The 118782-nt window shown below is 42.7% G+C and overlaps 2 protein-coding genes across 4 annotated transcripts; both read left to right on the top strand.

Moving 5' to 3' along the window:
- Nucleotides 1-30067: 30067 nt before the first annotated feature.
- Nucleotides 30068-95643, top strand: LOC106563264 (G-protein-signaling modulator 1). 2 transcript variants are annotated; one of them, XM_014128695.2, is made up of 14 exons: nucleotides 30068-30286; nucleotides 47185-47406; nucleotides 48138-48273; nucleotides 48504-48646; nucleotides 56107-56230; nucleotides 58053-58168; nucleotides 58500-58655; nucleotides 58992-59100; nucleotides 60756-60870; nucleotides 71694-71764; nucleotides 71885-72049; nucleotides 90854-91016; nucleotides 91225-91430; nucleotides 91692-95643. In XM_014128695.2, the coding sequence occupies exons 1-14, from the start codon at nucleotides 30228-30230 to the stop codon at nucleotides 91878-91880; spliced, it is 1974 nt and encodes a 657-aa protein (XP_013984170.2). In that variant the 5' UTR covers nucleotides 30068-30227; the 3' UTR covers nucleotides 91881-95643. The 2 variants fall into 2 exon arrangements, with proteins under 2 accessions (XP_013984170.2, XP_013984169.2); XM_014128694.2 differs by lacking the exon at nucleotides 30068-30286 and adding an exon at nucleotides 43565-44565.
- Nucleotides 95644-96736: 1093 nt separating this feature from the next.
- LOC100195966 (Adenylate kinase) lies at nucleotides 96737-110887 on the top strand. Of its 2 annotated transcripts, none has more exons than NM_001140995.2 (7): nucleotides 96737-96820; nucleotides 104997-105031; nucleotides 107908-107943; nucleotides 108207-108370; nucleotides 109753-109869; nucleotides 110160-110351; nucleotides 110801-110886. In NM_001140995.2, exons 2-7 carry the CDS (start codon nucleotides 105025-105027, stop codon nucleotides 110867-110869), a joined length of 585 nt encoding a protein of 194 aa, NP_001134467.1. In that variant the 5' UTR covers nucleotides 96737-96820; nucleotides 104997-105024; the 3' UTR covers nucleotides 110870-110886. The 2 variants fall into 2 exon arrangements, with proteins under 2 accessions (NP_001134467.1, XP_013983943.1); XM_014128468.2 differs by lacking the exon at nucleotides 96737-96820 and adding an exon at nucleotides 104205-104276 and having other exon boundaries at nucleotides 110801-110887.
- The last annotated feature ends 7895 nt before the right edge of the window (nucleotides 110888-118782 follow it).

Genomic DNA, 118782 nt, shown 5'->3' with positions numbered 1-118782 from the left:
ATATGTAGCTTCAAGTTACAGGTAACTGCCAAAATAAAGGAAACACCAATGTAAGGTGTCTTAATAATAGACATTGGGCCACCACGAGCCGACCAGAACAGCTCGAATGTGCCTTGGCAAGTGCTTGGAACTCTATTGGAGGGATGCGACACTATTCTTTCACGATAAATTCCGAAATTTGGTATTTTGTTGAGGGTGATGGAAAACGCTGTCTCAGGTGCCACTCCAGAATCTCCCATAAGTGTTCAATGTGGTTGAGATCTAGTGATTGAGACACACAAGTTTCGAGTTTCAAGTTTTATTAGTTGTACAGTACAGAATACACCATCCAACGAAACGCTTAGGTGCAAGTGTTTAAATTGTGCAGCATTTAGCAATAATAAGAGTCTGGGAGCAGCAGTTGGGATGTGTGTGTTGCATGAATGTATGTGTGTGTGGATGTGTGCATGAGTGAGTGCAGGTGTGCTAAGGTGTGGAGTGTCAGTGCAGGCTGTCAGTCCAGTTCAAGTGTTCAGCAGTCTGATGGCTTGTAGATAGGGCTCCTGAGTGGCGCAGCTGTCTAAGGCACTGCATCTCAGTGCAAGAGGCGTCCCTAACATTCCTGATTCAATTCCAGGGTGTATTACATCCAGCCGTGATTGGGAGTCCCATAGTGCAGCGCACAATTGACTCAGCATCGTCCGGGTTTGGCCGGAGTAGGCCGTCATTGTAAATATGAATTTGTTCTTAACTGACTTGCCTAGATAAATAAAGGTTATATAAAAAAAACAGTCTCTGAGCCTGTTGGTATAATGCCCCGATACTGTCTGCCCAAGTGAACATCTCGTGTCTGGGTGTGGGGTCCCTGATGATGCTGTGGGTCTTCCTCAGGCATCGTTTCGTGTAGATGTCTTGGATGTCCAACTAGGCCGTCTTCACCACCCGGTGGAGGGCCTTGTGGTCATGGACAGAGCAATACCTGTACCAGGCTGTGATGCAACCGGCCAGGACACTCTCGATGATGCAGTGGTAGTATTTGGAGAGGACCCGGGATGGAATGGCACATTTCTACAGCCATTTCAAGCCAGCCATTGGTCCATTTCAAGTTCTCGGTGATGTGGACGCTGAGGAACTTAAAATTGCTGACTCTCTCTACTGCAGTCCCATTGATGTTAATAGGGGCATGTTCCCTCTGCTTCTTGAAGTCAACAATCAACTCCTTTGTTTTGCTGACGTTGAGGGAGAGGTTGTTGTTGTCATGGCACCACAACTCCAATTCACTTACCTCCCTCCCTATAGGCTGACTTGTCGTTGTTGGTTATCAGGCCTACAACCGTGGTGTCGTCAGCAATCTCGGCTTTGTGAGTATTCACTCTTTTGAGAGTTTTCCTCATGTCAGCTTCGGAGAACAAAAGCACCTGGTCGTCGGGAGCAACAAGACTCTTCCTAGATGGCTCGGTATTGTCTGCCTCAAAGTGAGCATAGAATGTGTTAAGGTCGTCTGGAAGGGAGGCTTCGGTGAGCACCACACAGCTGGGTTTGCCTTTGTAGTCCATGGTAGTCTGTAGTCCTTGCCACATGAGTCACGAGTCTGAGTTGTAGAACATCAATTCAAGTTTGAGTCTGTATTGTCTTTTTGCATCCCTAATGGATTCGCGGAGCTCGTACGCATCTTGCGCCACTGACTCAGGAGGCGTGCACACCATCCACCGCTTCCGAGTATATTATTTACCAATGTCTCTGGATAATAAAGTAGATGAGCTCAGGGCAAGGATCTCTTTCCAGAGAGACATCAGGGATTGTAACATATTCTGTTTCACGGAAACATGGCTCTCTCTGGATATACTGTCCCTATCCATACAGCCATCTGGGTTCTCAGTACATTGCGCAGACAGGAATAAAGAACTCTCCGGGAAGAAGAAAGGCAAGGGTGTATGTTTCATGATTAACTACCGATGGTGTGATTGTGATAACATACAGAAACTCAAGTCCTTTTGTTCACCCGACCTAGAATACCTCACAATCAAATGCCGACCGTATTACCTCCCAATAGAATGGCGGATCTCAAAGAACTACACTGGACTGTATGCAAACTGGAAACCACATATTCTGAGGCTGCATTTATTGTAGCTCTGCACACTGCCCTATCCCATCTGGACAAGAGGAATATGTAAGAATGCTGTTTATTGACTATAGCTCAGCATTCAACACCATAGTACCCTCCAAGCTCATCATTAAGCTCGGGGCCCTGGGTCTGAACCCCGCTCTGTGCAACTGGGTCCTGGACTTCCTGACGGGCCACCCCTAGGTGGTGAAGGTAGGAAACAACACCTCCACTTCACTGATCCTCAACACAGGGGCCCCACAAGGGTGCGTGCTCAGCCCCATCCTGTACTCTCTGTTCACCCATGACTGCATGGCCACACACGCCTCCAACTCAATCATCAAATTTGCAGATGACACAACAGTAGTAGGCCTGATTATCAACAATGAAGAGACAGCCTATAGGGAGGAGGTGAGGGCTCTGGGTGAGTGGTGCAAGGAAAATAACCGCTCATTCAACGTCAACAAAACAAAGGAACTGATCGTGGACTTCAGGAAACAGCAGAGGGAGCACGCCCTGACCGCAGTGGAGAAGGTGGAAAGCTTCAAGTTCCTCAGCGAACACATCACTGACGATCTGAAATGGTCCACCCACGCAGACAGTGTGGTGAAGAAGGTGCAACAGTGCCTTTGTCTTGGCCCCTAAAACACTCACAAACTTTTACAGATGCACAATTGAGAGCATCCTGTCTGGCTGTATCATCGGAAGTTTACATACACCTTAGCCAAATACATTTAAACTCAGTTTTTCACAATTCCTAACATTTAACCCTAGTAAAAATTCCCTGTCTTAGGTCAGTTAGGATCACCACTTTATTTTAATGTGAAATGTCAGAATAATAGTAGAGAGAATTGACTTCTTTCATCACATTCCCAGTGGGTCAGAAATGTACATTCACTCAATTAGTATTTGGTAGCATTGCCTTTAAAATGTTTAACTTGGGCCAAACGTTTCAGGTAGCCTTCCACAACCTTCCCACAATAAGTTGGGTGAATTTTGGCCCATTCCTTCTGACAGAGCTGGTGTAACTGAGTCAGGTTTGTAGGCCTCCTTGCTCGCACATACTTTTTCAGTTCTGCCCACAAATTTTCTACAGGATTGAGGTCAGGGCTTTGTGTTGGCCACTCCAATACCTTGACTTTGTTGTCCCTAAGCCATTTTGCCACAACGTTGGAAGTATGCTTGGGGTCATTGTCCATTTGGAAGACCCATTTGCGACCAAGCTTTAACTTCCTGACTGATGTCTTGAGATGTTGCTTCCATATATCCACATAATTGTCCTCCCTCATGATGCCATCTATTTTGTGAAGTGCACAGACCCTCCTGCAGCAAAGCACCCCCACAACATGAGGCTGCCACCCCCGTGTTTCACGGTTGGGACGGTGTTCTTCGGCTTGCAAGCCACCCACTTTTTCCTCTAAACATAATGATGGTCATTATGGCCAAACAGTTCTATTTTTGTTTCATCAGACCAGAGGACATTTCTCCAAAAAGTACGATCTTTGTCCCCATGTGCAGTTCCAAACCGCAGTCTGGCTTTTTTATGGCGGTTTTGGAGCAGTCGCTTCTTCCTTGCTGAGCGGCCTTTCCGGTTATGTCGATATAGGACTCGTTTTACTGTGGATATAGATACTTTTGTACCTGTTTCCTCCAGCATCTTCACAAGGTCCTTTGCTGTTGTTCTGGGATTGATTTGCACTTTTCACACCAAAGTACATTCATCTCTAGGAGACAGAACGCGTATCCTTCCTGAGCGGTATGACGACTGCGCAGTCCCATGGTGTTTATACTTGCATACTATTGTTTGTACAGATGAACGTGGTATCTTCAGGCATTTGGAAATTGCTCCCAAGGATGAAACAGACTTGTGGAGGTCTACAATTCTATTTCTGAGGTCTTGGTTGATTTCTTTTGATTTTCCCATGATGTCAAGCAAAGAGGCACTGAGTTTGAAGGTAGGCCTTGAAATACATCCACAGGGACACCTCCAATTTACTCAAATTATGTCAATTACCCTATCAGAAGCTTCTAAAGTCATGACATAATTTTCTGGAATTTTCCAAGCTGTTTAAAGGCACAGTCAACTTAGTGTATTTAAAATTCTGACCCACTGGAATTGTGATACAATGAGTTATAAGTTAAATAATCTGTCTGTAAACAATTGTTGGAAAAATTACTTGTGTCATGCACAAAGTAGGTGTCCTAACCGACTTGCGAAAACTATAGTTTGTTAACAAGAAATTTGTGGAGTGGTTGAAAAACGAGTTTTAATGACTCCAGCCTAAGTTTATGTAAGCTTCCAACATCTGCTAAATATGTGTATGTGACCAGTACAATTTGATTTGATTTTGATTTGAGTCATCTGGGTTTCTTCTGCTGCCATTGAATGCTGCAGTTCGGGCCCTTAGCATGGTAAGGATATCTCCATTCATCCAGGCTTTTTGGTTTGGGTTTTGTGTGTACAACATGTGACTGACGATGAACACTACCGTTGAAAAGTTTGGGGTCACTTAGAAATATCCTTGTTTTTGAAAGAAAAGCACATTTTTTGTCCATTAAAATGACATAAAATTGATCAGAAATACAGTTTAGACATTGTTAATGTTGTAAATGACTATTGTAGCAGGAAATGGCTGATTATTAATGGAATATCTACATAGGCGTACAGAGGCCCATTATCAGCAACCATCACTCCTGTGTCCCAGTGGCACATTGTGCTAGCTAATCCACGTTTATCATTTTAAAGGCGAATTGATCATTAGAAAACCCTTTTGCTCGAGATGTTTTCACCTTCAGTACACCAGGAATTGTTGATGAGCAAGCATACACCTCCCCCCTACTCTTACTAGAAGTCGCCGTTCGATACATACAGAAAATGGACAAGCCGTCTGATTGAACAACAGAGTTGAGTGTATTGTCCGTAAGTCATGTCTCTGTAAAAACAAAGACATAGTTGTCCCTCTGCGATTTAAACCTTGCTCTGAGTTCAGAATGTTTATTTTCCATCGATTGGACATTAGCAATCAGGGTACTAGGAAGAGGAGACCGTGTAGCCAGTCTTTTCAGCCTAGCTTAGAGTCCTCCTTTCCTTCCTCTTCTTCGTCGCTGGCACTGCCTTCTGTCATCTTGGTCAAAAGCAACAGGGAAGCCCGCTGTGCTTGGAACAAAGGAGCGAAAGTAGTATTTCAGACCTGAGAGGCTGAGAGATAAGTATGTAGCTTCCGATTCATGATCCAGAAGTGTTTGTCGGTTGTAGGAAATGATTTCACAAACATTATGAGCAAACAAAGTAATAATTAATGCCAAAACAGCCATTAAAAAGTTAAGTTGAGCAGGAACCGTCAAGATGCTTGCCCTCCTCAGTGCCACCATCTTAAATATCTTATATCACACACGCACAAACACACACACACCTCATTCCACCTCAAATGGCACAAGAAAGAAGATTGACACCCACCATCTGAGATTGATATAAACAGATAAGATTAGTATTCCTGCAACATTATTTGTGGAAATATGATTTAATTTCTTTAATTATCCCTTTAATCTTGTTAAAGGGATAATTGACCCAAATTATACATTGGTTTTCTTACACCTTAGTGTATGGAGCAAAGGGGTATCCTAAGAAGCAGGTTTGAGGAGTTAGCAAATGGAATGGTATCAAACACATGGAAACCATGTGTTTAACGTATTTGATACCATTCCACAATTCATTACCATGAACCCGCCCTCCCCAATTAAGGTGCCACCAACCTCCTGTGTTATAGATGATTTGGATATGAAGAGCGAAAATCCTAATATAGGTACCATTGACTTGCATTGGATTTGTGCCACAAACGCTAAAAAGTTAGCGTTTGAAAAAAGTGGCCCGGTAAACAAAACTAAAGCATGGGTGGCTGTCATACTTGGTCCATAGACTGCTTACTTGATATGAAAACCAATATGTAATTGTGTAATTTGGAATTAAATATCCCTTTAACAATGGGGGGGGGATATTTAAAAAGCAGGAACAGTACCATATTGGGGTCAGAACCTGGTAATATCAGGATGTAGGATGGGATATAAACCCAACAACTTCAATGACAAATTTCTCTGAACAGGGGAAAAAAAACGTTACCAAATTCACTGAGAATACATTACATGTGATGAAGAAAGAATGCTCCTAGCCGCAGGGCCATACTACTGGTAAAACATACGGAACTGATATCATATACTGGTTTGGGTGGGATTGGCGTGGGGTGTGTGTGGGGGGGGTCTGTGGATGGCTTTTGACCACTTCTTTGGATTCCTCATGTCTTACAAATTTTTTATTAAAAAGGCCGATTTGGGTTCAATCAATTAGCTTAATTTCTCAAACCAAATTATATTTCAACAAAATAATGCTTTGGGAATGCTGATCTTATCTTTCTAACTACAGAAACGATTTCAGAACAAACATGACCCTGAGAAGAGTAGAAATATATTCTCAACTCAACAACTTTAATAAAGAAACAATAATTACATGATTTTGGTAATTGACCATAGGCTTTATGGTTTGAAATCAATCAGGTAGCAATGATGAACACATTGATAATGATGGATTTAGATACTACTATCTCCTAATCAGGGTTGGGGAGAAACTGATTACATGCAATCAGTTACATGTAATCTGATTTTAAAAAGTAACTGTAACCACTATGATGACAGACCAAATGCGTTTCATGAATCCTTTTTGTCTTTTTGTAATGCCTCTTAAGGGGAAAGTAATCCAAAGGGGAAAGTAATCCAAAAGTAACAAAAAGTAATCAGATTACGTTACTGAGTTTGCTTAATGCAAAAGTTACATTACTGATTACAATTTTGGACAGGTACTACTCACTGTACCGGATTACATTTAGAAAGTAACCTACCCAACCCTGCTCCTAAATAGGTTACATCTCAAAAGTAGTATTACCTGTAGATACAAGTCCTCGTGTGTCTTACAGTGTACCAATATTTGATAGCACTAAACAGATACTACACTCTACACACACACAGTATACTGTGTGCATAAGGATAAAAAATACATTCATGTTTTCTTCATTTTTCTCTCAAAACATGACAATTGTCCAAATAACAACTTAAAAATCTGCTTTTCACTCCACAAACATTTTTCTGAGAACATCAATTAAATTAATTTGAATTTTAAGTCACTAGGACAAAAGGATCATACTCTTATTAAGACCGCACTTCTTCAGATACAGAAAGCCCACTTATATGCCATTAGCCTGAAAAAAAAGAACATAAAAAGAAAAACAAACAATGACAATAACAAACAATGAACTAAAAACAATATGGATTTGAGGGGAATCATACTAAAAGAACATCCAGCCTAGCTATTTGAAATTTATCCCACTAGGTTTGAGCTCCTATATTGCACGTGCCCTCCCTGTCCCACACACAAGAGGCCCGGCAGGCTATGTCGTTAAATCAAAACTCTAAGCTGCCAGTGCTCTAACCAGCTTACCGAAGTGGGGGAAAAAGGCATTATGGGAAAGCCAAAGTGGACACAAGTCAAAGGCAAAATGGCCATTAGAGTGAGGAGATTGGCCCGGGCTGGGGCATTGTCTTGGGGATTGTGGTGGCCGATTGGGAGTTTTAAGAGCTTTTACAGGAGGGCTAAAAACTTCAGCTCTGGTTGGATCCCTGATATACAGTGCAGAGCAATGACAGAAATGCGGTGGATTTAAAGGGCTCATCCTCTTCTCTCTCTTTCCCTCCCATTTTCCCTTTCTCTTCTTCCGCTTTGGGAAGATTTGTTCATAATTTTTCATTACACAAATTGGTTTTCCCCTCAAAACCCCTGGCATCATTTAGGTTCGCCAAAGAGATAGTTTTCATGTTAGGGCGATGGAGTACAGAACATGTAGCCAGACACTAAGCTAGTGTATTACACCCGCTCACACACTGCCCTGCTTTCAGCTCCTACCCATGAGCTGATGCAGAAGGCCAGGCATGTGGTGAGCTGTCCATCTGGGCTGATTCTGTAAATTATGTGCAGGCGATTGTCCATGTAATTGGACCATAACAATGACCACCAGGTATAGCAGGGGTTATGTCTTTGTTAAACCTTGTAGGAAGGTCATTGGGCAGGTATAAGGAACATATAGGGGAACATTAGTTCTAATGACCCACAGATTATTTAAACCCACACCGCACAGCATCTATGTGTCAATACCTGACCAGTATAAGGGGTTATTTGTTATTGTAGTTTGGTCAGGGCGTGGCAGGGGTGTGTTTGTTTTGTGTAATCGGGGTTTTTGGGTATGGTTCTATGTTTTTGTATTTCTATGTTTTGGCTTGGTATGGCTCTCAATCAGGAACAGCTGTACATCGTTGTTGCTGATTGTGAGCCATACTTAGGTAGCCCTTTTTCCACCTGTCTTTTGTGGGAAGTTGTTTTTGCACTGCTGTGTATAGCCTGCAAAACTGTTTAGCTGTCGTTTGTTTTTTGTTTTCTTGTTTTTGTGTAGTGTTCTAAATAAAGTAAATATGAGCATTAACGTACCCGCTGCATTTTGGTCTACTCACTACGATGGCCGTGACAGAACTTCCCACCACAAACGGACCAAGCAGCGGGGTAAGGAGCTGGAGAGGAGGTATCTGGAGTTGTGGACTTGGGAGGAGATCCTAGCCGGAGAGGGACCATGGAGGAAGGCTGGAGAGGACCGGGAGTGTTATGCTGGAACACGGCTGGCATGGAAGCCTGAGAGGCAGCCCCAAAACATTTTTTTTAGGGGGGCACATGGGTAGTTTGGCTGGGCCTAAGCCAACTCCCCGTGCTTACAGGAGGCAGCGTGGTACTGGTCAGGCCCCGTGCTATGGGGTGATGCGCACGGCATCGAGGCCGAGCATCCACAGGCCGGTGTGCTCGATGCCAGTGTCCCCGCATTTGCCGGGGGGAAGCGGGCACCCAGCCAGCACGGGTGGTGCCAGTCCTGCGCTCGAGACCGCCAGTGCGCCTCCACGGCCCAGTGTATCCTGTTCCCACTCCCCGCACTAGCCTTGAGGTGCGTGTCTCCAGTCTGGCGCCTCCAGTACCAGCACCACGCACCAGGCCTCCAGTGCGTCAGCCCAGTCCAGTACGTCCTGTTCCCACTCCTCGCACTAGCCTTGGGGTGCGTGTCTCCAGTCTGGTACCTCCAGTACCAGCCCCACGCACCAGGCCTCCAGTGCGTCAGCCCAGTCCAGTTCGTCCTGCTCCTGCTCCTCGCACAAGCCCTGTGGTGCGTGAAAATAGTTTGGTGCCTCCTAAGCCAGCCCCACGCATCAGGCCTTCAGTGCGCAGCTCCAGTCCAGAGCTTCCGACGACAGTACCCCGTCCAGAGCTTCCGGCGACAGTACCCCATCCAGAGCTTCCGGCGACAGTGCCCCGACTAGAGCTTCCGGCGACAGTGCCCCGTCTAGAGCTTCCGGCGACAGTGCCCCGTCTAGAGCTTCCGGCGACGTCCTACAGTCCGGAGCAGACAGACGGCCCACAATCCGGAGCCGACAGACAGCCCACAATCCGGAGCCGACAGACGGCCCACAGTCCGGAGCCGACAGAGACGGCCCACAGTCCGGAGCCGACAGAGACTGCCCACAGTCCGGAACCGGCGCAGCCAGAGTCGCCCTCCAGTCCGGAACCGGCGCAGCCAGAGTCGCCCTCCAGTCCGGAACCGGCGCAGCCAGAGTCGCCCTCCAGTCCGGAACCGGCGCAGCCAGAGTCGCCCTCCAGTCCGGAACCGGCGCAGCCAGAGTCGCCCTCCAGTCCGGGACCGACGCAGCCAGAGTCGCCCTCCAGTCCGGAACCGACGCAGCCAGAGTCGCCCTCCAGTCCGGAGCTTCCAGAGTCGCCCTCCAGCTCGAGGTCTCCAGCGACGTGCATCAAACCCGAGGTCTCCAGCGACGCGCCTTAGCCCTGAGCCTTCAGCGGGGGTGGACAGGTTAGGTTGGGGACTAAGGCCGGAGCCTGAGCCACCTCCGTGGTAGGAGGATTGGGGAGGGGGGGTGTTGCACTAGAACCGCCACCCTCCCTTCCCTCCCCGGTAGTTTTGGGATTTTTTGTTGTGGGTTATTGTTTTGTTAGTTTTTTGTTTCAGGTGCATCCGGGGGCAGCACCTTTGGGGGGGGGGTACTGTCACGTCCTGACCAGTATAAGGGGTTATTTGTTATTGTAGTTTGGTCAGGGCGTGGCAGGGGTGTGTTAGTTTTGTGTTATCGGGGTTTTTGGGTATGGTTCTATGTTTTTGTATTTCTATGTTTTTCTATGTTGTGTATTTCTTTGTGTTGGCCTGGTTTGGCTCTCAATCAGGAACAGCTGTACATCGTTGTTGCTGATTGGGAGCCATACTTATAGTAGCCCTTTTTCCACCTGTCTTTTGTGGGAAGTTGTTTTTGCACTGCTGTGTATAGCCTGCAAAACTGTTTAGCTGTCGTTCGTTTTTTTGTTTTTGTGTAGTGTTCTAAATAAAGTAAATATGAGCATTCACGTACCCGCTGAATTTTGGTCTACTCACTACGACGGCCGTGACACTATGTGAGTTTTTTTAGGTGATATTGTACTTGAAAAAGATGTACTTGGTAAACATCATACTACAATTCAAGAATAGAGGTGTGAATAACCTACTGATGAGTATTGGTGAACCTTACAGGATGCACCCCAGTGCACACATTGTTCTGGACACATTGTTCTGTAATACAATTAATATTCTCTCTGCTGTTGGTGTCAAGTGGGGTCAATTAATATCTGCATGTAAGAGCAGATGTAAAGAATTACACCAAGCCTGTGACATTTCTCTCATTATGAAGGTTCCAAAAACACAATAGTTTGACAAAATGAATCTACATCTACTTTTTTTTTGTGCACACAATGTACTCGGGTGACAACAACAATAACAATGCATTAATGACAAGGTAATGGAGACAGATGGTTTTGTTTTTGTCAAATAGACAGTTACCAAAAAAATAAAATACATTTGAGTTGCTCACTTTAAACCTAAAATCAGCTTACTCCCAATCTCATTTTGTCTTAGTTTTTTCTTGCAGCCCCATAATAAACTGTTCCCTTTAGGAGTGACGAAATGAAATCCCCTGGCGTACAGCTCAGGGATTAAAGTAGAAAACAAAAAAGCCAAGGGCCCTCCTGGGAAAAACAGCTTGTTTTTGGTATCTGAGAAAACAATTTTAGGACAAATGAAGTAGGTGTCTTGAGGAGCTTACTGTACTCTGCTGTTTCACACAATGATAAATTAATAATATACCCCATTAAGATAAATGGTTTCTATGTAAAAAATATTACAAAAAAACAACATATCTTGGCAAACATGTAACACAATACAAAACAAATATGTTTACTGACAAATATTATAAAATATCTAGATGTTAATGTATTCTGGCTTGAAGGTCCAAATACAGAAAGTGCTATGGAATTATAAAGGACTGTAGGCTACGTGCGTATGCCTGGTTTTCATTTGAATACATTTAATAATAATTCTCCTAAGCTTGCAAAATGTGGAAGCCTACATTTCATATTGTAAATATTGGGAAAACAGTACAGTATGTTACAACATAGATAACTATTTAATTACTTATTCCTTACACCAGGACGACCTCTATGATTGTTTGTGACTCTTTCCATTCAAATACTCATAGAAACACCCTGGAGCAATAACAATAACAGCATGCTAAGTCTCATGAGTCCATTTCTGATTCATTTTCGTATAGTATCCTAAATCAAAGAGTCCATACGACTACTTAATCCAAATACAAACATACTGTTCCTCTTCTACATGCTCTATATTAAATTGCAGAATTCAAGAAAGACCTGCTATTGACAGGCTCAATAAGGGATGATCCTTAAGCCTATGCTCCAGACATATTTAATATTTGACCGGTTTATTTTGGGGGGAGGGGGGGGGGTTAATTTTCTTAAATGGGGGCATTATCAGAACAGGCCCCATTGGGATGCCTCCGTGCTATGGTATAAACAACTATTCGTTTATTACATTGACGGTATTCCTGAAGATTTGTGCATCATTAAATAGAGTTGCTGAAGCCTACAACCTCATCCCTTGACTACTTTGACAGATAGACTGCTGGGAAGGGGGGGATTATGGAATAACACTATGTAATTATCTCCTTATATGATAAGAGCGTAGGGGTTAGAAAGAGGGAGGCTGGGGAAGAGGGGTGATCCGGGGTGTTACAGTTTCAAGACCTAAGACGCTGCGAACAAAACAATAGGATGGATGTCAACACGCTACGACAGCTTGAAGCCCAATTGTGGTCCGTGTTGATTTCTCAACGTGACATCAAATACCCTTATTAAAAGTAGGCTCTGAATGAATGAATAAATTAGAGAAAATATAATCACTTTACCTGGACAAACAGTATGTGTAATACAGTAAATATGTGATATGTGAACTGGAATCATTGAGTTAAGATCTTCACAGGCAGCACAATATTTTTGATTATAGAGAGATTACGTATTTCTGTGGAGTGTCATGTATGGCCGTGGTAGGATTGGATGGGAGACACGCGCCACGCAACGCTCCTTACGCTCCCCGTCTCGCTGGGACCAGTCATGCAACAGCAAATTGAGTATGATCATTATCCAGGGAGAGGGTGTGTGTGCTTGCATGCAAGTGTGTGGTGTGTGTATTCCTGTGTTGGGGGGGGTACATTGCTTGTTCAAACATTGAGATGAGGCACAATGGAGAGTTAGTACAAGAATACATGCGTTGTCTTGGAAATGAACCCACTCTATGCAGCAAATTCATAACTTCATGAGATCTGTATTTAGTCTGCTCATCATCACGTGATCCACTGCTATGTAGGATGGCCTGTAAAATGCTTCTTAAAACAATAAGTAGTAGATTAGGCAGAGAAGAACAGGGCTTTTGATTCTAATGATGTTCATTTATAATCATATACATGTAGGAGCTACTCAGGGTTAACTCAGCAACATAAAAAAAAAAATTGATTTAGTCACACTGTTTGATAGCTTTTGTGAGGATTTGACTCAGTTTTGACTTAGCTACATAGCTACTACATGGGACTGTGTGGAAGGTTAAAAAACAGTGGGATACATTTCTAGAGCTTTATCATCATTCTACGATTGATATAACACTGCTCTCCAATGGGAAGCCAGACTACTGCAGAAGCCCTGGATCTTGGTTTTCACTAGATAACACAGCCACAGTCAGATTCCACAGCCACAAAGTCAAAATTGGCACAAAGAACAATAATTTGGGGTCTTAATTTAAGGTAAGGGTTAGGCATAAAGTTAGCAGTGTGGTTAAGTTTACGGTTAAGGTTAGGGTAAGGTTTAAAATACAATTTTAAGAAGAAAGTTATGGGCGGGGTTTAGCCATAACTATGACTTTGAGGCTGTGTTAACTAGTGACGACTCTGAAGTGAATGAAGTGCATCCAACTAACTACATTCTCCAGCAAAATGACCCATCAAATTGTCCAGATTTCATGAACAAGCCCTTTTAACCTGGAAACTATGTTATGTCCACAACATCTCCCCACACAAGGCACTTCTGTGGAACAACAAAGATAGTGTTGTTAAAAACCAGTCTTTGTTCTTCCCTAAGTGGTTTGAAAGAAATATTATATTTGTGCTTGATTTATTTGATAAAGAAGGAAATATACCCTCTTATAGAAAGTTCTTAAAAACATATAACCTCCCAATATATTATAAAGAATTGAATTATATATGCAAAGCAATACTATTCAGGATTCACTCAATTAATGAAATCTAATTTGTTTTGGCGAACATGTCAAGATAGGGGCGGCAGGTAGCCTAGTGGTTAGAGCGTTGGGACAGTAACCGAAAGGCTGCTGGATTAAATCCCCGAGCTGACAAGGTAAAAATCTGTCGTTCTGCTCCTGAATAAGGCAATTAACCCACTGTTCCCTGGTAGGCTGTCATTGTAAATAAGAATTTGTTTTTAACTGACTTGCCTAGGTTACGTAAAGGTTACATAAATAAATAAATATAATAAAGATGCATGCTAGAATGTTGCCCCCTGCTGGATAATACATGTAATAATACATACATACCTTTTTAACTCAAAGAGCAAGATCTCTCCGAGAGGGAAATTCTTCTTAAATGTATTTATTACTGAAATTGAATGGAAGAAAGCTTACTTGCGCCCTCACAAATTTTGTTGATCAGAAATTCACTTTGTAATAACTTGTTGAGGAGATATGCCTTTTCTGTGATAAAGAAGGGGAAACTATTATACACATTTTTTTATGAGTGTGATTCTGAAGTTATTTTGGAGCGAGTTAAGTATTTACATTTTTTATTTCATCAATAAGACCCATGTATTTACAATGAAAGATGTAATATTGTATTATTCAAATGAAAACAAAACTACTGAATTAGTCATTCATTTTTTCATTCTCACTGGTAAATTGTATATACACAGAAAACACAAAATATCTGAAATCTGTCCCCAAATCGAATATATTTTTGCTTGAAATCCAATATTTTAACATCTCTAGAATTAGTCAATAACAAAAAATGGTATTCTTACAACTCTATGACAGGTTTTCTCTACACCCGCAATAACATCTGCTAATCACGTGTACGTATTTGATTCGATTTTTACAACTGTAACCCCTGGCCTTTATTTTATTTTAGATACTTCAACTTTTGAAAGAAAATTCTTGTGATTTTTTTCTTTTAATGTTATTTTATGTTTCTTTTGAGAAAATATACGTGCAGTGAGGTCCTATGTTTTTTTGTTATTGTATTGTAATTTGAACTATATATATATAAAAAGGAGGGGATGGGACAAGACTACAGAACGTTCAAATGCCCCCCTCATTTTAATAGGAAGATTTCCAAGTTTTTAGTTTAACACACAAGTGCTATGCATTCATCTTTCCATATGATGTCATTAGTCATAATTGGGTCAGCATAATAAAATAATTACTTAAAAAAATATCTAATAATACTAACTACATTCGGATGAGGCAGTTTAGTTATTTAACATTAACTTAAAGATCATTCTGACAATACATACCTCTGTAAATATCTTTGTAGAAGAGTTGTGAATGAGTAGTAAACACTTGATCACAGACGTTAAAATAGCCATTGATTCGTTCCTGACTTCCTGGTTCTACTTGTTTCTCTCCAATCAGGATATAGATCTTTGGTGCCTCCCTGTGGCGTTACATAGTAACACAGGTTTTATAAATCCAGAAATGGAAGTGGAATATCATTTCTGCCTGTTCTATTTGTGGGCAAGAGTCTCAAGTATTTGTTCAGATTAGAATGGCAGAACATATGGATAGGCCATGTGAGTCATATTAGAGAGTAGCTTATATTGTTTGTTTATGTTGTTTCAGCTCACCAAAAAGAGGAATGGCCATAATCACTAAAATAAAAATGTATAATATATTACACCTCTTATTGCTTGATTGTTACACTGAATTATTACATGTTTACATATTGTAGTTTAATGTCTGTTTTAGTACAAATTACTTTAGGTTCTCACACTATATGCTGGTATCCCATGAAATAATAATAACATCATGACTCATGATGCCATGTATTTGTAATTTCCTCATTGTATCCAGAGATCCATGGAAATAACTCAATGAAAAGTAGGATGAGGAGAAGAGAAGAGGAGGAGGAATGGGGAGACTGTTAGCATGAGTCACACTCGTCATGCCACGCAACGTCTCGCCAAGAAAGCAAAATCCCTTGAATCTAATGCTGCTTGTGAGAAATGGGAAACTGGGAAGTGGGAAGACATAAATCCGACATGATTGTGTTCAAGTGCTTTTGAAGTGGGAACAATTCTTCAACGATAAGAAGTTAGATAGTTTGCTTAACATTGACAATATGATCAAACTAGCTACATTATCCATATTGATAAGGTATGTGGTAGTTGTCAAAAACTGATTTGTTGTCATCTTTTGTTTGAAAAGGTGAAAGGTCAGTGGGGAAAAGTCACAAATTGGCAACAACATTTTCTCAGAGTTCCCCACTTGTAACTCCATCTTGGAAGGTCGTTCAAGTGAAACTACTCAGTCAACGTGGCATAATCCATTCTCTGTAATGGTGACTTATTGACCCCTGAGCCCTGATCCTGGGACTGCCAAGAGACCAGAGGTGGCAGAATAGAGTGCTCGGTTGGGATGTATGGTTTGAGCATAGCCTGAAGGCAGGGAGGGGCAGTTCCCCTTGCTGCTATGTAGGCAAGCACCAAGGCAAGCACCAAGCACCAGGGTTATCTGCCAATAAGGCGCCCCCACCATTGTCCCAATTCATGCCCCTCCCCTCAATCCAATGAGGGGATTTGATTAATGCCCCGGGCCTACTACCCCTGGTGAACCGGGTTAGCATTGATTGCATTCGTTTTGGAATTGAGCTGCCTCCCCGGCATGAGACAGGTGCAGTGTTTTGGCCGAAGGCGACGTAGCTTAAGCTTGTGCAGTAATTAATAAGATTGTGTTTTCACATGCAAACGTGAACGCTTTATCCGCCTACACAAATGAAAACTACCTAGAAAATTAAAACATATTTTTGTGTAAAAGAGATGTATGTTTCTGAATCTATTTGAGAAGGGTGCTCCTCCCGTACTGCTTTTGCCTGTTCACGCCACGGAATGTAGCCCGCCGCACTGTGGTTCAGCTTAATCGAACTCCCTTAGTGAATGCGTGATGAGCGAAATGAGAGTAAAAGTGGTATTGATGCTTAGGAAATATTTTGCTATATGGTGGTATCATTTAATTTAATTAATTTGATTCAGAATTTGTTATATAATTTCATAAAAGGAGGGGGGCAGCTTTTCCTACCACACAGGCCTAAGTCATCATACCATAATGAATGTTATTGTGTGGACCCCAGGAAGAGTAGCTGCTGCTTTCGCAACAGCTAATGGGGATCCTAATAAAATACCAAATACCAACATTATTTATGCATACACTAAATTCCTGCCCACTAAGTCTCAAGGGCTTGTTTTGTGCCACCACAGTATTTCAAACAATGGCCTCTATATCCTTCCCCCGTCATTCCAAAGCAATGTTACTAAACGGGGTTTATAAGCGCAATCCCGATGAGAAACCATGCTGAGGCTGGAGACACAATTAGTGGCATAAAAAACAGCCCTGGAGCTCGTTGGCACTCTGCTAACCATGGAATAACCTGTCGCCAAATCTATTTAACTGGTTTACTATGGACCAAACACCTGTTTCCCTGGGGGGAGCACATACTGTATCTCAGATGCGTCAACAAGACAACAACTATGAGAGAGCTAACCACAACTATAAGAGTGCTAACCACAGACATTCAATGTCAGATTATTTGTGCAGTGTAGCTACTAGCTAGCCTATGAGCCCTCTAAAATACTACCCACCTGAAGCCTCCTGCTCAAGTGTTTACCTCCGTCATTGAGAATGGAAATGAGGCAGACTAGGCTCTAGGTTGAATGAACCAGAGGATTTTAAAGCTCACCTCAACCATGTTACTTTTGTGTAGCAGGCCTGTAATGAGCTTTGGATGACTTTTCCAGCAGACCTAATACTCATTCAGTGACAAAATCACTGGTGATGATTCAATATTTGGGTGTGAACCTGTGGGTCATTCTTAATGAACAGCTTATTGCAATCCACTATTTTGTGAATTGCAACACATTCAAATATAAAAGTCTGTTCTCAAGCACATTTAACTATATAAGCAAACACATCTCACATGCTCCTCTTGAGTCCAGTCCTATTGTTAGTTTATGTTCTTTCAGTTTATTCAGTTTTCCATATTCATATTCAGTCACAAGAAAAGAGAAGCAATACTTGTGAAAAAGGTGCCGGTGGATAAACAAACACACATACAGTGTGTCAACATGCATGGCTGAGAAAAGAACACACATACCCATTATGTTTCATATATAGTCTGTCAACATAGCAAAGGGGACAAATGCACACAATACTATTATTAGTGAGATCTACAGTGTGTCAAGACCCTAGGAAACTCTTTTCCACCTTCTCCTCCCTCCTTAATCCCCCCCTCCCCCTTCTTCCTCCCTCCCCACTGGTCCCACTCGCACAGAACTACCCTACGCCTTGACCTCTTTCTCCCCTCTCTCTAGAGGTCCGGCCGCCCGAAAACCTACCCGTTCGACCCCATCCCCTCCTCGCTTCTCCATAACATCTCTGGAAACCTTCTCCCATTCCTCACTTCCCTCATCAATTCAGCCCTGACCAATGGCTGCATCCCCTCTGACTTCAAAAGGGCCAGAGTCGCTCCCCTCCTCAAGAAACCAACACTCAACCCCCCAACACCAAACGTTTAAAAAGTGTTGATAGGAGACAGAATGAGGTGAGACCATCACATAATTGGCATATATATTACAGAATTTCCACATGGGCGAGGATATTGGAAATGTAATCAAAGCTTATTGGATAATAACTTGTTTTTAACTAAGACAGAATAATTTAGAATGTACTTTTTCGGACATAACATAGGTAAAGCAGATCCCCTTATTCTATGGGACAAGTCATCCGCATACATAGACACTCTGGCTTTACTCAAAGTCAGTGGCATGTCGTTAGTAAAAATTGAAAAGAGCAAGGGGCCAAAACAGCTACTCGGGGGAATTCCTGATTCTAACTGGATTATATTTGAGAGGCTTCCATTAAAGAACACCCTCTGTGTTCTGTTAGACAAGTAACTCTTTAACCACATTATAGCAGGGGGTGTAAAGCCATAACACATCAATTTTTTCCAGCAGCAGACTGTGATCGATAATGTCAAAAGTTGCAATGAAGTATAACAAGACAGCCCCCACAATCATTTTATCATCAATTTCTCTCAGCCAATCGTCAGTCAGTTGTGTAAGTGCTGTGCATGTTGAGTGTCCTTCACCTTTAAGCATGCTGAAATTCTGTTGTCAATTTGTTTACTGTGAAATAGCATTGTATCTGGTCAAACACCATTTTTTCCCAGAAGTTTTCTAAGGGTTTGTAACAGGCAGATTGGTCTTCTACTTGAGCCAGTAAAGGGGGCTTTACTATTCTTGGGTAGCGGAATGACTTTAGCTTCCCCCCAGGCCTGAGGGCACACGCTCTCTAGTAGGCTTAGATTGAAGATCTGGCAAATAGGAGTGGCAATATCATCTGCTATTTTCCTCAGTAATTTTCCATCCAGATTGTCAGACCCCGGTGGCTTGTCATTGTTGATAAACAACAATACTTTTTTCACCTCTTCCACACTGACTTTACGGAATTCAAAAGTACAATTCTTGTCTTTCATAATTTGGTCCAATATACTTGGATGTGTAGTGTCAGCGTTTGTTGCTGGCATGTCATCCCTAAGTTTGCTTATCTTGCCAATGAAAAAGTCATTAATGTAGTTGGCAATATCAGTGGGCTTTGTGATGAATGAGCCATCTGATTCAATAAATGAAGGAGCCGAGTTGGCTTTTGCCCCCAAAATGTCATTTAAGATGGCCCAAAGCTTTTTACTATCATTCTTTATATAATTTATATTTGTTTCATAGTATAGTTTATTTTTATTTAGTTTAGTCACATGATTTCTTAATTTGCAGTACGTTTGCCAATCAGTTGGGCTGCCAGAGTTAATTACCATACCTTTTGAGGAAAAACCAAAAGAAATGGAGGAACTTATTTAAGAAAGATCCAGTGTAATATGTTACAAAAATAAAGCGAATACAGTATGGGGAAAAATGCACCAAATTCTTTTTTAATCTTCATCATAGAAATGCTACCAAAAATAATTCACTGAAACTTGTTACAAATTATGGATTTACCCATGATTCACCAAACAATAGTTTGAAAGAGGAAGTAAAGTACGTTAAGCATATGTTTTTGTTTCAGTCTCCTCCATTTCTAGTAACCGAAGCTAATTGTATGGATTCTTTCACTATTAATAAAGAAAAATTATCATCTGTACAGAAAGACTCATGTGAAGGCCAAATTACAAAGGGGGAACGTCTTGATGCAATTAAAGCCTTTAAGCCCGAGAAAACTCCAGGGCTGGATGGCATACCAGTGGAGGTATACCAAACCTTTTTGATATACTCAGAGGACCGTTATTAGCATGTTTTAACCACTTCTATATAAATGGTAGATTATCGGACACTCAACAAGAAGGTCTGATTTCATTATTACTGAAACAGGATCCAAGTGGTAAATATAACGATCCAGTCCATAAAAAAATGTTGAGGCCTCTTACACTTCAGCAAAATGCTTACCGCATAGAATTGAAAACATGTTGTCTGATATTATTCATCCTAATCAGACAGGTTTCCTACATGGACAATACATTGGAGATAATATAAGACAAGTACTGGAAACAAAATATTACTGTGAAATATCTGGAAAACCAGGCCTAGTATTCATAGCTGACTTTGAAAAGGCCTTTGATAAAGTCAGACTGGAGTTTATATATAAATGCCTGGAATATTTCAATTTTGGAGAATCTCTTATAAAGTTGGTTAAAGTTATGTATAGTAACCGTAGGTGTAAAATAATAAATAATGGCTACTTCTCAGAAAGTTTTAAACTGTCAAGAGGAGTAAAACAAGGTTGCCCACTATCGGCATATCTATTCATTATTGCTATCGAAACATTAGCTGTTAAAATCAGATCCAACAATAATATTAAGGGACTATTAACTGACTTGCCTAGTTAAATAAAGGTAAAAAAATAAATAAAATAAACATCCCCGTCAGACAATTTCATTGGTAAACTATATGGTAACGTAGAAGTTGTATTTTTTTGTGATCCAATACGTAATATAGTGCACTTATCATAAGAGGTGAAAAAACTAAAAGGGCCTATCTATATAATGAATATGAATTTGGAGGGCAGAAATGATTAAATATTAAAGCATTAGGCCTCTCACTAAAGGAATCAGTCATACAACAGTTATACTTAAATCTGAACTGGTTCTCTAGCAAATAGGTAAGAATGTCTCACCCCATGTTCAAGAATGGCCTTTTTCCCTTTATTCAGATTACAACAGCTGACTTTCGGTTATTTGAAAACAAAATAATCTCCAAAATATCGTTATTTTTTAAACAAGCCATAGAAAGTTGGTTGCAATTTTAGTTTAATCCACCAGAAAAGACAGTACAAATAATGCAACAAATATTGTGGTTAAACTCAAATATACTAATTGATCATTTAAAAAAAATCTGATAAATTGTTTAAAAAAGGTATAATCTTTGTAAATGACATCATAAATAGGACTGGTGGAGTTATGTCAGACATGCAGCTAAAACAAATATATGGAAATGTTTGCACTACCCAAAATTACAACTAATTGCAGCATTACCAAAAAAATGGAAGAGCCAAGTGGAAGGCTTTGAAATACATCCACAGGTACACCAACAATTGACTCACATGATGTTAATTAGTCTATCAAAAGCTTCTAAAACCATGACATCATTTTCTGGAAATTTCCAAGCTGTTTAAAGGCACAGTCAACTTAGTGCATGTAAACTTCTGACCCACTGGAATCGTGATACAGTGAATTATAAGTGAAATAATCTGTCTGTAAACAATTGCTGGAAAAATTACTTGTGTCATGCACAAAGTAGATGTCCTAACTGACTTGCCAAGAAATGTGTGGAGGAGGTTGAAAAATGAGTTTTAATGACTCCAACTTAAGTGTATGTATACTTCCGACTTCAACTGCAACTGCCTGTAGCTAAGGACCTGATGCAAGGATATGCAAATTATTGATACCATTTGAAAGGAAACACTTTGAAGTTTGTGGAAATGTGAAATTAATGTAGGAGAATGTAACACATTAGATCTGGTAAAAGATAATACAAACAAAATACATGCGTTTTCCATTTTTTGTTACATCTTTGAAATGCAAGAGAAATGTCATATTTTCTGATACGAGTCTAGCTGTAATTTAGATTTTGGCCACCAGATGGCATCAGTGTGTGTGCAAAGTTTCAGACTGATCCAGGAAAGAGTTACATTACTGCACAATATTTTGTATAAAGTCTGCCTGGAGTTTGTCCAGATGTGCTGAATTGGTCAATTGATGCTAAGATGCTAAGATGGCGCATAAGAGGATGGCTGACGTTTTACATGCTCATAACCAATTGTGCTATTTTGTTAGTTTTTTTGCATTGTTTGTAACTTTTTTTACAATTATTTTGTACATAATGTTGCTGCTACTGTCTCTTATGTCAGAAAAATAACTTCTGGACATCAGAACAGAGATTACTCACCACGAACTGGAAGAAGCTTTTTCCTTTAACGAGTCCGACGAGAAGGATATACTGCTCTCCCGGGAACAGTCCCAAATCCCAGTCATTTGCGTGAAGTAAAGACGGAGGAAAAGAGGATGCAGATTGGGCTGCCCTCTGAGAATCCATAGGCGAGCGAGTAAACTCCCACGGCCATCCATTCTACTTGCTAACATGCAATCATTGGAAAATAAAATGAATGACCTACAATTACAATTATCCTACCAATGGGACATATATTACAGTTCTTAGTTTCACCGAATCGTGGCTGAACGACGACACGGGTAATATAGAGCTGGAGGGATTTTCCATGCACCGGCAGAACAGAGAAGCTACATCTGGTAAGACGAGGGGTGGGGTGTGTGTATTTTTGTCAATAACAGCTGGTACACAATGTCTAATATTAAAGAAGTCTCGAGGTATTGCTCGCCTGAGTACCTTATGATAAGCTGTAGACCACACTGTCTACCAAGAGAGTTCTCTTCTATATTTTTCGTAGCCATCTATTTACCACCACAGACCGATGCTGGCACTAAGATCACACTCAACCAACTCTATAAGGCCATAAGCAAACAAGAAAATGCTCACCCAGAAGCGGTGCCTTTAGTGGCCTGGGACTTTCATCTAGGCAAACGTAAATCAGTTTCACCAAATTTTTTCCAGTATGTCACGTGCAAACAGAGGAAAAAAACTCTAGAACACCTTTACTCCACACACAGAGATGCATACAATGCTCTCCCCTGCCCTCCATTTGGCAAATCTGACCATAATTCTATCCTCCTGATTCCTGCTTACAAGCAAAAACGAAAGCAGGAAGTACCAGTGACTCGCTCAATATGGAAGTGGTCAGAGAGTTTCACGTTCTTTGGTGTCCACCAATGAACTATCATGGTCCAAACAGACCAAGACAGTCGTGAAGAGGGCATTACAACACCTTTTCTCCCTCGGGAGACTGAAACATTTTGGCATGGGTTCCCAGATCCTCAAAATGTTCTACAGCAGCACCATCGAGAGCATCCTGACTGGTTGTATCACCGCCTGGTATGGTAACTGATTGGCATATGACCGTGAGGAGCTACAGAGGGTAGTGCGTACGGCCCAGTACATCACTGGGGCCAAGCTTCCTGCAATCCAGGACCTATATAATTGGTGGTGTCAGAGGAAAGACCATAACATTGTCGAAGTTTCCAGTCACCCAAGTCATAGACAGTTTTCTCTGCTACCTCACAGCAAGCGGTACCGGAGCGCCAAGTCTAGGACCAAAAGGCTCCTTTACAGCTTCCACCCCCAAGCCATAGGATTGCTGAACAATTAATCAAATGGCTACCGGAATATTACATTGTTTTGTACACTGCTGCTATTCACTGTTTATTGTCTATGCATAGTCACTTTACCCTTACAAATTGCCTCAACTAACCTGTACCCCCGCACTCTGACTCTGTACCGGTACCCCCTGTATATAGCCTCGTTATTGTTATGTTATTGTGTTACTATTTACTATTTTTTACTTTAGTTTATTTGGTCAATATTTTCTTAACTCTTCTTGAACTGCACTGTTGGTTAAGGGCTTGTAAGTAAGCATTTCATGGAAAGGTCAACAGTTGTTGTATTCAGCGCATGTGACAATAAAAGTTTGATTTGGTACATTTTCAAGTACATAACTATAGAGAACATACAAAAACACTATGGTAATAAAACATTTAAGATTACACACTCCCAGGATTGTCATACATGATAGATGATACACTAACTTTCTCACATCTAGAGGCGGAGTGGGTGTGGAGCCAGAGACAGCAGTGGGTTCAACCTGTAGACCCCAGTTCCTACATTTGAACATAAAAATAGATTTTATCAAACAAAACTATACTACATTTTATTTCTGGGACCTTCAGGATGACAAATCAGAGCAAGATTACTGAATGTAAGTACACTATTTACCTTCAGAGGTGAATGTATCAAACCAGTTGCCGTGATAAAAGTTCTTTGTTATTGTGCACTCTCCTCAAACAATAGCATGGTCTTTTTTTACTGTAATAGCTGCTGTTCATTGGACACTGCAGTTAGATTAACAGTAATTGAAGCTTTCTGCCCATATAAGACATGTCTCTGTCCCGGAAAGTTAGCTGCTGTATACAATGTCATTCGAGTCACATTAGCGCATGTTAGCAACAACCATCCCGGTTTAGGGACACTGACACCGTAGAGGTTAGAGAAAATTGTGATAAACAAAAATATATACCCGTTTCATTTAAGGACCAAAAACTTGACATCTGTGCCATATAGATTACAAAATATTTGGGAAGAGATTTTCGATGTACCGATTCCATGGCACATGGTTTATAATTTGATAATTTGACATGCAACGCCGGATTCCAAACTCAATTTAAATGATTATACAAAATTCTTGCAACCAATAGAATGTTAAATATATGGGGGATACAACCTTCCCAGTTCTGCAGATTTTGCTGCGAAGAGGCAGAGTCATTGGATCATTTATTTTGGTACTGTCCATATGTAGCTCGTTTTTGGTCACAGGTCCAGGTGAAGAATTGCAACCTTTCACCTGCAGCTAACACTGCAGATAACAATACTGGGTTATTTGAAAAGTCATAGTCAATCAATCAATAATATAATAATACTTTTAGCAAAAATGTTTATCTTTAATTTACAATCTGTAGAAACTATGAGAATAGAAAGGTTCAGAACGTTTATGAAGCATCACAGCACAGTTGAAAAATATATGGCAAATAGAAATCCAATATGGATGGTGTTAAGAGATAGATGGGAGGGGTTTAATGGAGCTGAAGGGTGGGACTAATAACAACAAGATAACAAATGTAAAATATCCTGTGTCTGTAAAATGTATGTAGGTTCAGAACTTTTCTGAAATAGCACAGTTAAAAATATATGGCAAATAGAAATCAAACTGGATGGACATCAGAAATAAAGGGGAGATGTGGAGGTTAGAAGAAGGCCAGGAATAAAAACAAACAAAATATATAACTATTGTAAAATAGATTGTGTCCGTAAAATGAATATAGTATGTATGAGCTGGAAGTAGAAACCAAAGTGTTGTTGTTTATTAGTTTGCTCCAATTAGGGGAGGGGTGGTAGGGTTTGCGGGAAATAAGAAAGAAAAATATATTTTAAAAAGATATGTAAACTCAGTAAAAAAAGAAACATCCTCTCACTGTCACCTGTGTTTATTTTTAGCAAACTTAACATGTGTAAACATTTGTATGAATATAACAAGATTCAAAAACTGAGACATAAACTGAACAAGTTCCACAGACATGTGACTAACAGAAATGGAATAATGTGTCCCTGAACAAAGGGGGGTGGGGGGGGCAGTAAAACGAGTCCTTTATTGTCTTAACCTGAAAGGCCGCTCAGCAAGGGAAAAGCCACTGCTCCAAAACCGCCATAAAAAAGCCAGACTACAGTTTGCAACTGCACATGGGGACAAAGATCGTACTTTTTGGAGAAAGGCCCTCTGGTCTGATGAAACAAAAATAGAACTGTTTGTCCATAATGACCATCGTTATGTATGGAGGAAAAAGGGGGAGGCTTGCAAGCCAAAGAACACTATCCCAACCGTGAAGCACGGGGTGGCAGCATCATGTTGTGGGGGTGCTTTGCTGCAGGAGGGACTGGTGCACTTCACAAAATAGATGGCATCATGAGGATGGAAAATTATGTGGATATATTGAAGCAACATCTCAAGCCATCAGTCAGGAAGTTAAAGCTTGGTAGCAAATGGGTCTTCCAAATGGACAATGACCCCAAGCATACTTCCAAAGTTGTGGCAAAATGGCTTAAGGACAACAAAGTCAAGGTATTGGAGTGGCCATCACAAAGCCCTGACCTCAACCATATAGAAAATCTGTGGACAGAACTGAAAAAGCGTGTGCAAGCAAGGAGGCCTACAAACCTGACTCAGTTACACCACCTCTGTCAGGGGGATTGGGTCAAAATTCACCCAACTTATTGTGGGAAGGTTGTAGAAGGCTACCCAAAACATTTGACCCAAGTTAAACAATTTAAAGGCAATGCTACCAAATACTAATTGAGTGTATGTAAACCTCTGACCCACTGGGAATGTGATGAAAGAAATAAAAGCTGAAATAAATCATTCTCTCTACTATTATTCTGACATTTCACATTCTTAAAATAATGTGGTGATCTTATTTGACCTAAGACAGGGAATTTTTACTTGGATTAAATGCCAGGAATTGTGAAATACTGAGTTGAAATGTATTTGGCTAAGGTGTATGTAAACTTTCGACTTCAACTGTGTATGTATATTTACCCCAAAAATATATGGCGGATTGGAAATGATGCAGACATTTACATTGATGAAAGCTACAATCTATGTGCAAAATTAAAGCTGATCTACCCCAACATTAAAGAAAAGAAAATAGAAATAAACACTCGACCCCTCTGAAATAAAAAACTTTAGACCAATATACCTTTCTTTTATTTTGAAAATACTTGTGTGCTGTCTCTGACCAACTCCCTTGGTATCTCTCTCAGAACGATCTTGACCCTAACCAGTCAGGTTTCAAGATGGGTCACTCAACTGAGTCTGGTCTTCTCTGTTTCATGGAGGCTATCCGCACTGCCAAAGCTGACTCTCTCTCCCCTGTTATCATCCTCCTAGATCTATCCACTGACTGCAATGCCGTGAACCATCAGAACCTCTTCTCCACCCAACCAAGCCTGGGTGTCTCAGGCTCTGCTCACTCTTAGAATGCATCTTACCTGGCAGGCTGCTCCTACCAGGTGACGTGGAGAGGATCTGTGTCTGTACCACATACTCTCACTACTGGTGTCCCCCAGGGCTTTGTTCTTGGTCCTCTCCTCTTCTCTCTATACACCAGGTCACTCGGCTCCGTCATATCCTCACATGTTCTCTCCTATAATTACTATGTGGATAACACTTAACTACTTTTCTCCTCCCCCCTTCTGACACCCAGGTGGCAACACGCATCTCTGCATGCCTGGAAGATAGCTTAGCTTGGATGTCGGTCCACCACCTTAAGCTCAACCTTGACAAGACGTAGCTGCTCTTCCTCCCAGTGATGGCCAGCTCGCTCCAAGACCTCTCGATCATGGTTGACAACACTACGGCATCCCCCTCCCAGAGTGCAAAGAACCTTGGCTTGACCCTGGACAACACCCTGTTGTTCTCTGCAAACCTCAAAGCAGCAAATTGCTCCTCAGTCAAATATATTTATAAAGCTCTTTTTACACCAGCAGATGTCACAAAGTGCTTATACAGAAAACCAGCCTCAACCCCCAAAGAGCAAGCAATGCAAATATAGAAGCACAATGGCTAGGGAAAAGTTCCAAGAAAGGCAGGAACCTAGGAAGAAACCTAGAGAGGAACCAGGCTCTGAGGTTTGGCCAGTCCTTTTCTGGCAGTGCTGGGTGGAGATTATAAGAGTACATGGCCATTAAGGCCAGATCTTTCTTCAAGATGTTCAAACGTTCATAGATGACCAGCAGTGTCAAATAACAATCACAGTGGTTGTAGAGGGTGCAACAGGTCAGCACCTCAGGAGTAAATGTCAGTTGGCTTTTCATAGCCACGAATTCAGCAGGTGTGGTAGAGAAGGAGATAGGGAGAGAGAGGGAGAGAGAGGGTCGATAACAGCATGTAGCACGCCCAGTGAACAGGTCAGTTACGTAGCCGCATCAGAACAGTTGAAACTGGAGCAGCAGCACAACAAGGTAGCACGTCTGGTGAACAAGTCAGGGTTCCATCGCCACAGGCAAAACAGCAGAAACTGGATCAGCAGCACGACCAGGTGGACTGGGGACGGGGACAGCCAGGTAGTCCTTAGGCATGGTCCTAGGGCTCAGGTCCTGCATGAGCAGAGAAAGAGAGATGGGATAATTAGAGGGAGCATACTTAAGTTCACACAGGACAAAAGATAAGACAGGAGAAATACACCAGATAGGACAGACTGACCCTATCCCCCTGGCACATAGAGTATTGCAGTATAGACTGAGACGGGGGTCGGGGGCACTGTGGCCCCGTCCGATGATACCCCTAGACAGGACCAAACAGGCAGGATATAATCCCACCCACTTTTCCAAAGCACAACCCCCACACCACTTGAGGAATACCAACAGACCACCAACTTACTACCCTGAGACAAGGCTGAGTATAGCCCACAAAGATTTCCCTCACTGCACGAGCCCGAGGGGGCGCAAAACCGGACAGGAAGATCATGTCAGTGACTCAACCCACTCAAGTCGAGTATTGTGAAAAAAGCCTGGTACGATGTGACACACGCCTCTTAGGGATGTCATGGGAGAGCACTAGTAAGCCAGTGACTCAGCCCCCGTAATAGGGCCAGCAGCAGAGAATCTCAGGGGAGAGAGGGCAGCTAGCCATGCAGAGACAGCAATGGTGGTTCTTCACTCCAGTGCCTTGCCGTTCACCTTCACACCCCTGGGCCAGACTACACTCAATCATAGGATCTACCGAGGCTGCATCTCTCACATGGATCGGCAGACCATTCCATAAAACTTGAGCTCTATAGCAGAAAGCCCTGCCTCCAGCTGTTTGCTAAGAAATTCTAGGGACAATAAGGAGGCCTGCGTCTTGTGACTGCAGTGTAGCGTGCGTGTAGCTATGTACGGCAGGACCAAATCAGAGAGATAGGTAGGAGCAAGTCCATGTAATGCTTTGTAGGTTAGCAATAAAACCTTGGAATCAGCCTTAGCCTTGTCAGCAAGCCAGTGTAGAGAGGCTAGCACTGGAGTAGTATGATCAAATATTTTAGCTCTTGTCAAGATTCTGGCAGCCGTATTTAGCGCTAACTGAAGTTTATTTGGTGCTTTATCCAGGTAGCCGGAGAGTAGAGCATTGCAGTAGTCTAATCTAGAAGTGACAAAAGCATGGATTAGCTTTTCTGCATCTTTTCTGCATCTCTTTTTCAATTTTTGCTACCATAATGCGGCAGGTAGCCTAGTGGTTAGAGCATTGGGCCAGTAACTGCAAAGTTGCGTAGATCGAATCCCTGAGCTGACAAGGTAAGAATCTGGCAGTTAACCCACTGTTCCCGGGTAGGCCGTCATTGTAAATAAGAATTTGTTCTTAACTCACTTGCCTAGTTAAATACAATAAATGCATACATACTTGTCACTACCCTGCCATAAACACAGACTGACAACTCAGTAAGCAGTGATTACTTGAGCGTAACTTGTCTATTGACATGTTTCTCAAGAAATAATGACAGTTAAAAGGAAAAGAACCTGAAATTATTTTATATGATGTGGGGAAACGATTAAATTTAACATGTGAAAAGATGGTGAGAAAAGGAAGCTGGAAAAGCATAGATGCAAGCCAAATTGGGGAAGAGACTGTGTGGGAAAAACCCAGGTAGAGCGATGTGCTTTGAAAAGAGACCAGAAAAACGCTATCGCTCAGCATACAGTAAGACAGAAAGAGAACAAAGAGAAGAGTGAGAAAAAGAGCCTCTGTGTGTGTGTGTGTGTGTGCGTGCGTGCGTGCGTGCATGCATTCATGTGAGTGTGTGTGCCCATAAGTGTGAATGTGTGTAACCTATGTATCAGACAGAGACATTGGGATTTCCCCTTTTGCAGTCAGCAGCCCTGCTTGTTCCCTCCCTCCCTCATACTCAAACCAAACATGCGTCACACTCTGCTCTGTGACGTCAGCAACAGGGGAGGGGCTTGCCTTATATGGATTTATTTGCACAATACCTCACTTCCTCAGCAGCTGCCATTGCTGTGCTGAGAGAGAGGGAAGGAGAGAGAGAGAGGTAGAGAGAGCTGCTGGGAAGGACGCAGTTGCAGCACTGGGAAGTCTTGAGCAGCTGGAGGAAATATTTGTGAAGGGTTAGCTACTGGAGGAGGCTGCCCATGGCTCAGTCTGCTAACACTGTTGACCAGGATCTGGCCAGCAAGAGGCTGCACTCGAGGTAGGACCCGACCCAGGGGGGAAGGGAGAGGGTTAGTGTGGTGTGGATTCCTGAACGGTCAGCATAGCCTGTTCTTAGTGGGGGGAGGAGAGAGGAAAGACCGGGAAAGAGGAGTGACTGGGCTGAGAGACACAAGGGCTACCGGCTCTCTGCCTGGCTGCCTAAGGAGGCGTTAGACAGGGGGAGCTAACCTAGACACAGCTCCCTGTGAGTAGGCTACAACTCTAGCCAAAGCTTCAGTCCCAAGCCTCATTCCTGGCCTCAGTCCTGGATATCTTAGCCTCTCCTTTCCCAGACTAACATTGCTGCTGCTGTGGGCTCTAAGTGAATGTGCAGACTGCAAGGAGCCACATAGGACCAGGACAAGAGTGGAGCTGGCTGGCTGAGATTGGGCTCACTCACTCACACACACACACACACACACACACACACACACACACACACACACACACACACACACACACACACACACACACACACACACACACACACGGTCAACAGAGCACACAGCTGCTCAGTAAAGTCTGTATTTGTGGTAGGTGGATTTGTATATGTAACAGTATGGCTGTCTAGGGAGGCATTCATTTTCCTTTGTCTTTGCATGCATTTCGAGACAGCTAAGCCTTTCTCTGTTCCTTCCCTGTGCTCTCTCTACTGCTGACTGTACTATAGCAATTGTTTCCACACAGCTTTGAGGGTAAACATTATGTGCAGTTGAATTATAGACAGCACTGAGAGTATGACATTGGAAAGAATGATGTGTAGGTTTTATTGTAGACTTGAATGTCCTGAGTTAATAATGGTTACACAAAGTGTGTGGAGCTCAAAATCCCCTCTAGCAGTAACACCATGTTGGGTTGATTAGCTTAAAAAAAATGACACTGAGGAAAAATCTGGATATACAGTATAAAGGATGTCACGGTGGGCCGTGTCAAATCAAAGTGTATTTGTCACGTGCCCCGAATACAACCCGTGTAGACCTTATAGTGAAATGCTTACTTACAAGCCTTTAACCAACAATGCAGTTTTAAGAAAAAAAATAAACTGCTGCTCTTTAATTATTTGTTTTATTTTAATTTAACCTTTATTTAACCAGGTAGGTCTGTTGAGAACAAGTTCTCATTTACAACTGCGACCTGGCCAAGATAAAGCAAAGAAGTGCGACAAAAAAAACAACAGAGTTACACATAAACAAACGTACAGTCAATAACACAAAAGAAAATCAAAATTGAAAAATCTATGTACAGTGTGTGCAAATGTAGAAGAGTAGGGAGGTAGGCAATAAATAGGCCATAGAGGTGAAAATAATTACAATTCAGCATTAGTACTGGAGTGATAGATGTGCAGATGATGATGTGCAAGTAGAGATACCGGGGTGCAAGAGGGTAAGTAATACTATGGGGATGAGGTAGTTGGGTGTGCTATTTACAGATGGGCTATGTACAGGTACAGTGATAGGTAAGCTGCTCTGATAGCTGATGCTTAAAGTTAGAGAGGGAGATATAAGACTCCAGCTTCAGAGATTTTTGCAATTCATTCCAGTCATTGGCAGCAGAGAACTGGAAGGAAAGGTGGCCAAAGGAAGTGTTGGCTTTGGGGATGACCAGTGCAATATACGTATAGCACGTGCTACGGGTGGGTGTTGCTATGGTGACCAGTGACCTGAGATAAGGCGGAGCTTTACCTAGCAAAGACTTATAGATAACCTGGAGCCAGTGGGTTTGGCGACGGATATGTAGTGAGGGCCAGCCAACGAGAGCATACAGGTCCCAGTGGTGGGTAGTATATGGGGCTTTCGTGATAAAACGGATGGCACTGTGATAGACTACATACAGTTTGCTGAGTAGAGTGTTGGAGGCTATTTTGTAAATGACATCGCCAAAGTCGAGGATCGGTAGGATAGTCAGTTTTACGAGGTTATATTTGGCGGCATGAGTGAAGGATGCTTTGTTGCGAAATAGGAAGCCGATTCTAGATTTAATTTTGGATTGGAGAGGAAAGAAGGAGAGTTTACAGTCTAACCAGACACCCTAGTTATTTGTAGTTGTCAACATATTCTAGGTCAGAACTGTCCCGGTGATGTCCCGGTGATGTACTGGGCCATACACACTACCCTCTAGTGCCTTGCGGTGGGAGGCCAAGCAGTTGCCATACCAGGCAGTGATGCAACGCATCAGGATGCTCTCGATGGTGCAGCTGTAAAACCTTTTGAGGATCTGAGGACCCATGCCAAATATTTTCAGTCTCCTGAGGGGGAATAGGTTTTGTCGTGCCCTCTTCACGACTGTCTTGGTGTGCTTGGACCATGTTAGTTTGTTGGTGATGTGGACAACAAGGAACTTGAAGCTCTCAACCTACTCCATTACAGCCCCGTCGATGAGAATGAGGGCGTCCTCGGTCCTCCTTTTCCTGTAGTCCACAATCATCTCCTTTGTCTTGATCACATTTAGGGAGAGGTTGTCTTTGCACCACACGGTCAGGTCTCTGACCTCCTCCCTATCGTTGTCGGTGATCAGGCCTACCACTGTTGTCATCAGCAAACTTAATGAAGGTGTTGGAGTTATGCCTGGCCGTGCAGTCAATTTTTGCTTGTAAGCAGGAATCAGGAGCATAGAGTTATGGTCAGATTTGCCAAATGGAGGGAGAACTTTGTACGTGTCTCTGTGTGTGGAATTGAAGTGGTCAATTTTTTTTCTCTCTGGTTGCACATTTAGCTGATAGAAATTAGGTAAAACCGAATTAAGTTTCCCTGTATTAAAGTCCCCGGCCACTAGGCGTGCCACCTCTGGATGAGCATTTTCCTGTTTGCTTATGGCGGTATACAGCTCATTGAGTGTGGTTTTAGTGCCAGCCTCCGTCTGTGGTGGTATGTAGACAGCTACGAAAAATACTCTCTATGTAGATAGTGTGGTCTACAGCTTATCATTAGATACTCTACCTCAGGCGATCAAAACCCTGACACTTCCTTAGAAATCGTGCACCAGCTATTGCTTACAAATATGCATAGGCCCCCGCCCCGTGTCTTACCAAAGGCTGCCGTTCTGTCCTGTCGATAGAGTGTATAACCCGTCAAATGTATCTTCTTAATGTTATTGTTCAGCCACGACTCGGTGAAACATAAGATATTACAGTTTTTAATGTCCCATTGGTAGGATATACAGTTGAAGTCAGAAGTTTACATACACTTAGGTTGTAGTCATTAAAACTTATTTTTCAACCACTCCACAAATGTCTATTTAACAAACTATAGTTTGGCATCTACTTTGTGCATGACACAAGTAATTTTTCCAACAATTGTTTACAGACAGATTATTTCACTTATAATTCACTGTATCACAATTCCAGTGGGTCAGAAGTTTACATACACTAAGTTGACTGTGGTTTTAAACAGCTTGGAAAATTCCAGAAAATTATGTCATGGCTTTAGAAGCTTCTGATAGGCTAATTGACATCATTTGAGTCAATTGGAGGTGTACCTGTGGATATATTTCAAGGCCTACCTTCAAACTCAGTGCCTCTTTGCTTGACATCATGGGAAAATCAAAAGATATCAGCCAAGACCTCAGGAAGAAAAAAAAAAAAATTGTAGACCTCCACAGTCTACAATAGTACTTAAGTATAAACACCATGGGACCACGCAGCCGTCATACCGCTCAGGAAGGAGACGCGTTCTGTCTCCTAGAGATGAACGTACTTTGGTGCGAAAAGTGCAAATCAATCCCAGAACAACAGCAAAGGACCTTGTGAAGATGCTGGAGGAAACGGGTACAAAAGTATCTATATACACCGTAAAACGAGTCCTATATCGACATAACCTGAAAGGCCGCTCAGCAAGGAAGAAGCCACTGCTCCAAAACCGCCATAAAAAAGCCAGACTACAGTTTGCAACTGCACATGGGGACAAAGATCGTACTTTTTGGAGAAATGTCCTCTGGTCTGATGAAACAAAAATAGAACTGTATGGCCGTAATGACTATTATGTTTGGAGGAACCGTGAAACACAGGGGTGGTAGCATCATGTTGTGGGGGTGCTTTGCTGCAGGAGGGACTGGTGCACTTCACAAAATATATGGCATCATGAGGAAGGAAAATTGTGTGGATATATTTAAGCAACATCTCAAGACATCAGTCAGGAAGTTATAGCTTGGTAGCAAATGGGTCTTCCAAATGGACAATGACCCCAAGCATACTTCCAAAGTTGGCTTAAGGACAACAAAGTCAAGCTATTGGAGTGGCCATCACAAAGCCCTGACCTCAATCCTATAGAGAATTTGTGGGCAGAACTGAAAAAGCGTGTGCAAGCAAGGAGGCCTACAAACCTGACTCAGTTACACCAGCTCTGTCAGGAGGAATGGGCCAAAATTCCCCAACTTATTGTGTGAAGCTTGTGGAAGGCTACCCGAAACATTTGACCCAATTACATTTTTTGGGGGCAATGCTACCAAATACTAATACTAAACAACTTTACTAAATAAAATGCATTATTATTCCCATACCATTATTACAGAGAATTTGACAAATTATGCCACCCTTTGCCTATTGGCTACTTAGCTTATTCAAGCCTGTCTCAAAATACAACACAGCCTCTTTAAGACAAAAAAATCTCTTTAACTGACTCGCTTTTCAAAGAATTGTACACAATTTGTGCTCTTGTAGGAAGCAATCACTCCCCTATTACTGATGACAAAAGGATCTATAACTGGGCTAATAACTCACTAACTAGTTTAGGATATGAACAAAATGTGCACACGTGGCTACATGCAGCTCTTGCTTTGATATCAGAACAAGCGCATCTACTCAGGACCACAGCTGTAAGCGCAGTTCAAGGTAAATGGCATAGATCCATATATGGCAATGGTCTATTTGCATATAAGCCTACTGCAGCTCTGACTGGTTATTCCGCACCGGTCTGTGTAGAGTACGGGCTGAGTTGTGTGCAATAGAATCCAACTCCGAAGCATTCTGCCTATAGCAAAATCTCTTGCATGTTTTGTTTCGGTATGTTGCATTGAAATTGGCTAATATTGTGTTGATCCGATCACAATTGCACAGTAAAGGGAAACATTTGTAGTGTTAACTAACAGGGAAAACTCTAAAAAGTTGAGTAAAATGAAATCTCGTGCTTCTCTCAGTGGGCTGATATTTCTTCCATGTACTGCACGGCAGTCTTGGAGCTATTGCTCGTCTGCGCGCAGCTTAGATGGAACAATGATTCCAATGAGCAAAGTGATCATGCTGTTTGTATGTGGCTGCTGTGAAAGATAATTGTGTTTGTGTGTGGTCAGGAGTGTGTTCATTCCGCCGATTCTGTTGAAGAACGTTTCTTAAATGGAATCAAATGGATCCAATAGATACTCATGTTTGGAACAGTTGGACTAATGATTACACCCTAGATCAGCTAGATGCAGGCAAGAGTGTGCAAAGCGTTATTGAATGTGTCATTGTCTGCCACCTTGATTACTATATCTTTTCTCTCGACCTGTGCACCTACGTTGTAAACTTTCATTCATAGGCAAGGTTGTAGCATCGTCATGATGGGTAGATGGAAAATTACAGTATCATGTAGTAGACTAAACCTAACGATCTTACATTGAGCTGGGTGAATGGGAAAACTAATGACAAGTCAATCAATATGCTGTAATAGAAATAAGACCATGCTCATAAAAAAAAGAATCATCCTCATCTTAGACAGCACGACTGCCACTGGTGGGTGGGTGTATGTGTGTGTTTGTGAGTAACGGGACAAACACAGATGAGTCAATAGCAGGTTATTGTCTAGGGTGACTTTTTCATCACAAGCCAAACAAACCCTACCTCTCTTTCATCTGTCCATGTTGTCTGTGCGGGTCTGATTGACATGAATGGAGCCCTATGCATTGAAGGCTTTGTGGGCAGTGCAGACACAACGATGCTGGAGTATGGAGAGGTACAACTCTAAAGAGGTGCTTCAGACCCTCTCGGTTTCCTAATGATACAGTAGATGACTATTCATTAGTCCCAGAGCTAATGTTTGTGTTCCTACACAGAGCTGAAACACTGTCTGGCACTCCATCTGTCCGTGATCACGAGGTTTACAATTCTTTTTCCATTATCTATTGCATTCAATTGATGTAGATAGACTGCAAGAGGATTCAGTCGACCTCTATATGGCCCTGTAATATCCTCAATGAAAGTGCGCCATAGCTTTAAAATCAGTCTGTTTTGAGAGGCATTGAAAATATGGCAAATTAGTATTGCTTTAATGTAATGTGATATTGTTTTTTTTGTTGGTTACATTCCTTTAATCTTTATCAATTTTTTTTACATTTTAGTCATTTAGCAGACACTCTTATCCAGAGCGACTTACAGTAGTGAATGCATACATTTCATTTCATATATATATATATATATATATTTTTTGTACTGGCCCCCCCGTGGGAATCGAACCCACAACCCTGGTGTTGCACACACCATGCTCTACCAACTGAGCCACAGGGAAGACAACTTTCATGCACAGTAATATCTGTTGACACCATGTAATAATATGTAGCGAGAGAAAGAGTGAGAAGGAGAAAACAGGGATCAGCCAAAACTGAGACTTAATGAGGAGAAAAAAACATTGAAGAGTTTCACTTTGGTCACCCTGACAACCAGCCTTGCCTCTGTAATTATGGGTGGATTAATACTCGGAGCACAGAGCTCCTGAGCCAAGCAAGAATCCAGTAAAGAGAACAGTACATTATCATAACACCCAGAATCATCTTAAAACCCATACATGCTAATAATGTAAGATATATTTCAGTGCATTTCTATTGTTTCTTTACCACCTTTGTTTCTATTTGTCTTGTCTGTCATTCTGTCTATGTTGCTCTCCCTCTCTCTCTCTCTCTGTTGGAAGGTCAATGTTAGTCACACACATTTTTTTTGTTAGGATTTGGCATGGCTTTCTCTCTCTCACTAGTTCAACTCAACTGTCACCAATGACTCTCTAGCCTCCTTTCCAGGGGAAAGGTCATGTAAAAATAACTCTGATTACGCAAACAAAACAAAGACTTATTTAATTTTTATTGGCACTATAATGCTCGACTACTGCTGGGGTGTGGATATGGAGCACATAGATGAAGCATCTACCTGTTTAATTGGAAACGGTGTATATATATTATATATTAAAAAGTATGTGGACACCCCTTCAAATTAGTGAATTTGGCTATTTCAGCCACACCCGTTGCTGATAGGTGTATACAATTGAGAACACAGCCATGCAATCTCCATAGACAAACATTGGCAGTAGAATGACCTTACTGAAGAGCCCAGTGACTTTCAACGTGGCATCGTCATAGGATGCCACATTTCCAACAAGTCAGTGTGTCAACTTTCTGCCCTGCTAGAGCTGCCCTGGTCAAATCAAATGTATTTATATAGCCCTTCTTACATCAGCTGATATCTCAAAGTGCTGTACAGAAACTTAGCCTAAAACCCCAAACAGCAACAATGCAGGTGTAGAAGCACGGTGGCTAGGAAAAACTCCCTAGAAAGGCCAAAACCTAGGAAGAAACCTAGAGAGGAACCAGGCTATGAGGGGTGGCCAGTCCTCTTCTGGCTGTGCCGGGTGGAGATTATAACAGAACATGGCCAAGATGTTCAAATGTTCATAAATGACCAGCATGGTCAAATAATAATAATAATCACAGTAGTTGTCGAGGGTGCAACAAGTCAGCACCTCAAGAGTAAATGTCAGTTGGCTTTTCATAGCCGATCATTGAGAGTACCTCTACCGCTCCTGCTGTCTGTAGAGAGTTGAAAACAGCAGGTCTGGGACAGGTAGCACGTCCGGTGAACAGGTCAGGGTTCCATAGCCGCAGGCAGAACAGTTGAAACTGGAGCAGCAGCATGGCCAGGTGGACTGGGGACTCCCAATCACAGCCAGTTGTGATACAGCCTGGAATCGAACCAGGGTCTCTAGTGACGCCTCTAGGACTGAGATGCAGTGCCTTAGACCGCTGCGCCACTCAGGAGCACTGTGGCAAGCCTTCCCAGAAGAGTGGAGGCTGTTATAGCAGCAAAGGAGGGACCAACTCCATATTAATGACCATGATTTTGGAATGAGATGTTCGATGAGCAGTTATCCACATACTTTTGGTCATATAACTTGTGTTCAGGGAAGGACAAGCATACTGTAGATAGGTCACAGCCAACATCTGGGAACTTTATGCAAGGCAAGAGACATCCAAGTAACCATATTGTTTCTGGGAAAGAGGAGATCATTTGACCTCTGAATTTATAAATGTATTTTTAAAACTCTCGTTTTAATATAGGGAAAGTATTCCTTTTTAAAATGTCTTTCGAAAGGAACATTGAACATCTAATAGTCAAATAATAGTGTGAAAGCAGGTGAGCTGGTTCTACTCTTTTTGGCCGTTTTCTGGTGTTTTGTGGTGGGGAAACTGAGCGGGTCGAGCATAACATGTCAACCCTGTTACCCATAGATAGACAGGCTAGAAACGTTTTAACAATTGCATTTTTTTTTGTGAAGCTTCCATTCAATTGCCCCTTCCTGTTGTACACAAGAAGCTTCCATTCCCCCTGTCACAAGTGGGTTCATGGCTGATTCAAGATGAAATCGTCAACCCTGTTACGGTCAACCCTGTTACTTTATTTGGTAATTAATAGGCCCTTTTTTTAAATTCAATTTTACCTCTTGAGATGGGAACTTGTTTTTTATAAAGTTGAATTTGTGCTCTTTATGACAATGTAAAACTTTTGTAAAATCGACTTATCAAAAGGCACCGACTTGATGGAACAACCCTACTGCTTTGTGGCTCAGAGGCATGATGGTGTTTTATGACACATGCTGTGTGATTATTGTTTGTCTGGAAGGTTTCTAAATTCAGTGGTTTAAGCTAACATCTCTCTCTGTGTGTGTGTTGTAATTTCCTTACCCTCAACTATAATATAAAGTAATTCATGAAGACAGCCAATGTAAAAAAATGTAATGACAAGAAACATGCTAAAATAACAAATTCCCTCCCTTTCCAGACTAAACCATAATTCCACTACCCATTTTAGCACACCGAATCACAATATCTGCAATAAGACCACATGACAGATTTTTCTACTGGGATATTATGGCGACTCAGTATTGACTTAGTGTTACTATGCAGAGACAAACCGTCACTGAGGGAAAATATTATTCTTCTTTTTAAAATACTATCTTTGGCCCTGAGTAACCATGGCTCCCCTTTTGATCCCACCAGAAACGAAATGTCCTTCTCTCTGGTGTACGTCTGGCATTTCTTTGGACCTCACTCCTGGAGAGGACTTTATACTATTGGACTGTTTCAGAGTTCATCTTTGGAGGTTTATCCTGGCTCAGATTGGGTCTGTGTTCAGTAACCAAACAGTGTGGAACGTTGCAGATAGAAATACTATGAATAGAGCTGATGTGATTCCTTGTTCTAACAGAGGCGTGTTTATTCTACATAACATACTGTATCTCTGTCTGAACATAACAAGATGTTGCATCCTGCTGAATGCACCCTTGGCTGCTTCAGTAATCTTACAGTGCAAATGACAATTCGGATATCAAATGCCTGGGTAAATATTAAACTAAACCTTGCCTATGTTAAGTTATAAACTTTTTGTTAGCTCCCTCGGAACCCTCATAGTCCTAACTCATTTTATGATCTGTTCTTCTCTGGAAAACATCATTCACGTTTTTCCCCCTGTGCTGAATAAATGTTCAGGCCACACAGCAAAGCGCAAAGACCAATATACAGTAACTACTGATATATGTGTTATGGGAATTAAGTTATCAATGTTCTTAAACCGAACTTCAATGAAACTACTCAGTCTGCCCCCCCAGAGTGTGTAAGATTCTGGTTGAATGACGCAGATGGAGAACCAGCCTACAAGGTTCAAAACCTTTTATTTATGAGAGCTCTGAAATTCATACAATGCACACAGCCTTTTATATTACCACACACACCCACACACACACAAATGAACTTACATCAGTAGAGAACTCCACCCCGCTTTAGGCGGCTGGATTTTTCCACAGTACCCAGACCACCTGTCTCCTTATCTTTTGCCAGCCTAGCCGTTTTCGGGCAGTTGTTCCCCTCCCTAGGGAGGCCCTGTTCCTGTTCCTCTCACAAGGTCGTCTTATCAACTATGCCCTGTTCATTTTGAAATAGTAACAGTGTCTTACTCACACACAGTATTGGAATATAGTTTTCAACCCATTATTATAGCCTTATAATTTTGAATACATTTCAACAGGTTATATGGTTTCTGAGTGAAATCATTTAGTCAAACCTTTAATCATATTTCCATTGCAATATGGTTTAATGAGTGTCCTCCTAAGTCTGTTTATAACGTAATTTGGCCTGAATGGTGACTGTCTGACTGATCTACAAATAATAATAAGTAGATCTTTTAGGATGCAAGGTGATTTGTAGATCAGTCAGTCTTCAGTCACTACCTGGTAAGTCTAGGTCTTCCCTGTGGCTCAGTTGGTAGAGCATGGTGTTTGCAACGCCAGCATGGTGTGTGCAACGCCAGGGTTGTGGGTTCGATTCCCACGGGGGGCCAGTACAATTATTATTATTTTTTTTAAAATAATGCATTGAATGAAATGAAATGTATGCATTCACTAGTGTAAATCACTCTGGATAAGAGCGTCTGCTAAATGACTAAAATGTAAATGTACTTCCTGGTTGGCCTACTTGGTCGTAAATCTCCAGGCTGTGTTTTCAGGGCTCTGACCTGTCTCTGACCATACGGTCAGACAGTGGCACAATCGTCTCAGCACTCTCAGCTAATTCCCCTTCTCTCTTTAATCCCACTGGACTCCAATGCTAATGTGGCATCATTTGAGATTAGGCTAACTACAAGCATGAAAGGCTGTGGTAATGCAGTGTAGGTTGCAGTTTATGATTTTAAAGAACGCAAACCAGACAAAACCAAACTCTTGCCTTTTCACTGGCAACATTTTTAAACCGTGTTCCAGTAAGGTGGTGGTTAAGGGATGTTCAGAATTCTACCATTTTACTAACCAAGACAAAATAAGAAATTTAGGGCTACAACAGTAGCTAGCCTATGAAAAAGCTGAAGGATTAAAAACATTGAGAGGAACCTGAGTGGTGTACTACGAATCTAGCTAGATGTACTCTGGCTTTTCTGAAGTTACCTATCTATAGCTTCACATTCCAGCTCAGGCTTTATCCATATTACGAAGGTGGATATTGCTCGTCCGCCTGTCGCTAACTCTAGCAGGCGTGTGCATGTTAAACATGGCTAGTTGAACGCCAAACTCTTGAACCATCAATCTACGGGCGAGTCAGTGCCACATTGTTATTTTAACTGAAATCAACATGAAAGAAAAGTTATTTAGCAAATTCAGGAAGCTATGGTGTGAAATAGTCTATTAGAAGTGCCGTCTCTTTTCTTTTATTAACTTATGTATCGTTAAAGCCGTCTTTGGTGTGCATATCAATGCAGGAGCAACTTCCCATTCCTATAGAGGAAATACTTGTATAAAGTCATACAAAAGTTTTACTGTGCGTGAAGTTCTGTCATTACTAAATATGTACTGTGATAGGTATTTTAATGTTACAATTTTTTTTACACAAAAAACATTTGAATTAAATATTTAAAGCTGCATTATGTAACTTTTTGGGGTACCCTACCAAATTCACATAGGAAATGTTAGTTATAGATCTGTCATTATTATTGAAAGCAAGTCTAAGAAGCGGTATGCTTCCCAGTCTTAAGTTTTGTTTCAGCTTCAAACAGCTGAAAATACAATATTTTGGTTTAATGAATAGATACTGTATAAATTCACAGCAGTTTAGATGGTACAATGATTCTCTATACTAAACATTGCTTGTTTTGTCACAAACTGAAAATAGGCAAAACGTTTGAATTTTAGCAACCATGAAAGGGGCGAGCGATTTCTGCATATTGCACCTTTTAATCAGTTGTCTTCCTCAAATGAAGGGGATGATGACGCAATATTTGCGATAGGGAGGGAATCTTATTTCATTGGTCATCAACTTGCGGCTCAGACACTTCATTCTGGCTAAGTGGAGTTAGCCTGCCCTGAAGGAGGTTCGTTCTGAAAGATTCATTGCCATAGCTTTTAGCCAGGTACTATTGTGTCACTGGTTATCCTGAGTTGAACTCAGTTGACCAAAGTTAGCTTGCTAACTCCTTAAACCAGATTCGTAGTACACCACTCAGACCTTTTGAGAGGGAGCCCATCCTCCTATGGCTGGCTAGGCATAGCCATCAAGGTCAAACAATTGTCAGGTCAGTTTTAAGTGCACAGTGTTTCCCTCTCATCTTGACCACCAGCCATGAGAGCCCAAAGATCAAAGACAAGGCTCTGGGGTGTGGACATGGAGCTAATAGAGAGACACTGGCCTGGTAGAAATCATAACCTAGCCTACCCAGAAGCCAGTGCTGTGATCAGACACTCAGGTCACTGCCCCTTTGTGATCACAAGACAGCAGGAGTGCTCAACCCCAAAGGCCCAGCTGTCTGTGATGATTTGGTAATTCATTGATTTCCATCATTTGTTGGCGTAGGGCCTGAGACTATGTGGACCCCTATGTCACAGTATACCAGAGGTTTTAAACCCGTTTCGGCGTTTTCACTTATGTTTCTTCTTCTAAAAGGAACAGAAGGATATATGAGGGTTGAATGTAGATTTCTCTCTAATCCTCCTCTTCAGACTATAGAGGCTAAAGGATCCATCTAAGCTAAAACTTCTTAGCCCTCTTATCTTACCCAATTCTAACCCAGTAACCCTGGGAGACCAACAGCCATTGTGTCCTGTTTTCCTTTCGAAGCCTGTACTTCTCTCTCTGTTTCTCTTTGCCAATCAAATGAGAACTGATAATATAACTCAGGCTCTTTTACTCATCAAAATCACCCTAATGCAAGAAATAGAGCTGCCAAAAATATAATGTCAAATATTCCAGATTTAATGGGATCAAAACCAATTGTGTACTGACTGCAATTTGTTTCGGATATGTAAACCTGTGTTTATCTTTAGTAAAGATATCAAGGTTATGGGTGTGTGTTGGGGGAATGCAATCAAACTTTCTTCAAATATATTCTTCCCCATGTCACCTCCCTGCTTTTCACCTTCTACCTCTGGGACTGGTCAGTGCCAGACCATGTGCTGTGGGCCTGTTAGAATATATGTCAGGGTCAGCAGATAGCTGGATTAGACCATACTGCCTGGATTGCTGTGTCTCCTCCACAGAGGAGCTGCAGGTCATTGGATTAAGGTTCGGATTAGATTCACTCACTCACTCACTCACTCACTCACTCGGGAATTGGTTCTGCTGAGACGCCGGTGTCACACTGTCGTCACACACTGTCACCCAGGATCCTCGCTCCAAGACACTTCCTCTTCTCTCAGTGTGGCTCAGCAGAAATAGATTACAGCACTCAGTCACTCAGTGCTGGTTGAGAGATGGACCATAAAATACTACCTAGGCAGGACAACACTATACAGTCATTTACTGACTCACCTATTAACCTGCCTCTTACAGTGCTTCTGTAAGATTTGTGGAATTTTACTTTTGTGGATTTCCATAGACATCTGCGGTGTTGAAAGGAGTAACTTTGTGCTTTGTTAGGAGTTTGTGGCTTCCAATTTCAAGGTATTTTTGGGATCCTTGTCATTGTTCAGATCGCTTCAGAGGTTCATCATTAGTTATTGGGCAGCATTTGAGGACACCTGAGGAACAGATGTTATCCTTGGATTTAAAGCGTGCATAGTATCTCCAATGGGTTTCTGTCCAAGTGGTCTGGCTGCACTGTTGCTGACATTGGCGTATTCGACTACTGGAATAATCAATTGAATCTGATGTGGCTGTTGGACATCTGCTTGCATATTGACTTATCGGGAGCACAGAAAGCCATCTCAAACCTGGTTTTGTGTGTGTGTGTGTGTGTCCTGGTTGGAGCAGAGTATTGCTATGTTTTTCTCCTGGATTCTCTAGCAGAACTCTAGGGTAGAACATTAGCATATGTGACATTTTGCATTCATGTTCACCTCCACCCTAAAGTTTCACCTCACGACACATATCCCTGAGGCTAAGGAGTGCCTTTCAGTGCCTTAAGTTGACCTGGTACCCCATGTCGTCTGACTCTTGCCATCTCACCGGGGCCCAGAGAGCTGTGTGCAGGCTGGTCCACCGGGGCCCCAGACCGCGGGCCCTGCTGAGGCCCATAAGGCTGGAGCTGGGGGTGTATGTGGAGAAGACCCGTACTAAACAGAAACACAGGTATTGGTGTCCTGCCGACAGCAGGCTCAGACGTAGCACTTTATTTCACTGTACTATTATGCTAATTCCTCAAGATAAAGCATAGATGCTGACTGCTACTGTATAGGTTGGCTACTTATTTCAAGTAATTCCATTTCCACCCTATTTGGGACAAATCAGTGTCAGGTGGTGCATAAGTCATACATCTTACAGAACTTAATTAACAAGTTGTTTATGCCAATGAATCCCTTGGAAATTGATGCAAAGGAGTAATGTTTTGGTAATAATACCATGTTATTTGTAATTAAATAGCAGCGAAGTGGTGTACTGTCAAATAAATAGCTACTAATCATATTTACATCTAGATTAAACTGTGGGGCTAATATACACTCAACTCTACAGTGAGCTGGCTGAAGAACCAGTGTCATGTCTTTTGCGTTTTTAACGATAACATAACAGAATCCACATTGGCTGGTATTTTAATTTCAGTTGCTTTCATCGTACTGTAACAATGATTTTCAGATGACTGTGGGGGAAGGTCTTGGAATGGACTCAGGAATGAGGCTTGCTGAGCGATTATGCCAGATTTCTGTGGAATGGACTTCAGACCACGGGTGCTAAAAGAATGAAGTAGAACTCGTTTTCCTTGAAAACAAATGTCTGTCACTGCGCTGTATAATCATATTAGGCTTTGAGGCATTGTTGAAAAAGCAGTGGAAGTACGATATATTTAACTTTACAAATATTGTGGACAGTTTTGTATGGCAAAAACTGTTATATGAAATCCAGGAAGAGGCTAGGCATATTATGTAACAATTGTAACTAAACTAAAGCATTCTGGAGGCAGTGGAGTGACTGTGTACATCAGAGCCTTGTGACCTTGCTCTACAGCAGTTGTTTCTGGTGTATACTGTAATTGTATTATATTGACTAAACCCAGAATCTTCATAATTGTACTCTTGGGCTTCATATTGCTGAATGTTATTTAGCTTGGACAAAAATACAGTGTTTGATTGGGCAAGGAAATCCTCTGTAAATTTCTCCAAGGAGCATGTTCATTGGGCATGAGGTTTTGTGTGTAGTGACATGAATTCACTCTCCTTCCTTATTGTCAGCGTGGAGATTAGGTGTTTCCTATTGTTTCACTCTAATCACTCCCACTAATGCATTTAAGACCTGCATCACTATGTGTAACCTTTATTTAACTAGGCAAGTCAGTTATGAACAAATTCTTATTTACAATGATGGCCTACCAGGGAGCAGTGGGTTAACTGCCTTGTTCAGGGGCAGAACGACAGATTTTTACCTTGTCAGCTCGGGGATTCGATCCAGCACCTGGCCGAACGCTCTAACCACTAGGCTACCTGCCGCCCACAGCCTGGTTAAACCCAACTGAAATAGTGTGTGTGGGCCGAACAGCTCTGGGAGGATGAGACACTCCTTCTCAATGCAGGGAAGGAAAGATGTCAGTTATCTTTACCATATAAACTGGACTTTAAACAGTCGTGTTATGGAAAAATAGACATGCGATAAAGGTGCTGAAAGGACAATGTCTCCAAGGTGCTCATGTCAGAGTGACAGTGATTCTTCTAACACTCTTGCTGTGGTAACTGCACAGTGACATGCATTCAGACACTGTTGCCATGGAGACATTTTGGAATAAACTTTTCATTGTCATAAACCAAGTTTCCATCCACAGTGTTTATGCGAGTAAAGTCATACTGTAAAAAAAAATAATCATGACATCTGTGATGGAAACAGGTCGTATTGTAAGTCGCTTTGGATAAGAGTGTCTGCTAAATGACGTAAATGTAAATGTAATGCTACAATTTTATAAATGCAGACAGATCAGTTGTTTGTTCGACATGGTGGTATCTTTTTGTTTTGGTAAAATATATTATGTGGGAAATGGTGGTGGAAACACCTATGTGCAAATATTGATATAATAACCATCATATCGAAGTAAATTTGGAGCCACTTGATGGTGTAATGTGTGTTCCTTCCACTATGACTCGGGAAACCATGCAGTTTATTAGGCTACAAATGAAACAAGTTATGATGAACTTCACGGGTTGGTGAAAGTGCACGGTGATATTGATGTTCCTTTCCAATAAATATTGAGGGTCTTATTCTGGTGACATGATGATTGATGCTTGACTGCCTTATCCTACCCGCACTGTATCTTTTAGCTGTTGGCTAGAGCACCAGCGCAAAGACCAGAGTAGGCACATTTGATATTTAACACAAGTTTGGGACAAAATTATTAGTGGAGTTGAAAATGCAATAGAAACACATTGATCTTTAGGTTTTTATTTGCTACATGAAAACGTAAGCGAAAAAGTACATTTTGTGTGCACTACATCATCACGCACTGACTTTTATCCGTTTGGTGGAAACAACATGAGCCGTTTTCTTTCTATGGATTTTAGAAGATTCATGAGCCGTTTTCTTTATATGAATTTTAGAGTATTCACATGAAAATTTGTCGCTAATTGGATGGAGACTTAGCTACTGTGACAGAGTTTTCGGACACCATTGCCATGGTAACGCCAGAGGCACAGTGTTTCGGACTTGCTATAATACGGATGTTATTTCTCACTTTCTCTCTGTGTGTGTGTGTGTGTGTGTGTTTGTATTCAGGATGGAGGCTTCGTGTCTGGAGTTGGCGCTGGAGGGAGAGAGGCTGTGTAAGGCGGGGGACTTTAAAGGTGGGACAGCGTTTTTCGAGGCGTCTGTGCAGGTGGGAACAGAAGACCTGAAGACCCTCAGTGCCATCTACAGCCAGCTGGGCAATGCCTACTTCTACCTGAAGGAATACGGCAAGGCTCTGGAGTACCATAGACACGACCTCACTCTGGCCAGGTGAGGCCACGGAATACCAGGAAACATCATGTCTGATCATGGATTCAAATTGTAGTTGAAGGATTTCAACCAATGGTATTAACATGTTTAAAAGATAAATTGTATAGATTGCAATGAATGTATATTTATACTGAAGTCATTCATAAAGCATAAGAGAGTAAACAGTTATCATTCATTGCACACTGTGCAGAGTGTACTCCTGTTGCCCTGCTAGAAAAATATAAGGGTTTGATACTGTTAATGTTGATGAGAGACCCCCTTGGTATTTAACTCAGATGGCTAAGCCTCTCCTGTGGAGAGGGGTGCAGTTGGTAGCCTAGCAGGGGGGTGATTACAAAGCCAGGGGGCTGCTGCCTTGATAAATTACAATAACAGCAGGACAACTGGAACCCTGTCCTAGGAAGGAAGCTACCTCTCAAACAGTTAGATAATCAATAAAGCTAATATTATAACATTATTGTAATAATTATATATGCCATTTAGCAGATGCCTTTGTCCAAAGCAACTTACAGTCATGCGTGCATAAATGTTTCATATGGGTGGTCCCAGCGGGAATCAAATCCACAATCTTAGCGTTGCAAGCGCCATGCACCTCTAGCTGTGTTATTGTACTGACAATGACCCAATGGATTTGGCAAGACAGCATAAACGGATCTGGATCTCGGGCTATGTACGCATTGATTGTAACTTCAAAACCATGACTGATAATGAGATACGGTCTCTATTCTCAGGACAATAGGGGACAGGATAGGGGAAGGGAAAGCCAGCGGTAACCTTGGAAACACGCTGAAGGTTTTGGGGCGCTTCGACGAGGCGGCAGTGTGCTGTCAGAGACACCTGGACATCTCTCAAGAGCAAGGGGACAAGGTTGCGTACACACACACACATACGCACACACCGGCATCCCATGGATTGGAGGATTGCATCTGTTTAGTACCTTTCATCAGATTTTGAGGAACAGCCTGTTGTATTGAAAATAACTATTGAGTGTGGTCCATGCTATTTTAGTTGAAAAATTCCCTAATGCCTTCCAATGTCTCTATTTGTATTCTAAAGTCGCTCATTTCTTTCTCCCTTTTCCCTTTGTTTCTGACCAGGTGGGAGAGGCCAGGGCTCTGTATAATATAGGGAACGTGTTCCATGCCAAGGGAAAGCAGCAGTTATGGGGCTGCACCCAGGACCCTGGGGACCTCCCACCAGACGTCAGAGATACACTGCAAAGGGCTACTGGCTTCTACGAGTGAGTATTATGCTGTATACAAGTACAAATGTGACAGAACGCCTCGAATTGGTCTTTTGTAGCAAAATTTGAAATTGTGTTTTTTTTACACTGGATAAAAGTAGAAACACAGAGATAACAAATGGAAAAGTAATTCTGCTTTGAAATTTGATAAACTTGTAACCCCACTTTTCAGAAAATGTCCCTTTAATGTTGTGGGACACCTAATGGAGAACTCTTCTTTGCCTACACCCATTCAACATAGTTCACACTCTCTTAAGCCTTAGCCCCACCCATCTCTACAAGCATTCACATGTTAGGCCATGTGCTAAACAATGAGTACAGTAGTGTACATTCAAGGATTCACATGTGAGGCCCTGTGCTGAACAGTGAGTATGGTAGTGTACAACCAAAGATTTCAAGACTAAAGGCTGGTTTATACTACTTTATTGACATGTCTGTGTACAGTTGTTGCAGTGACATCATGAACATTCTATAGTCATTCGACATCAAACTTGTCTTTGTCGTTATGAAATAATCATTTTTAAATAAACACAAAAAAGACAGGCTGAATGACATCAGCAGCCTCGGAGTCCAAAATAGCATAACTGGTGCATGATAACACCAATAAACCAAACCTTTTAAAAATGAATTGAGTATTTGTCAATCTAGCAAACCAGTCAACTAAAAGCAACTTTCTAAACAATGTTTTTTTTTCTTTCTAGTAAATGGTACAATGAAATGGTTACTTGCATAGTAGAGTCTTTGGTTTAGACATGTAGCTAGCTAAACAATGAATCACAATCCCAACTCATAATGTTAACACCCTGCATGAATCTACAGGTAGATAAAGCTAACCAACTAGCTAGGTTCAATGTTAGCTAGCTAGCTTCTCTAGGGCCAGTGGGACGAAATCGTCCCACCTACGTAACAGCCAGTGGAATCCTGTGGCGCGTTATTCAAATACCTTAGAAATGCTATTACTTCAATTTCTCAAACATATGACTATTTTACACCATTTTAAAGACAAGACTCTCGTTAATCTAACCACACTGTCCGATTTCAAAAAGGCTTTACAACGAAAGCAAAACATTAGATTATGTCAGCAGAGTACCCAGCCAGAAATAATCAGACACCCATTTTTCAAGCTAGCATATAATGTCACATAAACCCAAACCACAGCTAAATGACGCATTAACCTTTGATGATCTTCATCAGATGACAACCCTAGGACATTATGTTATACAATACATGCATGTTTTGTTCAATCAAGTTCATATTTATATCAAAAACCAGCTTTTTACATTAGCATGTGACGTTCAGAACTAGCATACCCCCCCGCAAACTTCCGGTGAATTTACTAAATTACTCACGATAAACGTTCACAAAAAACATAACAATTATTTTAAGAATTATAGATACAGAACTCCTCTATGCACTCGCTATGTCCGATTTTAAAATAGCTCTTCGGTGAAAGCACACTTTGCAATATTCTAAGTAGAGCCTTCCCTGTAGCTCAGTTGGTAGAGCATGGTGTTTGCAACGCCAGGGTTGTGGGTTCGATTCCCACGGGGGGCCAGCACAGAAAAAAAAAAAAATGTATGAAATTGTATGAAATGTATGCATTCACTACTGTAAGTCGCTCTGGATAAGAGCGTCTGCTAAATGACTAAAATGTAAATGTAGATAGCCCGGCATCACAGGGCTAGCTATTTAGACACCCACCAAGTTTAGCCCTCACCAAAGTCAGATTTACTATAAGAAAAATGTTATTACCTTTGCTGTTCTTCGTCAGAATGCACTCCCAGGACTTCTACTTCAATAACAAATGTTGGTTTGGTCCCAAATAATCCATAGTTATATCCAAATAGCGGCGTTTTGTTCGTGCGTTCAAGACACTATCCGAAAGGGTAAATAAGGGTTACGCGCCCGACGCGTTTCGTGACAAACAATTTCTAAATATTCCATTACCGTACTTCGAAGCATGTCAACCGCTGTTTAAAATCAATTTTTATGCCATTTTTCTCGTAAAAAAGCGATAATATTCCGACCGGGAAAGCGTGTTTACGTTCAAAGAGAGAGAAAATAAAAACATGGGATCCCCTCGTACACGAGCCTCAGTCTGATGGTCCTCTGATAGACCACTTCAGCCAGCGGCTGGAATTACATCATTCAGCTTTTTCCCGGGTTCTGAGAGCCTATGGGAGCCGTAGGACGTGTCACGTTACAGCAAAGATCCTACATTTTCAATAAACAGAGCCAAGAAGCCCAAGGAATGGTCAGAGAGGGTACTTCCTGTACAGAATCTTCTCAGGTTTTTGCCTGCCATATGAGTTCTGTTATACTCACAGACACCATTCAAAGAGTTTTAGAAACTTTAGGGTGTTTTCTATCCAAAGCCAATAATTATATGCATATTCTAGTTTCTGGGCAGTAGTAATAACCAGATTAAATCGGGTACGTTTTTTATCCGGCCGTGTAAATACTGCCCCCTAGCCCTAACAGGCTAGCTAACATTAGGCTATAACTAGAAATGCAAATGGCTGTGAGAAATGAATAACATTACTACACAGATCATAAAACATGTTAGCTAGTGAGCCAGACAGCCAGCTAGCCAGCCAGCTAACGTTAGCTAGCTAGCTAGCTAACAGTACGCTGTAACTTGGAATAAAAATAACTTTCTGACAAAATTAGAAACTTATAATACCTGAAAATGTAGCTAGCTAGACTCTCTTACCTGTATCAGTGGATGAACGCTACTCCCTCTCTCTCACATATCTAACACATTTTCAGGTATTATAAGTTTCTAATTTTGTCAGAAAGTTATTTTTATTCCAAGTTACCGCGTACTGTTAGCTAGCTAGCTAACGTTAGCTGGCTGGCTAGCTGGCTGTCTGGCTCACTAGCTAACACTGAGTTAAATACCAAGGGGGTCTCTCATCAACATTAACAGTATCAAACCCTTATATTTTTCTAGCAGGGCAACAGGAGTACACTCTGCACAGTGTGCAATGAATGATAACTGTTTACTCTCTTATGCTTTATGAACGCTTCTCCCTCTCTCATGGAAAATGTGTTAGCTAGTGAGCCAGCTAGCCAGCCAGCTAACGTTAGCTAGCTAGCTAACAGTACGCTGTAACTTGGAATAAAAATAAGTTCTGACAAAATTAGAAACTTATAATACCTGAAAATGTAGCTAGCTAGACTCTCTTACCCGTATCAATGGACGAACGCTTCTCCCTCTCTCTCACGGATATCATGGTTGCCCTTGAAGATGTAATCCGGACAGGTGTTTTTATACAACAGCCTTCTGTGTTCTCTTTTCGACTCCCTCCGCATTTGCAATCAAAAGCCTACATTTTCTCCATCTCGTTAGCTATCATACTCTGCTTCCACCGGGCATTCCACTGATTTCAAAACTCGGTCCTCCAGGAAGTGAAGAGCCTTATCAACACTAGTGCAGTTCTTCGTGATATCTTAAAAAAAAACGCTGCTTTAGAAAGGATTACCTACACATACTAAGCAGCTCATGTTATAGACAGACGCGTGCTACATGAAAGACCAATCTGAACTCATCTCTCACATGTCCAGCCCATCCATTATCTCAGCCAATCATGGCTAGTGGGAAGGTTCCTCCTTTTTTCCGTGGCTAAACCAACTAGGCTTGTAATATAACAAGTTTATTTGTATTTACAGATGGCATACAAATTTGCTTTCTAGGCACATGAATGTTCACATCTTCCAGAAGGCATTTGTGCTAAATGTTTTAAAAAAGTATGTTCAAATGCCTCTCCTGTGAAGTAGGGATGAGCGACATATGCCTAGTTTCCTGAAATGAGTCACAAATGAACACATACATTCTCTCTCTCTCTATATATATCTATATACATACACACACACACACACACACAGTGGGGGGGGAAAAGTATTTGATCCCCTGCTGATTTTGTACGTTTGCCCACTGACAAAGAAATTATCAGTCTATAATTTTAATGGTAGGTTTATTTGAACAGTGAGAGACAGAATAACAACAACAAAAATCCAGAAAAACGCATGTCAAAAATGTTATAAAATGATTTGCATTTTAATGAGGGAAATAAGTATTTGACCCCTCTGCAAAACATGACTTAGTACTTGGTGGCAAAACCCTTGTTGGCAATCACAGAGGTCAGACGTTTCTTGTAGTTGGCCACCAGGTTTGCACACATCTCAGGAGGGATTTTGTCCCACTCCTCTTTGCAGATCTTCTCCGAGTCATTAAGGTTTCGAGGCTGACGTTTGGCAGCTCGAACCTTCAGCTCCCTCCACAGATTTTCTATGGGATTAAGGTCTGGAGACTGGCTAGGCCACTCCAGGACCTTAATGTGCTTCTTCTTGAGCCACTCCTTTGTTGCCTTGGTCGTGTGTTTTGGGTCATTGTCATGCTGGAATACCCATCCACGACCCGTTTTCAATGCCCTGGCTGAGGGAAGGAGGTTCTCACCCAAGATTTGACGGTACATGGCCCCGTCCATCGTCCCTTTGATGCGGTGACGTTGTCCTGTCCCATTAGCAGAAAAACACCCCCAAAGCATAATGTTTCCACCTCCATGTTTGACGGTGGTGATGGTGTTCTTGGGGTCATAGGCAGCATTCCTCCTCCTCCAAACACGGCGAGTTGAGTTGATGCCAAAGAGCTCCATTTTGGTCTCATCTGACCACAACACTTTCACCCAGTTGTCCTCTGAATCATTCAGATGTTCATTGGCAAACTTCAGACGGGCATGTATATGTATTCTTGAGCAGGGGGACCTTGTGGGCGCTGCAGGATTTCAGTCCTTTACGGCGTAGTGTGTTACCAATTGTTTTCTTGTTGACTATGGTCCCAGCTGCCTTGAGATCATTGACAAGATCCTCCCATGTAGTTCTGGGCTGATTCCTCACCGTTCTCATGATCATTGCAACCCCACGACGAGAGACCTTGCATGGAGCCCCAGGCCGAGGGATATTGACAGTTCTTTTGTGTTTCTTCCATTTGCGAATAATCGGACCAAATGTTGTCACCTTCTCACCAAGCTGCTTGGCGATGGTCTTGTAGCCCATTACAGCCTACTGTAGGTCTACAGTCTTGTCCCTGACATCCTTGGAAAGATCTTTGGTCTTGGCCATGGTGGAGAGTTTGGAATCTGATTGATTGATTGCTTCTGTGGACAGGTGTCTTTTATTCAGGTAACAAACTGAGATTAGGAGCACTCCCTTTAAGAGTGTGCTCCTAATCTCAGCTTGTTACCTGAATAAAAGACACCTGGGAGCCAGAAATCTTTCTGATTGAGAGGGGGTCAAATACTTTTTTCCCTCATTAAAATGCAAATCAATTTATAGCATTTTTGACATGCGTTTTTCTGGATATTTTTGTTGTTATTCTGTCTCTCACTGTTCAAATAAACCTACCATTAAAATTATAGACTGATCATTTCTTTGTTAGTGGGCAAACGTACAAAATCAGCAGGGGATCAAATACTTTTTCCCCCCACTGTGTATGTATATATATATATATATATATGTGTGTGTGTGTGTGTGTGTGTGTGTGTGTATACGCACAATACATATATCCCACTGGGCTATTAGCACCTTCAAAATACTTCTCTGCGGGCAATTAACACTACTTTAATCCGTCTGTGAAGGAGAGGGATAAAAGCGAATTGCCTTTACAGTTTAAAAGCAATTACTGTAGTACACAATCCCTTGTGGAGACACACTGAGATGCTTCCTCGGGCCTTTTGTTTGGTATGGCAACATGGTGACAGGCCAGTTGTCTATGTCAAAGCTTTCATAACTACTGTAGTACTGTAGGCTGCTGTAAACGTTGTGTAACCAGGAGGTACAAAATATACAGTGCCTTCAGAAAGTATTCATACCCCTTGATTTATTCCACGTTTTGTTGTGTTACAGCCTGAATTCAAAATGGATTAAATATTATTATTTTGTCTCCCATCTACACTCAATATTTTTGAAAATAAAATGCAAAAATATATCATTTACATCAGTATTCACACCCCTGACTCAATACTTTGTAGAAACCGTTTGGGCAGCAACTACAGCTGAGTCTTTCTGGGTAAGTCTCTAAGAGTTTTCCACACATGGATTGTGCAACATTTGCCTATTATTGTTTTCAAAATACTTCAAGCTTTGTCATATTGGTTGTTGATCATTGCTAGAGAACCATTTTCAGATCTTGCCTTTAAATTTTCAAGTAGATTTAAGTCAAAGCTGTAACTCTGCCACTCAGGAACATTCACTGTCTTCTTGGTAAGTAACTACAGTTTATATTTGGCCTTGTGTTTTTGGCTATTGTCCTGCTGAAAGGTAAATTCATCTCCCAGTGTCTGGTGGAAAGCAGACAGGATTTTGACTGTGCTTAGCTTAATTGCGTTTCCTTTTTATGCTGGAAAACTCCCCAGTCCTTAACTATTACAAGCATACCCATAACATGATGCTGCCACACTATGCTTGAAAATATGGAGAATGGTACTCAGTAATGTATTGTATTTGTCCCAAGAATAACACTTTGTATTCAGGACAAAAAGTGAATTGCTTTGCTACATTTTTTGCAGTATTACTTTAACCAGGATGCATGTTTTGGAATATTTTTTATTCTGTACAAGCTTACTTTTCACTCTGTCAATTAGGTTAGTATTGTGGAGTAACTACAATGTTGTTGATCCATCCTTAGTGTCCTCCTATCACAGCTATTCAAATCTGTAACGGTTTTAAAGTCACCTTTTGGCTTCATGGTGAAATCCCTGAGCGATTTCCTTCTTCACCGGCAACGGAGTTAAGAAGGACGCCTGTATCTTTGTAGAATGGGTGTACACCATCCAAAGTGTAATTAATAACTTCCCCATGCTCAAAGTGATATTCAATGTCTGCGTTTTTTTTACCCATCTACCAATAGGTACCCTTCTTTGCGAGGCATTTGAAAACGTTCCTGGTCTTTGTTGTTGAATCTGTGATTTGAAATTCACTGCTCGAGTGAGGGATGGTACAGATAATTGTATGTGTGGGGTACAGAGATGAGGTAGTCATAAAACAATCATGTTGAACACTATTATTGCACACAGAGTGAGTCCATGCGACTTAATATGTGAATTGTTAAGCAAATTATTACTCCTGAACGTATCTACTTAGGCTTGTCATAACAAAGGGATTGAATACTTATTGACTCAGACAGTTCAGCTTTTCATTTTTTATTAATTTGTAAAATTTCAAAACACATAATTCCACTTTGACATTATGAGGTATTGTGTCTAGGCCAGTGACAATTTTTTTATTCTATTTAATCCATTGTAAATTCAGGCTGTGCTACAACAAAGTGTGGATAAAGTTGAGGGGTGTGAATACTTTCTGAAGGCACTGTAGAATGTTCACTCCAAGACAACAAAAATGTGACTTTGTGTAAAACACAATTTTGTAACAAACTCAAGTCCTCCTCTCTACTAAAGGATGAACCTGTGTCTGGTCAAAGAGCTGGGCGACAGAGCCGCTCAGGGGAGGGCCTTTGGTAACCTAGGCAACACCCACTACCTGTTGGGAAATTTTGTGGAGGCCATCAAATTCCACAGACAGGTGAGATGCATATCCCTGGGATAGTAGTCAACATCATATGATGTACCAGTAAAGATATATATCTATATATACAATAGTATGACATAACAATTAATGGAAGGTGTTTTCACACTAGATCATTTCACCCCTGGGTGAAAACACATAAGAGACACTGGCCTTTATCTTTGTGAATGAGCTCAATGTAAGTGTATGATGTACTTACAAGACGAACAAGTATCAGTTTCGCAACACAATATTTTTCCATCTATAGGGTAAAGACTAGTCAAGGCCAACAATATAGACACATACAGTTGTGGCCAAAAGTCTGCTGCCTCAGTTTGTATGATGGCAATTTGCATATACTCCAGAAAGTTATGAAGAGTGATCAGATGAATTGCAATGAATTGCAAAGTCCCTCTTTGCCATGCAAATGAACTGAATCCCCAAAAAACATTTCCACTGCATTTCAGCCCTGCCACAAAAGGACCAGCTGACATCATGTCAGTGATTCTCTCGTTAACACAGGTGTGAGTGTTGACAAGGCTGGAGATCACTCTGTCATGCTGATTGAGTTTAAATAACAGACTGGAAGCTTCAAAAGGAGGGTGGTGCTTGGAATCATTGTTCTTCCTCTGTCAATCATGATTACCTGCAAGGAAACACGTGCCATCATCATTGCTTTGCACAAAAAGGGCTTCACAGGCAAGGATATTGCTGCCAGTAAGATTGCACCTAAATCAACCATTTATAGGATCATCAAGAACTTCAAGGAGAGCGGTTCAATTGTTGTGAAGAAGGCTTCAGGGCGCCAAAGAAAGTCCAGCAAGCTCCAGGGACGTCTCCTAAAGTTGATTCAGCTGCGGGATCGGGGCACCACCACTACAGAGCTTTCTCAGGAATGGCAGCAGGCAGGTGTGAGTGCATCTGCACGCACAGTGAGGCGAAGACTTTTGGAGGATGGCCTGGTGTCAAGAAAGGCAGCAAAGGATCCACTTCTCTCCAGGAAAAACATCAGGGACAGACTGATATTCTGCAAAAGGTACAGGGATTGGACTGCTGAGGACTGGGGTAAAGTCATTTTCTCTGATGAATCCCTTTTCCGATTGTTTGGGGCATCCGGAGAAAAGCTTGTCCAGAGAAGACACCATCAGTCCTGTGTCATGCCAACAGTAAAGCATCCGGAGACCTTTCTTGTGTGAGGTTGGGCTCACTCACAATTTTGCCTAAGAACACAGCCATGAATAAAGAATGGTACCAACACATCCTCCGAGAGCAACTTTTCCCAACCATCCAAGTGGTTGTTTGGTGACAAACAATGCCTTTTCCAGCATGATGGAGCACCTTGCCATAAGGCAAAAGTGATAACTAAGTGGCTCGGGGAACAAAACATCTATTTTGGGTCCATGGCCAGGAAACTCCCCAGACCTTAATCCCATTGAGAACTTGTGGTCAATCCTCAAGAGGCGGGTGGACAAAGAAAACCCCACAAATTCGGACAAACTTCAAGCATTGATTATGCAAGAAATGGGCTGCCATCAGTCAGGATATGGCCCAGAAGTTAATTGACAGCATGCCAGGGTGGATTGCAGAGGTCTTGAAAAAGAAGGGTCAACACTGCAAATATTGACTCTTTGCATCAACTTCATGTAATTGTCAATAATTGACACTCATGAAATGCTTGAAATTATACTTCAGTATTCCATAGTAACATCTGACAAAAATATCTAAAGACACTGAAGCAGCAAACTTTGTGGAAATTAATATTTTTGTCATTCTCAAAACTTTTGGCCACGACTCTACAGTACATATCCAAGAAAATATATAAACTTTATTTTGTTCACAGAGACTTTCCATTGCCAAGGAGTTCGGTGACAAAGCAGCAGAACGTAGAGCCTATAGTAACCTTGGCAATGCTCTGATTTTCCTGGGCCAGTTCAACACTGCCACGGAGTACTACAGGTTAGAAGAGACTACAACACTGACACCTAGTGGACATAATGTGTATCAACCAATGAGGCTCAGAGCGCTATGTGATATCATAGACTTCATAACCTGCATGCATTCAAATTTAATCATGTTTTAGATCAATATAATGTATGAAATTAATTTATAATTAAAATGTTTAATTTAAAATAAATTGTTGGAATTGTGTGTGGGACAGTAAAAAACACATTAAATATCACTGTTCTCCTCTTTTTTCATTCATCACCCTCTCCCCCTCTGCATACATCTAATTTCCTCTCCCTCTCCCTCTCGCTCTCCTTCTCCCCCCTCTCCCTGTTCCATCCAGGAAAACTCTGCAGCTGTCTCGTCAGTTAAAGGACCAGGTGATGGAGGCCCAGGCGTGTTACAGCCTGGGGAACACCTACACTTTGCTGCAGCAGTACGAGAGAGCCATAGACTACCATCTCAAACACCTCCTCATAGCCCAGGAGTTCACTGACAGGTACACACACACCTATATGCACACTCGCATGCAGTCACACACACACACACACACACACACACACACACACACTTCCACGCAAGCACACAAGCACCACAGGAGGTTGGTGGCACCTTAATTGGGGAGGACAGGCTCGTGGTAATGAATGGTGCAGAATTAATAGAATGGTATCGGATACATCAAGCACATTGTTTGATGCCATTCCATTTGCTCAGTTCCAGCCATTATTATGAGCTGTACTCCCCTCAGCAGGCTCCACTGACATGCACACAAACCTTAACATGCTTATCATTATGCTGTTTGATTTGTTCCTTCTCTAACTGTATGTTTTGATAGGGTTGGAGAGGGCCGTGCCTGCTGGAGTCTGGGAAATGCCTATGTATCTTTAGGGAATCATCGCCAGGCCCTGCACTATGCCCGCAAACACCTGGATATCTCCAGAGAGGTAACCACTGCATTTTTAAGAAGTTATATTACTGTGAAGTTCATTTTCAGACCAATATAAACTCATAAAAAAAAAGAAACATCCTCTGTCAACTGCGTTTATTTTTAGCAAACTTAACATGTGTAAATATTTGTATGAACATGACAAGATTGAACAACTGAGACATAAACTGAACAAGTTCCACTGACATGTGACTAACAGAAATGGAATAATGTGTCCCTGAGCAAAGGGGGGGTCTAAATCAAAAGTAACAGTCAGTATCTGGTGTGGCCACCAGCTGCATTAAGTACTGCAGTGCATCTCCTCCTCATGGACTGCACCAGATTTGCCTGTTCTTGCTGTGAGATGTTACCCCACTCTTCCACCAAGGCACCTGCAAGTTCCCAGACATTTCTGGGGGGGAAAGGCCCTAGCCCTCACCCTCCGATCCAACAGGTCCCTGACGTGCTCAATGGGATTGAGATCCGGGCCTTTCGCTGGCCATGGCAGAACACGGACATTCCTGTCTTGCAGGAAATCATGCACAGAACGAGCAGTATGGCTGGTGACATTGTCATGCTGGAGGGTCATGTCAGGATGATTCTGCAGGATGGGTACCACATGAGGATGTCTTCCCTGTAACGCACAGCGTTGAGATTGCCTGCAATGACAACAAGCTCCGTCCAATGATGCTGTGACACACCGCCCCAGACCATGACGGACCCTCCACCTCCAAATCGATCCCGCTCCAGAGTACAGGCCTCGGTGTAATGCCCATTCCTTCGACGATATACGCAAATCCGACCATCACCCCTGGTTAGACAAAACCGTGACTCGTCAGTGAAGAGCACTTTTTGCCAGTCCTGTCTGGTCCAGCGACGGTGGGTTTGTGCCCATAGGTGACGTTGTTGCCGGTGATGTCTGGTGAGGACCTGCCTTTACAACAGGCATACAAACACTCAGTCCAGCCTCTCTCAGCCTATTGCGGACAGTCTGATCACTGATGGAGGGATTGTGCATTCCTCGTGTAACTCGGGCAGTTGTTGTTGCCATCCTGTACCTGTCCCGCAGGTGTAATGTTCGGATGTACCGATCCTGTGCAGGTGTTGTTACACGTGGTCTGCCACTGCGAGGACGATCAGTTGTCCGTCCTGTCTCCATGTAGCACTGTTTTAGGCGTCTCATAGTACGGACATGGCAATTTATTGCCCTGGCCACATCTGCAGTCCTCATGCCTCCTTGCAGCATGCCTAAGGCACGTTCACGCAGATGAGCAGGGACCCTGGGCATCTTTCTTTTGGTGTTTTTCCAGAGTCAGTAGAAAGGCCTCTTTAGTGTCCTACGTTTTCATATCTGTGACCTTAATTGCCTATCGTCTGTAAGCTGTTAGTGACTTAATGACCGTTCCACAGGTGCATGTTCATTAATTGTTTATGGTTCATTGAACAGGCATGGGAAACAGTGTTTAAACCCTTTACAATGAAGATCTGTGAAGTTATTTGGATTTTTACGAATTATCTTTGAAAGACAGGGTCCTGAAAAAGGTCTGTTTCTTTTTTTGCTGAGTTTATTTGCTGTTGCCATAATCAGACTAACAATAATCAGACAGACAGTGAAATCCCATACACCTGCAGTCAACAAGGTATTTTTCTCTCTCTCCCTTCTCCCTCTCTCAGATTGGGGACAGGAATGGCGAGTTGACTGCCAGGATGAATGTGGAGCAGCTGATGGAGGCTCTGGGGGTCAACGAGAGTGACCTTTCACCCTGCGGGTCAGAGTTTGAGGTGCAAGGTATGAGGGAGATTTCCTTCTATGGTTCTACCTTGAACTTGTATTTTCAGTGTGAGAGGGAGACTTAAGGCGTCCGCATACATAGGTTTGGTTTGCTCCTAGTGGTACTTGGCTAGGCGAAGTAATCATTTGTGCTCGCATACTCCCTTAAAATAACTTTGCTTTAGAAACGAGAAGAAAGCGGCAATATTACTGTTTATCCCTCTTGAGATGCCGTATAAACAACACAGTACACTTCCTCAAAATAGTCAGAATTAATCTAAGATAACTCAAGAAATCTGTTATGAATTTGGATGTTTTTGCCGAGGAGGTCTTAGTCGCGCAATTTTACGTCGAACCAAGATGTTTGGTGCAGTGTTTCTCAAGTGAAATTTTTTACATGAAAACTAGTCTGTCGTTGAATGACAACAAACACTTCATTGTGGAATCCCTACTGTTGACCAATCCCAGACAAAGAGTCTGAGACTTTCGCCCACCCGAACTTCGGCTTGCCATGTGTGTTTGAACAGCAAACTGCAAACTGTTTCAACTTGGAAGCCTATGTTAAGCTTAACAGTATAGAAATTATGACCACGTACCAGAGTCTGGTGTAGTGGTGAAAGCTCCCAACTTTGGACCACATATGCCCCCTGGAACATAAAAAAAGGAGAACAAATAAATACATAAATGATGACCGCTGGAGTTTTTTTGGAAAAGGATAAGGTTAACCCATAGATATTGGTTTGAGTCTCGATGTGTGTTTGTCCCTTGATGGTTCAGTGTAGGATTTGAGGGTAAGATGATTAACCCTTATAGGGTTCTATATATATATATATATATATATATATATATATATATTTATTTCTAATTCTACCTGGAGCTCTAAAATCATAACATGCTGAACTAACAGTCCAAATGAATCTACTTTTGTTGTTTATTTGAGTAGATTTTAAATTTTACCCGTCTAAACTTTTTTAAACATGAGTTAATCTCTATGTGGATAAGAAATACATATACAAACTAAAGAGGATGGTTATTTCTTTTGATAACTGACCCAGACATACTTTTTCCGGGCGATACTAATGACCATAGTAATAATACAGTGAGGGGAAAAAAGTATTTGATCCTCTGCTGATTTTGTACGTTTGCCCACTGACAAAGAAATTATCAGTCTATAATTTTAATGGTAGGTTTATTTGAACAGTGAGAGACAGAATAACAACAAAAAAATCCAGAAAAACGCATGTCAAAAATGTTATAAAATGATTCGCATTTTAATGAGGGAAATAAGTATTTGACACCTCTGCAAAACATGACTTAGTACTTGGTGGCAAAACCCTTGTTGGCAATCACAGAGGTCAGACATTTCTTGTAGTTGGCCACCAGATTTGCACACATCTCAGGAGGGATTTTGTCCCACTCCTCTTTGCAGATCTTCTCCAAGTCATTAAGGTTTCGAGGCTGATGTTTGGCAACTCGAACCTTCAGCTCCCTCCACAGATTTTCTATGGGATTAAGGTCTGGAGACTGGCTTGGCCACTCCAGGACCTTAATGTGCTTCTTCTTGAGCCACTCCTTTGTTGCCTTGGTCGTGTGTTTTGGGTCATTGTCATGCTGGAATACCCATCCATGACCCGTTTTCAATGCCCTGGCTGAGGGAAGGAGGTTCTCACCCAAGATTTGACGGTACATGGCCCCGTCCATTGTCCCTTTGATGCGGTGAAGTTGTCCTGTCCCCTTAGCAGAAAAACACCCCCAAAGCATAATGTTTCCACCTCCATGTTTGACGGTGGTGATGGTGTTCTTGGGGTCATAGGCAGCATTCCTCCTCCTCCAAACACGGCGAGTTGAGTTGATGCCAAAGAGCTCCATTTTGGTCTCATCTGACCACAACACTTTCACCCAGTTGTCCTCTGAATCATTCAGATGTTCATTGGCAAACTTCAGACTGGCATGTATATGTGCTTTCTTGAGCAGGGGGACCTTGTGGGCGCTGCAGGATTTCAGTCCTTTACGGCGTAGTGTGTTACCAATTGTTTTCTTGGTGACTATGGTCCCAGCTGCCTTGAGATCATTGACAAGATCCTCCCGTGTAGTTCTGGGCTGATTCCTCACCGTTCACATGATCATTGCAACTCCACGAGGTGAGATCTTGCATGGAGCCCCAGGCCGAGGGAGATTGACAGTTCTTTTGTGTTTCTTCCATTTGCGAATAATCGCACCAACTGTTGTCACCTTCTCACCAAGCTGCTTGGCGATGGTCTTGTAGCCCATTCCAGCCTTGTGTAGACCTACAATCTTGTCCCTGACATCCTTGGAGAGCTCTTTGGTCTTGGCCATTGTGGAGAGGTTGGAATCTGATTGATTGCTTCTGTGGACAGGTGTCTTTTATACAGGTATCAAGCTGAGATTAGGAACACTCCCTTTAAGAGTGTGTTCCTAATCTCAGCTCGTTACCTGTATAAAATACACCTGGGAGCCAGAAATCTTTCTGATTGAGGGGGGGTCAAATACTTATTTCCCTCATTAAAATACAAATCAATTTATAACATTTTTGACATGCGTTTTTCTGGATTTTTTTTGTTATTCTGTCTCTCACTGTTAAAATAAACCTACCATTTAAATTATAGACTGATAATTTCTTTGTCAGTGGGCAAACGTAGAAAATCAGCAGGGGATCAAATACTTTTTTCCCTCACTGTAATTATCAACATGGAAAGCCCTATTTAGTATTTTCTGTTTTTTACCAGCCCTGGTTCACATGCAGAGGCACTGCCCAGCTCGCTCTCCATCTCCATACCACACCCCGCCCTCACACAATCCCGGGCACACTCTCGCTCTCTCGCGCACACACACACACACACACACACACACACACACACACACACACACACACACACACGCGCTCAGAAGGAAAACATCCCACCACTCCTCCAGCCAAACTCTTGAGTTGAGAGAGAGAGAGGCAGGACCTGTGATGGGTTCACACAGGATACTTACTGGACGCTGCAAATGGAATTAAACTATAGACTAATAACAATTATAGAAACAGTTTATTTTCAATTTATGTGACTGACAACAATTACTTTACCATAGCTCTTCAGAGTATGAGGTAAGCCTTTGAATTATTTGAATGTACTGTAAATGGTATTGGACGCTTTGCCCTTCTAGTTGCTATGGATCTGTAAAGAATAGTCAAGCGGTTTGAATGCATACTTGAGAAGGCTTCTGTGAAATTCTATAAGCCATTCTCTATTCAATTGGTTGAGGGAGATGTATGTATATGTCAGAGGTGGATTGAGTTTAGCAAAGCTCAGAATAAGCTTTAGAGAATGCATACTTTTGAATGCATACAGAGCCACGGGCTTAGATAAATGATGTATGCAGAGTAATGTCTCATTGTGCTTCTGTCAACAGAATCCTTCTCTGCTGATAATGCATCTTAGTGAATGCATTATGTATGCCCCTCTAAAAGGACCTCTGTAGAAGTATAGAGTCATCATTTCAGCTCGATCGTTCTGAGAATGGATTCAATCCATTGCGGATCAGAGGATGGAGTCATTTAGCAGATGCTCTTATCCAGAGCGACATAGTTAGTACATTCATCTTAAGTTAGCTAGGTGCGACAACCTCATATCACAGGCATAGAAAGTACATTTTTCCCCAATAAAGTAGCTGTCAGTAGTCAGAGCTAGAAAGGGGTTTGGTGGGGGGGGGTCAAGATTCTTTTTGAAGAGGTAGGGTTTCAGATGTTTTCGGAAGATGGGCAGGGACTCTGCTGACCCAGCTTCAAGGGGAAGCTGGTTCCACCATTGGGGCGCCAGGACAGAGAAGAGCTTGGACTGGGCTGAGCGGGAGTTGCCATCCTGTAGGGGTTGGAGGGCCAAGAAACCTGAGGTGGCAGAATGGAGTGCTTGGGTTGGGGTGTAGGGTTTTTGCATAGCCTGAAGGTAGGGAGGGGCAGTTCCTTTTGCTGTTCCATAGGTAAGCACCATGGTCTTGTAGTGAAGACAAGCTTCGACTGGAAACCAGTGGAGTGTCTGGAGGAGCAGGGTGACATGAGAACTTCGGAAGGTTGAAAACCAGGCTGGCTGCAGCATTCTGGATAAGTTGCAAGGATTTGATGGCACAAGCGGGGAGCCCAGCCAACAACGAGTTGCAATAATCCAGACAGAAGAGGACACGTGCCTGGATTAGGACCTGCGCCGCTTCCGGTGTGAGGTAGGGTCGTACTCTATGGATGTTGTAGAGCTTGACCCTGCAGGAGAGGTCTTGGATCGGGCAGGCCTTCCCCGGGAGGAAGAGCAGCGCTGTCTTGTTGGTGAGCTTGAGGTAGTGGGCCGACATCCAAGTTGAAATTTCTGCCAGGCACGCAGAGATGCGTGTCGCCACCTATGTGTCAGAAGGGGGGAAAGAGAAAAGTAGTTGTGTCATCCGCATAGCAATGATGGGAGAGACCGTGTGAGGATGTGACGTAGCCGAGTGAGTTGGTTTATAGAAAGAAGAGGGCCTAGAACCGAGCCCTGTTGGACACCAGTAGCGAGAGTATGTGGTGCAGACACAGATCCTCTCCACGTCACCTAGTAGGAGCGGCCTGGCAGGTAGGATGCAATCCAATAGTGTGCAGAGCCTGAGACGCCTAGCCCTGAGAGGGTGGAAAGGAGGATCTGATGGTTTACGGTGTCAAAGTCAGCGGTTAGGGTCAAGAAGATTGTTCTGAGAGATAACAAGAAAGTTGATCAGAGACAGCACGCTCAAGTGTTTTGAAAAGAAAGAAGGGATACAGGTCTATAGTTTTTGACCTCCAATGAGTCGAGTGTTGGTTTCTTTAGGAGGGGAGCAACTATGGCTATTTTGAAGTCAAAGGGGACACAGCCAGTGGTCAGGGATGAGTTGATAAGGGAAGTGAGGAATGGGAGGTCTCCAGAGATGGTCTGGAGAAGGGGATAGGGTCGAACGGGCAGGTTGTCGGGTGGCCAGACCTCACTAGTCCCAGGATGTCATCTGGAGAGAGAGGGGAGAAAGAGGTCAAGGCGTAGGGTAGTTCTGTGTGAGTGAGACCAGTGGACTCAATAGGTGATAGGTGAGTAGCGGATGTCGTCAACCTTCTTTTCAAAGTGATTGACAAAGTCGACTGCAGAGAGTGAGGAGGGAGGGGAGGGGTGGAGGGTTAAGGAGGGAGGATAAGGTAGAAAATAGTTTCCTAGGTTTAGAGGCAGAAGCTTGAAATTTAGAGTGATAGAAAGTGGCTTCAGCTGTGGATACAGAGGAAGAGAAGGTAGAGAGGAGGGAGCGAAAGGATGATAGGTCCTCCGGAAGTTTTGTTATATTTATATATTTGTTATATATATTTATATATTGGTCCAGACAATCTATACACCAAACATTATCCATTAATATATGAACATTGGAACATGTAATCACATGACTTAATTTGTGACATGTGTATAAAAAAAAATTATACCGCACTTGTACAAAGACTAAATATAGTGCAATACAGAAACCGCTGTAGTTTACAAATGACAATGAGTTGAATCATACTGTATATTTAGCATATTTGGGTTTGGAACAGGTCAAATAACAATAATGCTTTTAAACAATTTTAATTTGGAAATGTATTTCAAAATACATTTGAAGTCATTTGAATGATTCTTTATATTTTCTCAATCTCAATTTTGATACTGGAAATTAGATATTGACAATCAATCTAAACATTTCAATGTGGCCTGCCTAGACACTTGTTCTAACTTGTGTTGTTGACACCAAATTTCATGGATTTACACCAAACAGAAATTGTTCAGTGGCGCATTTTGATATTGTACTAAATATAGTAAAAGGATGTGAATGGGTTTTAATGTTTCTCCCAGACAGACATGCACTGTTACTCATTCACGTACAGTTATACAAATGACATACCCTACAATTCTACATGTAGTAAGAGTTGAGAGGAAATCTACGTATTGTCTTTTTCTTACCCATTTATGTCATTGTGATATATTGTTTGAAAAATATTCAGGCGATATACTCCTAGAGAACGGCAATGTTCTAAGGCTATGACAGGAGAAAGATAAAGGGGCCATGTGAGAAATAATCTGATGAAGATAGACGGATCTTCTTGATGAAGATAGACGGATAGATGGAATGTTGAGCGGTCATTGTTTGAGGTCACTTCAGGTAATTCCGGTCAATTGCATCTTCCATTGAGTCCGGGTTGGGAGGAAAGGGTTAGTCAGGTGGACACAGCCCTGCTCTGTCTATGGAGAGGACATGTTGGATGTTTATTTGAGACAGAGAGTGTCTGTTTGGAGCCCCAGGCCCATGCTGTACAGACTGTGGTTAGGTGGGACCCGAGCAGACAATGAGAAGAACAGACATTCAGGTTGTTATAATTGTGATGAAGTTTGGAGTATTGTAGTTTGCGATTCATTGGTGCTTAGTGTTTTCTATGCAAGAATAACTTTATGCCTTACTGGTTTGACAATTTGTAAATAGTATGTAATTTAGGACTGGGTTGTGTCTATTCATTTGGGGGGAATTCCAATCTGAGTTAAGCCACCGTAAATAATTCCCTTTTAATGCACTTTTCTCTCTACGCATTTTCTGACCTTGCTATTAATTTAGGGTGGCGATTTAACAAAATAAGGTGTGGCAGTGTGTCTTCAGATATTCTGACCTTGACTTAATTCCTTCATAATTCCACCACATTTACACATGATGAAAAGATGAATAAAGTGGAGCAGCTTGTCAGTTCCAAGTGGAACAACATCTACTTTCTTTTTTCCGATGGAAATAACACCATTCTCCATGAACTGTAATTTATAAATTGATAAGAACTATTGATAAGAGCTAGGTAAATGAGTAAGCCGTTTGGATAAGGGGATTGTAAATAAAAATAACAATTGTTTCAGATATATTTTACTTTATGATTGCTGGAGACAGATGTGAAACAAGCCATATGGCAGCGAACTGAAGCATATCAACATACTGTATCACCTTTTCCACAGTGAAGTTTATGATTATGCTGGCCTTACAACTTGGGATGAAATTGGGGAACCCAAGCTATCAGCTTCTGTAGCCATGAGCAAATGACAGTATAGCACCAAACCTACCAGTTTGATTTATGATTTCTATCATTTTTTTATTATATGCCCAGACTTTTCACTGTATTTTTTAAAACTATTTGTATCATGTTAAATATTAGCCTCTATCGGTAGCCACCGTCAGTTATACCCACATACATTTATAACTGTCAGTGACTTTAGTGTTAGTTTCCTTACATTTTACATCATTCAATTACATTGTTATTTTACTGTTCATTCCTCTGTCACGTTTGTGTGGTTGTTCCTGAGGATCTCTAGCAATAGTGGATCATATTAGGCTAACGTCTTATAAGTTGTGTAGTAATTTGGGACATGTAGTCTATTTGAATCATGATGGAACGCAAACCATACATAACAGTTCAAAACTGGAGCCTGTCGCATGGTTCACCACGACTGGACCGTTGTCGTCACAGTTCCATGATTATTGAGGATTATTATGGTAGATTTATAGGACTACTGTTCAACCCCTATTGTACACTTTTCTCACCTTCCAATATTTTATGGGTTGAACAATTGAATATGGCAGCTTTCAGGGGGAATCAAACCACTATTTCAGATTCACCAAACATTTTTTGTGTACATTTTTGTGAGTCTGTTGAGCTATGTTTTATTAAAAGGTACACCAAATTTAAAGGGATGTCTTCAGATAAATGTACTGAAAACCCTATTGAATGAAAACTCCATGAGAAAATCTGTTGACCAGCAAGTGGGAGGGTTTTCAGCAATTGAATTAAATGTATTCAACGTGCGCAAGGGAACCACGCCTGCAAAGTCTGTTACACACCTGCATACAGTAAATCTGAATCCCAACTACTGAAGTGCATAGGAAAGGTGTACATTTCCTAAGTCTGAATCGGGCCCTTGATGTGCATGTCTAAGATAACTAGGCCTTCAGTGAGTCCGTACACTGGACACGTGAGAGCCGAAGGGAACAAGTGTAGATAGATTTGGGATGGCCAAATCCAGCAAGAAACCAACATATACATTTTTAGATAAATAAAGTTAGGGGATTATGTCCCAGTCCAGACAGACATAACACAGACCATGTATGACAACAAAATATTTGGTTGTGTACACTGAGTACGGTGTAGAGTGAGTGATGGTAATCATCAAGCATTACATTTTCCGCTCTAAACAAATACACAGATGGGTTCTCTGATGCACATAACAGAAACACAATGAAAATAGAGACGTTAAGTTTAGAAAAATTAGGCCCCAGACACATGGTTAAAATCTATTGGTCATATCATGAAGCACAAATAAAAACTTTCAGAATAATGATAATAACATAACTTTCTAAATGTAATTGCTAATTCGATCCAAATAATTCTATAGCTAACGATACAACCAAATACATAGTGTTTTATTTTTTTACTTAGTGTCACATGACTGATAGATCTATGTAGATAGAACAAGCATGAGAAGTGGACTTCAGAAGTGGACATACAGGGTACGTCGGTAGGGCTGTGACGTTTGTGGATTTTTGGGTAACGATTGTCATGCAAATGGTACGGTTATTGTCAATTTTCATTTTTGTTGAAAAATGTTGTGAGCTTGTAATAAATACAACACAGCCTTGATGACACCCCTATCTCAAAAACGAATGGTTTTAATTGCTTGGAACTTTTGGATTATGATGCTTCTCTTCTGTTCTGCTCGTAAAATGATTACCAACTCTAACCACTTCAAATGACAAACTCATATTATGTAAACAATATCTACTTCAATATAAAGTTGAATCCCCCTTCCCCTAAAATAAATGTATTAAGATGATTATGATTTTAAAGTTCAGTTATTGTCGGTTACACAATTATACAATAATTGTGCCAGTCTTACACATTCTCTGTATCTCAGTGCAGGCCGTCCAGCTCACACCCTGGCCCAACATTCCCTAGGGGTTCATGGCTCGTAAAGGGCCCCTTATCAATAGTCTTTTTACTTGGCTGTCTGACTGAACCTCGTCCTCACCACACATCACAAGACCATCTGTTTGAGCTGTATGGGAAACAGTCTAGATATGTGTTTTGGTTTTATGTTTATAAAGGTTTATCGGTTGAGCAATGTAGTTTTTGAATGGTCACCCTACAGAACCTTTTGTAATACATCAATGTTAGAGACATTGGTAAGATAACGTTATTGCACCCTTTATAAGGGGTTTGTAAACCTATTTTTAAACTGTTTAAACCTCTTAGATATAAAGTCGCCTGTTTAGGGGACTCGCGTGGTTCTGGTACCGGTTCCGACTGACATTTTTGCTTATAAATGGATCTATGGACACCCTAGATCGAAATGGGGTAGCCCTGGTAGCGTCAGTCCTGGTTCCCACGGACGCAGTAGTATATTTAGTCCGCCTGTGTGAGGTAGGATGTGAAATCTAAGTAGCACATTCAGAGATAAAATAATTCATAGATTAAACAAAAAACACTTTGTTTAATATGAGATGAAAGGCAAGTTCTTAACGAGTTTAGGAAGCCAAGCTAGAGCTATGTGTGACGTTCACAGTTGTGGGAGGAGATGTTTTGATCAAGAGAGACCTTTAGAAAATATGCACATGTTCTCTAACACTAAACATACAAATATGTATTTTAGAGAGATAAGGAATCTTAGTGGTTTAATAATTGTATTGTGCTATATTTAGAAAACACATGTCAATTCAAGCCGTATCCATACAGTTTTGTTGAATTGGAAATGCGTCATAAAATATTTTGTAGTTTCATATTTGTACTGTGTACTTGAGTTTGTCCTCAAAAGTGACTACACCTCAGCAATGTATAACTACTTTTACCAGAAAGGTGAGATTTTGACCTTTCTTGGAGTATGCAGCATTACTAGTTATTGTTTATGGTGCTCTCACAATAAATATTTACTTTCAGGGATTACGTAGATTATATTTTAGATTACATGTATTAATAGATTGTACTGATCATCCAGATTCAATCAGAAATGAATACATATTGTAACAAGATCAAGGGTGTGGCGTTTCCACGTCACTAAGGTCATTAACATAACAGGCACCAGTAGAATGCAAAGGGGAAGTTTATTAGGTATTTTCGTACATGGGGAATTCACCAATCACCTAACAGTCCACAAGCCGTTCTCTTTGTCCGTTCCATTTTTCCAGGGGTAATCCTCACACTCGGGTCCTCAGCCAATCTGGTCCGGTACACAAGGGGGTTAGTCCGACAGTCCAGGTCACAATGTGTAATCTCACAGATAGTATTCTCTCTTCTCTCTTCTCTCTTCTCTCTTCTCTCTTCTCTCTTCTCCCACTCTTCATAATGCTCTTGGTTCTCTCCTACTCTGCCCCATTATGCATGCTGCTTCCCCCTTTTATCCCCAAACATTCCCTGGCTTAACGAGTTACAGTCTTGCCTCGTTGGGGCAGGAAGTCCATATAAGGCCCGGGGGTGGAGCCAACAGACCGCCCAGATATCTCCCCTCAATCACCAATCCCCTCATCTCTCCCTGCCCACTGCCACAATATTTATGAAATATCTGTACATACTTTAACGACCCTAGCCTTGATGAGTGTGTTACTATGTCTCTGAGTGGGATTGTGGATAGGGTGTTTGTCTTGGGTCAGGTGACCCGGTTAAAGCCCTCCTCAGGGCAATAATGTCCCCCCATTCATTACAGTACTAAAGGGCACACTAAACCATCCATACACACTAAACCGTCCATTGACATGTTTACAAAGGGTATCTTATGCTTTGATGTCCTCTTTTGCTCTCTTCTTTGTTCTAGGAGCCAGACCCAAAATTACCAAGAGAAACAGTATGGACAGTGTCGAACTGTGGAAGTACTCGTCAGATAAGGTAAAAACAGTGATTTTGTTGATTCCATTGAGATTTCGTTTTCTCACCTAATTTCTGACATTTTATAAAATGACAACATACACATGTAAAATCAATGAAAATCCAATGGTATCACTGCAGAATGGAGACAGCCAGGAATTGGACAGTATATCCCGGAGATCCAAGAGTCAGCAGTCTCAGCCAAGTAGAGGGAAGGGCTACCCCGACAGCCAGTCCTCAGATGAGAGGCAGTGGTTTGACTCCCCTGTGGACGCCGATGAAATCACAGTCCAAGTCCCGCCTCCGGTGAGTAGCCATATCTTTATTTTCAATATTTATTTAACCATTATTTAACTAGGCAAGTCGGTTAAGAACAAATTCTTATTTACAATGACGGCCTACCCCGGCCAAACCCGGACGACGCTAGGCCAATTGTGCGCCGCCCTATGGGACTCCCAATCACGGCCGGATGTGATGCAGCCTGGATTCCAACCGGGGACTGCAGTGACGCCTCTTGCAACTAAGTTCTGAAAAACGTAGTTAACCAGAAAATATCATTTTCCATCCACGCAACCAATGTTTATCCGAGTAGATTTATATTTGTAACTTTCTTTTTAAATTGCCTACTTTGCCCACCCGTTGACATACAGTGCATTCAGACCCCTTGACTTTTTCCACATTTTGCTACGTTACAGCCTTATTCTAAAATTGATTAAATAAAAAAATAATTAGCAAATGTATTAAAAAAACAATAGAAATACCTTGTTAACATAAGGATTCAGACCTTTTGCTATGAGATTCGAAATTAAGCTCAGGTGCATCATTTTTCCAATGATCATCCTTGAGATGTTTCTACAACTTCATTGGAGTCCAACTGTAGTAAATTCAATTGATTGGACATAATTTGGAAAGGCACACAACTGTCTATATAAGGTCCCACAGTTGACAGTGCATATCGGAGCAAAAGCCATGCCATGAGGTCGAAGGAATTGTCTGTAGAGCTCCGAGACAGGATTGTTTTGAGGCACAGATCTTGGAAGTGTAGCAAAAAAATTCTACAGCATTGAAGGTCCCCAAGAACACTGTGGCCTCCATTCTTAAATGGAATAAGTTTGGAACCACCAAGTCTCTTCCTAGAGCTGGCCGCCTGGCTACACTGAGCAATCGGGGGAGTTCCTCTGTGGCGATGGGAGAACCTTCCAGAAGGACAACCATCTCTGCAGCATTCTACCAATCAGGCCTTTATGGTAGAGTGGCCAGACGGAAGCCACTCCTCAGTATAAGGCACATGACAGCCAGCTTGGAGTTTGACAAAAGGCACCTAAAGACTCTCAGACCATGAATTCTCTGGTCTGATGAAACCAAGATTGAACTCTTTGGCCTGAATGCCAAGCGTCACATCTGGAGGAAACCTGGCACCATCCCTACGGTGAAGCATGGTGGTGGCAGCATCATGCTGTGGGGATGTTTTTCAGCGGCAGGGACTGGGATACTAGTCAGGATTGAGGGAAAGATGAACGGAGCAAAGTACAGAGACTTCCTTGATGAAAACCTGCTCAGGACCTCAGACTGGGGCGAAGGTATACCTTCCAACAGGACAATGACCCGAAGTACACAGCAAAGACAACGCAGGAGTGGCTTTAGGACAAGTCTCTGAATGTTCTTAAGTGGCCCAGCCAGAGCCCGGACTTGAACCCGATCGAACATCTCTACAGAGACCTGAAAGTAGCTATGCCGCAACGCTCCCCATCCAACCAGACAGATCTTGAAAGGATCTGCAGAGAAGAATGGGAGAAACTCCCCAAATACAGGTGTGCCAAGCTTGTAGACTCGAGGCTGTAATTGCTGCCAAAGATGCTTCAACAAAGTACTGAGTAAAGGGTCTGAATGCTTATGTAAATTTGATATTTCCGTTTGTTATTTTTAATATACACTGCTCAAAAAAATAAAGGGAACACTTTAACAACACAATGTAACTCCAAGTCAATCACACTTCTGTGAAATCAAACTGTCCACTTAGGAAGCAACACTTATTGACAATACATTTCACATGCTGTTGTGCAAATGGAATACACAACAGGTGGAAATTATAGGCAATTAGCAAGACACCCCCAATAAAGGAGTGGTTCTGCAGGTGGGGACCACAGACCACTTCTCAGTTCCTATGCCTCATGGCTGATGTTTTGGTCACTTTTGAATGCTGGCGGTGCTTTCACTCTAGTGGTAGCATGAGACGGAGTCTACAACCCACACAAGTGGCTCAGGTAGTGCAGCTCATCCAGGATGGCACATCAATGCGAGCCTTGGCAAGAAGGTTTGCTGTGTCTGTCAGCGTAGTGTCCAGAGCATGGAGGCGCTACCAGGAGGCTGTAGGAGGGCAACAACCCAGCAGCAGGACCGCTACCTCCGCCTTTGTCCAAGGAGGAGCAGGAGGAGCACTGCCAGAGCCCTGCAAAATGACCTCCAGCAGGCCACAAATGTGCATGTGTCTGCTCAAACGGTCAGAAACAGACTCCATGAGGGTGGTATGAGGGCCCGACATCCACAGGTGGGGGTTGTGCTTACAGCCCAACACCGTGCAACACCAAGATTGGCAAATTCGCCACTGGCACCCTGTGCTCTTCACAGATGAAAGCAGGTTCACACTGAGCCCGTGACAGATGTGACAGAGTCTGGAGACGCCGTGGAGAACGTTCTGCTGCCTGCAACATCCTCCAGCATGACCGGTTTGGCGGTGGGTCAGTCATGGTGTGGGGTGGCATTTCTTTGGGGGGCCGCACAGCCCTCCATGTGCTCGCCAGAGGTAGCCTGACTGCCATTAGGTACCGAGATGAGATCCTCAGACCCCTTGTGAGACCATATGCTGGTGCGGTTGGCCCTGGGTTCCTCCTAATGCAAGACAATGCTAGACCTCATGTGGCTGGAGTGTGTCAGCAGTTCCTGCAAGAGGAAGGCATTGATGCTATGGACTGGCCCGCCCGTTCCCCAGACCTGAATCCAATTGAGCACATCTGGGACATCATGTCTCGCTCCATCCACCAATGCCACGTTGCACCACAGACTGTCCAGGAGTTGGCGGATGCTTTAGTCCTCGGCCTGAGAGGAGATCCCTCAGGAGACCATCCGCCACCTCATCAGGAGCATGCCCAGGCATTGTAGGGAGGTCATACAGGCACGTGGAGGCCACACGCACTACTGAGCCTCATTTTGACTTGTTTTAAGGACATTAAATCAAAGTTGGATCAGCCTGTAGTGTGGTTTTCCACTTTAATTTTGAGTGTGACTCCAAATCCAGACCTCCATGGGTTGATAAATTGGATTTCCATTGATTATTTTTGTGTGATTTTGTTGTCAGCACATTCAACTATGTAAAGAAAAAAGTATTTAATAAGATTATTTATTTCATTCAGATCTAGGATGTGTTGTTTAAGTGTTCCCTTTATTTTTTTGAGCAGTATATGTGCAAAATATTCCAAAAACCTGTTTTTGCCTTGTCATCATGTGTAAATGAGGGGGAAAAACAACTTAATCAATTTTAGGAAAAAGGTTGTAACGGAACAAAATGTGGAAAAAGTCAAGGGGTCTGAATACTTTCTGAATGCACTGTATAACTTCACTTCCTCATTATATCCCTGCCTAACAACAACATGCACCTGGTGTTTACTAGTCATGTTGATTTAATTGATCTTCATTTATTTAATTGATCTCTTAACCTGGAGAATATACCAGAGGAAATTAGAATAGTCAAACTCATCCCTATGTCAGCTCCACTAAAAGGCATCAGTTACAAAGACTGTTTTCAATGTGTAGCCTAGCTGTATAATGGGCTCAGAGACACAATTGCTTGAAGTGTGTTAGCGTTAGCAGATGGTAGCGATAGCACCTCTGAGTAGCTTGTATCTCCTTAAAGCCTCTAATTAAATCTGACACTTTCCTCCTAGTATCAAAGTGTTTTACTGAAAGGCATTATCTACCGATTCTAGCTTCCGTTTCCTCTCTGCGTTTTAGGAATGGCAGCCTTTTAAAAAATCAATGGAAGCTAACCTGACGGATAAAATGAAATAAATGTGATTAGCGCATTGAAGCTGGTGGTCAGGAAGACGCTTCTGAAGCTTATAGGGTCCTTGCATCTTTGCACCTTTAGTCTGAGATTTACATCATGATTATAGGGGCAAGGGAAAGTGCCATAGGTGAGACGTCATGTGATTTAATGAGGGTTAATGGACAATCTAGATCTCCAGGTTAATTCCTGGTAGAGACAGGAGTCTGGTGGCGTCAGAAGAAATCAGCATCCAGGAATAATACAAAGTAAACCTGCAGGCCTTTCTGACTGCTCTAGATTGTTCACAACAATATTCCTTTGTGCTTCCGTTATCCTTAGGACATCCTCAGCCAGCGTCAGCCAAAGCGGTTGTGCTTTGCTGTCACTTGGCATCGGAGGCGGTCAACCATGCGTCCCGGTTCTGTGATGCTGTTAATTGTTGCAATCAGTGGCTTGCCATGGAAAAGAGCGAGGAAGTCATTGTAAGAAGGAAGCCTGTTATTTAATGACTGACTAAAATAGCGGTTGTGCAATTGGGGGTTGATATGGAGACAAAGTGGACTTCCTCTGGCTAATCTTTCTCGTCTCCAGAAATAAGGTCAATAAAAATGGTATTTGAACTTTGCTCTATTTTTTTCACACCAGGTCACAAGTCGTTCTTCAAAAAATAAAATGCGAGTTGAAAGGGTTCGTGTTACAGTCTTTGGTTTTTCTCTGGATTTTGTTTTCGGTTGGTTCTGTTTGGGTGTGGCGCACACAGATTAGAATATTTTTCTTTGGATGGATTTTAACGGTGGTTGGCATCCAATATGTTGCATTACCACCCCCAACTGAACTATGGTATAAATTCATTACACTTTGGGAAACGAAACAAATATATAAATAAATAAAGCTGAAATAAATCATTCTCTCTACTATTATTCTGACATTTCACATTCTTAAAATAAAGTGGTGATCCTAAAACAGGGAATTTATAAACTTCCGACTTCAACTGTATATATGTATGTGTGTATATATGTACAGTTGAAATCGGAAGTTTACATACACCTTAGCCAAATACATTTAAACTCAGTTCTTCACAATTCCTGACATTTAATCCCAGTAAATATTCCCTGTTTTAGGTCAGTTAAGATCACCACTTTATTTTAAGAATATGAAATGTCAGCATAATAGTAGAGAATGATTTATTTCAGCTTTTATTTCTTTCATCACATTTCCAGTGGGTCAGAAGTTTACATACACTCAATTAGTATTTGGTAGCATTGCCTTTAAATTGGGTCAAACGTTTCAGGTGGCCTTCCACAAGCTTCCCACAATATGTTGGGTGAATTTTGGCCCATTCCTCCTGACAGAGCAGGTGTAACTGAGTCTGGTTTGTAGGCCTCCTTGCTTGCACACGCTTTTTCAGTTCTGCCCACAGATTTTCTATAGGATTGAGGTCAGGGCTTTGTGATGGCCACTCCAATACCTTGACTTTGTTGTCCTTAAGCCATTTTGCCACAACTTTGGAAGTATGCTTGGGGTCATTGTCCATTTGGAAGACTCATTTGCGACCAAGCTTTAACTTCCTGATTGATGTCCTGATTGCTTTAATATATCCACATGATTTTCCTCCCTTATGATACCATCTATTTTGTGAAGTGCACCAGTCCCTCCTGCAGCAAAGCACCCCCACAACATGATGCTGCCACCTACGTGCTTCACGGTTGGGATGGTGTTCTTCGGCTTGCAAGCGACCCCTTTTTCCTCCAAACATAACGATGGTCATTATGGCCAAACAGTTATATTTTTGTTCATCAGACCAGAGGACATTTCTCCAAAAAGTACGATCTTTGTCCCCATGTGCAGTTGCAAACTGTAGAAGGGCTTTTTTTATGGCGGTTTTGGAGCACTGGCTTTTTCCTTGCTGAGCGGCCTTTCAGGATATGTTGATATAGGACTCGTTTTACTGTGGATATAGATACTTTTGTACCTGTTTCCTCCAGCATCTTCACATGGTCCTTTGCTGTTGTTCTGGGATTGATTTGCACTTTTCGCACCAAAGTACGTTCATCTCTAGGAGACAGAACGCGTCTCCTTCCTGAGCGGTGTGACGGTTGCGTGGTCCCATGGTGTTTATACTTGAGTACTATTGTTTGTACAGATGAACGTGGTACCTTCAGGCATTTGGAAATTGCTCCCAAGGACATTGCTCCCAAGGACTTGTGGAGGTCTACAAAAAAAAACATTTCAGAAGTCTTGGCTGATTTTCTTTTGATTGTCCCATGATGTCAAGCAACAAGGCACTGAGTTTGAAGGTAGGCCTTGAAATACATCCACAGGTACACCTCCAATTGACTCAAATGATGTCAATTAGCCTACCAAAAGCTTCTAAAGCCATGACATCTTTTTCTGGAATTGTCCAAGCTGTTTATTAGCACAGTCAACTTAGTGTATGTAAACTTCTGACCCACTGGAATTGTGATACAGTGAATTATAAGTGAAATAATCTGTCTGTAAACAATTGTTGGAAAACTTATTTGTGTCATGCACAAAGTAGATGTCCTTACCGACTTGCCAAAACTATAGGTTGTTAACAAGAAATTTGTTGAGTGGTTGAAAAATGAGTTTTAATGACTTCAACTTAAGTGTATGCAAACTTCCGACTTCAACTGTGTGTGTGTGTGTGTGTGTCCTTTTCTTTTTTTACCCTACCCTCATTAAAACCCACCACCTTATTCCACTGCTTTATGCCTATTTGATTCTACCCCAGGCCTGAGAGGACTGGACACTACCACTAACACACCCTGTAACTCTTCTGAAGTGAAATCTCATATCCCCAAGTACTTTTCTGCAGCTACCACTACGACATCTATTTTCTGTGACTTACGTTCCAGCTCTGCGGTACAGTTGATAACCATTGCTATGAACACTAAGAAGCCAACCTTACTGAAACATATATCACTCATTGGCCTATCCCTCTGTTCTGGAACAGATCTACTATTCACAGGGATCCTCTCAGAATCCCTCACCCTTGATCCACCCTCCTACTTTCTTCACTGCCTCAGAATACGACATCTTCTGCACTACTTTGACCCTGCCCACCTCAACCTGCCTCTCTCGTACCGGACAACTCTGATCCCCAGCAACATGGGCACCCATACAGTTGACAATGTTTTCCGCCAAAATTACACATTCCTCTGTTCCATGTCTTCCTGCACACTTCCCACACATTGGAATCTCCCTCCTACACACTGCTGCAACATGCCCATAAACGTGACACCTGTATCCCTGCAGTGGATTCGGCACAAAACCTCTAACAGCATAACTCGTATATCTTACCATTACTTTGTCAGGTAAAGACCCTGAATCAAAGCTCAAAAGAACAGACTGTGTCACCTCTGTTTCACCACACTCACCACCGGATCTGCATCGCACCAAACAGCGAGCGTCACAAACTCCAGGAATCAAGGGTTGCAACCTACATTAATGAGCACAAGGTTATCTTGCTTTAGAAAGCTGCAGTCCTTGCAGATTGAGTATGAGTTTGTGTTGACATAAAAATACCTTCAAACAGGGCACAAAGTACTAATATCCCTACACAAAAAACTATCCAGAGAAGTAATCTCTCATTACAAGGTTTCTGTCTTTTCCACCAGTACCCAGAGACAAGGATGGACAGAACTGGTTATCCGTATTTGCCAGTTTGGCATTACTGTCATGAGAAAAGCCATATTTGTTTCTGTGTCCTAAGTTGAAACAGAACATTTTGAGAGAAAAAGCTTTCATCTTGTGGGAGCCCTCCAGCCCATTAAGTCTCTGGTTGGGACTGGTTTATCTACTAAACAAGATCAGATTTGAATGAACCCTTTGTTTCAGAAGGGTTTGTATCTCTGCAGAGTGGTGATGCTGTTAAACAGCCAATCAAGATACTGGGAGACACTGGGGCCGCCCAGTCCTTCATTTTGTTTGACACATCAGCAACTGGTGACAGTGTGTTGGTTCAAGGCATGGAGATGGGTTGCAGATGGGTTGCTTGTAAAATGTGGAACTCAAGTCTGATCTTGTTTCTGGTCGCGTGGTCGTTAGAGTGAAGCCTACCCTACCTGTGAAGGGAGTCTTGTTGATTTTAGGCAATGATTTGGCTGGAGGGAAAGTTGTGCTGAATTCTGTTGTTTGTTAGGTGCCAGAGTAGAGGAACCTGATGGGTTATCAGAGAAATACCCTAGAGTGTTCCTAGCTGGTGCTTTTACACGTGCTATGTCTAAGAAGATTGCTGAGAGCAAGTCTAGTTTTGAGGAGGATGTCAGTAGTCTCACAATGTTTGATCTGTCTGAAACATTTCTGTGTGGTCCTGACTTTGTAGCCTGGTCTCAGTGACTAGACGTAACATAGTAAATGTTATCCGGGACACAGAAATATTATATGCTCTGTTTGGTATGTTTACTTAAGGCAAAAAGGAAAGTAGGGTGGTTGGTCTGGGTGCATGGGTGGGAGTATAACGAGAACATCTAGCAACCCTGGGCAACCCTGAATCTCATCACGGACAACTTTCGCATTTTAGCTAATAAGCAACTTTTCAACTACTTAGCATGTTAGCTGACCCTAACCTTAAACCTAGTAACATATTGTATGTTTTACAAATTGGTAACATTTTGGACGTTTTTCAAATTCGTAACATATAATACTAACTGTAATTCATAACATCAAATGTGAATTGGCTGATGGTCATCCACAAATTAATACATACCACACGAAATGTAACATATCATACTAAATTGAGTGTTCAGATTTAAGTACAGAATAATACGAAAGGTTGGGTTTTGGTAGAACTCCAAAGGTGAGCGAGTTGGTAGGACCTCTGAAAAGAGAGGGGGTCCTTACAGTTGACACTTCGATGTTTAGGAAGCAGCTGATTGCTGAACAGAGAAAATATGCTTCCCTCTCCCTTCTTTTTGCAGAGATACTGTACATCCAGAGGATGAGTTTGATGAAGTTTGTGTGGGTTACTTTGACAAAGATGACATTATGTGAGAAAATAGCATTCCCACGACACTTTTAGTCAAGGCTACAGGCCCCGGTGTATCTCAAATTGTCATTCAAGTTACACTCTGACAAGAGATACTGTACTTATGAGGGTAGTATTGCAGGCCATCTTGGGGTCAAGATGTATGACCGTATCTTGCATAACTTCTTCTGGTCTGAAACAGGATGTTGTGGCTTACTGTAGATCCTGTTGCGTCTGTCAACTTGACAGTTAACATGTCAGAGTGAAATTGCCACGGCAACCTAGTGGGTCAAAGAAAAGAAAAGTCTGACCATTCATGGCAAAAGTGGAGGCCATTATTAAGCTTCCTGTGCCAACTTCTCGCCAGGAACTGTGCAGATTATTGGGAATGACTGGCTATTACCGGGGATTTTGCAAGAACTTTGGCCAAGTTGTTGCCCACCTGTAGCTCAGTTGGTAGAGCATGGTGTTTGCAACGCCTGGGTTGTGGGTTCGATTCCCACAGGGGGCCAGCACAGGAAAAAAAAAAATGTATATGAAATGTATGCGTTCACTACTGTAAGTCGCTCTGGATAAGAGCGTCTGCTAAATGACTAAAATGTAGTCCTAAAGTCATTTTTCATTGGAGCCCAGACTGTCAGGCAGCATTTGAGAAGACAAAGACACTTTGGTCTCTGCGCCAGCTGCTCCGGATTTCCGTTGTCCATTTGCTTTGTACACAGATGCCAGTGATGTAGGAGCATGTACTGTGCTCCTACAGAAAGACGATGTCGAGCACCCCGTGGGGTAATTTTCAAAGAAATTGGCCTCATTTCATAAACACGGCTCCACCATCGAAAAGGAGACCATTGCTTTGCTACTGGCTCTTCAGCACTTCTAGGTTAATGTGTTGGTCTCTGCCTCTCTTGTAGTCTATACCAATCATAATCGTCTCGTATTCCTGCAGAGGGTTCTACAAATCGCAGACTCCTTCGCTGGAGTCTGATGTTGCAGGAATTTCCCCTTGAAATCTGACATGTCCGTGGTAAGGACAACTTGGTGGCTGATTTGTCTTTCAAGGGTGGGCGGTCAATAACATTTTTGTGTTCTGTGTTTAGCCAGTGACTAGACCTGGTACACATTTTGTTTTGATTTCACATTTCAGCCGTATTGGAGATTTAGTTTTGGTTTGGTTGGGCTCGTCCCGAGGGAATAGGGACAATAGAAAAATAAAATTTTCCCTCTGTTTTCAAGAACTTGAGTACACAGCTGATATTTAAGAGTTGCTGACCCAGTGCTTCGGTGGGCAAAAGAGATGATAGGAGAGCAACACCATTCGTTAGCTCTTCCACTTCAAGTTGTCAGAACAAAGGTGGCGAGAGAGGGAGGTACGAGGGAGGGAGGTGGCGAGAGAGAGAAAGAGAGGGAGGTGGTGAGGGGAAGAGGGGGAGGGAGGTGGCGAGGGGAAGGGAGGTGGCGAGGGGAAGAGGGGGGAGGGAGGTGGCGAGGGGAAGGGAGGTGGCGAGGGGAAGGGAGGTGGCGAGGGGGAGGGAGGTGGCGAGGGGGAGGGAGGTGGCAAGGGGGAGGGAGGTGGCAAGGGGAAGATGGGGAGGGAGGTGGAGAGGGGGCGAGGGGAAGAGAGAGAGGGAGATGGAGATCGAGGGAGGGAGGTGGCGAGGGAGAGAAAGGGAGTGGGCGAGAGAGAGGGGGAGAGAGGGAGGTGGCGAGGGAGGGGGCAGGGGAGAGGGGGAGAGAAAGGGAGGGGATGAGGGAGAGAAAGGGAGGGGGCGAGAGAGTGAGGGAGTTGGCGAGGGAGAGAAAAGGGGGGGTGGCGAGGGAGAGAAAAGGGGGGGTGGCGAGGGAGGGAGAGAGAGCGAAGGTGGTGGCGAAGGAGAGGGAGGGAGGTGGCGAGGGAGAGGGAGGGAGGGGTTGAGAGAGAGTGAGGGAGTGGGCGAGGGAGGGGTAGGGGAGAGAAAGGGAGGGGGTGAGGGAGAGAAAGGGAGGGGAAGAGAGAGTGAGGGAGTTGAGGGAGAGGGAGGGAGGTGGCGAGGGAGGGTGCGGGGGAAAGAAAGGGAGGAGTTGTGAGGGAGGTGGCGAGGGAGGGAGGGGAGAGGGAGGGAAGGAGGTGGCGAGGGGGAGAGAGAGGGAGGGTGGTGGCGAGGGAAAGTGGGAGAGAAAGGGAGGGAGAGAGGAGGTGAGGGAGGGAGATGGCGAGGGGAAGTGGGAGAGGGAGGGAGGTGGTGAGGGGAGAGGGGGAGAGAAAGGGAGGGGCGAGGGAGAGAAAGAGAAAGGGAGGGAGAGAAAGGGAGGGGGCGAGGGAGAGAAAGGGAGGGGGCAAAGGGAGTGAAAGGGAAAGGGAGGGAGAGAAAGGGAGGGGGCGAGGGAGAGAAAGGGAGGGAGGGAGGGCGAGAGTGAGGGAGGGAGGGAGGGGGTGAGAGGGGGAGGGAGATGGTAAGGGGAGGGAGAGAGGGAGGTGGAAAAGGAGATAAAGGGAGGGAGGTAGAGGGAGGGAGGTGGAAAGGGAAGGAGATAGAAAGGGAGAGGGAAAGGGAGCGAGGGAGGTGGCGAGGGAGAGAAAGGGAGGGGGGGAGAGGGAGGGAGGTCGCGAGGGAGAGAAAGGGAGGGAGATAGGGAGCTGGAGAGAGGGAGGGAGGGAGAGAAAGGGTGGGAGTGAGGGAGATGGCAAGGGAGGGAGAGAGGGAGGAAGAGAAAGGGAGGGCGAGAGGGAGGGAGGTAGACAGAGGGGGGAGGTAGAGGGAGAGAGAGGGAGGTGGCGAGGGGAAGAGGTGGTGAGAGGGGGGAGGTGGCGAGGGAGGTAGCGAGGGAGAGCGGGAGGTAGCGAGGGAGAGCAGGAGGTGGTGAGGGGAAGAGGGAGGGAGGTGGCGAGGGGGAGGGAGATGGATGGAGAGGGAGGGAGGGAGGGGGCGAGAGGGAGGGGGAGTGGGAGGTGACGAGGGAGAGCGGGAAGTGGCGAGGGGAAGAGGGAGAGCGGGAGGTGTCGAGGGAGAGGGAAAGCGGGAGGTGGCGAGGGGGAGAGAGAGGGAGGGAGGTGGCGAGGGGAAGAGAGAGAGAGAGGGAGGGAGGTGGCGAGGGGGAGAAAAGGAGAGCGAGAGAGGAAGGAGATGGAGGTAGGAAGAGAGGGGGGAGGAGGTGGGGGGAGGGAGGGAGTGGGCGAGAGAGGGAGTGGGCGAGGGAGAGAGGGAGGGAGATAGGGGGAGAGGGAGGTGGCGAGGGAGAGAGAGAGGGGGAGAGGGAGGTGGCGAGGGAGAGAGAGGGAGGTAGGGGAGAGGGAGGGAGGTGGCGAGAGGGAGGGGGCGAGAGGGAGGGGGAGTGGGAGGTGACGAGGGAGAGCGGGAAGTGGCGAGGGGAAGAGGGAGAGCGGGAGGTGTCGAGGGGGGAGAGAGAGGGAGGGAGGTGGCGAGGGGAAGAGAGAGAGAGAGAGGGAGGGAGGTGGCGAGGGGGAGAAAAGGAGAGCGAGAGAGGAAGGAGATGGAGGTAGGAAGAGAGGGGGGAGGAGGTGGGGGGAGGGAGGGAGTGGGCGAGAGAGGGAGTGGGCGAGGGAGAGAGGGAGGGAGATAGGGGGAGAGGGAGGTAGGGGAGAGGGAGGGAGGTGGCGAGGGGAAGAGAGAGAGAGAGAGGGAGGTGGCGAGGGGATGAGACATGGGAGAGAGAGGGAGGTGGTGAGAGGAAGAGAGAGAGAGGGGGAGGTGGCGAGGGAAAGAGAGAGAGAGAGGGAGAGGGAGGTGACGAGGGGATGAGACATGGGAGAGAGAGAGGGAGGTGGTGAGAGGAAGAGAGAGAGAGGGGGAGGTGGCGAGGGAAAGAGAGAGGGAGACGGAGAGGGAGGTGACGAGGGGATGAGACATGGGAGAGAGAGAGGGAGCTGGTGAGGGGAAGAGAGAGAGGGAGGTGGTGAGGGGAAGAGAGAGAGAAGTGGCGAGGGAAAGAGAGGGAAGGGTGGAAAGGAGGAGAGTGGTGGGGGGAAGAGAGGGGAGTGAGTCAGGCGTGTGGGGAGTGAGGGAAGGGGAGAGCGCTCGGAGAGAGAGAAAGGGAAAGATCGGAAAGAGAGGTGCTTGTGTGGTAAGTCACTTCATACTCTTTATCTAAATGATTGTTTGATGGATGATAGTGTTGCTATCTAACTAGTCTCTAAGTTTTGGCTTATGTTAGCCTAAATGTCTGTTTTTATTGCTTTGCCAGAGAGTCAGACACATTTTGTGGCAATTAAATGCATTTATAATGCCCAGTAAAGCGAACCTTTGAAGTGTAGTCTAATTTTGGTATGAAGTTTTCACAAGAAAGTTGCTGCTGAAAATGTGACCGCCTATAGCAACATCACTGTTGTATCGTACTACTGAACATTCTAGTCTTGTTCACTGTGTTGCCCTTTATCTATATCACGCTGTACCAAGTTGAGTCTTAAAGGTTTTCAATTATCAACGCAAATGTTTAGTCAATCTAATTATCAACCAGAACGTAATGGGATTGTACGTTATGTGTATCCTGTTCTATTTGTTTGGCGATAATGCTTGGTGTTGATTGTGTCATAATGGTGTGTCATTATGGTATGACATCCAGGGGGATAATGACACCATCTACCATTACTGATCCATGGTGTGTCCTATGGTTTACCGCCTTTGATGTCTACCATTAACCTACCAAGGCATTTATCATCAACATGGAGGCAGGATCATACTTCAATGCAGAGAATCATGTTCATTTATCCTGAGGGTGGAAATTGGAGATGGCTATACTGTGGTACTGGGATGTTGATGCTTAGAGGATCCTGGATTATTTACGTGTACTGTATAGAGAGGTTGTGCTATGTTTGACCCAAATAAACAAAAGTGATGAATAATCATATTTACATTGGAATTAGCGCGTTATAACAGTATACATTATTTGTAACATATTCATCAACATATTAACACTGAGGTGTTGATAGCTTTGAAAGGTCTAGTTTTGTTATTCATGTTAAATTTTAAGTGGGCAAGAAAGGAGGTTTATTTTTACATTATGTCAGGTGACGGATTGAGCAACCTTGAAGATCTAGGCCAAGGTATATACCCTCGGTAGGGCATTCTCAGCACTGAGGGACATAATTGGTCAGATTGTGAGAACACTTATGTGCTGTTCCAGGCAGTATCAAAGGCATTTTGTGTCCAAAGTGCTATGAAAAGATTAAGAACAACTCAAACAACAACAACTTGATTTTTAATGCTACACACAGATCACCAAAATGATGTAGAGGCAGTGCTGGAAAAAGTACTCAATTGTCATAGTTAAAGTAAAGATACTTTAATAGAAAATGACTCAAGTAAAAGTCAGTAACCCAGTAAAATGCTACTTGAGTAAAAGTCTAAACGTTTTTTGGTTAAGTATCAAAAGTAAATGGAACTGCTAAAATGTTCTTAAGTATCAAAAGTAAAAGTAAAATAAATTAACATTCCTTATATTAAGCAAACCAGACAGTAGAATTTTCCAGGGGGCACACTCAGACATAATTTACAAACGAAGCATTTGTGTTTAATGAGTCCGCAAGTACAGATGCAGTAGGGATGACCAGCAATGTTTTCTTGATAAGTGTGTGAATTGGACCATTTTCCTGTCAGAATGTAATGAGTACTTTTGGGTGTCAGGGAAAATATATGGAGTAAAAAGTACATTCTTTTCTTTAGGAATGTTGTAAAGTTAAATTTGCCAAAAATATAAATAAACTCAGCGAAAAAATAAATGTCCTTCACTGTCAACTGCGTGTATTTTCAGCAAACTTAAAATGTGTAAATATTTGTATGAATATAAGATTCAACAACTGAGACATAAACTGAACAAGTTCCACAGACATGTGACTAACCGAAATTTAATAATGTGTCCCTGAACAAAGGGGGGGGGTCAAAATCAAAAGTAACTGTCAGTATCTGGTGTGGCCACCAGCTGCATTAAGTACTGCAGTGCATCTCCTCCTCATGGACTGCACTAGATTTGCCTGTTCTTGCTGTGAGATGTTACCCCGCTCTTCCACCAAGGCACCTGCAAGTTCCCGGACATTTCTGGGGGGAATGGCCCTAGCCCTCACCCTCCGATCCAACAGGTCCCTGACGTGCTCAATGGGATTGAGATCCGGGCCCTTCGCTGGCCATGGCAGAACACGGACATTCCTGTCTTGCAGGAAATCATGCACAGAACGAGATGTATGGCTGGTGGCATTGTCATGCTGGAGGGTCATGTCAGGAAGAGCCTGCAGGAAGGGTACCACATGAGGGAGGAGGATGTCTTCCCTGTAAAGCACAGCGTTGAGATTGCATGCAATGACAACAAGCTCAGTCCGATGATGCTGTGACACACCGCCCCAGACCATGACGGACCCTCCTCCTACAAATCGATCCCACTCCAGAGTACAGGCCTTGGTGTAATGCCCATTCCTTTGACGATATACGCAAATCCGACCATCACCCCCGGTTAGACAAAACCGTGACTCGTCAGTGAAGAGCACTTTTTGCCAGTCCTGTCTGGCCCAGCAACGGTGGGTTTGTGCCCATAGGCGACGTTGTTGCCAGTGATGTCTGGTGAGGACCTGCCTTACAAGCCCTCAGTCCAGCCTCTCTCAGCCTATTGCGGACAGTCTGAGCACTGATGGAGGGATTGTGCGTTCCTGGTGTAACTCGGGAAGTTGTTGTTGCCATCCTGTACCTGTTTCGCAGGTGTGATGTTCGGATGTACCGATCCTGTGCAGGTGTTGTTACACGTGGTCTGCCACTGCGAGGACGATCAGCTGTCCGTCCTTTCTCCCTGTAGCGCTGTCTTAGGCATTTCACAGTACGGACATTGCAATTTATTGCACTAGCCACATCTGCAGTCCTCATGCCTCCTTGCAGCATGCCTAAGGCTCGTTCACGCAGATGAGCAGGGACCCTGGGCATCTTTCTTTTGTTTTTTTTTCCCAGAGTCAGCAGAAATGCCTCTTTAGTGTCCTGAGTTTTCATAACTGTGACCTTAATTGCCTACCGTCTGTAAGTTGTTAGTGTCTTAATGACCGTTCAACAGGTGCATGTTCACTAATTGTTTATGGTTCATTGAACAAGCATGGGAAACAGTGTTTAAACCCTTTACAATGAAGATCTGTGAAGGTGTTTGGATTTTTACAAATTATCTTTGAAAGACAGGGTCCTGAAAAAGGGACGTTTCTTTTTTTGCTGAGTTTAGTAAAGTACAGATACACCAAAAAACTACTTAAGCCCAGAACAGTCTCAGTTCGTCAGGGAATGGACTCTACAAGGTGTCAAGTGTTCCAAAGGGATGCTGGGCAATGCTTCCCACAGTTGTCAAGTTGGCTGGATGTCCTTTGAGTGGCAGACCATTCTTGATACACACAGGAAACTGTTGAGCGTGAAAAACCCAGCAGAGTTGCAGTTCTTGACACAAACCGGTGCGCCTGGCACCACTACTATACCCCGTTCAAAGGCACTTCAATCTTTCGTCTTGCCCATTCACCTTCTGAATGGCACAAATGCACAATCCATGTCTCAATTGTCTTAAGGCTTAAAAATGTAATTCAGATTTTTTTGTCACTGGCCTACACAAAATACCCCATAATGTCAAAGTTGAATTATGTTTTTAGAAATCTGTACAAATTAATAAAAATGAAAAGCTAAAGTGTCTTGAGTCAATACTGTAGGTATTTAACCCCTTTGTTATGGCAAACCTAAATAAGTTCAGGAGTAAAAAATTGGCTTAAGTTACATGAGTTGCATGGACTCACACTGTGATTTTCTAATGCCTACCTCATATCTGTATTCCATACATACAATTATCTGTAAGGTCCCTCAGTCGAGCAGTGAATTTCAAACACAGATTCAACAACAAAAATCAGGGAGGTTTTCTAATGCCTCGCAAAGAAGGACAAATATTGGCAGAAGAGTGAAAATAAAAAAGCAGACATTGAATATCCTTTTAAGCATGGTGAAGTTGTTATTAACTACACTTTGGATGGTGTATCAATACACCCAGTCACTACACAGATGCAGGTGTCCATCCTAACTCAGTTGCCGCAGAGAAAGGCACTGAAGTAAATCTGCAAAAAATGTGTCAAAGAAATGCACTTTTTGTCCTGAATACAAAGCATTATGTAAAGGGGAAATGTAACACAACACATCACTGAGTACCATTCTTCATATATAAAAAGAAACAGAATAGAGCTAAGCTCAGGCTAAATCCTAGAGGAAAATCTGGTTGTCTACTTTCCAACAGACACTAGGAGACAAATTCACCTTTCAGCAGGACAATAACCTAAAACACAAGCCCAAATATACACTTCAGTTGTTTACCAAGAAGGCAGTGAATGTTCTGGAGTGGCCAAGTTACAATTTTGACTTAAATCGGCTTGAAAATCTATTGCAAGACCTGTAAGGGGTTGTATAGAAATGATCAACAACCAATTTGACAGAGCTTGAAGGTATTTTGAAAATAATAATGGGGAAATGTTGTGCAATCCAGGTGTGGAAAGCTCTTAGAGACTTACCCAGAAAGACTCACAGCTGTAATCGCTGCCAAAGGTGCTTCTTAGATTAGATAGATAGATATCTGTATTTCTATCTACACTACATTACCAAAAGTATGTGGACACCTGCTCGTCAAACATCTCATTCCAAAGTCATGGGCATTAATATGGGAGTTGGTCCCCCTTTGCTTATAAACAGCCTCCACTCTTCTGGGAAGGCTTTCCACCAGATGTTGGAAGATTTTTGCAAGGACTTGCTTCCATTCAGCCACAAGAGCATTAGTGAGGTCAGGCACTGATGTTGGGCTATTAGTCCAGCGATGTGGTTGCGGTCAGGGCTCTGTGCAGTCCAGTCAAGTTCTTCTACACCGATCTCAATAAACCATTTCTGTATGGACTTCACTTTGTGCAAGGGGGCATTGTCATACTGAAACAGGAGAGGGCCTTCCCCAAACTGTTGCCACAAAGTTGGACCCACAGAATCGTCTAGAATGTCAATTTATGCTGTAGCGTTAAGCTTTCCCTTCACTGGAACTAAGGGGCCTAACCCGAACCATGAAAAACAGTCCCAGACCATTATTCCTCCTCCACCAAACTTTACAGTTGGCACTATGCATTGTGTCAGGTAGCGTTCTCCTGGCATCCGCCAAACCCAGATTCGTCTGTCGGACTGCCAGATGGTGAAGCGTGAATCATCACTGCAGAGAACGCGTTTCCACTGCTCCAGAGTCATTGCACATGGTGATCTTAGGCTTGTGTGCGGCTGCTCGGCCATGGAAACCCATTGCATTAGGCTCCCAACAAATAGTGCTTGTGCTGACGTTGCTTCCAGAGGCAGTTTGGAACTTGGTAGTGAGTGTTACAACCGTGGACAGACAATTTATATGCGCTAAGTGCTTCAGCACTTGGTGGTCCCATTCTGTGAGCTTGTGTGGCCTACCACTTTGAGGCTGAGCCGTTGTTGCTCCTACACATTTCCACTTCACAATAACTGCACTTACTGTTGACTGGGGCAGCTCTAGCAGGGCAGACATTTGACGAACTGACTTGTTGGAAAGGTGGCATTCTATACGGTGCCACGTTGAAAGTCACTAAGCTTTTCAGTAAGGCCATTGTACTATGAATGTTTGTCTATGGAGATTGCATGGCTGTGTGCTCGATTTTATACATTTGTCAGCAACGGGTGTGGCTGAAATCAATCTCTCATCTGAGAAGGAGACCGTGATCTCAGCTTGACTTGCTGTTTAAATAAAATCCAGAACACTACTCACCCCAAACCAGGTATCCTCTTATACAATTTTTTTATTTAATCTTTATTTAACTAGGCAAGTTAGTTAAGAGCAAATTCTTATATACAATTATGGCCTAGGAGCAGTGGGTTAATTCAGGGGCAGAACGACAGATTTTTACCTTGTCAGCTCAGGGATTCGATCTAGCAACCCTTAGGTAACTGGCCCAATGCTCTAACCACTAGGCTACCTGCCGCCCCACAAGCCAAACATGAACCACATAAAAAGGATATAAGAGACAATTGGGTCAGTGTGTGTGGGATGAAAGGTTGTGCTGCCTCTTCTATCACTTAGCGTCCATGTCTCTCTGTTTCAGAAGCTAAGTCGTGACCCCTCTGATGAGGACTGCTTCTTCGACCTCCTCAGCAAGTTTCAGAGCAGCCGCATGGATGACCAGCGCTGCCACCTTGACGACCCGAACATAGAGAATGGAGAAAACGGCGAGAATGGAGGGGCTGTCTCTCTTAATGAAATGCTAGGTAGGTTAGCGAATTAGTGCTGTGCAGTCTAAAGCTAGAGGATCCCTGATACTACTTGGGAATTCCATTACTTCCATTAACTTCCTTTGATGTCAATGCATCACTCAAAGCACACATTGCTGGACATCTCTAGTCAGAAATGTGTGGCATTGATTTTTTGGGGGTCAATTACAGTAAATGAATATAATCCAACTCCCTTTTCTCTCAGATCCAGCGCTCATCACCTCGCCCCAGACAGAGGAGCTGTTTGACCTGATCGTCAGCTCCCAGAGCCGTCGCCTGGATGACCAGCGGGTCAGCGTCAGCAACCTGCCCGGCCTCAGGATCACCCATAACAACCTGGGCCACCTGTGTGTTGACACAGACCCCCAGGAGCCCAGCGATGACTTCTTCAACATGCTCGTCAAGTGCCAGGTAAGGCCATGTCTCACTGCCTCAGCATCTCTATGGGCTGAATCTTAACCATAGATCTGTGCTAATAACTTTCTTTTTCGTGTTGATTCTGAGTCTCCCATTGACATCAATCAATGCGTAATTTAGGTAAAAGACCCAAATATTTGTGCTCATCTCAGGTTATGCAGGATTCATAAATTGCAGCACTCATGAATTGCAATTTTAGATGTCTGTCTCTCCTTCTCTCTCACTGTCTATCTCACTCTCATGGTCTAAACCAAGTCCTCCAGGATTGATGACCAGCGGTGCTCCCCACCAGAAGGGAGCCCCCGGGCTCCCACGGTGCCTGACGAGGACTTCTTCAGTCTGATCCAGAGAGCACAGGCCAAGCGCATGGACGAGCAGCGGGTCCACCTCCCCTCAGATGAACAGGACGGGCCCGACTCCGACCCATCCGGGGACTCCAGCTAGGGGCCCAAGCAATCAGCCCTGGGGGCAGGGTTTGAGACTGTGACCATTTAACTTGGCAATGCAAAACCAACTTTAAATTGGTCGCTAGGGTGTCAGTGAAAATGTTTTGCTTGTCATCTTAGTTTTTGGTTCACAATTAGCTTTTTTTCTATTATCAAGATTTATTCTAACAGCAGTGGGCAGCAACAATGGGTATGCAAACCAGGTATTCAAAAGTTTAGTCCGGAGTCTTGGTTGAATCTTTGTGATGTGCAATTCAGTCATCATGCACTGTTTGAATGAACGTGTCTAAAGGCTTTCCTAAAAAACCTTCCCAATTAAATGTTGACTGGAAAGTAGGACTACCTGACAGAATGTGGGGAGGCAGGTAGCCTAGTGTTTAGAGTGTTGGACTAGTAACCGAAAGGTTGCAAGATCAAATCCCCGAGCTGACAAGGTAAAAATCTGTCGTTCTGCCCCTGAACAAGGCAGTTAACCCACTGTTCCTAGGCCGTCATTGAAAATAAGAATTTGTTCTTAACTGACTTGCCTAGTTAAATAAAGGTAAAAAAAAAAAAAAAAAAAAGATATCATAATGATTTGTATCAATCGCAGAGCATTTTTCGCAAACTGTCAGTGTAGCCTACACTGTACATTGCACAGTACAAAAACACTGCTAGGCAATTTAATTAAATGCAACTTAATTCTCCAGTTATACTTTTTTGGATTGTTCCCAGACCTTAAATGTGGTCTCCTGATGTGGTTTAAGCATTGTTGTGGACTTAAAACATCCAAGTTGTTGTAGTTTTCCTATAAAAAAAAAGTGTGATTTTGACAGTGAAAACCTGGATTTAACAAGGAAAACTATTCAATTAAACCGGGAAAACTGAATTTACCAAAACTGATTTTATAGGGCTCTACACTTGTAGACTGACTGTTCAAAATCGCTAACACTAACCAGGTTTCCATCCAACCTTTTTATGTGAGTTAAGTACATGTCGGATAAGTACATGTCGGATAAGACATTTCACGACAGGCCAGATGTAAACAGCTAATATATCGGTAATCTTTCCAAATATTGACAAAACAAAATACGCTACACAAGGTGTGATCTTTTTGTGTCTGTAAAATTAATTAGTGAGAAATGGTGGTGGAAACGCCTTTATGCACAAATATTGATCATCATATCAAAGTAAACTTGGAGTCACGTGATGATATGTTGTGAGGTTCTCCCACTACGACTTGGGAAACCATGCAGTTTATTAGGCTACAGATGAAATAGCTTATGGGCTGTTGAAAATGTACGGTAATGAGCTTGATGCTCCTATACAATACATATCGAGGGTGTTATTCTGGTGACATGATGCTTGGCTGCCATTTGACTATAATAATCTCATCATGTAGGCTATGCCCACACTGTATCTACAAGCTGTTGGCTAGAGGGCACGAGCCAAGACCAGAGTGGGCACATTCGCTATATAACTCACCAACAAAAAATGTCACACAACCATCAGTAGACTTGAAAATGCGATGGAAACCCATTTAACATTTTTTTATTTGGTAACCTCAAAAATAATTTGTATGTGCCGCACACAGCCTTTTATCCACATCAAGTCAATTTGATGGAAACTCATCTCTGGTGGGAAAAGTATTGAGTATTCGCATGAAAATCTGTCGCTGATTGGATGGAAACCTAGCTATTAACACAATTTTTGAGATTGTGCAAAGGTTTTATTTTTTTCCCTCCAAACAATCAATGTAAATATGATACTGTCAAGTTAAAATTGAATTATTTCTGTATGGAGGGTAGGACATTATAAGCTACTTGCTCAGCGTGCATCATCCGCTTTACCAGGAGAGTATTCTTTTCATTGGCGCCAGTAGCTCCCAGTTGGCACTGGCCCGGTGTGCCACTGGCAAATTTACCTGAATGTCAAGCCCTGCAAAGGCATGCTAATTTACCAGATGGCTTTTCATTACTTTCCTGGTTCTCTATGAAATGCAGCTACATTATAAGTCACAGGTGAGGTCATTATCATGGGGTGTGACCAAATCATGTACTGGTGCCATCAACTGGTCTGCAACCCTGCCTGGGCCACCACTCGAGGAGATCCTTGAAGGGATCGAAGTAAATTAGGTTGATGTGTGACGCAAGATCCAAACACCATGTGCAATAGGTAGCACCCTTTCAGCTGTTGTGAATCTGTTTAGGTTTGAAAGGTGTACAAATCCAAATTCTAGGAGAAATCTATGTGAATGAAGGTTTGAAGTGTTTCGCTAGGGTTTGAGACGCCAACAAGATATTTACTGTACCCCATCTACTGCCTTAAGTCCGTTTTTTTCAAACTCCGATTGTATTCCTAAGTATCAGGGGTCGGTGATTTCAAAGCGTATAATGGAGAAGTATTTGGTTTGAAGGATGACGATTGCTGCTGGTATTTTTGGTGACAAGTTTTCTGTGTCAAAATTGCATTCAGTGTTAGACAACAGCTCAAGAGACTACAGGAATAATTATAAAGCAGCATGGTTAGTCAAGGTCTAGTCATTATAGTCTAGTCATTATAGAGTTCGTCTTCTGGAGTCCAAACAGGTTTAAAACAAAATATTATACATTTATCAAAGTACATTTTATGTATAATAGTATACAAAATGTCAAGAAAATATTGTTTTAGAGAGAGTTGAATCAAGCTCGAATCAAAGTGCATCTCTTCAGTTAGGCCATGGAAGTGCCAATAGTGCAGTATATAGGCAGTATACTGATTGCAATCAACAAATGTCTAGTGGTTAAGCCCCCACAATGCCATCAACTTGATCAACCTGTCTCTGACCAATGACCTTATAGCTGACAGTCTAATGGATCGGGACTTTTTTAGGACAGCACAGGAGTAGATGTATAGCCTATGCACACACAATCCTGTGTTGCAGGGATCTCCTTCTACATTTCCACAGCTGTTAGTCTTCAGTTTCCAATTGTCTAGGAGGGGTTAGTTTTATATTCTGCTGATATACTGTCCCTTTGTGGAGAAACATGTGTACTACAGCTGTAAGGTGTGTCCCATTGGAAATGAGACTTTCGTAATTCCTGAGGATGAGGTTGAGGATGTAATCTTGTGAGCAAGTATAATGCTTTTAAGCACTTTTTATTATTTCAGTGACAAGCTATACTTAACTGTACAGTATATACTTTGCATATTTTTTGCAGATCATTTTGTAAAGGTTAGAGTATATTTGCAAAAAATGTTAGTGCCTTTTGTATTTCTGTTCTCTTGTGGTTATCAGAATTATCCTGTAGAGTTATCCTGTAGCAGACCCAGTGGACCAAAGACAGGTGTATACTGGAGAAATGAAACAAAAACGGCTTGTAGTAAGATCTAAACGTACAGTAACGTGTTGCCTAACTGATGATCCATAATGGACATTTTTGTTGCTCTTCCTCTTTGGGACTCCATTTGTAAATGTTAGTTTTACCGTGTAGCTCTACTTTGTACCTCAAGAGTCATGACCCTATCCCAGAGTGGGTCATAAACCTAACTCAGGATGGGTCGTGATCTATATGATTCATCTCGATCTCTGTAATAAGAGGCTTACAAGGTCCCCACTGTTTTCCAAACAGAGCTAGTTTCCTCTATTTTTCCATCTCTTATAAGGATAAACTTGGTCCAGATCTATCCGGTACGCTTCTATTTGTCACTACCATATGTACATATATTTTTTGTATTTATGTTCCATTTGAGGACATGAAGATGTCCCGTCTGCTTTTAATAAAATATTGATTCCAATGTTTTATGTGCCTCTGTCGTCATGTCCCATCAACAGTGTTCTACACATTACCATAAGAAAGTCTGCTTTCAAACAACCGGCTTTGCTTCAACACATTGCATGTAGGTGTTGTTGTGGCTACCTTTTTTTGATTACACCCCATACTATATTGCAGAACCATTCTTATGTTCATACCCAATTGGTGCAGTGTATGATTCAATTTCCCCCCACCCAAAGACCTGGATAGTCTTTAGATATCCGATATGTAATGTTTTGCATCATCATTATCAAATGAGTCTCCTCTCCCAGACAAGAACGACTCCTTATATCAACAACTAAAATCAAGGTCATAAAAAAGGATGGGGAGTGTCAATGACTTGCCCTTGGTTGGGCGAGGCACAGTGAACCGACCAAACATGTTGGTTTGCTTTTCTCTGTTTTCCAAAGGAGATTACAACAGTGACTCGATTGCAAAGAAAGGCAGTGCTCTTTATACAGCTCGAGTTGTGGTTCACCTTAGCACAATGGCTCATTTCCTGTTTATTGCAAAGAAACAGATGCATCATTGTTATTTTATTGTTTGAGAATTCTTTGATAATTCCTGGCATTTCCTGCACGTAAACACCCTCTCCTCTATGATGTTACAGCGGAGGCTCGCTATGGGATTTTTGTATTTTTTATTTTTTGTTGCAAAGGCAAGGTAATTCCCATGCAACTCAAGTCTTCTGCTGGAACAGACCACAATCCTCCTACGTAGCCACCCCCCCCTCCCCAGCAGTTGGTTCATTCCATATTAAAAGGAACACCATATCAATCTGCAGTTAGCTGATAATCCCCCTCTGACTTCCTCATTAGCTTGGTCTCTCCCTAGCTTCCTAGCTCACTCTCTCTTCCCCTCGATTAAACAACCTCTCCTCAAGGATGTAAACTGTAAATGCAAAGGGAGCTGCCGTGGATCAAACACACAGCGCATGATGACAATAATACATTCTTACAGCAGTTGAAGGCACACTGCCCACAAACCCCAAACTCCTCTCTCTTCCTCTTTTCCCAGAATGCACTGGTGTCTGAGCAGGCTGAGCTGTGCTATAAAAAGTGGAGGAGGGGGAGAGAGAGCTGCCGTGCAGCAGGGACACTGCTCAGACACACACAGGATCCAGAGACAGACACACTTGTGGACAGAGCCGCAACGTTACAGAGAGGTCAGTACAGAGGACAGACAGCCACACAATGGCAGCGGTGCAGAGGAATAAAAAGCGCAGGAAGCGGGGCTTGGGGGATAATTGTGCCGTAGGAACACAGAGAGGAGCTTGTGAGGGAATAGTGGGCAGGGCTGCTTGACTGGCTGGAGAGAGGGAGAGAGAGTGGCACTGTGAAGTGCCGCCTGACCCTAGCTGCCACTGCTTCTTTGATGCAATGCATTTAGAGGCTATGGAATGCTGAGGAAAAGGGTAGCTCAGGCACTTGTGTACTGTATGTAGCATTGTCCTCATTCTGCTATGGTGTAAGAATGTCATAGCCAAATGAAGTGTGTGTCACACTATGTGTGAGTTGACTAGACCATGCCTGGACTGCATGCACAGTAGGAGATCAAAATAACAGGCTTGGCTGTTTTTACAATTTTTTTTCATCCTTCATGAAAAAAACAACGTGCTGCTATGCCTGTCCGGTTGCTCATTCCCACCAACCCACTGTAATGTTATTTGCAATATGCCTGTGTTTACAGCACGTTGCATTGATGCGGGGTGTTGCATGTCTTTTTATGCTATTGGTTCATCTTAGTAAATGGTGAAGATCCAAACCAGAAAAGCCCTACCGCCTGGAAGTCACACACCACACAGCTGCAGTACACATCCTTCTCTCCCTTTCTCCCCAACCATATCTCTTTAAAGACCATACAATATCTTAACTCAGACTGAGCTGATGATGTCAAAAAGTTCTCCTGCTTTCCCTTAAATGGATATCACCACTATTAAAGGAGCAGTACCTCAGGAGGACCACATACAATACAGTACATCAACTGCTTTGCATAAGAGAGCTGCAGTTGTAATGACAGATTATGTGCTTATTGCTAAATACTCTATGCTACACTTACATTGGCTTTACCAGCTAAGCAAGTGCAATCCAGCCTTCCATGTGCTTTCTGCGAATGGTTGACATGGTATCTGGGAACAGCTGCGGAGAGGACAGACAGGGTCTTTTAATAGCTGAACTGCATGACTGGGGACACCAATAACACATGCTGGGGAAAGAGAGAGGTGGTGAGTGGGTTAGCAGATGCTTCTTGGTACAGGTTTTACGCACGTGGCTTACGTGAGGAAATTGAATGGGTTGATTCTGGAGCATTCAGATGACGCTGCCCTTGGTGCTGAAACGTTAGTGTCTGTGGAATCATTTTGTATTCATTGAAAAATGTCCATTGCAGGAAAGTAGTGCAATATTTTGAATGTATGCTTCTTTCGTGCGTTCTTGATGTCCTTTATCCTGGAGAAAGGAAAGTTTTTCGGGATGTGGGCGAACAGACATTGAAAGCCAGTATGATGGTTTTGCGACTAGGCTAGAATGGATGGCGGACAGTGCGTCAGAGAACAAAAATGTCTGTAAGTTTCCAAAGGGACTCGCACTCAAACCATAAAAAGGAATACTCTAAGGTACCTTTGGAACTCTACAGGTAACAGACATTGACACACGCAACCCTGCCTCAATAATGACAGTGGATAGGCCATAGAAATGGCATGGGCACTGGAATAGTCCTATTTTACACAGCTAACACCCAGTAAGCAAAATTAAGTTGAAAATACAGTCTTGTCCAGACTTTACTGTCAGGTGCCTAGTGGTTAGAGCATTGGGCCAGTAACCGAAAGGTTGCTAGATCAAATCCCCGAGCTGACAAGGTAAAAATCTGTCGTTCAGCCCCTGAACAAGGCAGTTAACCCACTGTTCCTAGGCCGTCATTGTAAATAAGAATGTGTTCTTAACTGACTTGCCTAGTTAAATAAATATAAAATATAATAACAAAAAAATTATGAATGAAAGGTGAAAAGATGTCATTTCCAGATGTCGAAAATACATTTTTGGGGGGGATGTTGAAAATACATGTTTTCCAGATGTTGAAATCAGGTGCATTTTAGGTGCTGAATGAAAGGTGAAAATACGTATCTTCCCAATGTTGAAAATACATATTTTTCAGTCATTGATTCTATGGCCAAATTTCAACTGCACATACACTCTCAATGAAGTAAGCATTATATCAAAATAACAATTTCAAACGATTTGCTGAATTATAAGGACATCTGTCAATTGAAATAAATACATTAGGCCCTAATCTATAGATTTCACATGACTGGGCAGGGGCACAGCCATGGGTGGGCCTGGGAGGGCATAGGCCAATCAGAATGAGTTTTTCCCCACAAAGGGGCTTTATTACAGACAGAAATATACTACTCAGCATCCCCTTCTCTCCCCCTTTGACGATTCCGCAGGTGAAGAAGCCAGATGTTGAGGTTCTGGGCTGGTGTGGTTACACGTGGTCTGTGGTTGTGAGGCTGGTTGGACGTACTGCCAAATTCTCTAAAACGACATTGGAGGTGGTTTTTGGTAGAGAAATTAACTCTGGCAACAGCTCTGGTGGACATTCCTACAGTCAGCATCCCAATTGCACGCTCCCTCAAAACTTTAGACATCTGTGGCATTGTGTTGTGACAAAACTGCACATTTTTGAGTGGCCTTTTATCGTCTTCAGCACAAGGTGCACCTGTGTAATGATCATGCTGTTTAATCAGCTTCTTGATATGCCACACCTATTCCTTGCCTCCCACTCTGAAACTAATTGCAACTCTCTGTTATGTGTTGCAGTCATTTCAGTCGCTGTAGTAGCTGACAAGCATAGTGTTGAGTCATCCGCATACATAGACACATTGGCTTTACTCAAAGCCAGTGGCATGTCATTAGTAAAGATTGAAAAAAGTAATGGGCCTAGATAGTTGCCCTGTGAAATTCCTGATTCTACCTGGATTATTTGTTTATTTATTTATTTGTTATTTCACCTTTATTTAACCAGGTAGGCAAGTTGAGAACAAGTTCTCATTTACAATTGCGACCTGGCCAAGATAATGCAAAGCAGTTCGACACATACAACAACACAGAGTTACACATGGAGTAAAACAAACAGAGTCAATAATACAGTAGAAAAATAAGTCTATATACAATGTGAGCAAATGAGGTGAGATAAGGGAGGTAAAGGCAAAAAAGCCCATGGTGGCAAAGTAAATACAATATAGCAAGTAAAACACTGGAATGGTAGATTTGTAGTGGAAGAAAGTGCAAAGTAGAAATATAAATAATGGGGTGCAAAGGAGCAAAATAAATAAATACAGTAGGGGAAGAGGTAGTTGTTTGGGCTAAATTATAGATGGGCTATGTACAGGTGCAGTGATCTGTGAGCTGCTCTGACAACTGGTGCTTAAAGCTAGTGAGGGAGATAAGTGTTTCCAGTTTCAGAGATGTTTGTAGTTCGTTCCAGTCATTGGCAGCAGAGAGCTGGAAGGAGAGACGGCCAAAGGAGGAATTGGCTTTGGGGGTGACCAGAGAGACATACCTGCTGGAGTGCGTGCTACAGGTGGGTGCTGCTATGGTGACCAGTGAGCTGAGATAAGGGGGGACTTTACCTAGCAGGGTCTTGTAGATGACCTGGAGCCAGTGGGTTTGGCGACGAGTATGAAGCGAGGGCCAGCCAACGAGAGCGTACAGGTTGCAGTGGTGTATAGTATATGGGGCTTTGGTGACAAAACGGATGGCACTGTGATAGACTGCATCCAGTTTATTGAGTAGGGTATTGGAGGCTATTTTGTAAATGACATCGCCGAAGTCGAGGATCGGTAGGATGGTCAGTTTTACGAGGGTATGTTTGGCAGCATGAATGAAGGATGCTTTGTTGCGAAATAGGAAGCCAATTCCAGATTTAACTTTGGATTGGAGATGTTTGATGTGAGTCTGGAAGGAGAGTTTACAGTCTAACCAGACACCTAGGTATTTGTAGTTGTCCACATATTCTAAGTCAGAAGCGTCCAGATTAGTGATGCTGGACGGGCGGGCAGGTGCGGGCAGCGATTGGTTGAAGAGCATGCATTTAGTTTTACTTGTATTTAAGAGCAGTTGGAGGCCACGGAAGGAGAGTTGTATGGCATTGAAGCTCGTCTGGAGGGTTGTTAACATAATGTCCAAAGAAGGGCCAGAAGTATACAGAATGGTGTCGTCTGCGTAGAGGTGGATCAGAGACTCACCAGCAGCAAGAGCGACATCATTGATGTATACAGAGAAAAGAGTTAGCCCAAGAATTGAACCCTGTGGCACCCCCATGGAGACTACCAGAGGCCCGGACAACAGGCCATCCGATTTGACACATTGAACTCTATCAGAGAAGTAGTTGGTGAACCAGGCGAGGCAATCATTTGAGAAACCAAGTTGGAGAGGCTTCCATTAAAGAACACCCTCTGTGTTCTGTTAGACAGTTAACTCTTTATCCACAATATAGCAGGGGGTGTAAAGCATTAACACATTTTTCCAGCTGCAGATTATGATCGATAATGTCAAAAGCCGTACTGAAGTCTAACAAAACAGTCCCCACAATCTTTTTATCATCAATTTATCTCAGCCAATCATCAGTCATTTGTGTAGGTGCTGTGCTTGTTGAATGTCCTTCCCTATTTAATGAATGATGGAGCTGAGTTTGCCTTTTTTCCCAAAATTCTATTTAAGGTGCTCCAAAGCTTTTTACTATCATTCTTTATGTCATTTATCTTTGTTTCATAGTGTAGTTTCTTCTTCTTTTTATTCAGTTTAGTCACATGATTTCTCAACTTGCAATACGTTTGCCAATCGGTTGTGCAGCCAGACTTATTTGGCATTCCTTTTGCGTCATCCCTCTCAACCATACAATTTTTCAATTCCTCATCAATCCACAGGGATTTAACAGTTTTTACAGTCATTTTCTTAATGGGTGCATGCTTAGTAACTGGAATAAGCAATTTCATACATGTGTCAAGTGCAGTGTCTGTTTGCTACTCATTACACACCACGGACCAACAAATACATCAAAACCATAGGAATCACTACAGAACGTATTGTATGCCCTCTTATACACTATATTACGCCCAGCCTTTGGAACTTTGGTTTCTCTAGATATGGCTACTATAATGTGATCTCTACATCCGGGGGATCTGGATACTGCTTTCAAGCAAATTTCTGCAGCATTAGTGAAGATGTGATCAATACATGTAGATGATTTAATTCCTGTGCTGTTTGTAACTACCCTGGTAGGTTGACTGATAACCTGAACCAGGTTGCAGGCACTGGTTACAGTTTGAAGCTTTTTCATGAGTGGGCAGCTTGATGAAATCGTGTCAATAGTTAAATCACCCAGTAAAGTATAATTCAGTAGAGTACAGTAGAGTACAGTGTAGTTTAATTCAGTAGAGTACAGTAGAGTACAGTGTAGTTTAATTCAGTAGAGTGCAGTGTAGTTTAATTCAGTAGAGTACAGTAGAGTTTAATTCAGTAGAGTACAATTCAGTATAGTAAAGTAGAGTACAGTGTAGTTTAATTCAGTAGAGTACAGTGTAGTTTAATTCAGTAGAGTACAGTGTAGTTTAATTCAGTAGAGTACAGTAGAGTTTAATTCAGTAGAGTACAGTAGAGTTTAGTGTTGTTTAATTCAGTAGAGTACAGTAGAGTACAGTAGGGTGCAATACAGTACACTATACTTTACTGTACTATAATATAGTGTACTCTACTGTAATGTACTGTGAGGCACTGCCCAAACTTGCAAAGCATAGATGTCTATGATTGCTTCAGATTTGGTCCGGTCTGGATCGTACCAAATCTGAACCATGTCTATGTTTGGGCCAAATAAAGTCAGGACCGGACCAGAAATCAACGTTCTTGGACGTTGAAATCAAAGCTGGCCTAGACTGCACCAAAGAAGGACCAAAAAAAGACTGCCAGTCTGGACAGGACCAAAAAAGACATACAAAAGAAGTGGCCATTGGGAAATGGTTAGTGTAAAAAACATAACAGTCAACGTAATGGTCAATGTAAGGGTCAACATAGTGCTGTGTACCATAATATAGCACACGTTACACCTCATGTCAAGTTAACCATACTTCATGATATAATAATAATTTGGTGGGTGCTTGTATTTGTCCCATTTCACACATGCACACGTGAATTATACGCATGTGTGAATTGGAAATGTGTTTTTTGCATATCCAAACTCCCCTTGAGACATCCTCGGAGAGTGGGGTCATGGCCAGGGTGCCATGATTAACGGTCGGTAACCCCAGCTGCTTGGGCAGTGCCCGGTCCTCTCCTGATTGGAGGAGGTGTGTGTTTGGCATGCCAAGGAGGCTGCACAGCCTAGTGAAGGCACCATAATAGGCCAGGGTGGGTGTCCCAAAGAGGCACAGAGCTGACTCAGATGCCTGGGTGACATTTACAAAGGACACGGAGTCAAGAGCTCTACATAAAACCTGCCATCCTGGACCTGAGAAAAACCAAGGTAGGGTAGCAGGATGGTGAAGAGGTTCAGTGAAACTCAACCACTTCTTTCTTCCTCCTCTGTGAGTGGGGTGGAATAATCCTATCAAGCTCAGGCTGCCATATTGAAATGCTTTTCCAAGGGTGAAATGTACAGTATACTTGAGCCTGTCTGTGGAACAGGTCTGAGCTGTGGCTTTTTTTTTATGGTGGATTATAAATAAATCACAAAGAAAATGAAGGAACATCTTTGCTTTGTGACTTAAGATGCTACTAGTTACCTGCCTACCCGTGTCTGACAGTGTCACTGCAAAATGAATCATAGGATATTTAAAACCAGAAATGCCCTTAGTGTGTTGTTGGTAACCTGTGAGTTTATGCACTGAAAATGATTACCATGACACAAGCAAACATACAACCATTATTCTACTCAGTCCCTAATGAACCTAATATTCTGAGAGATTTCCCCTTAGATCTGCCAGCTGCAGTCAAAATGGTCTATATTGTAAAAATTCACCTTAATTTAAGGTTAGGGTTAGGTATTAGTAATCTTTTTACATTTACATTTGAGTCACTTAGCAGACGGTCTTATCCAGAGCGACTTACGGGAGCAATTAGGGTTAAGTGCTTTGCTCAAGGGCACAGACAGATTTTTCATCTAGTTGGCTCTGCGATTCAAACTAGTGACCCAACACTCTTAATCTAACGAAAGCAGACTTCTTACTTTCTCGCTGGCTTATTGTAGGGTCAGCTCCTCCTATCCCAAGGCACGTTGAGTTTTACACTTATCCCTCAACAACTGATTGAAAAGCACCCTCCCCGCCACCGCCTTTGTTTCAGCCAGCAATGACTGATTCATGGTCAGCTCATGTCAGACTTTTTCATTTATTCCACAACAATTTATACAGGATCAGCTTTCTCTCCAACTTTTTATCCAGTTGTTTCAGGCATCATTCAAAATAACCACACGGCTAGGCTTCACCCTCATCACATGACCCAGGCGGGCAGCCACTTGAGCTGAGAGATCTGTTTACACATGCCATCCTGACGCACCCAGAAATGATTCTCCCTCTTCCTCCCTCCCTGTGGCACTTAGGAAGGCCGGATGAAAATGCACAGGGAACAGTAAGGCTGTTATTTTATTTGGTCATATTAACTCATATTTACTGCAATCAGAAATATTCCGATTCCATTCCGTCATACAGTTTTTGCACAGGGATGGTACTATGCTCTGGTTGTGATTTTTGGGGATGTTAAGGAACATCAGGTTCTGCTTTAATTTCTTGTTGAGTGGTGTAACCTGCTGCTGAGTGATCAGATACTGTAATGTTACTCTCATTGATTCTGTCCATCTTGAGATATGTGGAAGTAATGCTTTTGACTTTACTTGATGCTGCATTCTAATGAGTCCCTTCTGTGGACTGGGTTTATTGTTCCTAAGTTACATTCAAGTTACATAATAAATACAAATGCTATTGTGTTTGTTCTGAGGAAACATTCTCACAAATTGTAAGAAAGTAACAACTGTCTTAATGTCAAAACTGATTATGAGTATAGGCTTTACTGCATTACTATGATAATTTATTCAGATTGCATAATTGCTGTAATTCTTTTGACATGAATAAGTAAGTACACTAACACAGTACTCACCCAAAATCAATTGCTTTGGAGGACACAACAATATTAAAAAAACTAAAGCTACTGACTGATATTACTGTCTTTGGTATCTTTGAAATAGGAAAATGAGACTCTGCATCTATTTGCATGGAGTCAAATGCAGGCTAAGAAGTGGTACTAGCTCTGAATATACAAGCTAACTTCTGTTTTTTCTCTCTTCTATTTCAGTTAAAAGGAATAACCCTTATAGATCAAGATGGCAGGTAATTATGGCAAATGAAAAATATGTTGGTCTCCTTTAACATAAAACTTTTCTCATGGGGGAAGGACTTGTGTTCTAAGCAATGATTTATATATACACTAGATGACTCAGATGGGGTGCTGTGTAGAAGCAAATGCGTCTCCATCTTGACACTCCCCCACATTGTAGAAAATATTTGGCAAACTATAGAAATGCATTTATTAATGTCTTCATTCCTCCATGCAATGGTTTTTCTATTAGACAGCTTAATGCATACATTTTAATTATATTGTGAGCTAAACATAATAAAATGAAAATAATATATATAAAACCATTCTTAAAGTATCATTTTTTGAGATTACTAATGTTACTGTCCCCAGTACAATAGCAAATACTTAAATATATGTAATTTTGTCCTTGTAATTGAAATACAGTAGAATTCCATTCATTCCTATGAAGGAAATCACCTACTGGGGAGTGCCAATATGGCCGACCGGTGGCTTCAAAGCCTCTCAATGGCCAATACATAGCATGGCATGGCATCCAGTGTATATTTACGTCATTGGTCCTAAGTGTGTGCTTAGGCTATGGTGACCTCTTCTGGTTATTTACGATATTGCCACATCTGAAAGGAACATACTGTGCTGTACCTTCATAGTCAACACAACACTCAAATTGGAAAATACATTATATGAGTTTGTAGCTATACATTCTATTCTTGTTTATTATTAGATGAGGGAACATTCAAAAAGAAAGGGATTTCTTAGCTACTTCTTATAGCTACTACTTATCAGTGAATGATACAGTGCCTTCAGAAAGTATTCAGATCCCTTGACTTATTCCACATTTTGTGTTAGAGCCTGAATTCAAAATGGATTAAACAGATTTTTGTTCTCAAACATCTACACACAATACTCCATAATAACAAAGTGAAAACCTGTTTTAAGAAAATTCTGAAAATGTATTGAAAATGAAATACAGAAATATTTCACACCCTTTTGCTATGACACTCCAAATTGAGCTCAGGTGCATCCAATTTCCTTTGATTGTCCTTAAGATGTCACTACAACTTGATTTGAGTCCACCTGTGGCCAATTCGATTGTTTGGATACGACTTAGAAAGAAACACACATCTGTCTCTATAAGGCCCCATAGTTGACAGTGCATGTCAGAGCAGAAACTATACCATGAAGTTCAAGGAATTGTATGTAGAGCTCTGAGAATTGAGATGAAGCATTTGTATAAAACAATTTCTAGAGTCTTGAAAGTTTCAATTTCCCATCATTGGGAATATCGAACTTCCCAGACTCTGCCTAGAGGTGGCCGTCCGACCAAACTGAGCAACCGTGCAAGAAGGACCTTGGTCAGGGATGTGACCAAGAACCCAATGACAGTACAGAGTTTATTGGCTGAGATGGGAGAACCTGCCAGAAGGACAACAGTCTCTACAGCACTTAACCACAGCCCTCGGGTTTACAGCACTCGGGTTTATGGGAGAGTGGCTAGACAGAAACCGGAAGCCACTCCTGAGAAAAAGGCCCATGACAGCATGCCTGGAGTTTGCAAAAAGGCACGTGAAAGACTGAGATCATTTTTGTCTGATGAGACAAAAATGGAACTCTTTGGCCTGAATGCAAAGCGCTGTCTGGAGAAACCAGGCATGGCTCATCACCCTTCTAACACCATCCCTACCGTGAAGCATGGTGGTGGCAGCATCATGCTATGGAGATGCTTTTCAGCGGTAGGGAATAAGGAGACTGGTATGTACAGAGGGAGCAATGAATGGAACCAAATACAGGCAAATCCTTGATGAGAACCTGCTCCAGAGTGCAAACAACTTTAGACTGGGGTGAAGATTTACAGTCCAACAGGACAATGACCCCAAGTATACAGCCAAAGCAATGCTGGAATGGCTTCAGAACAAGAATGTGAAAGTATTTTAGTGGCCCAGCCAAAGCCCAGACATAAATCCCATTGAAAATCTGTGGCAAGACTTGAAGAGTGCTGTTCACTGCCGCTCCCCATCTTATTTAACAGAGGTTGAAAAAATCTGCTAGGAAGAATGGCTGAAAATCCCCAAATCCAGATGTGCAAAGCTGATACAGACATACCCAAGACGACTCAAAGCTGTAATCGCCGCCAAAGGTGCTTCTACAAAGTATTGACTTAGGGGTGTAAAATACTTATGTAAATGAGATCTATTTTTCATTTTCAAATGTACAAACATTTTTTTAAAAAGCTGGTTTTCACTTTGTCATTATGGGGTATTGTGTGTAGATAGGTGAGATTTTTAGTTATTTAATCCATTTTGAATTCAGGCTGTAACAAAAGGTGGAATAGGTCAAGGGGGTGAATACTTTCTGAAGATAGATAGGTTTACAGTGTTTTTGCTTGACTCTTATCCAATTCAGATGTACAAATCTCAAAAGCCTTTAATAAAAAGGTACAGTACTTTTGGATTCCCTAGTGACTCAAACACTGCATATTCTCATGTGGAATAACTCAGACCATTATGCAAACACCCCAAATTGCTACAAAATGTGTGACTACATTGACTTTGGCTAATCTTAGCCCAGTGCTACTGTAGCTAGGGGCCATTTTCTATGTGGTCACAAAGCATTGTGAAGTGGTTGGCGAAGGTTGCCAAGGTAACTCCATTGTATATAAGTCCAAGAAGTCAGAGAGGATCCATGTCAAGATGGGTTGCTCAGTCAGCTGCTCCAACTCAGCAAGCTGCTCCAGACAAATTGTCCGTTCTGATGATGGTTTGTTACACTCCCACAAAAACTTTTAGTGAACTTGGTTTACTGTCAGCAAGCTGCAGGTTTAACCAGTAATCATCTGAAGTTGTTTCTAGAACTACCAGCTATGTTTCTCTGTTGCCTCTGTTCCTTTTAGACAAAATCAAGGACGCCAAGATCATCTTCGTTGTAGGTGAGTGAAATATAATATATCATCTTATTTTCTTATTTTAAAATCAACACTATCAGGCAACGCAGCACAAAATGTAGGCATATGCACGTTCTACGTCTGATATAAGGTGAAGTCAATAATTCTCTTGAAAGAATGCACTAAAGTATAAAGTAAATATACACAACAGCCCTGTGTCATAAACCAACCACCACTAAGGTTATGGCTAGATGGGATTCACCAACCAACCAACACTAACCCCTGTCCTCCTTGTATGTGTCCCCTAGGTGGGCCTGGCTCTGGTAAGGGCACCCAGTGTGAGAAGGTGGTGGCCAAGTATGGCTACACCCACCTGTCTTCTGGGGACCTGCTGCGTGCTGAGGTAGCATCCGGCTCCGAGAGGGGCAAGACCCTCCAGGCCATCATGCAGAAGGGAGAGCTCGTACCCCTGGTGAGTGGCTGGGACAGTGCACACAGTCATCCCTAAAGCAGTTACTATGTAATAACATGTTAACAATGTTGTTACTACAGTAAATATAGTCTAACTACACAGGTTTAAGGTATATTGTACCGTTTGTGCTGAATTCCTTGCAATAAGTATGAATAAATCAGGTTAACACTCATTTTAAATCGGATATTGTGTTCACCAAGAGTTGGAACCGGTTCAGGGAACAGAACCAAAAACAGGAAAATAATGACATTATTTGAGGAACAGAACCAATAAATACTGAAAACAAAAGTGATCAATACTGTTCCGGAACAGAATTGTTATTTTAAAAGCATGGGTACCGGTTAATGATGACCCTTTATGTTTCGGGCATTTTTTTCCAGTCACAACGAAGCGCCTATGCAAAGCCCTCATCTGTCACTCAGACTTATTCTAGCGTCTGCCTGTCAGCTGGAAATCTTTGCCAGTCGGTGTGCGTGTGTGTAGGTTAACTTCCCCTCCCCTCTGAAGCATAGGTTACTGTAGCCTACTGATGACGTTAGAAGCGTAATTCAAACATTTGGGAGAGATGTTTAATTAGTGAAGAATGGATTGACTTTTCAATGCTAGTTAAGAATACTATAGTTTTCACCTTTCACATTGGATTTATTAACCACAAAAAGGTAAGACGTGTTTTAAATTATTGTGTAAGATTGTTAGCTAGCGAACGTTTGCTCTGGTCCAACGTTAAACCAACTGGGAAGTGAAAGACATTCAAAGTTCTTCAATAGAAGCCGCTCCTCCGTAGGTATAATTCTGTGGGCCTAATTCAATATAATGCATGTCATAACAAGATGCCCAGCACTTCAAGGCAAGCTTCCTCCATCCTCTCTCGCTGTCTCCTCACCCTCAAAATTTCAGTTGCATCTTGTGCTCTACACTGTGACAGCAGCATAGTGTGTGTGTTTATCTTTCATTATGATATTATGAAACCATGATGTCACGGAAAAATACAATTTGCTCTTAACAACTTTCCTATATAGATTAAATCGCTTACCCGCTCCACAGCAAGCTGCTCCATCCGCACTGATTGGTGAAGTATTTTAATGTCAAGCTAAATGTAAAAACAATATATATTTCAGAGGTTAAAAAGGAACAGAAATGAACGATGTAAACTGCTACTTGTTTTGGTGTCAGAACCGGTTCATAACTTTATTTTGCTGGTCTGAACAGTGGAACGGAACCAAAAAAAGAATGGTTCTGTTTGGAAAATCATTTTGGTTCCAACCCCTGGTGATCACAAGTTACTTTGTCACTTTTCAACACAGAAGTGAAATTGTTCCAACATCTTTCTATGAAGGTGCGTGTGTTTCATGTCAATAAATAGTGCATGTGCCCCCCCCCAGGACACAGTCTTGGACATGATCAAGGACGCCATGATTGCTAAGGCCGACGTGTCCAAGGGCTTCCTCATCGACGGCTATCCCCGTGAGGTCAAGCAAGGCGAGGAGTTCGAGAAGAAAGTAAGATGAGAAAGGAACATGGATTCACATTCAGAACATCCATACTTTAACATTGCTGGGCAATTAGGTTGCAGCAGTGCAAAAAGACACAGAACGCAAGTAGGGAAACCTATGCATTTTTAAGGCGTCCCGTCCTTTCAAAATTCACCAAAAGCTCAACATCTCTCAATTTCCCACAGTTCTTCTCTCAAAATATATTTTTCTTTAGCACATCACCTCCCAGTTAAAAGGACTATATCATTTCAACAACCTTTTTAAAGTTGTCCTGACCATTGTTTGTCTTCTCACAGATCGGAGCCCCCTGCCTGCTGCTGTACATTGACGCCAAGGGTGAGACCATGGTCAAGAGGCTGATGAAGCGCGGTGAGACCAGCGGTCGCGCTGACGACAACGAGGAGACCATCAAAAAGCGCTTAGACCTGTACTACAAAGCCACTGAGCCAGTCATCGCCTTCTACTCCAGCCGCGGCATTGTCAGGAAGGTAAAACTGGTGCCACTAGTTATAGGCTACTGTCAATGCTTGAATCCACAGGAGGTTGGTGGCACCTTAATTGGGGAGAGCGGGCTTGTGGTAATGGCTGGAGCGGAATGAGTGTTTAATGCCATTCGTTCCATTCCAGCCATTATTATGAGACGTCCTCCCCTCAGCAGCCTCCACTGGTTGAATCCCAACATCAGATGAGAGAGAGACAGAGAGCGAGAGAGTGTCATAGAACAGTGTAAGATAAACAGTTCTGCTCTTTTAAAAATAAATAAGTGCATTGTGACAAAATATGCATTGTGACAATACACCCAGGTGTCTTAACTCGCAGCTCTTGTAAACTCTGAAAATTCGACTCTCTCTCTCTCTCAAAATTCTTAGCATTTTACAATGATAATGCCACCGACATTACAATCTCATTTCATGCCTTTCTCTCTCATTCTCCTCAGATTGACTCTGAGCTGCCCGTGGATGAAGTCTTTGGACACGTTGCCAAAGCTATCGATGACCTGAAGTAAAACGCAAACATGACTGGATATGAATTTGTTTCGGTCATTTTTTTCTAATTGTCAATTTTATGCCAAAAGAAGCTCAAATCTGCCGAGTCACCTCCCACGGCACACACTGGTTGAATCAACGTTGTTTCCACGTCATTTCAATTAAATTAAGTTGAACCAGCGTGGAATAGACATTGATTTGATGTCTGTGCCTAGTTAGCTTGGTTATAATGAAAGGCCATTAAGGAACAGCGCTGCCTTAATTCAACACTGTAGTCTCCTGTTTCAATCCACAAACCACAACAGACACCCATATACGGCAATATTCTCTCACTCACTCACTCACTCACTCACACACACACACACACACACACACACACACACACACACACTTTCTCTCTCTCTCTGTTATGGTTAGTGCTGATTTCAGCTCTATGTAATTACAGGAGGGATCTCTCAACACTTTACCAGACCATACATGTACAATGCCTGCCTGGGGTGGCTCTGGGCTGCACTCTCTGATCCTGTGCCGCCATGTAGACACCGGAGTATATGGGAAAGCAAGGAGACTTGACTCCTTTATGGCTGGTGCTAAACGCCATGCAGTGACAGACATGGCAGCAGGCCATTACATCATGCAGGCATTCAGGATATAGTATAGTTCTCCCACGGCAGGAATGGAGTACAATAGTAGCCAACCATTGTAAAAGAAAATACAGTATGCCTATGTTCCTATTAATTTCACTGTCTAACACTTCATGATATGTTCCGTTACATCACATAACAAATAAACGGTGTTATATGTGAACAACTACAGAATAGTATGCATAACATAAAAGCTATCCCTAAGATTATTGAAAAATGCACTACAATTGTAATTTGTACATGGTATTATTTGCCGGTGCCTATTTGAAAATGTCACAATGTCTATCATCACGTAATGTTACTGTAGTAGGTTAGTGCTCACCTGAAGCGCACCGCCCTTTGATCTACTGCTGGCATTCATGTGTTTTTAGCCCAACAAGCCGCCAGATGGCGCTATTATTCCTTATGTCGTTTGTCATCCGACGGCCTGTTGGGCTAATGTGTTTTGTACAGGAGATTTGTTTTCCTTCCTGAAGGAAGTAAATATTATTTAGCAGTTGTAATCTGTTGCTGGAAAACTATACCATAGAATATCGATGAACTAATCCAATCTCCTCGAGAGGTAAATTCTTACTTTTGTAGTGGCTAACCTAACCCAATAATGTACTCCTTATAGTCCAAGGACCTTACGTGTTCTGTTTAGAGGTGAATTGGCTCTGGCAGCCAAAACAGCCAAACACTCCATGTAAATCGATTCTCTTACATATTATAAAATTATTTCACAAATGCAAAATATACACTTACTGTACACTGTTTTAACACAGTTGCAGGCGAAAGTATTTTTCAGTGACAACACATTTGTGGCTTCCGTTTTCCGTTTACATACAGGTGTTTGGAGACGCAAATAGCTAATTAGCACAGGTACGCCTCTGTCTTCCGTAAACAAGTGCTGTAACATGGAAATATGGCGATGTGGGAACCCTAACTCTATAAAGGTGTGTAGTAGTTGAACCTTTGTTTTTTTTTAAATAATGTATCACTGATGAAAGAAACATTCCTTAAGTTTCCAAAACTACCACAAGCGATGCATTTTAACGATCAGAACGAGCGTCGTGGTCTTAACAAAAATTCCCAAGCCAGAAGATACTATCGTCAATAGGCACTAAAGGTAAGTTAGTTATCGTCTAGGAATGGGTTATGGATTACCTAGTTAAACATTCCTGCTAGACACTCTAGCTCAGATGAGATTGCAATTGTTCATAAATGTGTGCAAAACAACCTGCATTCCAAACGTGGATATTTGGTTGTGTCTTTTGACCATTTACTAGCAGCATAGATAAAAACGTAACAAGATTCCATACTGGCAGATGTAATTACCGATAAGTCCATATCATAGATCCCAGTGACCCAGCATATAGTACTTTAGTGTAAAAATTTGTGGAATTTAGTCAGACAAACTATAGACAACACAATACACATAAGTAGGCCAATTGCTTATACAGTCTGTCGGATTTGCAAACGATTTGAAGACAATACTGCACTCTAATGGGAAAGAACTTGATGATCAAAGCTATTGTCGCATATCCCAGGGGTAGGAAATCCTGGTCCTGGAGTGCAGTGTAGCTTAGTTGGTAGATCATGGTGCTTGCAACGCCAGTGTTGTGGGTTTTATCACAACTGGTCGTTATCGGGAGTCCCATAGGGCAGCGCACAATTGTCCCAATGTCGTCCAGGTTAGGGGAAGGTTTTACTTGGCTCATCGCGCTCTAGCGACCCCTTGTGGCGGGTGAGGGGGCATGCAGGCTGACGGTGGTCGTCAGTTGAACAGCGTTTCCTCCAACACATTGGTGCGGCTGGCTTCTGGGTTAATCAGGCGGGTGTTTGACGGGTCATGTTTCGGAGGATGCATGACTCGACCTTTGACCCCGTTGGGGAGTTTCAGCAATGAGACAAGATCGAAAAAGTGGGTAAAAAATAATTATTATTTAGGCAATCACTGAACTGATAAATTAGCTCAGTTGGTCAGGTGTGGTCCCTAGTTGTAACAAAATCCTGCAGTACCTGCAGCTCTCCGGGAACAGGGTTGTCTATCCCTGGCATATAGCATAAAAAAACATGCTATCATAAAATAAAGCAGCTCTTTCAGAAACCAAGAAGCATATTTTCAAGATAGTCATACATGAAAACTATCCCTGAAACATCCCAACTTTACCCGGTCAATAGCAACCTTTTCAAAATCCATCATGGCCCCACTTTATTAAAAGTGCGGAAGGTGGTTCTTTTACAACAAAACCAGGGTCAAGGTGAGTGAGCATGTAGACACAACAGGATGTAGAGACACTGCTACACCAGTACATCCAGTGTGTTATTGGAACTCCCCACCTCGTGTACCTCACATCTCACACACAGCCCTCAGTAGGCTCACAAACACTTTCTAGCAGGTATCCGGGCTATCCTCCAAGGAGCGCTCTGCTCACGACTCCACGGCTACACTGGAAGGGGGATGAGAAAGAGGAAAGGAGCTTCTTAGGGACAGGATGTGTCCATTGGAAAGCCAATTAGAAAAGGCGTCAGTAAGCACTTTTATGTAGTCAACAGGAATGCTAAGAATGTCACGACTGTACCTAGTTTGAAGGTGGGGGTAACAATAAGGGAGAACGAGGGAGGGGGTGATGGCATGTGTGTGTGTGCCATCACGTTAGGATACCAAAATGGGCCAGTTCAATCAGCCATTCACATAGTAGCCTATATTACATAAAACATATACGACAGAAAAAGTGTCAGATTGATGTGAGCCGTAATTAACACTTGATTCCTTTCACCAGCCATCATACAAATCAGTGGAGGCTGGTGGAGTGAGAAATGGGGAGGATAGACAAATGCTTGATAGGCCTACGTCACAGGAGGTTGGTGGCACCTTAATTGGGGAGGACGGGTTTATGGTAATGACTGGAGCGGAATAGGTGGAATGGTATCAAATACATCGAACACATGGTATGGTGCCATTCCATTCGCCCCGTTCAAGCCATTATTATCCTCCCCTCAGCAACCTCCACTGGCCTACACATACACTTGCAGCCTTAGGCCAATACTATGAATCAAAGAAAACCCAACGAGGGCCTCCATGATTTAACAAATGCACTGTATGACCTCCACCTCGTCTTGCCAATCTCCCACGTCATGTTTCAAAGCCCTTTGCTAACACACTGCCTTGACCCAGAACCCACGAGAGCCATAAGGAAACCTGTGAGCTGGCGCATGGACACTTTCACAAACGTCCCCCTCAGACTGACGTGCTGCTGGCCGGCGACATGGAAACTCGTGGCACCGCGCTGAAACCCGTGTCGACCTGCTGGACCAGCGATGACAGACGATGACCACAGAGCGGTGGATTGTTTCCTGTTATTGAAGGACTACAGAGAAGTAACCCCCCCCCCCTCAGTGGCCCACTGCGGAAAGAAGGGAAGTGTCGCTCACAGCTTATAGAGGAGACGCACCCTAAATGCTGAGGTGTACGTGCAGTCTGGTGCGCCTGGGATGTTGCTATGCTAGGCTTGTGAGTGCTTATCTATCTAGCTGTCTGTGATGAATGGTCAATGTACTGTAGTCCTCCTGTGTCTACAACAAGCTGAGCGTGTGTGCATGTTTTATTTAACAGGATTTGAGTTATGTGATACATTAATGTTTTTGGTTCTTCCCTGGAGTCATGTAGTCAAGAATGTTATCTTAGGTATCTCCCAATTTCAGATTGGTGTCAACAATCTGAAATGTATACATTTTCCATAGTATAAACGAATCATGATCTAGAATCATGAGGCAAGGGTTTTTGTAGGCTACATAGCATACACAAAATCCTATAGTCAATTTTTTTCACAGGACTGGTAATATAGCAAACACGTATAGGCTACAAAACACATTGAGGAATAATCATATTCCGAATTTACACATACACTACATGACCAAAAGTATGTGGACACCTGCTCGTCGAACATCTCATTCCAAAATCATGGACATTAATAGGGAGTCGATCTCCCTTTTGCTGCTATAACAGCCCCCACTCTTCTGGGAAGGCTTTTCACGAGATGTTGGAACATTGCTGCGCAGACTTGCTTCCATTCAGCCATAAGAGCATTAGTGAGGTCGGGCACTGATATTGGGTGATTAGGCCTGACTCGCAGTCGGCATTCCAATTCATCCCAAAGGTGTTAGATGGGGTTGAGGTCAGGGCTCTGTGCAGGCCAGTCAAGTTCTTCCACACCGATCTCGACAAACAATTTCTGTATGGACCTCACTTTGTCCACGGGGGCATTGTAATGCTGAATCAGGAAAGGTCCTTCCCCAAAATGTTGGAACTAAAAAGCTTAGCCCGAACCATTAAAAACAGCCCCAGACCATTATGCCTCCTCCACCAAAGTTTAGAGTTGTCAGTATGCATTGGGGCAGGTAGCATTCTCCTGGCATCCGCCAAACACAGATTCGTCCGTTGGACTGCCAGATGGTTAAGCGTGATTCATCACTCCAGAGAATGCGTTTCCACTGCTACAGAGTCCAATGGCGGCAAGCTTTACACCACTCCAGCCGATGTTTGGTGTTGCGCATGGTGATCTTAGGCGTGTGTGCGGCTACTCGGCCATGGAAACCCAGTTCATGAAGCTCCCGACGAACAGTTATTTTGCTGACTTTGCTTCCAGAGGCAGTTTGGAACTCATTAGTGAGTGTTGCAACAAAGGACTGATGATTTTTTCCCGCTACGCGCTTCAGCATTCGGCGGCCCCGTTCTGTGAACTTGTGTGGACCTACCTAATTTGAAGGGGTGTCCACATACTTTTGTAAGTACTGTATAGTGTACCATTTATTTATTTCATGTATTTTTTTATTTAACCTTTACTTACCTAGGCAAGTCAGTTAAGAACAAATTCTTATTTACAATGACGGCCTACCAAAAGGCCAAAGGCCTCCTGCGGGGACGGGGGATAAAAAATATAGGACAAAACATACATCACGACAAGAGAGACACCACAACACTACATAAAGAGAGACCCAATAGAATAACATAGCATGGCAGCAACATATGACAACACAGCATGGTAGCAACACCACATGACAGCAACATGGTAGCAGCACAACATGGTAGCAGCACAAAACATGGTAAAAACATTATTGGCACAAAAGCAAGAAGGTAGAGACAACGATACATCACGCGAAGCAGCCACAATTGTCAGCAAGTGTCCATGATTGAGTCTCGAATGAAGAGATGGTGTCACGCCCTGGCCTAAGAGAGCCTTTTTATTTCTGTATTTGGTTAGGTCAGGGTGTGATTTGGGTGGGCATTCTAGTTTTCTATTTCTTTGTTTGCCGGGTATGGTTCCCAATCAGAGGCAGCTGTCTATCGTTGTCTCTGATTGGGGATCATACTTAGGCAGCCTTTTTCCCACCTTAGTTTGTGGGATCTTGTTTTTGGTACTGTGCTGTATAGCCCTACTGAACGTTACATTACGTTTCGTTTGTATTTGTTTTGTTTCGGTGTTCATTTTAATAAAGAAAGATGTACGCCTACCACGCTGCACCTTGGTCCAATCCTTCCATCGACGAACGTAACAGATGGAGATAAAACTGTCTAGTTTGAGTGGTTTTTGCAGCTCATTCCAGTACTTGTACTGCAGTGGAGACTTCGGGTGGAGGACGGCTCATAATAATGGCTGGAACAGAGCGAATGGAATCGAATCAAACACATGAAAAACACCTATTCCAGCCATTACCACAAGCCCATCCTCCCCAGTTAAAGTGTCACCAACCTCCTGTGCTGTACTGTCAAATTCTTATGTTTCCATTTAAAATATCCTAAATTCATTTAAAGGTTGCATGCATCACTTTTACAAACATGTTCATCTGCATGCAGACCAACAGTAGGCAAAGTAATAAACACATTAATTAAAATTCCTATCCAAATTTTATTTGTCACATACACATGGTTAGCAGATGTTAATGCGAGTGTAGCGAAATGCTTGTGCTTCTACTTCCGACCATGCAGTAATATCTAACAAGTAATCTAACAATTTCACAACAAGTGTAAAGGAATGAATAAGAATATGTACATAAAAATATATGGATGAGCGATGGCCGAATGGCATAGGCAAGATGCAGTAGATGGTATAGAGTACAGTATATACATATGAGATGAGTAATGTAGGGTATGTAAACATTATGGAAAGTGGCATTGTTTAAAGTGGCTAGTGATACATTTATTACATCCGATTTTTAATTATTAAAGTGGCTAGAGATTTGAGTCAGTATTTTGGCAGCAGCCACTCAATGTTAGTGATGGCTGTTTAACAGTCTGATGCCCTTGAGATAGAAGCTGTTTTTCAGTCTCTCGGTCCCAGCGTTGATGCACCTGTACTGACCTCACCTTCTGGATGGTAGCGGGGTGAACAGGCAGTGGCTCGGGTGGTTGTTCTCCTTGATGATCTTTTTGGCCTTCCTGTGACATCGGGTGGTGTAGGTGTCCTGGAGGGCAGGTAGTTTGCCCCCGGTGATGCGTTGTGCAGACCTCACTACCCTCTGGAGAGCCTTACGGTTGTGGGCGGAGCAGTTGCCGTACCAGGCGGTGATACAGCCCGACAGGATGCTCTCGATTGTGCAAACGTTTGTGAGTGTTTTTGGTGACAAGCCACATTTCTTCAGCCTCCCGAGGTTGAAGAGGGGCTGCTGCGCCTTCTTCACCACGCTGTCTGTGTGGTTGGACCATTTCAATTTGTCCGTGATGTGTACGCCGATGTGGATAGGGGGCTGCTCCCTCTGCTGTTTCCTGAAGTCCACGATCATCTCCTTTGTTTTGTTGACATTGAGTGTGAGGTTATGTTCCTGACATCACACTCCGAGGGCCCTCACCTTGTCCCTGTAGGCCGTCTCGTCATTGTTGGTAATCAAGCCTACCACTGTAGTGTCGTCTGCAAACTTGATGATTGAGTTGGAGGCGTGCATGACCACGCAGTCATGGGTGAACAGGGAGTACACGAGAGGGCTGAGAATGCACCCTTGTGGGGCCCCAGTGTTGAGGATCAGCCCGGTGGAGATGTTGTTTCCTACCCTCACCACCTAGGGGCGGCCCATCAGGAAGTCCAGGACCCAGTTGCTCAGGGCGGGGTCGAGACCCAGGGTCTCGAGCTTAATGACGATTTTGGAGGGTACTATGGTGTTAAATGCTGAGCTGTAGTCGATGAACAGCATTCTTACATGGGTATTCCTCTTGTCCAGATAGGTTAGGGCAGTGAGCAGTGTGATTACGATTGCGTCGTCTGTAGACCTATTGGGGTGGTAAGCAAATTGGAGTGGGTTTAGGGTGTCAG

This window comes from Salmo salar, chromosome ssa11 (assembly GCF_905237065.1).
Source record: "Salmo salar chromosome ssa11, Ssal_v3.1, whole genome shotgun sequence".
Taxonomy (NCBI): Eukaryota; Metazoa; Chordata; class Actinopteri; order Salmoniformes; family Salmonidae; genus Salmo; species Salmo salar.
Note: the sequence above shows the minus strand (reverse complement) of the source record. Positions and strands in the feature narration are given on the sequence as shown.

Bases quoted from the DNA above. Each gene is read 5' to 3' on its own strand.
- LOC100195966 (XM_014128468.2), top strand. The intron at 107,944-108,206 runs GTGAGTGAAATA...TGTGTCCCCTAG, and splicing joins CAAGATCATCTTCGTTGTAG to GTGGGCCTGGCTCTGGTAAG. The intron at 109,870-110,159 runs GTAAGATGAGAA...GTCTTCTCACAG, and splicing joins GCGAGGAGTTCGAGAAGAAA to ATCGGAGCCCCCTGCCTGCT.
- LOC106563264 (XM_014128694.2), top strand. From the start codon at position 44,417: ATGTCGTCTGACTCTTGCCATCTCACCGGGGCCCAGAGAGCTGTGTGC. The intron at 56,231-58,052 runs GTGAGATGCATA...TTTTGTTCACAG, and splicing joins CCATCAAATTCCACAGACAG to AGACTTTCCATTGCCAAGGA. The intron at 71,765-71,884 runs GTAAAAACAGTG...GTATCACTGCAG, and splicing joins GGAAGTACTCGTCAGATAAG to AATGGAGACAGCCAGGAATT.